At 37.1% G+C, this 144,179-nt stretch overlaps 9 protein-coding genes and 1 long non-coding RNA gene across 23 annotated transcripts in view; 6 read left to right on the forward strand and 4 right to left on the reverse strand.

Annotated features, from left to right (window-relative positions):
- Positions 1-2,574: 2,574 nt before the first annotated feature.
- RpS26 (ribosomal protein S26) lies at positions 2,575-4,697 on the reverse strand. The gene is made up of 4 exons (XM_022084033.2): positions 4,589-4,697; positions 3,811-3,988; positions 3,164-3,294; positions 2,575-2,661 (listed from the first exon to the last, which is right to left on the reverse strand). The coding sequence occupies exons 1-4, from the start codon at positions 4,589-4,591 to the stop codon at positions 2,623-2,625; spliced, it is 351 nt and encodes a 116-aa protein (XP_021939725.1). The 5' UTR covers positions 4,592-4,697; the 3' UTR covers positions 2,575-2,622.
- A 1,437-nt stretch (positions 4,698-6,134) lies between these two features.
- On the forward strand, positions 6,135-37,616 carry LOC110839654 (uncharacterized). Of its 6 annotated transcripts, XR_015537909.1 has the most exons (17): positions 6,136-6,278; positions 7,260-7,459; positions 10,843-13,455; positions 15,495-15,567; positions 16,179-16,308; positions 17,161-17,394; positions 17,649-17,903; positions 19,049-19,252; positions 20,575-20,801; positions 21,697-21,946; positions 22,885-23,061; positions 23,175-23,405; positions 23,746-23,919; positions 25,746-25,886; positions 27,816-28,352; positions 31,698-31,870; positions 33,639-37,616. XR_015537909.1 is itself a non-coding variant. In XM_087358898.1 (15 exons), the coding sequence occupies exons 3-14, from the start codon at positions 11,124-11,126 to the stop codon at positions 25,869-25,871; spliced, it is 4,413 nt and encodes a 1,470-aa protein (XP_087215024.1). In that variant the 5' UTR covers positions 6,135-6,278; positions 7,260-7,459; positions 10,843-11,123; the 3' UTR covers positions 25,872-25,886; positions 31,242-31,598. The 6 variants fall into 6 exon arrangements, 3 of the variants coding, with proteins under 3 accessions (XP_087215024.1, XP_021939731.1, XP_021939732.1); XR_002546567.2 differs by lacking the exon at positions 27,816-28,352 and having other exon boundaries at positions 6,135-6,278; XR_015537908.1 differs by lacking the exons at positions 31,698-31,870; positions 33,639-37,616 and adding an exon at positions 31,242-31,598.
- LOC110839646 (U6 snRNA (guanine-N(2))-methyltransferase THUMPD2) lies at positions 7,714-8,762 on the forward strand. Its single transcript, XM_022084030.2, has 2 exons — positions 7,714-8,322; positions 8,640-8,762. The coding sequence occupies exons 1-2, from the start codon at positions 7,714-7,716 to the stop codon at positions 8,760-8,762; spliced, it is 732 nt and encodes a 243-aa protein (XP_021939722.2).
- LOC110839655 (uncharacterized) lies at positions 30,328-40,179 on the reverse strand. Its single transcript, XM_022084043.2, has 9 exons — positions 40,017-40,179; positions 39,639-39,794; positions 39,377-39,545; positions 38,052-38,345; positions 34,804-35,071; positions 33,258-33,455; positions 32,777-32,944; positions 32,471-32,663; positions 30,328-31,541 (listed from the first exon to the last, which is right to left on the reverse strand). The coding sequence occupies exons 1-9, from the start codon at positions 40,152-40,154 to the stop codon at positions 31,023-31,025; spliced, it is 2,103 nt and encodes a 700-aa protein (XP_021939735.1). The 5' UTR covers positions 40,155-40,179; the 3' UTR covers positions 30,328-31,022.
- A 63-nt stretch (positions 40,180-40,242) lies between these two features.
- Positions 40,243-88,558, forward strand: LOC110839656 (frizzled-4). 2 transcript variants are annotated; one of them, XM_087358899.1, is made up of 5 exons: positions 40,243-40,346; positions 43,937-44,047; positions 51,119-51,738; positions 76,056-76,222; positions 86,265-88,558. In XM_087358899.1, the coding sequence occupies exons 2-5, from the start codon at positions 44,030-44,032 to the stop codon at positions 86,861-86,863; spliced, it is 1,404 nt and encodes a 467-aa protein (XP_087215025.1). In that variant the 5' UTR covers positions 40,243-40,346; positions 43,937-44,029; the 3' UTR covers positions 86,864-88,558. The 2 variants fall into 2 exon arrangements, with proteins under 2 accessions (XP_087215025.1, XP_021939736.1); XM_022084044.2 differs by lacking the exons at positions 40,243-40,346; positions 43,937-44,047 and having other exon boundaries at positions 50,667-51,738.
- Positions 88,559-99,386: 10,828 nt separating this feature from the next.
- LOC110839645 (uncharacterized) lies at positions 99,387-114,229 on the forward strand. Of its 5 annotated transcripts, XM_087358362.1 has the most exons (6): positions 99,456-99,562; positions 100,099-100,209; positions 104,846-105,040; positions 108,833-109,329; positions 110,220-110,347; positions 110,561-114,229. In XM_087358362.1, the coding sequence occupies exons 3-6, from the start codon at positions 104,933-104,935 to the stop codon at positions 110,824-110,826; spliced, it is 999 nt and encodes a 332-aa protein (XP_087214488.1). In that variant the 5' UTR covers positions 99,456-99,562; positions 100,099-100,209; positions 104,846-104,932; the 3' UTR covers positions 110,827-114,229. The 5 variants fall into 5 exon arrangements, with proteins under 5 accessions (XP_087214485.1, XP_087214487.1, XP_087214488.1 ...); XM_087358359.1 differs by lacking the exon at positions 100,099-100,209 and having other exon boundaries at positions 99,387-99,562; XM_087358361.1 differs by lacking the exon at positions 100,099-100,209 and having other exon boundaries at positions 99,420-99,856.
- On the reverse strand, positions 112,251-117,277 carry LOC147872136 (uncharacterized). Its single transcript, XR_015537755.1, has 2 exons — positions 112,607-117,277; positions 112,251-112,508 (listed from the first exon to the last, which is right to left on the reverse strand). It is a non-coding gene; the product is annotated as an uncharacterized LOC147872136 (long non-coding RNA).
- Positions 117,278-117,307: 30 nt separating this feature from the next.
- On the forward strand, positions 117,308-125,194 carry LOC110839650 (embryonic ectoderm development protein escl). Its single transcript, XM_022084037.2, has 9 exons — positions 117,308-117,656; positions 117,877-118,016; positions 118,439-118,610; positions 119,765-119,900; positions 121,865-122,028; positions 122,450-122,689; positions 122,777-122,929; positions 123,445-123,659; positions 124,837-125,194. The coding sequence occupies exons 1-8, from the start codon at positions 117,558-117,560 to the stop codon at positions 123,643-123,645; spliced, it is 1,305 nt and encodes a 434-aa protein (XP_021939729.1). The 5' UTR covers positions 117,308-117,557; the 3' UTR covers positions 123,646-123,659; positions 124,837-125,194.
- On the reverse strand, positions 123,821-127,722 carry LOC110839651 (NADH dehydrogenase [ubiquinone] 1 alpha subcomplex assembly factor 4). Of its 2 annotated transcripts, none has more exons than XM_087358370.1 (4): positions 127,633-127,722; positions 127,169-127,260; positions 124,798-125,017; positions 123,821-124,373 (listed from the first exon to the last, which is right to left on the reverse strand). In XM_087358370.1, the coding sequence occupies exons 1-4, from the start codon at positions 127,640-127,642 to the stop codon at positions 124,219-124,221; spliced, it is 477 nt and encodes a 158-aa protein (XP_087214496.1). In that variant the 5' UTR covers positions 127,643-127,722; the 3' UTR covers positions 123,821-124,218. The 2 variants fall into 2 exon arrangements, with proteins under 2 accessions (XP_087214496.1, XP_021939730.1); XM_022084038.2 differs by having other exon boundaries at positions 127,373-127,681.
- A 761-nt stretch (positions 127,723-128,483) lies between these two features.
- Positions 128,484-144,179, forward strand: part of wts (serine/threonine-protein kinase warts) — a 41,826-nt gene continuing 26,130 nt past the window's right edge. Inside the window, exons 1-3 of one of the 3 annotated variants that reach the window (XM_022084034.2) lie at positions 128,484-128,683; positions 129,223-129,294; positions 130,280-130,858. In XM_022084034.2, coding sequence (XP_021939726.1) covers positions 130,544-130,858 — 315 coding nt within the window. In that variant the 5' untranslated portion in view covers positions 128,484-128,683; positions 129,223-129,294; positions 130,280-130,543. Of the gene's footprint in view, positions 128,684-128,753; positions 128,938-129,222; positions 129,295-130,279; positions 130,859-144,179 lie in introns of those variants that run through there. The other 2 variants (XM_022084036.2, XM_022084035.2) reach the window with 2 other exon arrangements.

Consider the following 144,179-nt stretch of genomic DNA (forward strand, 5'->3'; position numbering starts at 1 on the left):
CAAACCAAAGCATGTCTTGCTGTGTCAGCATGTTCCTAGTCTTTCCCTAAACAAACCTTAATGTCATAAATACAGGGTATACATAAAAGAATGGTGCAACTGTGACTGGCGACTCATTTTTGGACATGTTGGAAAGCTGGTTGTTACCCCAACTGAATACCAATTATGACGATTACATTCTACAACTGGACGGAGCTCCCCCCCATTTTCACGAGTGCTTCTCAATCGTGTTTTTCCACAGCGCTGGATCAGATGAGTTTGATTAACCCTCCGGGACTTGCGTTGTGAGCGCAGCGCCACATTTTCAGTAAAAGTCTGATAACTCTTTCTAGTAATTGTTTTCTTTGCTGTCGCTCCATCTATGTTAAGAGGAAACCCCCTTCCATGGAAATTTCAAAGGAAAAATTTCTAGCGACGACTATAGACCCACTTTGTTCAGTTTACTTTTAGAATTCTGATAGTGCGGCGGCCCGCTCACACGCGAGTGTTTGTGTATCAAAGTGATTTCTTTTAAGTTTGGGTTAATTTCTTCTTTATTGGTCACGTTTACCAATAATGGCTTCTGATCCAAATGTTTGGTTGAAGTGGTTATTAGAACAAGAAGAACGTGAAAGAGAACAAGTGAGTGCAGAAGAAATTACAGATTGTGAATTCGATGATACTCAGGATTCTGATGAGGAACCACGAGAGGAGAATCACGGTAGTCAATCCGAAAACTCGGCTGAAAGTTTAGATGAAGATTCCAATGCAGAAGTGATCTTTATCTTGGCAAAGATAAAATGACTAAATTTCGAAACGTTCCCCTTCGAAGAAGTAAAAAGGCGCTAATGAAAAACTTTATCTCTCACCTTCCTGGGGTCAAAGGATTTGCAAAAAACTGCAAAACTGAGATCGAGTGCTGGCAGCTATTTTTCCAGATAATTTACTGGGTGATATCACAAAATTCACAAATAAAAAACTGGAAAAAATTAGAGAAAATTATTCCAGGCAAAGAGACTGCTTAGAAACTTCAATCAATGAAATCAAAGCTTCAATTGGACTTTTATACAATGTTTTAACATTTTATTAGTCTCTTAATCGTAACTCCATAAATAAATTAAAAGTCAGTAATAGTCTGATTAAGTATTTGCTCAATTGATGGGTTGTGGCGCGGCGCTCACACGCGAGTCGGAACATTCCAAGGGTGGACGCAAGCGCTGGAGGGTTAATGTGTGGATGTGTGTCGTGTAACCCAGGGTGCACACATTGAAGGATTGTAATTAACGCATGAGAAACTTTGACAGTTGCCGCCGCTGACGGTGTATGTTATGCCCGTGTAAGGTGAGAAATTTTTTATTAACTTTTGAAACCGCACCATTCTTTTGTGTATACCCTGTATAATGTGCTGCATTGCAAAGCTTGTAGATTTTGATTCTGAAACACTTGGGTTTCTTAGGGATGTACTGCTTGAAAATTACCCTCCCTTTGAATTTTAATGACTTCAAAACTAGATGTTCAGAAGCATTATACTTTTCATATGTATCATTGAGTCAAAAGTAGTCCAAATTTTCCATAGACGGTCATAGCCATCAGCTTCTTCGTCAGTGCTTGTATTATTGTCTGAAGTGCAAGAATCAGTTGCATTTTATGTTGTAAAACTTCAGTAATCAGCTTGTAATCCTTTAGTCTCTTTCTAATGTCATGTTTCATTAGAATAATTTTTCCTAGAAGCAAAAACATCTCGGAATTGATGTCGAGGACTGGAGCTGCTGTTGTGGCAATCTCTAATGATGATGATGATCATGGTTGCATGATTTCTTTGTCCTCATCTTCATAGACCTTGTCATATTAAGCACCTTCTTCCTCTCCTGTATAGCAGTTGGAATCACATAGTTGAACTTCAATTTCATCAACCTCCAGTTGATATCTTGTGGCCACACTGAGACGAAATCAAACTATACAATTCCTCTCCTTTATGAGACCAGTTCAGCTGGGCGAGGCATGAAAGACTTCCTTGTGCGAGACTTTTAATCACAGCTGTGATGAAATGACCAGACAAAAGGAAATGTCTGTCTGAGAAATATAGGTATGGGAGGGTACATGTTATCTTTATCAATAAGGTCAAATCTCTAGATAATGTAGGCAAGATGCAAGCCTAACATAACATGTTCAGATGCAATCAGAACTTTTGATGCAGCACTCCTGAGCAGTGCATTCCATGCAGGCATGATTTTATAATGCAGAACCACGCTTTGAAGAAAGATTTTTTTCCAGAACACAAAAAAATGCACATTTTTTTTGTTTGGTCATTTTCAGATCTGGCATACTGTGTGGTTCTATGCTCTTTCTTCATAAAAAAGTTTATTGCATTCATTTATCACAAAAATTGCATTAGTTTCAGATTTTTTAAAATAACATGCTTAAAATTATTAAAACATCCTGCAGCTGCTGGTATTTAAATTCTGGGCAGCTGCATAATGTAACCAGTTAAACACCTATGGTATTAAGGGTTAAACAATTACTTTCTCATTTTATTTTGTTCTGTATTACAAAAGGACTCATGAAGGAACAGGGATGTTGTAAATTAAAACACCATTTTAGAATATTATTTTATTTTGAAAGTACACATTTAGTCAGAAGCAGTCACTTTCTAACTTGCTGACCACCCTGTCGCAACATATCCTGAAACAAACACAATTTAATTAATCCTGCAACTATCCACAATCTTTTATAAAGATCAATTTTTGATGAGAGCTTAGTGACTACAGTATAGTGCTTATAGACTGAATTTAATACAGGTTTTTAGGTGTTCTTCACTTTCTCTAGTGTTGGTATCAATGACTACAGTTTGTTTCACTACACTGTAGACCTAAATAATCTTTTTCATTGTTTTCCCCAAGTTTAATTGGGATTATTCATAAAAATTATAAGGTTTGTCAAGTTGCTGTACTTTTACTACATTCCTGTATCAATTTCCTACAATTCAAGAGTGATTTTCCCTTTTAATTTTATTTGATACATGTTATGTGTCAGGTGCACATTACAGAAAGGTTTCCTATTATATTCACTGAAATGTATGTCTATTTAATTCCTCATGTATGTACATTGTGGTCGACCAAATCAATGGGAAACACCTGCTTATACAGAAATGCAGTAAAAAATTATCAGACTGAGAAAAACTTACACGTGGGAAGTTGCGGGCTGGTGGTGTTCTGATACGACGGTCAGCCTTGGATCTGTTACGCACTACCTTGGAGTGTATTGCACAAGATACACAATAATGCAGCTTTGCATACAGCTTAGGCAGTTGATAAGCTACAACATAATACATTGAAAATAAGCATAATCAACCAAAATCAATTCCAATGGAGATGGATCAGGTCACATTGGCCGAATAATACAACTTAATGGTCATAATATTAGGATACTTCACTCATAAATATGTTTATCTCAAGTTTTCTGAAAACTGAAGAAATCTGTCACAAAAATATATCATTTGTTCTCGGCAAGAATGACTTACGTCAAGAATTATTCTTACTACCTTTCATGAGAAATCCAACAGAATGTGCCTATTTACATGAATTTAAGGTGGATCACGAAGACAAGAAAATTAAAATTTATCATGTACATTCAGCTGTTTAGGAACTGTTGCGGGGAAAACATTACTTTGTCAAGAGCCCTGTTTTAGACCAAATTATATTGTTTGTATTATTCTTAGCCATCCTATGAAATGTGCTACTTCTGTTACTACACGAGAAAATGAAAGTGCCTATTATGGTTCAACAAGGCTACAACATAATCACAAAATGTCTAAATCATATGTATACATACGATTATAAACGCTGGCTTCAGTAATGTCTCTGACAGCTGCTGCTTCAACTATATTCCGAATAACAAACTTCTTGATGGCTTTGTCCTTGGGAACACATCTTGCACAGTTGGTGCAGCGCACAGGGTTCACATGGCCACGGCCATGTTTAGACCTTCCACTATTTCTGCGTTTGCAAGTCTGCAAAAAAAATCAAGAATTATGGTAAGACCTGACAGTATGAGAGGGGCATGTATGTCATAACGTTAGGTTAGGTTAATAAAATGTTTATATTTTAATCGTCTTCGCTGCGATAGGCTGAGCAACTGGTAAGCGACGATGTCATTTACATCCTAATCAACTCTTTACCAACATATAGTGCTAAAATAAATAGTATATGGTTTAATGTCGCAGTTAATTTCAACCAACTGACCATAAATCTAGGAGACGCACCTTAGTAACACGTAAATTTCTGTATAAACCACCGAAACACCATTAACATTAGAATGTCTAATAACAATTACAAGTTTTTACACTACTTCCAAATATCTTCTACTGCTCTAAATACACTGACCGAGACAGCTACTATGTTATTTGAATGCATAGCTTAAAAAACCTCAATCCCTGATCAAAAAGAAGAACCACATGGAACTACGTACCATCCCTGACTTTTTTAATTCCAATCTTTTTCCCACACAGTAGCTACGTAAACAAACATTATGAAATTGTGTAACAACATAATAACACCATTTCCAGAAAATAAGCGGATTTCAAATAAAATATATAGGATTGTTTACTTACCATTCTATCACGTTGCGTTAAAACAGGAAAGAGGAACTAATACAGATACCAACCATTGATTATAAGAAAACACAGACTACCAACTTATTACACATAAAACCGTTCAAATTTCACAGGTATTAAAATGAGTAAAATCATTCATATCATTTAAGCTTAATTACTGCTACAATAGCAAACAAGCGCCATATAATAAATACAAATTGCTAATACTCATTAAGTTAATTATATTTAGAAAGGTAGATAGATCAATAGCAGGACGTATGGGTGGACGGAAACCGGTGAACTTCATTGTACTGTACTAAAACCCTATCCCAGTTTAATCCAACGTAATGTAATCTACAACCATAGCAAGTGTTTTAAAATTTAAACTTTAACCTAACGTAAGTATTCTAATTTGCATGTCTATTCAAATTTGGAACTTTACCCCTCCCACCCCCCCCCCTGCACCCCGTATAGATTGATCAGGTTCAAGTGGTGACATAACCATAGATGATACCGACATTACTCGAATCGCCTGGACTAGGCTCAATCCCAACACAACTTTTTAGCATCTCTGCCAAAATTACAATATTCAGTTTTGATGGATGAATGGATGGTTAGTAGAAGAATTGCCAATATATTCCTGGGTGGAGCCATCATAGATGAACTACCGGCTAAAGGCGCGTTCTCACGAATCAAATTTAATTGACCGATTATAGTTGATCAACAAAAGTTGAATGAAATCTGTAGTGAGAACCTTTGTTTCAATAGAGTTGATCAACTTTTCAGTGGATCAAGAAAAGTTTGACCTAGTCAAACTTTATCGTTCAAGTGATGAGTCATCCGCCATTTGCTTTTAAGTTGAATCCTGTCTTGAAACGTGTGAACTTCAGTTGATTGTCAAGTTCGCTTTCAACTGGTCACGCCACTCGTGCATGTGTTTTGTTTTTAGTTAAAAAATGAGCCTCAAGTGGTCTGAAAGTGTGATGCTAAAATTCTTAGAATTTTATCATAAGCATGATTGTCTTTGGAACCACCGACTGGATAAATATAAAAATAAAGATGCAAGAGAAAATGCTTTGGGTTCTATTGTCAAAAAAATGGAAATTGCTGGTCTTACTATTGCTGATCTGAAGAACAAAATTAAGACGATTAGAACGATGTATAAAAAAGAACATTCATTGGTTTGTAAATAAAAAAAAAGTGGAATGGGAACAGAGGAAGTATACGTGCCGAAACTGATGCTCCCAATCAATTTCTTTTTAATATCCATTGCCTCATCCAAAAACGACGTTTCTTACGATTTTTGCTCATGTTAAATAAAATTGTTTTTAGTTCTTCTTTTAACAAAACAGTTACTATCCGTACAACTTCACGCACAACTGCTTTCGACGCCATTTTTAACTGAAACTGTTGATCAGTTTCTATTGAAATGTGTGAACAAAAACTGATTTAAGTCATATTCAACTTTTGTTGATCAACTATAATCGGTCAATTAAACTTGATTCGTGAGAACGCGCCTTAAAGGCTTCAATCGACCGTGCTCATATCCCAGAGCAGCCGCATGTAAATAGATTTATTTTCTGTGATACTGAGATTAACATCTGTGCAACTTGTAACGAACCCGAGTGTTAGGTCATTGGTTTTGACATATTAAATTTTTTGTGATGTATGATTTAAAATATGCTATTAGGCTTGAACTTTTGCCCAAGTAAGTTTCTGTTTCAGTTGTTAACATTAACGTAAGCTTTATATTTACTCGAATATATATAACAAAGAAGTTAAAATGTAAATTGGTAGCGGATTGCAGATTCCACTGCAGTCAAGACTAGTTACATTGACGTAATGTGGATTTATGATACGTTTTGGTAGGTACGGATAAAAAATGATACAGAATTCGAGGTTATTGCTGGGTTAGCTTCGATGAAACAGCATTATTAAAAGAAAACATAGACGTACTGATACGGAGCTTCACCACAGTGAAAGCTGTGCTTGCTTGTCTGAATTAACTATTTTCCTAAGTGACAGCTTGACTGACCCCACATTTTAGACAATGTCAGGCGGTGCTGAAATGATGGTGACTGCTGTATTTATTTTTCTGACATCATGACACGGATTTGAGGCTGAAGTTTTCATAGCATTTAAAATAAGAATTATTGTATACAGGAATATCACATCATGTACGTTGTAGAAATCCATCCCTGAAGATAGAGGAAAATGTTCCTCCAAAATTTTGGAAACCACCTGGGTCTTCCATTTGGTCTGTGTTTCAGGTTATCTTATGAAAACTTTGTGTGCAATTTTATTTCTCCCAAACATGCTACATGACCATGCCCATGTCATCATTCTTGATTTTATCATCTTAGTAGTAAAGAATACAAATTATGAACCTCCCCATTATGCAGTTTTATCCAGGCTTTTGTTACATGCTTCCTCTTAGGCCTAAATATTCTTCTCAGGACCCTTTACATTCCACAGATCCTTCATAAGGGATTACAATGGGACAGCCCACCAACTATTTATAGACTTCCAGAAGCCTATGATTCACTTAAAAGAGAAGCTTTTTATAACATTTTGCTTGAATTTGGTGGCCCAAGAAGCAAGTCAGACTAATTTTTGCGTAAATGTTTAGCAGTTTAAATAGATTTTATGTTGGAAATTCTTATTATATTACTTTTTTCCTTTGTTTCAGTGCCAGTAACTAGGTAAAATTTGCCTCTACCACATATTGAAGTTACAAATCAAAGCAGCTACTATTTTCAGATCCTTGGAAAGATAATGGAAAATATGACAGTGCACAAACAGTTTCCTTACTTTTGTACTGTTGGAAATGGAATGGAAAACTTTTGTGTTATGGAACTGTGTAACTTAAAAGATACTACAGTGTTTGAGGTAACTATAGGAAAAGTATTCTTTACAAGTAACTGTAAATCACAAATTTTGCTGTTCTTGAAGAGTATAGAGAGATTGTTTGTTATGGTCTTCCACTGTAAACAGTTCCTTTGTAAATCTAAAAAGAAATCATTTGTTAATCTTAGAACCATCCTAGAAAGAGATATTGAGTGGCATTTATGTTTGAAACAGTGGGTAATATTTCAACCACATGCATATATTGATAGCATCTGTTCAATTCACATAGCAATGTTATGAATTTTTCCACAAATGATTTTATTAAAGATGAAGAACAGCCAGTTCATAAGAGAGTTTGTCTGAACAGGGAGAATGAATGTCTGACATTTAGAGTATCATGTAAGAGTACAGGCATTATTGGAAGATTATTTGATCCTCAGAGATTGTCTCAATTTATTGATTATTCTCTTTCAAATGTCTTTGGTTGGAAAGTTGATCTCAGAAATCCTCAAATGGAGATTTATGTCCATGCTAATGAAGATTATTTTACAATTGGTCTTCCTATGGTATCAAGACCTTTGTCTGAGAGAAAATACTTAAAACACATTGCTCTGCGGTCGACAGTATGCTATGCCATGTTACTCTGTGCTGGTGACTTGTCCGTCGGGTCCGTACTTTTAGATCCCATGTGTGGTGCTGGAACATTAGTTACTGAAGCTGCGGTGTCTTTCCAGAACATCATAGTAATTGGTGCCGATATTGATACAGTGCAGTTACATAAAGCAAAGGAAAATAAGTGTAGTGCAATTACAGCTTCAAGTGTAATAGAACTTGTGCATGCAGATGTGACAAATCTTCCACTGAAAAATGAATCTGTTACTAGCATTGTCTGTGATTGCCATTTGGTAAAAAATTTGGTACTCTAGAAGAAGTGAAACAGCTTATACCATCAGCACTCATGGAAATGAACAGAGTTTTAACTTTAAATGGGAGGGTTGTACTTCTTATAAGGAAAAATCTAAAGGAATATTTGTTTGATTCCATATCAGAACTAAATAATATAATTTTGTTGTCAGTGGTTGGTGAAAAGAGAAGACAAAATGAAAAAACTCCTTTTTGTTCATCTGATGTTGAATGTGCCACACACCCAAAGTTATGTGAAGTTAATGTGAAAATGTCCTTTTGTAAGAAACAGGACATGTGTTCAACTCTCAATTTTCAGGCACATAAATTGACACTATTAGTGAGAGGTGGAGTACAATGGAGAAATAAGGAGAATCATACTGTTAAACTAGGAGGAATGTTTGCATCAATTTGTGTGTTTGATAAAGTGTGTTGTGACTAAAGGTCCCATTGTTGCTGTGCAAAATCATTTATATATGTAGGTGTAGCCATCCTTTGATTAAATTATGTATATGGTTTAGTGTCATTGTTTTATAGTTACACGTGGTTAGTTTGGTTGTTAATGGTTTTTGAGCACTTATTCAGGTAATGACTTGCACAGTGTTCCACATTAAAATTCATATTGTTTTTGCTGGCCTAAATTACAACATTGACACTACACTTACTTTTATAATTAAAGGGGTCAGAGTTAGATGATGACCAGAAAAATGTTTCTGAGTCTATAAATGACTCCCACTTTGACTTGCTTAAAATACTAATGGGAGCTCCACTGACAAATTTAACTCTTTTTAACAGTTTTGCTAAGAAATTTTAAAAAGTATATAATACATAGCAACATTTGCAGGTTGTGTGTATGGAAAATAAAATTTTTCTTGCTGTTTTATGCTTGTATTTATAAAGTGAATGTCATACTAATTTCTTTGTTTTGGACTTAATCCATTATCTTGTCATCATTAACAAATCACAATTTTTCAAAGGATGGATCTTACTTTGTCTGCTGATGTCTGGGGGAGATGCATGGTCTTGTATTCTGTTGAATTCAGTAGATTGAGGTGTTCTTGATCTGTAGACCAGTCTAGCACATCCAACAGAATATGTCCTTCATGACACCTGAAGGTTAAAGAAGATCATCATCATCAGCAGCAGCATCAAGGTGGACCTAAAAGGCCTGTTCTATTCACATAGAAATACTTCAGAATATTAAAATATATCTTCCTCTCATCTTCTCAGATGTCCAATGTCTCTGTAGCCGATGGGTTTATAAGACGTAACTTGTGCTGTTCTCTGCTGTTTCATTCGTGAGAGATGTTCATGCCATTCTATTTTACGTGGTTCAATTCTTTCACCAGTGTTATATATGTGTAGTTTTTTATCTATGGTGGTATTTCTTATTTTGTTTAGAAGGGTATACCTGGTGACTCATCTTAAAATTTTAATTTCTGCAGCTAAAGAAGATCATCCTTTGAAATGTTGTGGTTTGATAATAATAACCAACTGATGATGTAAAAAGTCAAAAACATATACATTTGTAATACAACACCATTGTTAAACATATTTAGAGAAGAAAGAATATATTGTCATTTTCTACTTCTTTCAGTTGTCTGTGTGTCTCATCCTTTCAGCTTTTGAACTTACTGTTAGAGTAAGTTAAACTTTTTTGTGCACAATCTTTTTATTAAAGCTCTGGTGTCACTAGCCAATTAGATCAGCACTTTGCTTGAAATTAAGTTAGTATAGTTAAATCAATAAAAGTACACAAATTGAAAAAAATGTTATATTTGTTAATGGGTATATGTTTTACATAATGTAAATATTGTTTTTGTGACAAATCAAAATTTAGAAATTTCAGACCTGGATCTGATGGTAATGAAGATCCTCTGTACCAAAATGTAAACACTTCCTCTGTTGCCAAATCAGGTCATATAGTCTTTCCTGTATTTCATTTTCAGTTTAATCTTTTTTGTACACTACAGTACTACACTATTGTGCTGTTGGCAGACTTATTAAAACAAAATATCAGGAAGCAAACACACAAAGCATGTTGCCTTCCTTTTAATGAAAATACTCATTGTACATGTGCAAAATCGACTCCAGGTTTACCTCATTGTCATACCTGTACTTGTATTCTGCCTTCTTGTCAATAGTATCTTGAGAGGCTGGAGTGTGTATTCTATTTACACTGTATTTCCAACCTCACTTTGTATGGCTGTCTGCAGGGTCCACATTATTTTACTCATACAATTAATGTGTAGATTTACAGTATTATTGCATGTTAGTAGTAAGATAATGTTACTTGAAAAGTTCACTGCTTGTACCTGAATAGTCTAAATTATTTTAGAATGTTAGCAACATTTGACTTACAGATATCCAAATGTACAAACTTGTGTTAATGACCTTTGTTGAATGTTTTGAGGAATCTTTTTATGAAGTTGTATAAAAGTACTATGGGATCTGCTTGAATTTGCAAATTTGCTGTATTTCACATTTGTTAAGGAATTTGTTTTATTGTGATTTGTTTCCAGATGGTGAAAGCTGATGGGAGTAAAGCTTGACTTACAAGTTTTGCATTAATCCTTCTACACCTTTCATTGAATTTTCATATTGTTAAGTGCCTCTAGCTGTGTGGTACGACTGCTATGGACATTTCTTTGATGCTGCTTTTACAAACTAAAAAGTATACAATTAAACTGATTAGAAGACTTCAACATTTGGATTGTGTGAAATTGTTCTTTAAATACTGTTGTTACTACCTCTGCGATAGTAAGCTTATAGCAAAGAAGAAACTTTGAGATGAGGTTAAGTTATGAGTGATTCAGATGATACAGATGTGTTACTTCTCATTCCACCAGACTTTTTCTTAGTTCATTCTGATTCAGAGGACTCTCTTGTTCCAGAAGTACAGGAGGGATACAGGAAAAGCTATGAATTTGAGAAACTGGTTGTTAATGATCTTATTTCTCAGGTAAATGAATTAGAGAATCGTATCTGTGTAATAGAAAACAAGAGTAGTGTAGACTTGACAAGAAATGTATGGGGAACAAGTTACTTGCATCAGTTTTATGATTGTGCAGCATATCCATATTCGAACACATACCAGCATTTGAGATACAAGGATCTAACATTAAAGTCTCAATCAATATTGTCAACTCAGCACAGGCTTAGTGGCAGTACTGATAATTTGAGAACACATGTGGCAGTAAACAGTGGAATCAATAGTTCACTGAAAACTCCAGTGAAACAGAAGCAGGCCTTTTCTCTTCCGTCAACACCTAATATTGACACAAGTACATTTCATTTCTCTTCCCACTCAGAACAAGTTCAGGGTAGCTCATTACCTGAGAAAAATGCCATAACAGTTAAACCTATGACTCAAAATGAAATACTAAGTATGTCTTATCCATTGGTGGGAAATATTGCTACATCGAGTGGAGACACCACCACTGGTGTAATGCAGCACTCCAATAACTCTGACAGACAGAATCAGCTGTATCAGGATTGTACTTTAATTGAAGAGATAGATCAATTTTTGGACAGTGTGAAGAAAAACTCTGAATTTCAAACTCAGACTGTAAATGACTGTAACAAAAGAGAAAACTCTTACAACTGCGGAGAGTATTCAGCTTCTGTTCCAGACCATGGTTTTGGGCTTAGAGATTTTAGTAACTTGCCTGTAAGGGAAGAAATAGTAAAGTCAAAGTATATTGCTCCATTGGAGACAGGAGAAATAACGCCTGTCAAACAGGCAGAGCTTAATGAGGTAGATCTTATACTCAGAGAAGCAGAAAATGATTTTAAGGATGGGAAACATCCCAATCTTAACCCAATACATAAGCCTTCATACCAGCAAAAGAAGATATACAGATGTGGTAATAATGTCACCTCTGTGCCAGATCTGGGCTTTGGAGTTAGATCTTTCAACAGCCTTCCTGTTCAGGAAGAGGAAGTAAAACGGAAAACTGTATTGCCTTTGGGACCTTACCAGGTGGATACAGAAATGAAAGGTTTGGAATTATCAGATCTTGAGAAACTCCTTAAACAAATTAAGGCTACCCAACATGAAGTGGAGAAGAAGCTACAGCTTAGGGAATCTTTGACTGATGAAAGTAGTACCCTTTCAGAAAAGGACAGTGTTCCAGCTCCATTGAAGACATCTCTTTCTGGAGAGAACTTTTGTTCAGTGCCTGACAGAGGGTTTGAAGCAAGAGGTATCTTGAATTCATCTAAGTATGTTCCAGCACAAAATGCAGTAACTTCAGAGAATGGTACAGAAGTTCCTGTGCATGAAGAAAGTATTATGAAGAGAAACGTTAATCTCCTTGGAGCTGAAGTACCTTCTAATAAAGCACAGTGGCCTCAAGTACATGGCAGTATTGAACAGCATACAGACAAGCAAAATTTTTACATATCTGATGTGGAAACATTTGGAGAAACAAAAGGTGCTCAACAAATAGCTTCCAATTATCCAACTGAACCAGGAGACTCGACAAAAATTGCAGTTGCAAGACGTAAATTGGTGTTAGGAGGTGATGCTTCTAGCATCCCTGATTGCGGTTTTGGTCTTAAAAGTTGGTATAACTCAGACGAAAATAAAGATGGATATTCTGAATCTGTTTTAAATTCTCATAAAATTTCAAATTATGTTCATGATGGTGTAATTCCTTTACATCCAAGTGATGGGGAATCTACTGTGTCTTCCACTGTTAAAAATAGTTATATTCAAGGAGATTATTTGCCATCAGTACCAGATTTAGGATTTGGTCTTCAAAAGCTATGGATCAATAGTGCATCATCACAGGGATTAGAAAGAAATATGACCATTCCCAAATCTTTTCATGCACCCACACAAACCCATATCGATCATATTCAAACAAATAATGATTTACATGCTGCTGAATACTCGTCATCACAAATACGACCACGTGTGACTGTTGATGGGGCTGGATGTCAGTGGGTAGGGTCTCAGAAAACCATCATCAGTACACAAGGTCAGAGTAATTCAGTGACTGGGATAGGCAGGGGATCAAGTGTAACAGACACAGTGGCAAAGAAGAAAGTGGACTTCAGTGTTGGAAGTGGCCAAGGGGATGTTACCATTATGCAGCAGGAACAAGGAGCTGAAAGTAATATTGCAGAAGGTAATTTGTATTATCTCTCTTTATTCATCATCAGGCAGTTAAAACAGTTGATATTCGGCAAAAGACAATTGTTTCCATATGTCTTAAATAATAGCTAATGTTTGTTGTACTTGTGCTTAAATAGTCATAACTGTTGTCATGGTAACACTATAAAGGGATTCTTGGCCTTACAGTTTGCATTACATGCCATAAAATTTTAATTACTAGGGCAGAGAGCTCCTTTCGGAGCTCCTCGGGGGGGGGGGGGGGGGGGGGGGTTGCGTTTTAAAATCTTGGATAAGAAACTAAACTAACCCCCCTGAATGGAGGGTTAAGTTAGTTAGTTTATTGTCTCATTCAAGTGTTTTAACCCTTGAATAAGAAACTAAACTAAACCCCCCCCCCTCCGAATGGGGGGTTAAAACACTTGAATGAAAAGTATGACTTGAATGAATATTATTATTAGTATCAGATTACCTTGTTGGTGTTGGTAACGTCTTCTTTCACTTTTCTTCATTTTTTAAATAGTTTTATGTCGCTGTTCGGAGGCGATGTGCTGCTTCTGGAGCAGTGATAATGCAACTGGCTTGGTGGTTGTTGATCTCGTTGTTGTGAAGCGTTATTTGTTTACTCGGCATTGTTGTGTTCCACAACAATGCCGAGTATAAACAAATATAAGGTGACATTGTTGATGACGTCATTTTTTACGACAAATTGGTTGACAACGGGGAATCAGAAATTTTTATTTTAACTAGAGCAGAACGCTCCTTTCGGAGCGCCTCGGGGGGGTTGGTCAATATTTTAAAACGCAGCCAACCTTGTGTAAGAAACTAAACTAACCCCCTCGAATGGAGGGTTAAAACAATTGACCACCCCCCCCCCCCTTTGGGGGGGGGTTAGTTTAGTGTCTCATTCAAGTGGTTTAACCCTTGAGTAAGAAACTAAACTAAACCCCCAAATGAGGGGTTAAAACCCTTGACCAACAACCCCCTTTTGGGGGATCAAGTGTTTAAAACGCAACCAACCCCTCTTTGGGGTTAGTTTAGTGTCTCATTCAAGTGTTTTAACCCTTGAGTAAGAAACTAAACTAACCACTCAGAATGGAGGGTTGAAACACTTGACCAACCCCGAAGGGGGGTTAGTCAAGTGTTTGAAACGCCAACAGTTTTTGTTCAGACAACGTTTTACGTCCAGCCCCACCCTTGCAAATCTTCGTCTTAAAATCGATCATAAAGTCAGTTTTCGTAATCGTAATATATCGAATGAGTATCACTGTTTGGAGTTGGTACTTCAAATACTTGATAACGTCTTCTTTCACTTTTCTTAATTTCTTAAATAGTTTTATCTCGCTGTTCAGTGGAGACGTGCTGCTTCTGGAGCAGTGATAATGCGACTGGCTTGGTAGTAAAGCGTTATTTGTTTACTCGGCATTGTTGTGTTGTACTTCCGTGTATAAACAAATATAAGGTGACATTGTTGATGACGTCATTTTTTGACGACAAATTGGTTGACGACAACGACTAATCACAAATTTTTATAGTAGATTATTATATGTGGCTAACAATTGTCATTCCCACCCCCTCCCTGATTATATGTATTTTCTGACAATAACTATTATACTATTGCCACATATAGAAGTGTATTAGGTACATTTGTGTTTAATGAGTCGTGAAAATTATTGTGAATGGCGAATAGATAAGGATTTGACTGAGTACTGTGGTTGCCTGTTTCAGCATTCTATCCTTGGATAAACTTAAGAAAGTTATGGAAACCTGAGTCAGAATAGCTTGTGGGTTCAGGTCTTCATAAAATTATTTTTGTAGACCAGAAAATATACATAATAGAGAAGCAGCACCAAGACCAAAATTGTTTGTTTTGGCTGGAAGATTACAGGAACAAAGACCACAAACCCAGAAACCCCACAAGCTGGAGAACTGCCCCTTGTCAGCTGTGTGTGCTTGGGGCTTTTAGCAGGAGGATTATCCTGTAGAATAATTAGCATCCTTTTGGTGTTATTAATGATTTGTTATTGGAATTATAACCTTTCTATCTGTAAGCAGGTTTAAGAAACAAACCAGATCATGGAAATGTCTTTCTTGAGAGTGGTGTCAGTGGTATGACAGCCTCTGTGAGGTAAGTATTGGTCTTAGCTATATTTTTTAGCCTGTTCTCAGGTCTTCAGTTTGATTAAGCTAGTAAAATAAACTTCTGTATTAACAAGAGTAATGTATAGTCCCATTTTTCTTTTTATACCTGTGAATCATATATATACATTATATGAATTTGTCACATGTTACTAGTTCAGAATTATTTTAAAATATGATGGAAAGACTCTAACTGTGACTTAAATAAAGTAAGATTTCTGATCTTAATTCTGATTGAAGACCAAAACAGACTTGTGATTTGTACACACACATTCACTTATAACTGGGATTTCTTTGAGCAGTTGGTAGTTATTAAATTTACCATGAAATGCTATTAGAATCAATGGCTAATCACATAAACTGATCACTGGGTCCTGTGTGAAGCAGTTTATATGAATATTTGCAGTTTGTTAAAGTATTTTGATAAGTAGAGTCAAATGAGGTCCATTTGAGTCATCTTGGTAATTTTTAATAAAATATAATCAAAGCTTAAAAATTAATTTTAATATACCCTCCTAACTCATCAGCAAAACAACAGAATCACACGAAACACAATCATGACATCATGTAAATCATGACATAAATATGTGGTTGTTGTAGTTCTGGAACATCTAATCTCGTCAGTTTGTCAGAACTGTGGAGTAAGGATGGTTCATCATCTGCCTCTCGGGTTAGGAATGAACACGCTAACATCTGGGTGAGATATGAAGAGGAGAAATACAGAAGACATGTATGTACAGAATTTTTGAGGTACAATCAGTGTGTTCATGTCCCCCCTACCACCAAATCATAATCGTCAACTACAAGAAGTAGACTTGCTGGTCTGTTTTGACTCAAGTAGCAGTATCCCAGTTGACAAGCCAAGCCTTCATTATAAAATATCATGTGAACAAAATTTTGTAATACAATTCTTTGTAAAGTTAGGACTTCCTGTACTGTATTGCATATCATGTGCATTTGTAGGAACTTAAATTGTTTCATTTATAATTCCTGAATTGTTGTATTTAATGATAAAACATTCTGAATAAAAGTGTTAAAAGACCTAGTGATGTTCTTTTGGGTTGCGATGCCATGTGAAATCTTAAGTATGTACAGTCATTTCAGAGAAACATAGTGTCTGGAGATAGGATAACTGTCATCTTTCCCATCTTGAGAACAACAAATGTCTTAAGTCCTAAAAGCTTATTGTTAGCTCGTGGACAAAAATAAATCGCCCTGTTCTAAGTGGTTGCTTATTATAGTGTACTGCTTTGGCATTCACTGTTTATGACAACAAAAAGCAGAGCCTTGGCTATTATTCAAGCCAGGCACCTCTCATGTATAAGTTAAACATGTTACTGCTGACCTAATCTGCAGTGCTTCAGATGTTGTGAAGTATATTTGTATAATTTGTAAGGACAAATTCCCATGTTCCTAGTATCTGTTAAATTTATGTTGTTCAAGTTTTTAAAGCTTCTGTAAGTTAGGCTGGCACCTGGACTCTCTGAATTTTGCAGTACTTGATAATATGTGATGGTCAGATAATAAAAGCATATATGCAAATTTTCCGCATGTCCAAGAAATTTTCTTAATCGTGTTACAGCACTGTGAAAGACTGATCCAGCAATTGCAAATTTCTGTTCTGGAAGAAGAACAGAAGCTTGCTGTAGCAGTACAAGTGGACAGAGGCAAGGATAAAGCAATTTTGCAGTTACAAGATGCCTGGATTCGTCTTGTTCAGCACTGGAAAGAGCTGGAAGAGCAGCGACATAGTTTAACTAGTAGACTACACAGTGAAAGAAAAGAACATCAAAGACAAGAATCTGAAATGATGCAGGTGAATCTTATTGACTGTTGGTCACTTAAGTTCTGTATTAAATATAAAAACGTCACACAAGCCATATTAAAATATTTATTGATAGTTGCAGCTGAGTACAATTTGATAGAATTTATAAACACACAATATTGCTGTAACTATAGAAGGGCCCACACAGGTCAAATTATGTTGTGACCTGTTCATGCCAGTCTGTCAGTTCTTCAACAGTCAAAGTATATTTCCATTGTACCATCTTTTATTTTTATTTTTTTCAGAAGCTGAAACAACTTGAGTCTGAACTCTCCAAAGCTTTAGACCTTGCCCAGGGCTACAAAGTGAAATTTGACAATATTGAGAAAGATAAACTAGAATTGATAGATCGTCATAGTGGTGAGATCAAAGAAGTGATGGGTAAGATAGTAGAAAAAGAACAGAAACTTGACAAGGCAAATCAGTTAAACTGCCAGTTGATACAACAGAAGGAAGATTCCCTGGAAAAGTTGAAACAAGTTGAACAAGAAGCACAAAAGGTGTGTAACTATGAACTAAATATAATACAGTACAATGTTATATTGAATGCCAGTGTTACACAGATATTTATGATTTTGTACTCTGTTTTTCCTCCATGTTCATAAATAATTTCAATATTAAAAAAATGTAGCATCAAAAGAATTTCAGTAATACAAATAGAAGCTCAGTTCTGTACATTTTCTTATCATATAATGGAACTTGCAACATTTTCCTTGAACAATCACTCAATGAGACAATCTTTAAATAAAGATGACTGGCTTATAGGATGAGTTAATAAATTATTTGAAAGTATGATAAAATTCAAATATTACATATAGTGGTAACAAATCAGAATTAAATTCATAAAGAAATTAAAGGTGGGCTAAATGCAGAGAAATCTTGCTGGTATGTAGTTCAGAATCTTTTGTCTTCCTGTCTGCTGTATAAAAAATATAGAGATTAAAATATACAAAACTGTGTTGGGAAAACTGGATAATTAGGAGCTCCATAATTTGTACTCTTTCGTCAAATATTATGGTGATTAAATCAAGGAGGGTGAGATGGATAGGGCATGTATATGAGAAATGCACACAAAATTTTGGGTTTAAAACCTGAAGGGAATAAATTACTCGAAAAACCTAGGAATGGCTAGGAAGATAATATTCGAGTGGATTATAGGAAGATAGGATTGAAGAGTGTCAATTGAATTTATCTGGCTGAGGATAGACACTGGTGACTGGCTCTTGTAAACTCAAATGAACCTAGCGGTGGTCTAGCGGTTAGAACGCTGGCCTTGTAATCCTGGGGTCTCGGGTTCGATTCCCGGCGGTGCCCGAATTTATAACTTGTGTTGGGCAAGGCCGTTGTCTAGGAAACACGGAGTTTTCCTCCGGGGGCTTCCCCGGTTTCTCCGTGGCATCCCAACAATTACTCCATTCACATACAGAAGAAGGCAATGGCAAACCACTTCTGGATCATCTGCCAAGAACATATATGAACAGGTCCCAGTCTGAGAAAAGGATGGAAGGATCCTGTTCATATGGACCAGTCGTCAGACAGAACACTAAATAAATAAGAAGGACTCTGTTTCATAGAGTTATTTAAGTTACTTCAAGTGTTATTTGTAGTACAGTATGTCCATTATTTCTTTTATTGGTTATTCTAGGAAAGAAAGCTGCTGATAGATGTTCAGAGGGAGGTGGAATGCGCTTATAAGAAGCTTAATTCGTTTGAAGCTGAAGTGTCTGCTTTAAAAGAAGAAAGAGAAACACTTAAATTGAAATTGAAAGAAGAGAAAGGAAGAATCAACATCCTTGATCAACAGAAAAAGTCAGTACAGGCAACTCTGGATGAAAATAAAAAGAAAGAGGTTTGTTCTTATCTGTGTAAGATATAATGTGATCTGTTCTGCAAAAAATAATTAAGATAATTGGGAACAGTAAGTATTTATTATGAATATGATTATGTATTTTTAGGAAATATTCTGTTATTAATCTAAAGACAGAGGTATAAACCAGCTAGTTTTTTGTAGTACAAAGTGTTTAATTGTTGTAATGTACCTATGTAGTGAAGGATGGTTAAGTCATTTATTTAGTGTTCAGTGCTATTCCTAGGACCTAGTAGCTGAACTGTTTAATGATATGCATTCAATAAAGTGAAACAAAAAGTGTTTACAGTGACTGTGTTCTTACTGACTTACTCTATGGCGCACAAGCCCAAAGCCAAGCCCTGGCCTGCTCCCGTGTGGGAGGTATCTTTGTCTTTGAATTGTGCATTTATGAATAGTGAGTGACAAGCCCACAGCCTCTGCACAATTTCTGCTCAATCCTGATTTGTCTGCTAGAGCCATCTAGCAGTGAATCAGGAGACTTGGGTGAGAAATGGCCGCCAAATTTTGCTTACGAAACATCTCATTCATGTTTGTAAGGTTCTTATCACCCTTTAAATCCATCGACCTCATTCGGGTTTGAACCCACGAACATTGGGCCCAGTGGCGAGCACGCTAACCACTAGTCCACCGAGGTGACTGTGTTCTTACCAATGTAAATAAAATCCTTGACATCACATGCAGCATCATTTCTATGCCATGTTGTCACATATACAAGCAGTGAATTTCTGTTTATTTGAATAATTATTATTATTCTGATTTTCTGATGAATTAGTCCCTACTCAGGACACACAAAGTAATCTGTAGCATCTCTGTGTCAGATTTTGCTATTAAATTCATATAACTGATACTGTCCTTATCTGTCCATGTAGGACTTTGGATATTTTGAATCTGTGTGTACACACTGAACAGGTTGACATAGTAGTAAGGAGTCTGATTTGTATTAGGAGTACCTCATTTGTATCTTTGGCATATCCCAAAAAGTTACTGGCTCAGATTTTCATTTGTTTTCTGTTCCTCTCCAGGAAAAGACCACAGCTACTTCTTCTTTCCCCATCCTTTCTTGTTTGTCATATGTGATCATCCTCTCATCTTATTCAATGTTAAATAGCATCAGCAGTTAATATAGTGTTATCAATAATTACAGTTTGTTTGAAAATAGTGTTAGAGGGAATGGACATAGCTGTGGTCCTTCTGTGTAAATTCTGTACGAAATAATCCTTGTGTAACTTTGAATGCACTTTGCGTGGCAGTTCAAGAACCTTTCTTGATTGATGTGTTGTACATACGACACAATCTTTCAGAAAACTATTCGAGAAGAGATGAAACAGTTGACTGTTCAGTCAGATAAAATGAAGACTGAATTAAGAGAATACTACCAGGAGCAATTGGAAGTGGTAGTACATGACAAGCTACGAGAATTTCAGGAACAATTGGATGCTGCAGAGACTTCATTACATAAGGAACTGGAACAACGGGAGCATGCAATCACTGAAATGGCTTCCAAACAAATAAGACAGATATCAGAAAAGTAAGTTCATTACTTACAAGGAATACCTATGAAAAATATGCATCAGAAGTTTTTTTAATATGATAAGTAGAACCAAAAAAATAAAAGGCATTAATCTGGAAAATATGTACACAAAAACATTTTAATGTTCAGTAAGTTGTGTCATACATTTTTACAGGCAGAGCAATGAACAAGGAAACATGAATGCACTCTGCTGCCAGTAGCTAAGTTTTGAAGTTTAAGTGAACTCATCCAGAACATACTTTATTTTCTATCTGAAAGTATATATACAGATGTGTGTAATAGTTATGTATGTCGTATAATTTATTTATATTATTTCTGTTTTTAGCTCCAGATTTGAAACATGTATTTGCCTTTTATGTAATGAACAGTCTTTGTACTAAGAAGGTAAACTTAAGGAAAGGCTTGGAGAAGTCCACTGACCCCTTGTTCTTGCTTGCTGTCATATATGCTTCAAGATTTAAGCTGGATCCATGTTTACATTATGCTACACTAGGCAGTTTGTATCTGATTTTAGCAAGTCTCCCTCAGTCCTCTCCACAGTTTTGTTCCGTGGAAGTCTAAAAGAGACTGAATGTATACCTGTATGGTCTATAAATATCAACATTCTGAATTTTGAGGTTGCGTGATATGTAGTGGTAAAGACTAGTTACTTTAAATGTACTATATTGCTTCTTGATTGGAACCATGATTTTGTACTGTCATTGTTACGGAAAACATTTTGCATTCTCTGCTACAAATTTATTAAACAGCATTTACATTAGTGGTGAATTTCAGGGTTGCTAAGGATTTAGAGATGTCAGTTGCAGATTCATGTGCGTGTGTTCACGTCTGTATATGTATTTTACTGTAATGCTAAACTGTAGTTGCTTTCAAATAAGCTTTTTGATTTCAGACACCGATTGGAAATGCAGCTGCTAGAAGAGAAACATGTGGAAGAGCTTCAGTTATACAAACTGCAGCTAGCTCAGGCAATGCAGCAGGTTTCTGACCTAGAAGCTAAATTACAGGGATATAATTCTAGGAAAAGCGAAATGGTTGATAAGTTACACTGTGTCATGGAAACACAGTGGCAAGAAGCATTGCGTATCATCATTGGGAATAGTCCTTTAGCTAACCATGTAGCAGACAGTCTTATAGTACAGGTAAAATGAATAATTGCATTTTGGAAGTATACTTAACTCCTATGTAAATGACTTATTATCCAGTAGACAGACTTTCTTTAAATGTGGTTGAACATCTTGCCTTTGTACTGTTTAATTTCTTACTATCAGTACCACCAGCATGGTTGGGAGCAACGCTATTGCCAGTTGATGTGGGGTCTATAAATTTTCTGTGGTAACATGTCTTCTGAAAGAAATACACAACTTGTTTTTGTAATTCCTCCACCAGCATAACCGTACACACACACACACACCCTAGTGGGTTGTAAAAAAAAAAAGATTATGATAATGCCACAAAATCTGAAATTTGCATTTATTTTTTCACTTTATCATGCTAAATTAGGAATTTTGGAAGTAGACATGTGGAATTTGTGTTAGTCTAAGTCATAAATATATCTACAAGTTACAGCTTTTGAAGTTATGTCTTGCACATTTTAACTTTGTTGGTATCTGTACTAGCAGAAATTATGAACAGAAATTGATCAATAAATCTATTCTCTGGCATCTGCAAGGTAACTGCAGAGATCTGATAAGAACCCTGAAAATTGATTTCTAACAAGACTATGGCGAGGCTGTGACAGGTTCAACAAGCTGATTGTGCATTTTGAACCTCTTTCAAGAAACATCCTAGCATCTGAGGTGGATGAAGAGGCATCATTGTTAATTGATCCACGAATAGGTTTTAAGAAGTTGAAGAGTTTTTTCTAGCCCCAAGTTATAGATTTAAAGAAGTGAAGGAAAGTTCTTTTTGTATGCTTCAGAAACAAAACACTACTGAAAAAAGTCACCATTTCATTTACATGCAGTCTAATTAAAAATTATTTTATATGTAAGGGAAGAGGGTGTATGAAGTAGATAAGAAGTGTATTTCATTCTGTAGATATTTTATATTTTGCTACTACTGGTCCTTTGTTTCACAGAGGAAGGATATGTCTAAGACTGACGCTGGCACCTGGCCCTTGGAAACTCACAATCAGCAGACTACTTTAGACAGAAATGATCCATTAACCTTGAAATCTCACTATGGTAATGAACACCATGTTGGGAAAAACAATACTGTTTCAGGAGCAAGTGGTGAAGCTTCAAAAAGCAATAAGGTATAGTGTTTTAATACTGATGTTGTTGTTAATAACACTGTAAGGATACATATTGAAATGACAGCTGTTATGTAGAGTATCATTTACAATTTTGTAATATGTGTTTTTTCTAGATGGGAACCGATACTGCACCTGTATTTAGAGATTTTGTAGGTGCATCAGAGTCTCATATAACCCCTCTTAACCTTCATCAGCAGAGTAGTGGCTCATCAACAGCTTATGAGATGCCATTCAATCAAAATGGGCTGCTTACTTACAGAAAGGCAGAACAACCTGTATCATTACATGAAACTCCTCTAGGCAAAGGACATCAGGAGGATGAACTCAGAAAATACATAATAAAAGTATGTAGAGTGATAGTTTAATAAGAGTTCAACACAGATTTTGAGTGACGTCAAGAATAAGCTGTAATCCAGCAGTTTGCAAGCAAAAATTTAGCACATGGAAGAACAAACAAATTTGCCAAAATACCAGTTTTATGTATGGTATGTATAGGTTAAGAAATCCCAAGATTGGAACAAAATTTGATTGATTAATTCTGGATTTTTTTTCTCTCTTCTTTGTATCCCCCCCCCCCCAAAAAAAAAAAAAAAAAGCAGCCATCCTTGATAATTCATCCTCTAAACACTGCAGGAACTGAAAACAATATGTTTCCATCTGTGCTGAAAAACCATTTCTTTTCAGTTACTGGACAGGTCTCCAGGTAATCCAACAGATGATGGAAAACAGGCTACTATTCATAGACCAGATGAGATACCAAGGCAAGATGGATGTAGTCAGGATGATAAAAGACATGAACTTGTAGATGTACCCACAAATGAGGTAGCTCAACACTCAACATGGGAGAAAATTTTACATGTAAGTATGAATTTACTTTATATAGTTAATTTTAACTTACTCACTCACTCTGTGATACAGGATATTCTTTGAAAAGTCAGTTGTTACTTGGATTGTCAAAGAATAGCCCACTTTCTGTATGAACCCAAAGGTTCATCACTGTGTCCACAAAAGCTCACCACCGAACTCTATCCTGAGCTAACTGCATTCAGTTTGCTTTGTCAATTCCTATCTCCCTAAGGTCTATCTTAACGTTATCCTCCCACCTACGTCTAGGTCTTACCAGTGGTCTTATCCCTTCAGACCTCCCAACCAATACCCTGTAAATACACCATGCATGCTGCTTGTCCCTCCTACCTCATTCTTCTCAATTTAATCACCCCAACTATATCAAGTGAGGGTATAGGCCATGAAGGTCATCATTATGGAAATTTCTCTGTCATCGTCCCTTTCGGGTCCAAATATCTTCAACATTCTGTTCTCAAAACCCCTCAATATTGTCTCTCTCTGACAATGAGAGACCAAGTTTTGCACCTATACAGCACAAATGTCAAAATTACACTTTTGTATATTTTAACCTGTAGTTTTTATTTATATATACATGAGATGGGAGGACAAAAGATTTTGGACTGAATGATGGCAAGCATTCCCTGAATTTAATCTACTCTTAATTTCATAATGAATGTCATTCTGACTTCTTAGTGTCATCCCCAAGTATTTGAATTTTGTAAAATTTTCAAACGATTCATTAGCTGTCCTTATTTTCTGATTCTGTTTTGAATTCTGATGCTGAGACATGGTCATATACTTTGTGTTTTCTGCATTTATTTCTAGACCAACATCTCTATCAGCCCTTCAAACTGTTTCTGTGTTTGCTTTTAGAGTATTTATATTATAGCCCAACAGATTAATATCATGAGCATTGACCAACAGCTGATGTGTCCTGTTCAATTCCAAGCCATCTTGATTTTCTTGGACTTTGCTGATGGCATATTCTAAGGCAAAATTGAAAAGCAGCAGCAATAGATCATTCCCTGTTTCAGGCCATTCTGATTAGAAAATGTAAATGCAGAGTAAAATATTAAAATTAATAGTTACAAAATTTTAAATTTTTCTTTAAAAATGTTTTATTTTGTGCATCTTCAACTTATATTGAAAGATATTCTACTTGAAGATGAATATAATATTTAATCACATCATCATGGTGTGTACTGACAGATGTATTATGAATGGACATTCTTTTCCACATATTTATGTTTAATTATATTATTTTACATAATATGAAATGTGCCTGATTTGTCATCTGGCACTTGTATGTACTTCATTAAGTTTTATTAACGAGAAATTTTGTGTGGAAACAAGTTCTTGGTTAGAGTAAATTTAACTTTTTAATTTGATAGCTCAGTCAGTATAGTGACTAGCTACGGGCTGGACGACCAGGGTTCGATCCCCGACAGGGGCAGAGGATTTTTCCTCTAGCCTCTGCGTCCAGACCGGCTCTGGGGCCCACCCAGCCTCCTCTACAATGGGTACCGGGGTCCTTTCCCGGGGGTAAAGCCGACCGGGGCGTGATGCTGACCACTCACCCCCATCTAGTGCTGAGGTCAAGAGTGAGTAGGAGCTATACCTCCACTTACCCCCAAGCGCCTACGTGGCACATAGTGGGACAGCTTTACTTTACTTTATTTGATTGAAACAAAATCAATTACATTGTATCCCTTCCATGTCTTCAAAGACTTCATGAACACAGTGAGTACAGCCTGGTCACATCGTTTAGAAAGGTCTTATTGATTTTAGAGATGTCAAATCATTTGTAATAAATGTGTTGTGTATATGCTGTTTTTCAGGATACCAGGCTCAGTCTTGCAGGGGGCCAATATCAGAGCACTCCATCCATTCCAGCACATGATCTGTCTAAGGCAAGGCATGGCTCAGCCAGAGATCGTCGGTGTATGAAACCTGCATGGAAATAGCAGCAGTGTGTGAAGGTATTAAATACAAAGCGTGATTCATATTAGTGTAACCTTTGTTATATAGGAATAGGGGATTTAAACCCATGTATTACAGGGCTGCTGGCTGGACTTTAAATCTAGGTTAATGGTTTGGCATTATGCTAGTGTGATGTATCCCCAGCTGGACTGAGCATATGCCACAATGTATGGCTGATAAAGTTTAAAGTTTGTTAGATCTGCATTTTACTTAAGTTATGAAAATTGTTGTTCAAATGTGTATGTAAACATACCTGACCACCACCCCAAAAATATAAATACAAGGACATAAATAATATTATAGTGACTATTAAATTGTGGCATATGCTAGTGTCGTCATATAATAATCATCAAAGCTGCTATGATTCCAAATTATGTTCTTGTTTAGAATAAAAAAATTTACCTCTGCCCACCATTGAGTAGATTCAAAATAAATTTTAGATACCATGAGGTCTGTATTTCAAATTTCCTTGTTGTTTTAACATTTAAGCCTACTTCAGGAAAAGCATCACTGTACTTGTTTAGTCATTTCCCATTTTTATTTGTATATGTAAACTCTCTCCTCTTCTTTTTTCCTTCTTTATTTTATGTACACTCTACCTTTGACCACACTAGTGTACTTCTTGTAGATGTAATTTGTCAAAATAGTATTTGTACCATGGCCTCATTTATTATTTTTATGAATTTATTTAATACATATATCCATTGTGTCTTGTTACAACAGCCTGTTATTATCTTTGTGAGGGAGCCACATCTTTATGTTTATGATGTTAAAGTTGCTTGCAGTTAGGGTATGTCCATTGCATGTGCAGTCCTGCACACATTATATTGAGTTTCCAGTGTGTGTATGAATATGTGTGTAAATACTGTACTTATTGAATCTAAGATGAGATTTTCTTCCTGAAAAACCTGAACTAACTAACTAGATGGCTTACCGAACCCGAAGGTTCATCACCAAATTAACCAAAGCCCTCCGCCGAACCCTGTCCTGGGCCAACAAAATCCAGTTTCCTTCAACTCCTATCTCCCATAGATCCCGCCTGAGATTATCCTCCCACCTACGTCTAGGTCTCCCCAGTGGTCTCTTCCCTTCAGGTTTCCCAACCAGTACCCGGTGCACACCTCCTGTCCCATCCATGCGCGCTACATGCCCAGCCCATCTCATTCTTCTCGACTTAATCACCTTGACAATACTGGGGGAAAAACCTGAAGTAATTTTAAATATAGATGGTAAAAAAGGTCACTATAATATTTTTCATTCTCACTTGCATTGTGCAGTCATGGTTTTAAGTAAGATCGAGCAGGATGGGCAAATATGACTATTTCCTTTCTCACGGTGATGCATCAAATTCACTCAGTACCAGTATTATGAAATCTTGACCAAACTGATTGCATATAGCATGCAGCATTGTAATATGCAGATAGACATCTGCATATTACAGCGCTGAAATTACTAAGAGATTTCATTTAATTTTTTTGTTGTAGGATCTGCACTAAAGGTCATCAGCATTAATTTAATTTTAGTTTATATTGGTTGAATATGGTCCCTGCTTTACATGAGCTTAAATTAAACTTCAGCATTCTCAAAACAGCTTATCACACAGAAAATTTTTACATAAAACACAGACCTTATTAATATCTACAACTTTAATTCCAAACATTTTTCAGTACAGTATTTATGAGGAAAAATAATTGGCTGTACAGTATTATGTATTGTAGCGCTGCATTAATGTTTGTCGCTATTAAATCCTGAATTAAGTTCCATTACTAATTTCATTCATGATCGAGTTCAACACTGCCATCTAGGTAGGGAAATTTGGTGTCTTGGAAAGTCATGGTGAGGTTTTGAAGTGTTGCCATTTCATTACTGCAAATACAACAAACATGAATGAAACAGAACTCAAAGAAGTAACTCTCATATTGTTTCAGGTTACATGAATGTTATTGCAAACACTGAAGAAAGATGGCCATTGGAATAGATATAATTTTTCTGAATATCTCATCAGTGATTTCCTGAAGTTAATGTGTGAATTTACCCATGAGATGGGTCCTTCTTTTTCTTTATGGAACCAATTGTGACACCACACAATTACTTAAGTATGTTAGAAAATGTTGCAATACCCCAAATTGAAAGCGGTGCAATATTTCAACAGGAGGGCATCACACTCCAGTAAGTCAGCTCCTTGAAGCACATTTTCCAGGAACATGAGTACAAAGACGAGGTTGGAAACATTGGTTGTCTCACTTCCTAAACCTTGCTCCACTTGGCTTTTACCTTTGGAGCTACATGAAACAAGTGATGTACAGTATCACAGTCAGTGATCTGAAGCACTAGAAGCAACAAATCATAGATGCTGTTTAGTCACTCACTCCAGATGTTTTATTCATATGTGGCAAGAATTGGAGCATTAATTTCATGTGTGCAGAGCAACAGATGATGCTTACATCGAACTTCAGAGTACAGAGGTAAAACTATGAGAGTTCCTCCTTCATTTGTGGTTTCATGTTTCTAGCACGAGTGGTTAGGAAGTAGCATTGCTTCAAAACCCCAACATAATTTTTGTAACACTACATTTGAGTATATAATAGATTTGTATCAGAAATAAATCAGTATCAAGATTCTCATTTATGTAAAACTGCAAGAAGAAATCATTTCTGGCTAGATTCAGTTAGAATAAATAGCTTTATAACAGATTATGGTTGTTGGTCATTGCCAAATCCTAAAGCAACTTTCATTATTAATTGTAATCAAAGTCTATCAGGGTTTTAAATACAATATTCACAAGCTAACATCCTGGAGTTGCTGTCTGAATGGGGAAAATAGATATGTATTGGCAGTTATGAAAAATCAAAACAATATAGCATTTGGACAATTAATGTACTCAAAATTGTAATACAACTTTCCTTGTTTGTTAGCAAAATTGAGGCAAATTATCGAAGGATGAAAACAAAAATGATGACACAAACCTAGAATATGTACCAATATCATACAATAGTTCTGAATAATATAAATTTTAAAGTGGTGGCAGTAATTAATGCAGAACAAACCTAGAATTGTGCACATGCTTTTAAATACAGTATAGCCAAGGCAAATGTTCAGAAGTGTTATTAAAGGTAAAGTTGTCCCTGAGTCCAAGTATCACACCATGAAGATATATGGGAAGTGGAGGTAAAGCTCCACACATTCTTAACCTTGGCAGTAAATGGAAGTGAGTGCATCAGGTCCACAGGCCAGCTGCTTTACACCCAGGAGTGACCACCTTAAGTAAAAGTAATTTTTTCCATTAATTGGAGTTTGAAGCCCTGTTACTTTATATACTAGGTGAACACAAAAGAATTTTACACTTTAAAAATTATACAAAAAATTGACAGTGGAACCATGGTTCCGGAGAATTTGACGTAAATACGTCTGTACAGAAAGGAAGTTTATATATTGGCTTTATTCTAAATATTTCCTTTATACATGCTTACAATTGAGTAAAGTTTGATTAAGACTTTGCTTATTTAACTTGAATTAGTTATGCTTAAGATGGGTCTGTGGTAGCTGAATGTAATGTAAAGTAATGTAATGAAATGTAAGGTAATGAAATGTTTTATAGGTAACAACAATGCCGAGTAAACAGATGACGTTTTCTAGGTAACAATAATGACGAGTAAACAGATGACATTTCCTAGGTAACAACAATGCTGAGTAATGTAATGTAACGTTTCCTAGGAAACAACAATGCTGAGTAAACAGATGACGTTTCCTAGGTAACAATAATGCCGAGTAAACAATTGACATTTCCTAGGTAACCAGGTTACACTTTTTCGTTCCCCTTTTTTGCCGAATGACCCTTCCTTATAGATGTATTTATGTCAAAATAAATGCATCATATGTAGAACTTCACACCTACTCTGGGTGATAGAAAAAAACTGAAAATTTTGTACACACCTCACAGAGACTTGGTATGTCCTCTGCAAGTCACACAGCAGATGTTGAGATGATAAATCCAACTTGTCCCAAATTTTGTGCAAATTGTCCCTAATGATGGAAGATACGCCAGTTTTGATTTGCTTCCTCAACTCTGGCAGATTGGAGTGAATGCATACTCAGCTGGGTGGTTCCATGTAAAATTGTATGTGAAATGCATGATCCACAGCACTCTTAGCTAAATGCAGAACACACCAACTCCTCTGGTGCGGGGTAGCCATTTTCATAACTAGTAGCATCTAGCAGAGGCACACAACAATCACTCAGGTCATTTGAAAAAAACTTCATGAGTTTTTTCTATCGACTGGTGTGGGTATTAAGTTCAAAGTATGCTACATTTGTTTTCTGTCATTTTGCAAGTGTAAAGTTCTTTTGTGCTCACCCTGAATATAGTTGGACTGTTCAGGAGAAACCAATGGGCTGAGACAAAATTATTAGGGCAAGCTGCCTCGTCACTGAAACAAAATGTGAACCAGAGTATGTAGACATTTGTAATCTTACTATGTTGTATTTCATTTCTTGCATTCTGTTCCCATATTTCCTCAGATTTAAATAATGATACAGAATACTAAACTGAACTGAAGTTAATGTCTTAATACAGCAATAATACATAAAATAAACAAACAGAACTACCAAAATCTAGTACAATTTATCATACTGTATCACACAAATATTTACAGTCTTGTTTTAAGAAGAGATCCAATAGCTTCAGTCTGTGATTCATTTTGGCAGTCTTCATTTTTTCATGCAGCCATCAGAATTTAAGAATATACACATCACACATTCATACTATATGTATCCAAAATTGTATAAAAACAGTGTGTAAAATTAACCAAATTATTTGTCACTGTCAGTTAATAAACACAATATACTGATATACTGCAGGTCATGTAGTGATTAAAAATGTCTCAATCAGTTACCAAACATGCACACCTTTATGCATAAATGTGACTATCTTGTAGACTTAATAAAACTAGTCTATGTTCTTGAAAAACAAGTCCACTCTTGTACATATTTTTTATTTACAATGAACACTAATTCCCTGCATAAATGGTATACACCACAGTTCAATTCTTTATGCTGCATGTAACTTTAAGCCTTAAGTTCATAAAATGTTTCATGTATGGTGGTTCATATCATGGAGATCCAGATATATTGTACCATCACAGGGGAAGCATGTGGTGGTGGTGAGGCATAGAAATGGCCATCATGTGTTCAGGATATACCTGGACTTGGGTAAGAGGTAGTGCAGTCTGCATTCTTGATTCAGAGGTCATGGACTGATGATGGGTTTGGTGAGCTGGATGTGGCTGTTGAGACTGATGAGGATATGGTGCCATTAAGCTCATACAATTTACATTTGGATTTGCATTGTTTGCCAGACATGCCACAGGAATGACTTGAGAAGGTGCAGATTGCTGTGATTGTGGTGTGTCACAACTAACACTTCCTCTTCCATCTTCTTGTGGAACATCATCTTGCTGTTGTGATGGAATTAACCCTTGATGTTGTCCTTCCTGGTTTTGTAAAACTACCCGAGATGCTCCAATTCCACTGCTACCACGAGGATCAGTTTTGTGTCTTCGTCGTGTGTGTTTCAGCCAGTTTGGATAGTTGGTAAAAGTGCGTTCACAAAACTTACAAGCATATGGGCGTTCCCCTGTGTGGATGTTGTAATGTTGCTGCAAAAATGGAATTGAAATTTTAAGTTGAATAATACAAATACCTGCATCTCATTACATCTGTTTTGTAATTTTTTTGGAAAATTACATTATAATCTGATATCACAGTGAAACATCTTACACTCTGCTTATTGGGATGTTTCTACATTTATATAGCTGGCCCAAGTTCTGTTTACCAGTGGGAGAAAGTGGAAGATTGGAGGTTATTTACCTACCCAGTACAGCTGTGGTAATAAGAAATTTATGCTACTGCAGATGAAGAGGCATAACATATGTCAGCATTTCCATTAATCAGCTTCTTCAATATAACTTTTACCACCAGTGTTAATGTGAGTACATGATGCTTGATTATAAATAATACTGTACATATAATCATATAAATATTATTCTATCATCTTACCTCTTAATACAACAGGCAGACACAAACCAACAGCAATGGTCTCAGGCTCAAATGACAAATCATTCATTGGTTTATCAATAAATACAATTTATGTGGCTCTGAAGAAAAAAATTCCTCAATGATATTTCTTAAATTAGACAATGACTGCTTTCTTACACATCCTTTCCTATTCAAAAACATCCTCTTATTTGACACTATATAGTCTCGAGCTGCTGAAAAAGATGATTGAAGACTATCATGAAACTGCTGAAGTAGGAATTTCTTATGGCTCATGTTAGTCAATTTCAAGAGAATGTGTGGGAATGAGGCATGTCTAAGCCAAATATGTACCGCAACTTTTGATAGCAGCAGAATGAAAAAGTACATTTTTGTGTCTTCTGGCTTGCTTAAATGAGTAGAAACCAAGGAAAGCTTCTTTAAAAATAATAACCAAATTGATACTGTTTTTTTCAATTATGACATAATTAAGACTATCAATGGGTAAATATGATTATTCAACAATTAGTTTATCCATCATGTCACAAAATACCTTGAGTTTTGTGGTACTGAGGAAGCCCTTATTACAATATGTGCAGACATATGGTCGTGCCTCAGCATGAACCATGGCATGTACTTTTAAGCAACGCTCTGTTTTGTACATCTTTAAGCATACTGTGCACTGGAATGGGCGTTTCTCGCTGTGAAAACTGTAGTGACGGTTTAAATGCGACTTTTCTGCAAAACTGTAACCATATAAAAACAAGAATATTTAGCAGTATGAATTCATATAAAATGCTAACTTTGCCACATTTTTATTACACTATATCAAAACTTAAGTTTGCCTGAATTTATTTACCATTTGCCACACTTCTCACAGGCAAATGGTCGTTCACCTGTATGATGCTTCACATGCTGTTGCATATTCACTTTCTGTGTAAATGTCTTGCCACATACATCACACATGAATCGCCGACCCAATTTGTGTACATTCTGATGTGCTGTAAGACCTCCTCGTGTATGAAGACTGGAAAAATAATAACATGTTGTTTGTTTTTTTGGGTTTACAGAATTTTCAAACTAGTAAGCTGTCATTATTCTACAGTAATGATAAATTTAACAATATTTTAATCATACCACAGCATAGGAAAACACAAAGTCAGATACTGATTACCACAGTGAAGAGATTAAAAACAAAAATGGTTTTTTGAGTGATAAAATGTATAACCCATTATTAGCTTTTTTATTTTCTCTCAAATTTATGTACATCATATTAAAGAAAATTTGTAATTTTTCTTCAAATTCACATTGAGAAGCATCTTTTGTATAACAGTACTTACACTTTGCCACACTCTCCACATGGATACTCTAGCTTCTCATCAGTCTTATGCTTCTTAAGGTGAATATTGAGTCCAGGCCGGGTCACAAAACCTTTACCACACTCCTCACAAATGAAGGGTTTCACTGCTGTATGTTTTGCTAGGATATGTACATGAAGCATGCTTCGCAGACTGAAGCCCTTCTGACAGTACTCACATCTGTAACAGATTCAACATTTCTTATCATTTATATTTCTTCTATATGGTTGCTTTTAAAAAAGTGTTGCATCAGACTTCACAGTAAGAAAGCTCAGAAGTACACTACTTAATACTGTTGCAACCAATTCCTTTCTTAAAATGAAGAACAGCAACTTAGCACCTGAAATTCTTGTCTCATTTCAGGCAATTTCAATCCCAGACAAGACTGCCTTTCCATGATTTTCTTCAGTTTTTCCTGGTTTATAGTAAGTTTCTTCACTTCTCAATTAAATTCATTCTCATTTTTTACAATGTTAAAAGTAACCCAGTAGCTTTCATATATATTTATTTCAATGCAGTAGTTAGAAATGCTTCATGTTTCTTTTGTGCAAGAAGAAAGATTTTTTGTAGGATTTGAGGTTTTCATTGTGATGAGTCTGAAGATTGGCTGTCTTCTGTGTTGTTGTGCTGTGCAGTCTGGTAGAAGTGCCTCCATCATCAGGCAGCAATGACCTCTGAAACGTCAGTAAACTTCTACCAGACTACACGGCACAACAACCCAGAAGACTGCAATCTTCAGAAAGATTTCTTGTTATTACTATTAAACAACAGATTGTTTTTTCTGCTCCTAAAATTAATAACAGCCTGAACAACTACCTAAGAATAATTTGCTGTATGTGTGCATGCATGCACATAAGTACAAATAACATAAATGAAGTCTGAACTTGAAGTTAAGTACATTTAATTTATCATAGAAATACATAAAATTCCAAATTTGTTTTGTTCTGAAATGGGATTTTGATTCTTTTCATTTATACTAATGTGTAACATCAAAATAAGCTAATAATTTTATGACTGATGTTAATGGTGAAAGGTAAATCTCTGATTAATAGAGCAACTATGCTCTAAAATGTAGTAAACTACATTAGTTTAGCCTAAAGAATAACTGACAAGACTGATGGTGTGATATGAAATCCCAAACTTAAAAATGCTAATTTAATTAATGCATATTTAAAGGAAATTTATAGATAACAGTGTTGTCTAGACAAACACTGAGTTGTAATCTATTAAATTCTACATCTGGGTGAAGTGAAAATGAAGGAAAGAATCCATCCTTCTGTCTAAGATAACTGCTTTTATTTTTATATAATAAGAATAATCTCACTATACAGCCCATAAATCTTGTTTCTTTTGGTGTTATAAAAACAAAGTCCACAAGATAAAAATACACTAACTTTCTGAAACCTCTTTTTAAAACACTCCTACACAAAGACTTTAATGTTGAATCTTGCTGTATGGAGGTTTCTTTATGTTCGGGCTTCATAAGTTCAAATATTTCAAATATGCACTTTTAATATAAGGTAATCACCTATATCTGCCTTCAGTGACATGCCGATAACAGTGTGATCTGAAAGTGGAATACTTCTCCATAGTCTTGTTGCAATAAGAACATGTGTATATAGGTTTCTTGTCATATGAGCTACGATAATGCCTGTCAAACTGCGATTTGAATGGAAAAATTTGTTCACACTGGTTACACTTAATACCCCAATGTGTCTTCCATTCTTCTTTTGCATTTTTATCTGCCTCATCATCAAATTCTTCATCCTCTTCTTCTTCCTCTTCATCCCTGAGACCTACAAAAGTAAAACAGTTCTTTGTTGGTGTTACTTCATATTCATGCACTCAGTTACAAGGAATTGGACATGGCAGCCATATATGCCACATTTTATATAAATACAAATCAATAAAAACATGAAATTATACATTATTTATATAGCATAGCCATAATCTAAGTGTCTGAAGTGATTAAGATAACAATGTCTCATGCCGAGACATAGCGTTTGATCACAAATACATCAACATAATATTAAAGAAATGAGCAAAGGGTGATCTAGAAGTCACACAACCCACATAAATTGACATGTATCTTTGCGCTCACTGCAGCATTTCAGCTCTGAATGAACCGTTATAAAACATGCTGACAGTGTGCTTCTCATGCATGGCAGCATGCATCTTTTCATTTTGTTTCTGAGCCAGAAATATTGTTTTGTTTCATCCCAGTACATACAGTGTGTACATTTAGTTCTAAAAACTTGTAAAAAAATACATACAAAGAGATATTTGATGATCATGGTGGACACAGATCTCTCAAAATAATAATTCATTTACAGAACGATTCCTGTATCATACTTACGAGTAGCATGACAGCAATGAGTTATCACACCATTATATTCAAAATGCAACAGGGCCGTGAAATTACTCAATCTTTATATATTTACGCTATTTTCATTTCCATGATATTACACACCACACCCAGCTTTTACAGAATACAGAGGTGCACTGTGGATGATTTATGACATTGAGTAACTCATGTTCTACTGTTTTGATGAAAGGGAATGTATTGATATAAGCAGAAGCATACCTTAACAAAAATTGTTCTACTGCAGACAAAATTACAAATGACTCATGACAGAACTTATACCAGGTACTGTAAGTTCATGTATAGTTAGGGCATTATAAGCATGAGCATTTTCACATTTCAATCAAAAGTAATAGTGAAGGTTTCTCATGGTCATTTTTATAAAATATTTTAAATGCTGACAACAGCCATACATATTTCTGGTTAACACATAAGAAACAGGCCATGGCTTCCATCATTAATACTGATATCAACAGAAACATCTGCCTAACACCTGATACTCCATACAATTCAGATATAAACCAGTTCTCAACAATAAAAATGTGGTCACTGTAAAAAAGGCATTCTTCCTCTTTGACATTTAACTCACCACTAAATAAGAACATCAGCTTCTGAAGGTGATGTGCATTATCTCATGCATGAGGAGGAAGATTCCATCCATAGATGTCAAGTCTGTAATTACAGAGATGAGGAGAACTGTAGTTAAAAATTAACATATTTCATGTGGGTTGTATTACTTTTGGATCATCCTGTAGAAAATGGACTTTTCTTCCTTATCTGCCAATGGATTATGTGGTGGCATGCTATAAGACCTGGATGTACACACACACACAAGCAGCTTGTTTTTCACAACAAATTGTGTACTAAGATTTCTGAGAATCATGAATATAATCTCATCAGTATTTGTCATCCACTTTTCTCTCTCTCCCCCTTTGACAGAAATGTACTAGTAGTTGACTGTATTGAAATGTCTGCTGCTGAAGGTATCTGTCTCCATTAATTCTACAGTTTCCCTTGCATATATATATTCAGTATTACCATTCCAGTCTGTGGTCAAGTAAAGACTGAAATATTATCTTAAAACAGTGATTCCCAAAAGGTTTGTGATAATGGCTGATGCATTATACCAGTATTATGTTAGACATTATCCAGTGTCAGATATATTTGATATACATGGTATTTTGTAAATTGGTTCTGCTTCCATCCTCAAGTGATTGATTGTAATTATACTTTATTTGTTATAACTTTTCATTATGTACATGAAATAAAGGCATATAGGGCTGACCATGTCTATCTGTATGATTCAACTCAACAACTAGACAGATTTTGACAAAATTTTGTACAGATATGCCAACGTAGGCTACCATAAAATCACATTTTTAAACTTCCTACAATTTATAATACCAACATTGTAGACACAAACTTGTGAGGTGATATTGACAATAATACCAATTATTATAGGCTCATACAAAGGTGCACGGTAATAATCTTCAAAAAATACATATAGTAAAATTCTGACTTCATTGTATGGCCACTGACATACAAGCCCAATATGCTACCACAGAGCTAACATGCACTGTGTCATGTTCTTATTGATTTACCTGAAATGGACATTAAGAACATATGATTTTTACACTTATAAATTAAAGTTGTCTAAGTAATATAACTGACACTAGCTTTTATTAATAGTTGTTCTTTAAAATGACAGGTTAAGAGACATTTCAACATATATTGTAGGCTATACATTACATTTATTGATCAGCAGTTGGTAGTACAAAGCCAAGGCCCTCTGAATCTATGCTCTTCTCTTAAAAATCAGTTTCCAATAAACAAATCAGTGGAGAAGACAGAAAACATTTAATTTGCATTTTAATGATAATAGTAGAATGTATGTACATTAGATTTCAATCTGTTCATTTCTTTTGTAAATAAGAAGATAGGTAGGTAACAGTTAATGAATAAATTTTATGTTTATGAGACACGCTTGTTTTTACACTGCCTGTGACCTGTTGCTATGCTTGTAAACAATACTAAAGTCAAGTATGGTATAGTATTTTTTTTTTTCCCATCAGCAAGAAGCACTCAGAATTCAAAATTTGCAAAGAATGTGTCTGGAATTGCTGTGTATTCTGGTATTTTATACCTTTCCAGTCTTGTTTCCTTTAATATTTGTCTTGATACCTGGGATATTTTCAATACTAGGCTATTACACTAACCAGTTTACATTCTCTTTTCATAATCATTAATATAATTAATTAATATATGTAACACAACTGTGCAGATTTGAGAGTGGGGAGAACTGTTTTAAAAAGTACACTTTTCCCACAAGAATTTCCACACTTTATAAATTTCAGGAGAAAATTAATTTTTCAAATGCCCTCACGCATTATATTTTCTAATCTTCCTACTGTTACCTTTAAAAACATTCAGTTCATCAATCTCATCAGGGTCAATTTTTTCTAATTCCTCAGGATCCACTTCAACATCTTCCAGCCTTTCTTCTTTCACTTCATCTTCACTTTCCTCTTCAGAACTGGGAGGAGGGCGTGGTATATTTCGGCGGGAACGTCTTCTTCGTCTTACTACTACTGACTGCTGATGTGAAGTTTTCTTGGGCTCCAGCATTTTTCTTCTTCTTATATGTCGCATGGGTCGTTCATTGACGTTACCACGCTTTGACTCTCTTAAAGGTGGTAATGGAAGTAGCTCTGAAACATAAAATATCTATGTATCCTGCACAATTCCTCTTTCTCTCACATAATCAGTTTGTCTAGTTTGAAGGATTTTTAATCCAACGATATATAGTACCTGGGATGAGGATTTCATTTTGTAATCTCTGCTTATGAATGTGGTGGATATGTTTTCAATAAATAGTCACAGACTGTCAACAAGCAGTCACCTACAGCCTGCAAGGTTGTGCAGGGAGCAAACCATACACAAGATTGGAAAGGTGTCTCTTTGGCATACACTGAAATTCCAAAGGTGTTCTGCACACCATAATACAGGTGGTGATGTTACAAGGTTGGTATGTTACCCCTCTGAGGAACTGAGCACTTAGATTAATAACAAATGCAATCAAGGGAGCTGTGGACTCTTACTTGAACAAATATAATACATGTAGCAGAGGTATATAGGGTCAGTGTTGTGATGTTATCAGTCACTTGTCAGCCAACAATGTCCTCATACCATTGTAACATGAATCAGTAATGACAGCTTAAATTGCTGCAGCAATGTATTCCAACAACTGCCTTGTTCCCTACTGTTGTCACAATGTGTTCCAACAGACATCAGTTCCCATTGTTGCAACAGTATGTTCCTACAATGACCCAGATCACGAAGGTTGCGTAGTTCCAAGGAAAACCGTGACACAGGCATAAGGTGTTTTTCACTCACACTAAGTTAGTTAATCCACAGAGAAAAGTAATAATGGCAAACATGTTATGTAGGTTTAAGTAATACATAATTTGAAAGAAATTTATGATTAAAATTATATATAACTTAAGAAAAACAGTTTAACCCTTTGAAGCATTAAGATAGCCCAAATATTTTAAAATTCAGTTCTTAACTCAAAACACATCTCCAACACAAAAAACAATAGGTTAACACTGTTTATAGAAACAATCACTGTTTATTCTGAGAATCACATGAAACCCATAAATATACTCAAAAATAACATCTTTAATACAGACATACTGCACTTCATAACTGTGTACATAATGAACTCATTTCTTGCACTCACCAGGTATACTCTGATGATCATCATCAGTACTATTTACTTTAGTATCAACATGATTATCACCATCCAATTCTAGAGTGACATCTAGAGGAAGATCCATTAGTTCATCTTTAATCTCAACATCATCGGGGTCATTTTTTACATGAACTCCATCTTCATTCTTTAGTGGAACCTTTCATAATGAAACAAAATGCTCATTATTATGTTACCTATTCACTGTGATTCTAAGTAACAACAATGTTAATAGTGTTAACCACACACACACCGATGGTCCTGAAGACACACTGGAGCTCTTCATTTGAATAAGGAGCTCCAAGGTATGTTGTACTCGATTGGCTCTCTCCGCAAATCTATGATAGTCCTCTAATCGTGAACGACAAGACCTGCAGACCTTTTTCGGCAACATATCATCTTTAGAGACCTGAAATACACAAATAAAAATAGTTCTATCTTACACAGTTTTCAATATGAAGCATGTCACTTGTTTCTGACAAAATTCATGTAAGGTCAGTTTTGTAAATTTGATGCAATATCTAATTACAAATTTACGTTAAACTCTGGGATGGAAACTTTATTCAGTATCTACAAGGAATTGTAAATCGCACAAGTCTACAAGCACAGAGCATAGGTAAAACTTTCTCACTTCTATTCTTAAACACTGTATAATTTTCTCTTCAAGACACAAATTAACGCCTTCGGAACTATATATAATAACACCATTTTTCGCTTCTACAGCACAAAGCCGACAATAATCCGCAAAAGACCTTTCACACGGAGCCATTTTCTCTTACAGCTTGACCTCAGCGACACCTGTAATCAAGTCAGAGAACTACTACAAACATTACAGAATCATGTAGATGTATGTGGCTGTAGTATGGTTTTCTATGTTGTTTGTAGGGTATAGTGGTGCTTGTAGTTGGTTATGAATGTAGTCGGCACACGATAACAAACACTTCTCATTTTATAAATAAAGGTTTGTGTAATATACTTCAATCATTAAATTTTAGTTCCTTAGCCAAAAATTGGGAGTGATGGTATAAAATAGCTTACCAGTACTTCATATATATTAAATTTCAACTGATCTAGCTTTATGTGTTAACGCTACATAGTCTGAGCTACTGAAAAAGCGTCGTTAAATAAACTGTAAATAAAACAAACTTTGTATGAATGACATTGCCAGACTCGAAGTTAGGGTAATAACAGAGCAGAAGTAGACAGTTTTGACATCAGAGGCACAGGGCAACATAATCGAAATAGTGAATGTTAACTGTTAATTTTATCAAGACATACAACCAAGACCGCCGCCAGGGTTTCAACCTTGCGCAGGCCCCTCCCACAGTTGATTATTTAATAGATAAAAACAGTATGCTAGTTATGTAATTTAGTTAATTAAGAAAATTAATGTTGTGCAAGAGTATGAATGCACTTTCTGCATTTGTAATCTTGTTTTCATTTTCAGCCTTCCATTTACGATATTATACCTCACTTTTTTCTGCCGTGATTGCACGTCAACTCAAATATTTTTTTATTCTCCGAAGCAAACTGCGAAATATTTCTGTGTTCAGTCTGTTGGGAAAAGTTTTCCTCCCTTTCGCAAGTACCACGCTGGGAAGGCGTATGGGAAAAGCTTGGCAATAGTAGTAGACGAGTGATTCGTTACACGCTCAGGCCGCATTACCAGGAAGACCCACGTAACCATTTAACGAGAGTTACGGATTGCCAACATAGTCTGTGCACTGAAGCTAGAGGACAAAATTAGATGCCGTTGTGGTATGCCATCTAGTAGCAACTTCTGAAACCAATGCTTCATTAGTATAAAGTTTGTCCATCAGGCTGCACCACGTAACTATATCGGTAGACCGCGGTGAGATTTCATGTTCTCACGGCGACGAATATGAAGATGTTGCACCGCCTACTTTGGCAGGAATTTGTCGATGTTTTGGAGGTGCTTACTGCCTCCATTATCACCCTGATGCTGGAGGCCGTAAGTACTTCTGAAACGTCGATCAGTATTTACCACACTTCACGTCACAGCATCCCAGAAGACAGCCATCTTGAATCTAAACATCTGTCGGTTGTGGCCTTCTAGGTTTTGACGCCTTTCGGTCTTGTAGTGGCTACCAGCATTTCAGAGGAACGTGTCGCTTCCATCTTCAGGGGTTATCCTAGGTTGTAACGCCGTATGACCTTGTAGGTGGTCGCCAGCGTTATAGAGGAATGTACTGCTTGTTAGGTCATTTGCTTTTTGAAGTATAGCACCGAGCAGTTTAGCTCGATTGATAACGATTGTTACATATTCGGGAAATACCACGTAAGTATTTATTAATGACAACTTCTATTCTATCTGGAATTTTCGTATTACTTTCATTCTCTCTAGGCAAATGGTGGGACCACGAATTGCCTACAGTTACTTCTTTTTACTCAGTTCTCTGCATTTTTCATAGCCATCCAGTCATCTCATTGGAATCTATGTAACATGTGTAATTGATACAGTGTCGTTAACAAACCAACTAAACGCGCAGCATGCCATAGAATGCCTCATCATAAAACGCTAGGGAATATCGTAAATCTGCATGTCTGTTAGTAGGATACGAATAGAGGTTTGACGCTTTTTTTTTCTTTCTTTCTTTTTTTTGACTGTACTTGAAACGATTAAGGTCAATTTATCATTGTTCTTTCTTCAAATGCTCTACATGTTTAAGGATTTAAACCGAAGTGTAATATTTGAAGCGAACATCATTTCATATCAGCAAACTGGGAAAAAGAAAATGTATTTTTGAAAATATATCCTGTAATGTGTTATAGTAGTTATTTATAATACCTGCTGCCGACTCCATGTAGGTGAAATCATCAAAATCACAAATTTTTCCTATAAATTGTTTTATATGGAAACGTTTTTTGTATCGTCGTATATAACCGTGTGTGTGGTGTGCGTTCCCCATATTAGCTTCTGAATCAATTAATGGATTTTCACGAAACTTGGTATGAGCATTGTGCTATTGTAGGCTACTCCACTTCGTACTTGTTACCCCTAAACCTTGGTAATGCCGATATGGCGGCGGTGCGAAATTCTGTAGATTCCTGACATTTATGGTGGTGATCGACCTCGTTCATGTCTGAGGCTAACTCCACAAGGGGGCCCAGCAACTTGGTTTGTCTCTTCACTGGCCCCTTTGCACCTGAAGACGAAAGCAGAATCCAGCTTTCGAAGCGTTGTAATTTTATCGTTTTATAATTAAGACGGCGGACAAAATGCAAAGAACAATTTTGCACAGTTTGTTACTGGTCTTCGAAGCATGATCTAAGTTAACGAATCCTTTATAGATGACATTCTTGCGGTGAGATCTCTGACTAGAATCTGTCTTCGCCTCAGGAATCATGACGTAGTTCCTTCTCCATGTGCATAAGGACAATTTTGCATTTTATTGTATTCATGTGGAGTTTCGACCGAGGATATCTGAGGACAGGTGCTGATGAAAATATCTGGATCCAAAAGAGAGAAAACAACGAAAGTTTTAGAGTTTTGCATAACGACGACTTTTTGATGATAACGTTGGCTTGCGGTCTTGAACGTGGGTATTGTTCCCTTGAATTTAAGGATCGTGGGTTCGAATACTACTCAAGGCACGGATGTTTATCTTCGACTTTCTGTGTTGTGTTGTAATGTGTATGCAGAGGCCTCGAAATGGACTAACCTCCGTCCAAAGAGGCCTGTCAGATGTCGAAAAAGTACGGTTTAAAAACCTCGCCTGCATGATGCGGCCTGTATATGCCAAATATGTAGGGCCACTTGGAAATAAAAGAAAGGACTTAATAATTTGTATGCTCTACTGGTTCACTGGTCGCAGGCTTGAACAAGTGCTGTGGTTCACGACTTTGTTCAGCATCATTCATCATTCGGCTTATCATACTGTAAAATTCATCAACAAGTATGGTACTCGAACATCCAGTGTTCGGTTGCGACTTTACGCGCTGCTATTTTCACCTTCTTGAGTCGCTGAAGGAAGCGTTATGAGGTCGGGAGTTAAAGAAGGTTAAAAATAAAAACATTCTGATCTGATACCATCAGGAAATTTGCAGAAGCTGTAATAATTAGATCCCACTTACTGGTACCTGCACCTTGTCGTGGTGGTGGGGCTTGAGTACCTCAGTGACCCCGAGAGCTACTGGTGGGCCTCCCTAGCCAGATTGGTCGAGGGGGAGAGGTCAGACTAAGACAGGCACCCTGGTCCTCCAGGTTGGGGGTTGGTCGCAAGGCTAACAACCTTGCACCGTAAAAAGGAAGATGTTTCGAAACCTCAATCAAAGCCTCGGACAGACGGACCTAACAGAGGACCGAATAGAAGAGGTGAATTGAGGAGGCCATGGACCGAATACGGACCGGAGAGCCATAGAAGAAGAAGTAATATTTAGGTGAAGAGAGACTGGATGAGCTATTTTAAGATGTCCATGTAAACTCATTCATTTTGGTGGACCCTTTAAAGAATACATGACTAGCTTCTAATCCTTATGGTACACTATTGTTTGTGCAGAATGCAACATTTCTTTTTTTCTCGCCCGCAGAATCATGTCTCCTTCAAGAACTTTTTTCTGTGAGTTGGACCAGTCCGTCCCTGCTTTGATACCAAGAAGCATGATTGGAATCATCTACCGTTGATGTTGCAATTTGTCCAGGTACGATTAGTTGCGCATGGCATTAGCTTGACTTTGTATTATAATTTATTCGACGTGGGTGGGAATTGAGAAAATGCTCGTGGTTGTAGTAATAAACCAAACTATAGACAGACCGCTGTATGGCAACTTTGTTGGAGCTGCACGGACGAGAGCTATGCCCTCAGGCGGAGGCAACTCGGTTCTGCCATAACATATAATTTGTGTGTCAACAGAGTATAATAAGCTAGTTTTGTTTGTCCTGCAATGAACAGCGGGGTATTAAAAGCACTGTTAATTCCAGCTTACGAAGGGAGGGTTGACTGTATGTTAGTTGATACTCAGCATGTCACAATAAGAAAACAAATACTGCTGTTTGCCCACTAGCAACACTGAACAAATATCAAACTTGAGAAGAATACTAGTTAATAACAACTAGCTTCTGGACTCTCATAATATTTATAAAAAATTGATTATAGCTTTTACGGTATCACAGACTTCTGTTCCGTGATGAATAAAATTAAACTTGACGAAAGAACGAGAATTTGAAATATAGGCTACGTAGTCCCAAATCTCCCTAAATATCTGTTGGTTCATACCCCCACATGCGTTATTACATTATTATTATAGATCAATTTACTCAGTCATGTGCAATGGCAATGTTACCTGGCTTCAGTATAAAACATATTTTGCGTTCTTGGAGGGTCTGTTACGCTTCGCATTCACAACCTAAAAGAGAAGTGCTGCAATTAATGTAAGGAAGACGATGGGGAATGCAGACAGAAAATTGTGTATCGACATAATTTTTGTTTTACTATAATTATTTTGTCTGTATTAAATAATGTTACATCAAAATCTCCCATTTCTTTCGGAGGTATAGCCGAATTTTGAAATGGATAAACAAATTCGGGGAAAAAGCCGGATTTAAATTTAGAAACTACGTACTTTGTTGAATTTCGTACAGGAATAATTTTGTACCATTCGTTTATAACGTTTACGAGGATGTAAAGTATATTAACGTCGAAGGAAAGCCGAAAACATGATTTTCTTTTTCTGTTTTATTTATTCGCAGTCTTTTCATGTTTCATCCATATTTTGAATTTCCTTTTACTATAGACCTGGTATTCGTTCCAGAATTCGAAACTATTCAAAAAAAAACTTCCTCTTTTTAAAACTGGTGGAAACTGCTGTTTATTTATTGTCGCAACATGTGTGTCGTGTTCTATTTATCTCTTGACTATTTTGTTGTATTATTATTTTTGTTATTTTCTTATGCTGTGTATATAATTGTTCATCTGGCTGTTGACGTAACACACTCAAAATAAAGAATGGACTCTAGCGGAGTGATACGGAAATTAAGAAAAGTCCAAGCCGATAATTGTAATGCCTGGACTGAGACACGAAAGCGCAACGCTGATTGGCCTTTGTCTTCAAATCAATATACACAAGGGCACAACAATTCAGGTTTGTTCAAATGGAGATGTAGGTCTGTTTTAAATGTTATAATACCCAGACAGAAGCACGTACTTTTTTTTCCATGTATTCTAATGCTTACGTATTCAGCTTTAAATGATATTTATAAAAATATAGCATCAGCTTCAGTCGTGAGCATATTAGAAAGTTTCTGGTATTGTACCAGAATATTCTCAATCTCTTAAAGCCTTGCATACCGTGCAGCGTATTTATAAAAAAATCATGCATACAAAGAAAACTATTTAGACTTTGAAAAGACACTTAGTGCCAAACGAGTTTCGACCTCAAGAGGTCATCATCAGTGATAATAAAATTAATTCATATTAAATCATATAATTTGCCAGTGATGATGACCTCTTGGGGTAGAAACGCGTTTGGCACTAAGTATCTTTTCAAAGTGTAAATAGTTTTCTTTGTATGCATGATTTTATATATTCTCAGTGTGCGCATGAAAATAAATCCATTTGTTTCTGAGTATTGTATTATCTTATAATCGATGCAGCTATGATCTCCAAATAAATCTTACGTTTCTTAGAATTGAAGTCTTTTTGCTGCACATTGTAACCGGTGTAGAAATACACAAACAACGTAGATATGATAATGCGCTTATTTTACGTGTTCAACTCACGAATATATATAGTGTTTAGCAATCAGACTGTTATATGTCTTCCAAAAACGCCATCCATGATCACTTCTGGCAGGCCGTGTAATGGGTTTTGGTACTTCATAACCACAAAACATGGTTATGGAGGGAGTCTAGTTGGGTGATGACTTACAAGGTACGCAAGTGTGATCAATAAAGATAAAGGTAAACATACTACGCTGCCTGGCTGCTTGAGAAACAATGAAATGTTGTCGAGTTGAAAGGTTGGTCCCGCCCACCCTCTGGCCGGCGTGGCGTCATCTCGTTTAAAATGCAAAGACCCAGAGACGACTGCCAAGGAATGCTGTTCAATAAGGCGTACCAACTGTTGCATGCATGAACACCAGAGTGCTTACTGCACCTGCGGCAGGGAGGGGGGGGTACTCCCCTCCTCCAATGTTTGTATTTTCATCCTGTGCTCATAAGCATAATTCATTCGCCCAATGTGTATTGTAGTGGATCATGCAATTGGCTTCAGGTAATTTGTTCCCCCGAAACGTTTCTTATTTTAATGTACAAAACGTATTGACGAAGACAGCAGGGTCTGGTTCCGTTAGTTTGGAGCAAAACGTTCATCGATTTTAATTTTAAACGCTTCGAAGATCACAACCGTTCTGCATCTTGTTACTTAAATGTCGGATTGTGCCTTTAGACCTGTTATTATTACTGCCATGCGTCGTGTTATTAATATTTATTATTTTTTGCTTTTTGTGATTTCTGAGGCAAGTGACTCCGACCAACTGCCGGAGTATGTAAAGGAAAATGTCGTCTGTGAAATACAAAATTGTGAGAAAATGCATTTTGCGTAATGATTACATAAGTAGAACATTCCGGTATGACTTATCTTGTAAGTTATGTGGCAAACTTATCATGCTGTAAGGTCCTGCGTGCTACTAAAGTTTTGAAATATAATATGATTTGCTTAAAAATCTGAATATATGTAGGGATTATTGAACAGGGGACCGAAGTTATTCAAATCGTAAGATTTCTAATAATATCTGCCGTTTCGTCATGGAATTGATACACAATGTTAACTGTAGATGTATGACCGTTTATATTGTAAAACGCATATCGAAAATTAATAATTAAAAACAATTTATACCGTTCAAGCTGATTGGAGAGTTGATACTGGGTGGATTATAAATGTTGGATCTGGAAGACAAAGGAAAATGGAGCCATCGTTATTATAGAATTCAGTGAAGTTTACGTTCAAGAGAGGAAAACTAAAACTCGGAAATTCTGACGGAGAGTCATCCTGAAACAAATTGCAACATTATGAAGTTGTTAATTTTCAAATTTCTGTGTACCGAGGCCATTTTTGCACATAGCTTTTAAGCCAGTACTAATACATATTCGAGATAAAAAAATTTGTCTGGGAGGGGAGTAAAATCTTAATTAACAAATTCTAAATTGTATAGGCTAGATTAAAAAAACTGGTTCACGGGTGTTGGATCGTGACCCCCACCTCGTTTAAATACTCTTCCATCTGATATTCGCAAAAAAAATGGATGTTGGATTGTGAATAAACTGTAATTTGTATCCTGCTAATTTGATAGGAATTCTGACTAACGTGAAAATAAGTTTTATTTCAACGTTCATGAAATGTGGGAAGTAGATCCATTAATTTCAACTTGAAACTTTTATGTATTTCTGTAGAGAAGTTGATTGTTTATTTGCGCCCAATTTCAAAGTATCTAAACATGGCTTTCGTGAGGAGTTGGGCCTATAGCTTTTCTCATGCAAGTATTTTCTTTCTTCATTCTTAGAGACATTAATAACAAGTAGTGCAAATATGTTTCGGAATTCGTACACAAATATTTATACCAATTATTTGGTTCTAAACATAATTCGTTTAGATAAATAATGCGAGAAATTATGCTTGTTTTAAGTAACTAGTTTTTACACCATCCTTTTCGAACCCAGAGATTTATTCTTTATGAACACATAACCTATAGCACAAAGAGCAAGAAATATATTAATTAAATATAAATCGCGGTCCGCCATGACCTAGAAGTCACTCTAATGTGACTCCGTCTTTGAATGAAAGACATGGATACTGATGTAAGTCAGTCTTTGAAAGGTTTTTGTTAGAACGTTATTCACCTCCATAGCGGTTTCTTACTATCGAAACCGCGGACCATTACAGAGTAGCACAAAAACAAAAGTCTGCCGCCGTGATAACCTGAAATCTCACATTTAATACCCGCCCTTTTCCATATGCCTTGATGTTTTTCGTGAGGCTATGAAGAGCTGATCACAATGGTCGCGCGGCTCAACTACTTTAACAATCAGCAACACTGTATTTTTATTGATGAATTTTTTATGTGATTCTCAATGTCATTATCATCATTATCAAACCGTCAAGAAGTTAGGTCATGTTGACCCGTTCCAGCCTCGTAGTCTAAATGTCTCTTCTGCGGTCTTCCAGGGTTTCTTCGTGCACATGGTGTGTAGTTCTTTTTAATGATTTGGGAAGTCTGTCTCTCTGTGTTCTGTTAACATATGAAGCCAGTTGTTTTTATATTTCAAAATATTTTCTAAAACGGGTTCTGTTTTTAACTATTTAATAATGTCTTCGTTCCTTTTATAGTCCATCCAAGAGTACTTTGCAGTGCGTCTCATAAATTTCATCTCAGCAGCTGTAATTCTGTTTCTGTCCTTCTTTTTTCAATGTCCAGTTATCACTGCCATATAAAATTGTGGGTAGTGCCAAAGTATTATATATTTTAATTCTGGTTTGTTTTTGGACTTTTGGTGATTTAAAAATCATGTTGATAAGGCCCATAACTTTCACAAATTCTGAAGTTTTAACATCTATGTCATTTTCTGCTTCATATGATAGGGAACAACCGATGTAATTAAAAGTATTTATTTGTTCTATTTGTTCAATAATTTTGTTGTCTATTACTATTTTACTTCTTGTTAGTTCTCGGCCAAAGAATGGCATTGTCTTTGTCTTTCCGTATTTATTTATTTATTTATTAAGTTATTCAACTTATATACTGATATTTGTTAAACTTTTTCTGAAGTTGAAATTAGTACTTGGTCGTCAACAAAAAGGATTGTTTTTTAAGCTTGCATTTTTTGAGATTGGAGTTCCTTTTATTTATTCTGTTTCCCGAATATGTTGTATTTCATTATAGCATTTGTTGAACAAAGTTGGGGATAGTTGACATCCTTGCCGGACTCCTTGGTTGATCGGTGAAGGTACGGATAATTTTGAATTAAATTTAATCTTTATTTTATTGTCTTTATAAATATCTAGTATTTGTTTCTTTTTCTCTCAATATATCAAATAACATGGGTCTCAGTACACTAGAGAAAGCTTTTTCATAATCTAAAAATAATAGATGTGTTTATTCTCAATATAGCAGGGTTTATTTCCTTAAACAACATTCACCATTTGTTCTTTGTAATGGCGAATGGTTTTATTTTATTTGCGTTTAATACTAAGATTACGCGACAGCATTTTACCATACTTAAGAAGTTTGCTACTAGCCAGTGGATTACGAGACTGATGAAGATTGAATTAATTGCGTATGATGTGAGACAAACGAATTCTCGTGAGATTAATTATTTAGCATTTATTAATTATCGAAACTAAATTAGAGATAGTTTTACTTACTCTGTATGTAATATCCACCAGTAATGTTAAGAAATTATTGAACTGATTTAAACCAAATTTTGACATTAATTGTAGTGTGGAATTAGAGAAAGTTTTAAAAAAATTTAATCTTAAGAGTACGTTACTATTAGGCGAAACGTATTAATAACCAACAAATGTATGAACTTCGGAGTACGAGATTAAGTTTTGCAGTTGAGTGAAATGCTGCGGTGTGGAAAGGAAACGACATCCACGCCTGCTGCATTCCACTGACGCCCATGGTACAAGGACTTTTTCATTGCAAGTCGTAACTTTTTGACATTAAATAAAGGAATTGGTTAACTGTGCTGGTTACATGGATTACCGGTAATGCGCAACATTTCTCAGAGACGTAGGATTCTTTTCGATCGATGAATTAATACAGTTGATGGTTTTTGGTAGGATGATAACCGTCAGTTGGGGAGGGCGTGGAAGTAAATAGTTTGTGGCCGATTTTAATTTTATAGTCCAGCATATGCAATTCATATTCGGAGAATGCTAGCTTTTCGCTTCACTTTTCACCAGACATGATCCTCCGAAATAATTCAAGTCTAAAAATCCTCTGCATTTGATGTAGCGTCATTAAATAGATATTCTATGGACCAACAATCGTCCATGAGTACAAGTTATTTACCACAGACTTCAAGTGATACAGTGATATTTTTGTGGTGGTGTCATAGGTCACTGACTTCTTATCGCAGCGACACGGGTTCAGTGCCGGGTAACTTAAAATGGGAATCGTGGTGGACGAAATGGCAGTGGAACGACCTTATCACCGAGCCTTGTTTTTAGAGACTTAAACTCTGACCCTGCACTCGGCTGGACTCCGAGTGTAAGCGATCCTCACATTTGGGTGTGCATGTGTTGGCAGCACTGCTCCCACCAGGCGGCAGACGGCCCACACTGTGGTTCAGATCGTCAGTTCGCGCAGTGCTGGCTGAGAGAGTGTGGAGATTAGTGTCGCGGTAGCCGGGCCGGCATGGCTCCGCGCTGCGTCATGTGTTACGTGCTCTTGTTGCCACTGATCGTGGTGTTGACAGTAAATGGTGAGGCTACGACGCTGCGGACGTGTGAACCGATACGCGTGGAACTTTGCTGGGGCCTCGGTTACAACGTAACTGGAATGCCTAATCTTGTGGGTCACGAAATACAAGGCGATGCAGATTTTACCCTCCAGACTTTCTCTCCTCTGATACAGTATGGCTGTTCTGCGCAGCTCCATTTTTTTCTGTGTTCTGTCTATGTACCCATGTGTACCGAGAAGGTTGCTTCGCCCATTGGGCCATGTCGTGGGTTGTGCGAATCTGTGAGAGCCCGCTGCTATCCCGTTTTACAGGGATTTGGATTTCCTTGGCCAGCTGCCTTGAACTGCTCCAAGTTTCCGTTGGAGAACAACCATGAACACATGTGCATGGAAGGGCCTGGCGAAGTGGGAGTTGGGCCGCGTACTGGGTTGGTATCGTCCGACGCTGCGACGCCAGCCATCTCGAGAATCCCATCTGTATCACGGCCTTCCAGTGTTGCACCCTGTTCTCGTTACGTACGCCACAATCGTTACGTATATGTAAATCGAACTAGACGCTGTAACCCACTTTGCGATGCCGATGTTTTGTTCGAGAATTCGGACAAGTACCTGGCTGAAGTGTGGTTGTCCGTGTGGGCCGGACTCTGTTTCATCTCCTCACTCGTCGCTGTGCTCACGTTTCTGGTGGACTCGGGAGGAGGACAAGCCAGGTTCCGATATCCGGAGCGTCCACTGGCCTTCCTGGCGCTCTGCTACAACTTGGCTAGCGTCGGATGGGGGGTTCGTGCAGCAGCAGGACGTACCGCCGTGGCGTGTAGCCCCGACACCCAAAATCCTTCCAGGCTCTTATTATCGCAGGACGGACACATCAACGCGAACTGCGCTGTCGTATTCCTCCTGCTGTACTACTTCGGAACCGCTGCTGCTGTTTGGTAAGTTTATGTTTGTTTTACGACGCTGTACAAATTACTGAGGTCTTGTAACATCCAATAAGATGTGGAATAATTAATATGGATGTGGAAATAAGCGGCCATGGTCTGTTTTAATGCACTATAATGGGATTTGCGTGGAAGATTTGAGACAAAGGACGACTTCAGGAAACGGGTCCTGGCCGGGATTCGAAACGTTGACTTTCCAGATGTTACTAATATTAGTTATCACTGCCGTGCATGTCGGTAAGTTATGGTGCACGAATCTCAAACTCCTTTCCAAGTTTTATTTTGTTGTCTGTTTTCTATAATGGCCGTCCTCGTTAATTACCAGTAGGCCCAGACAAACTGTTAACAGAACTGAAATTATTTGTAGTTATTATTCACTGCTAAAGTGTTAGGCAAATAAACCACACCGCTGACTAAACACACCTCGAAAAGTGACAATATTGTTTATGAATGATATCCTAAGGTGATGTAGAGGATAATTGGGGGGGGGGGGCGAGAGAGGGGGGGGGAATTCCTTTCACGTGTTTTACATCGCAGTTATAAAGTTCATAATATGGCGTTTAACAAAAGCAATTGGAAAGGCTGTGATGTGATGGTGGTGTGAAAAGTTTGTGCTGTTCTTTATTGTTGTTTGTAGCCGGCTGTGATAATTCTACTATTCAATAGCAGTGTGCATGAAGCAATGAATTCAAAAAGTCTCGACTATAATTGGCGGTTGTCAATAATAACACATTTTTGTGTGCTTTAAAGTTTGTTGTAATTTATGTGCAGTGTTGGTGTTATGGAGCCGAGCACGTTTGAAATCTTGTGGCCAGTACAATAATGAAGACGATTTGCGATATTTCCTTTTTACCGATTTATGCGTGTTGTGCAACAATCAAGCCCCTTCGTCTATACCTTCCTGAAGAAATTCTCACGTTCTTTCCTTCTGTATAACGTATTTCCTAACCTGTTGTTTCCATCTTGGTCTAGGTCTTCTTGGGTGTCATCCATTTAGTTTCATGTTCCATGCCTTCTTATGGATTCAGACTTCGTTCGTAAAACGTGTCCATTCCACCGTGTTGTTATTTATTAATTTATCTTCCAAATTATCCATTGTTCCATATTTCGTTCTCTTTTGGCGCTTCTTTGTACACATATTAAAAATTTAATTTATTCTCCCTTAGTTTGCTTTTATATCATAGTTTGTGCCTGGGTTTCTATTTTTTTCATTATTGTGGGCCTATAACAGTTAAATGAAATAAATATTATACCCCTCATGATTTTTTTCCCATTTCTAGATAATATCCGTAATTGATTGATTAAATGTTGCTGAAGTTTTTATTCTGTATGTAATTTCTTCCTTCACGCTTCCGTTTGTCAATTTTATTTCCTAAGAAGGCCTACATGGCCTGCGTGAGGCTTACCAGGAGGTTGTTAATTGGTATACGTTACTGTATATTATGATATAGGCATGCTATAAGCCAATATTGTTTCAAAGTTACAAGAGAAGTTTTCATCCACCTGTCAAGAAGTGCTGTGCTATATTTGCTGTCAACTGTATATCTCTTCGTAAGAAGTAGAGCAAACTAATGAATTTTGTGGGTGTAATTTTTAACCTACTTTACATTTCTTAAGGAAAAAAGAGAGCAGGATTATGAGGCAACCAGGCTCATTGTTTTGCAGACTAGCCTTTCAATTTTTAAGCCCATGAGTAGCTTTTCAGGAAATTTGGTGTGAACATTATACACCGTTGGAGGTCATTCCAGACTTTATTTGTAATTACCTGTAATCAGTTATAACAACTTGGAGTTTATACAGAGTTTTGTTAAATATCTTAATAACATTACGTCTCCCTATCGCATTTCTTCTGAATCAGCCTTGACCGTCCATTTTCAACGTAATAACTATTTTTCAGCTTATATTCTGTGGTCTCTGTAAAATTTTTTCATAATGTCTCAGTATTTCAAAAAGGGCACACTTTTGCTGTTTGCATAGACGTATTTCGAAATATTTCAATACTTTACTTTTCAAATGTGTTATCGCTTAATTCCGTGGGATGAAAACTCGATGAAATCAAAAGAGTTGCGCGTCCATTCTGAATGTTTCTACGGGTTTCTACGTGGTTAATAAATAGACTTCTGTTTATAATTTACATTATTTAAAGGTCAGCCCTTAAATAAATGTGCTGAAGAAGAATTTCCTTCTTTAACAAGGATTTTATTTCGTTTCTTCATGTTTATGGTCGTACTTCATTCTGAAGATCCTGGATCCAGCAACCGACGTTGATTGTTACGTTAATTCCGCCTTGTGTTTTTGTGGGCTGTACCTTGATCGATACTGAATTAGACACGGGACTAAATTTATTTCCAGATTAGAAAGGCCATAGAATGTTTAGGAATTAATCAAGAGTGTGACAGCGTGTTGTCCTTCAGAAAATCGCAGATGGAAGTGTAAGTTCAGTGTTCCAGCCTCATGAACAGTAATTTGTTTCATGGCACGTGCATAAGACCCCTCCCAGGAGTTAATCGCAGTGAAATTCAATTTTCACACCATTATTAGCGATCTGAAAACAAGGTATTGAAGGAGAAAAAAGCCTATGCATGCCTTTCACTCATGCTGTTTAAAAGTTACTGTACATAATCATGACCCACCGAATTATTGATGACAAAATGTGTTGGACATAATCATGTAGTGCAACCATCCTGCATAAACAAAAAAGAGAATTGTGTTCGTTTGATTTTCATAGTCATGTCACATATGTTTAAAGTATTGATTTCAAATTAATGATATTAATTCAGAAGAATGAGATGAGCGGGACATGTAGCGCGCATGGATGGGACAAGAGGTGTGCACCGGGTATTGGTTGGGAAACCTGAGGGAAAGAGACCGCTGGGGAGACCTAGACGTAGATGGGAGGATAATGTCATGCGGGATCTATTGGAGATAGGAGTTGAAGGAGACTGGATTTCGTTGGCCCAGGACAGGGTCCGGTGGAGGGCTTTGGTTAATTCGGTTATGAACCTTCGGTTTCAGTAATTCCATCTAGTTAGTTAGTTAGCTAGTTGATGCGTGGATGGCTGAGGATCATTTGATGGTTGGTATTCTTCAGAGGTGACATCGAATTTGCGAAGAAATCGTTCATCATATTTAGGCCTTGTAGATCCAATGACATTTCTTGTCTTGTTCCTTCTGGTTTTAATCAGTTGCTTCATGATGTCTGCTCGCAGAAGTTATATTAATTGAAGACTTAAAACATCCTCTGCAAGTATCTTACATTAAATCTCTTACCTGAAAAGTGAACCGTTTCGACTTTCATTTCGTTACGTTTAACAGCCATAAAAGTAGGTAACTCCACCAAAACTATCAGACGTCCTGTCCCGCTAACTAGGACCATGAGGAAAACGTTTAAGACTCCGAAATACGTCCGAACCATATGTATTGGCAGCAGAACACGGAGGTTCATTCCGCTAATACCACACATCCTGAGCCCGTTCCATACAGCTCTATTCCTGATAACCCATTTTTTATCCATTAAAATTTTCGTAATGGAATCCCCAAGCTAGAGGACCACTATTCGGAGACTATTCTTATATTTGCAGCTACTGTCTGTATCTTTAGGCAGAAGCTACCGAAACTTGTATGCATTTACGGAAAGAAGTTGTTTTATTACTGCAGTAGAAGACTGTTTTACTATTTTTTGTAGGCTATTTATTCTTCACCGTCTTGTCATGCGTTCCTGTAGATTCCCAGTCATTTACTTTACACAGCGTGTTTGAGAATGGTAGGAATGGATTCTCTTTTCGTATCTGAGACTCAAACTGTAGAAAAATAAGAAATTATGTGAAGGATGTAGAGTAATTACATTATTTGTTGGGTGAATGAAATTGTATGAGTAAATACTATGCATATTCTAATTTTAGAAGAGACATATACATACTTTTTTAAAAGATTAAACATTTGTAGTTACATATTCTGGTTTCTGCCTTTGTTATAAATCAGTTCTGTCGCCGTCTCAGCGCATTTATAGCGTCGTTTGGATTAACAATACTTTTATTAATTTTATTATCGTCATACTTGACTTAAGTACAAATTGGGCGTGGACTATCATTTATAGGAAATCGAAAGTGTATTTTAGACATATTTCAACTAGTACAGAATAAAGTGAAAGATGTTTCAGAAAGGATATCTTCCAGAGACGACCGTTTAGCTATGAGATAGAGAAGCGAATCGGTAAATATTTGAAACATTAAATAAAATCGCAGTGTGTGTTAATTTAGAAAATTGGTGTCGAAAGTAGACCTACAAAAACGAAAAGCCATGTTTTCACTCATTTGAAAAACGTGTATGAAAATCACCTAATTTTGATAATACAGTAACGTAATAGCCAATTTTTTTAATGCATCGCGTATTTTAAATCCACGCCTATAGTTCTAAGATTATCACCACAACACAATAAGCGACATAAGTTTAAGAAAAGAAAACGTTTCTTTTTAAATTTGAACTTCTTTCAACTTGAAACCAATAATTTAAACTCAACTATGCGAATGTTGAAGTCATGTGATAAGTACGTAACCTACAGTTACCACTGTACTTTGAAGGGTTAATGTGTCATATTTTGTGAGGCAACATCCCAATTTATAATATCTTGGGATGTAGCTGCTAATGGAAAGATGCTAGATGTGACATCACGACTGTTTATACATGGAAGTCGCTAGAAGTATTTCTGTTGGATAAAGAGCTAAACTTGAGTATTCTATTTTTCTTCAGTTTTCCGAAATGCCAACAACATTCTTGTTCTTCTTCTGCTGTTTATGAAGCATAATAGATTGGGGGCTTTCTGGAAGGTTTCGTTTATTCATGAGGGCCGTTTTGTTAACCTGCAGCTTAGCGTTCGTCAGAGACCCGTCTTTGGCCAACGCCATGTTGTCCATTGGTCTTTGTGCTGTCTTTGTCATCGGTGAAAGTACGCAGGAATAAGCCGACTTCCATAACTTAATAATACATACACACATATCGACTGAATGCAGTACCGACGTACGCAGAACAGCCTCCGGCAGCCATGTTACATTGCAATGTAATTGGACTGCCAGTCAAGTTGGCATTTAACTTAATTTGTTCCAGTCGTATGCCTGCCAAGCTGTGCGCAACTGTCCGATGTTTGATGGTGCTGTACAGAATGTAGCGAGAGGGAGCCTGTGAATGAAAATGTTATGTGGCTTGCCGCACTTTAATAAGCATACTGTAGAGCAGATGTTGGATGTTGGTCTACCTGCGAGAAGAAGCTGTGTTCTTACGACGTTCGTCTATTTGCTTTGCCCTCCCTCTTGTCTGTAGACATGAAAGTTGTTTCGTGATTTCCATAAAATACCATATATGCAATTTTCGACGTAACTGGTCCAAGCTCCCGCATATATTTGTCCTGAAGGATTGGAAATAAATTAATTTATATTAAGTTCTTTATAAATGGTAACAACATTTTGCTGTATTTCGCAATGGCTTTTTTACAATATAAAATAATATCATTTTATACAGCCCAATTAATGGCGTCACCCACTCCTGTTATAAATCTCGGAGCTGTCACTTGGACGTTAGTTGAAAATTGAGGAAATTAATGTCGGAAATAATCTAAATTTGAGGGGTTGAATTCTGAACCGCAGTGTTTTATGGAGAAAGCTGCATAATGATGAGCTTAAAAATTTGTACTTCTCCCCCAATATTGTCAGGGTGATTAATTCGAGAAGAATGAGATGGGCGGGGCATGTAGCGCGCATGGATGGGACAAGAGGTGTGCACCGGGTATTGGTTGGGAAGCCTGAGGGAAAGAGACCGCTGGGGAGACCTAGACGTAGATGGGAGGATAATGTCAGGCGGGATCTGTGGGAGATAGGAGTTGAAGGAGACTGGATTTTGTTGGCCCAGGGCTTTGTTTAATACTGTGATGAACCCTCGGGTTTCGTAAGCCATCTAGTTAGTTAGTTATTGATGCCTTCATTTTTGTAAGCAGCAGTTTAATGCCAGTCCACATCTTTGCTATTGAATTGTATTGATAATAAGTTAACTTAATTCGGTGTATTACGCTTAATGCGTATCAGTTACGCATATTGTAATTCATCTTTCAAAGTCTGAACAGCTAAGAATGGAGGTGAGCCCGTCGCGTCGCCTTCGTGGAGATATGATCCCTTACCTCATGAAGGTGAAGACATAAATAAATAATTCAGGAGATGAACATGTTAACTCTTTTCATTTATCTTGAAGTGTCAATCGTATTAGGCAGCTGTTGCTTCGGTACCATGCAAATGGCAGGGTGTGTACAGATTTCTAGTCACAAATATCTCATTATATTATTAGGTCCATTCGTCTAGTTGTCAATTACCGTTTCTTTCACGTTTCTGTGTGTGGGAAGACGTCATAACATTGTGGATGCTGTTTATTATTTGACTGTTGTATCGGGGCGGGGAGGGGTATTGATGTGCCAAGAAGTCTGCTGTGTTTGATGCCATTCGGTTGTATCTTAAGACTTAAAATTTGAAATATACAATGTTATTAGACGATAATATGACCGATAATTCATGTCGTGACATTTGACGACAATTAGTGAAATTTATTCATCAAGTACGTGCCAGAGAACTTGCCTTTTTGAAAAAATGCAATAAAGACGCAATACTTGCACGACGTTTTGAGTACAGTTTAGAGCAGTGGTATTCAACTTTTTTTTTGTTCGCGTACCCCCAGATATAATTTCTCTTCAACTTTGTACCCCCAAAGTTGTTGATGTATAATTCAAGTTATACATAGTATATAATCTACATCTAAAATAAATTAAATAAATTACATTACTGATTATTCAGTGTTTATCATAAAATAATATATTTTTTAAATTTCACGTAACCCCTAAGATGTCTTCGCATACCCCCGGGGGTACTATTTTATCAGGAAGCCAAAGTTCACAGTGGACTGTAGAGCTTGAGAAGAATAAGAATACTATTTTATAGTACAGGGATTACTATTGGAGGGAAAGTCGGCCGGAGCGTGAACTTTACCACTTATCTGATTTTCAGGTTCATTAGATTGGTGTAGCTTTGCGTCCACGACATTTGTACGCTGGTATGATCTTCAGGATAACCAACTCTGTGATTTAGTACATTAGGGGAAAACTCTAATAAACTAGAAAATAAACTATAGAAAACTCCCAGATATCACAAAAAATAAAACGTTAATGTAATCATTCCTTTGAACGATTTATTTACAGTTGTTTCGAAAATGAAAGAAAATAGATGAACTTTTGCACGAATATGAGTTAATTTGATGCTTAATTGCGTGGTTAATGAAACAGAATGCTGTAATCATCATCTTGGCGTAGAGTTGTTAAATTCTATAAACGATACAAATTCATTCCTAGGCATCGTGGCAATAAAGCGAGGACAGCTGGGTGGAATGTTACTCTCCAAGACTGTTTATGTTCTTACCCAACTTTCCACAAGACCGCGTTTGCCATATTGCTTGTTTTCAAATCGGATTGAAAACAAAAATGTAATAAAAACTATATGTTTGGTCGCGTTTATTTTTGCAGCCTGTATTTAAACAGATTTCACGAGCGCTCCGGCAATCTAGAAGAGATGGTAGCGGCAACACCGCGTGTCGCTCTAGGCCATTTTGGTGGGTAGAGTATGGACGGGTCTGGTTATTCTAACGAGCTGTGTAGCCGGAGTCAACAGTCCGCTCCACGCTTACCTCCTGTTTGGAACTTGGCTCCGCCTGTTTGTTTGACTTTGTTCTTCTGAGTGCATCAGCCAGTGATTATCATCACATAATTGTCTGACCTTCTACGAAGAGGAATGGAACCCCAAGCTAACCTGTTGTTGACTGGCCTCGACGTAGTATACTATTATCCCTCGGCCAATTAGACAGTTTAGGAAATATTATAATAAAAAATAAAACATAAGAAAATTGAAAATAAGATAGAACATCTTTCGTAATAATTTTATATGGAAATGATTCAAGACATGTAATAGGAGCTGCATCGTGGGTTTAAAATGTTGCTTGCAGATGTTGGTATATCCTGTGTTTCTAGGAAAGCAATAATTGTGACATGTCAACGCTGAAAAAAGAAACTGTACAACATTATGATGTAAAGTTGAAATATATTGCTTGATAGCTGAACCGCAGTGACCCTGATATAGCATATTGAAACAGGCAAGGGTTCTAAGAAACATTAACTTTACTTTTTTCTGCAGATTATTCGAGGTTCAGATACTTGACCTTGTTGATCCTTGCAGTAAAACTTTGCCCCTTGGAATGTTTCTAGATCGTGAAGAAGTGATTGCGCCTCAAAATAATTATTAAAGTTGGCTGTTGTATGGGTTTGTTGCCGACGTTTCAGAAGTGCTTGCTGTTTCCATCATCAGAACGATCTGTTGATGGAGACAGACAAGCACCTCTGAAACGTCAGTAAAGTACTAGACTACACGCCGCAACAGCCCAGAAAACAGCCATCTTCATATTCGTCGCTGTAAGAACCAGAAATCTTACAGGATAATAGTTGCATTCTGGTGAGCACCGACATGCCCAGTTTACGAAGGTGTATGAGTAAGAATAAAATATTCTGCGATTTCTAAGACTGGGTCGTACACACGAGGGTGAGAGAAAATAGTTGATATGTCCAAACGACTGCGCCCCATAAATTTGATTCTTTATCGGGTTTTAATCTTACATCCTTTCGTGAGATTTTGTTTTGCGAGCGATAGAAGAGTTGCAGTAATTAGTTTTCTTCCAGTTTTTTTTTTTTTATTATTTGAAGTTGTTTCAGTTGTAATTTCGATTATTAATTTTAAATGTTTTGGGTGGTGGGGGATGGTCATTGTAGTTAGGCAAATGCACCTACCCAATGATCATCAGAGCCGATGGAGAATTCGGTTTATTTTGCCCACTGGTAAGTGAAACTGTAACGAGGGTAACCAGCCAGCCTCTGCCTCCGTGAAGCCTTGACTAACGCGCTCGGCTGCTTGAAACTGATGACAGCTGTGTACTAATAGAAGTCTATTTCTGTACAGTTTACGCGGCGTCACATTTACTCGGTGTTTATTAGTCCTGCTCCTATAAGACAGCTTTGTAATCCACACATTAACTTGTGCTCAGATGCCGTGAATTTATACGTAATGTTGTGCGGGATGTGATAAATGAGTATCTTTGCCTATTTCCTATTTAACTTTGTTTATTAGGTAAATGTTTCGTGGCATTAATAATTGTATATGTGTATATTGGAATCGATACACTGTTAATTTATCTTAACACAGAGGCAGCATTTTTCTTATGAATCTAAGTATTACCAATAATATAAAAATATACAGAGGCTTTGTACTCATTTCGTAGTAAAAAAAAAGTAATGGCCCTTATAATCACTGGCAAGTTCGCTTACTTCGCTGCGAATAAGAGGAATTTAGCCATCAGAGATAGTTTTGAATTGGTGCTGTTAGGAACTGCACGACAGTTGCTGTCAGTTCAGTTCTGATTATTTTTACTGTTACAACAAACACAAGAGAGCGGTTATTATCAACATTCGTCATATTAAAACATATTTCAGTAATGCTACATCAACAGATTAAATATACACACAGGACTACACTACTAATGATGAAACACTAGCGGATGATTTGTCAGACCTTTTGAAGCCGAACCTCATGTAAATTATATTTAAGAATTCAGTCCGTACCGCAAAAAAAGAGAAAAAATACAACTCTTCTTTATTAAATTGATCAGTTCGTTGATGTTTTTTTAAAATAAGTAATTGGTTTAAAGCGGGAATCACGCGAAACCCATGAAAACAAATGAAGATTGATTATTGCAGAAGGTGGGACATGTAGGTACCATTGGGCTTAATACATTTTAAACAAAGTATATATAATCTATTAACACAACAGCCAACTTATTTATATTGGTCTAAACTTTTGGAAAACCGTACCCATACGCAGTTCTGAAATAGTTAGGCCTGAATTTAGAGCCATTTGACAAAAATTATAAACTTAAATTAGAAGATATAATGGAACAGAAACTTTATTTTTTATGAAGTGCTTTTATCAGAAATTTAAATGAAGCTGGTAAAGTAATCTTACAGATAAGATCGCTCAGGAGTTGTTTCAAATGTTCGTTCAGTGGTCAATCTGTTTTTCAGATGTCATTCTTCATTTCATGGTGACAACGACATAACAGGAAACGTTGATGTATTATTGTCATACCGAAACTTGACAATTGTCTCTCGGCGGATGTACATCTTAAATTATCTACATATTCGGGAAGCAGCGGTTAATATTCATGGGTTTTATCTATTAGATATGACGGAATGAATAATGAATCACTTGTTCTACTGACGCTTATGAGCGAAAATAAATTAGTCGTGTATCGGTAACACAAGTTTTTTTTTTCCATGAGAAAAAATAAATAAAAATAAAAATCTGCCCTATTAGACAGATGTTACATTACACGGCTGTTTTATCTTGTAAATAAAAGATAGTTGTAATGTATTTGTAACAGAATTGCCCTATACGTAAAAAGTCAGCGTAAATCCTAGAAAATAAATATGCCAATACATGGCGAGTTTCATACATGAAGTAGAAAGAAAAGGAGACTGAACAATGTTTGTTCGAACTTTTGCGTGTGGAGAGAGTGTTTCGACTTTGGTGACATGTTTCACACGAAAACAGTGATCCGCTGAATGTGCTGAACATTCGACGTAAATGTTTATTAGAATCAGAAGATTCACATTTTATTTCGTAAAATTTCGGAATTATTAGTAATTACCAGTTTGTTTCCGTTAAATTATTTACCAGAATTGCCATTCTTAGCAGATTTCACTTACATGTCAAGCTTTCCGTTTAGAAGGTCATCTGTAGCTAGTGATGGCGTGTTCTCACGTTGTGCTGTAATTTCTTTTTAAATGAAAGGAACTTGTGCCTCTCACGTTCTTGTTAATCTTAAAACACCATCTCGATAGTGTTAAATTAAACTGATTTGAAGAATGTATGTTGCTGTTGTTAATACTTATCAGCTTCTCATGGAAGTTTGATATTAAAATTAACGAAAAGAAGCAGGCAAGTTAATAAGTTCTGACTAGCGTCTTATCTTCCTTCTGTTAAGCTCAAAATCGTATTAGTCCCATAAATGTATCGAGGTTTTAATGCTGCGTTATTCATCTGCTGTTTAGATGTTTAGCAAAACGTGAAAGATTCAGTGAACATCTCGTGCCCCTCTAGGTAATTCACTTCTGCAGTTTTTTTTCTTCTTCAATTGAAAGATTCAAACCTAAAATGTTTGTGTGTCTTCATTTAGTAGAACAGTTTAGTTCTGAAATTCCTCTGTACTTGGACAGATAAATTATTTTATATTGTTACACATTTATGCTATTTCGCGTTGATATATACCGTGATAACCAGTAACGTAGAATTAAATTTCTGGGTTGTTTTGAAAGTCGTTTAAGAACAGTTATTATTTCAACACAGAGGTTCACAGGTCAGCTACACTGTTAATAAATACATATCATTTTGCTTTTATTATTACCACGTGAATGCCGGGTTAGTAGCTTTAAGTAGGCCACGACCCTTTCCCGTATCATCAGAATTGACCGTAAAAAAATAATGTAGTCACATCAGACTATAAATCCTACATTTGTTCCTGAATGAAAGAAATTCAGATAATTTTGACCCGCGTATGGACGAACAATATACTACAGTCACAACACACGCGAGACTGGGAGATTGAAAAAATATGTTAACTTCGTTATTTTGAGGATTTGCTTAATGTATATTTTTAAGAGTCAACCGGTGTATGTATGGGCGGAGCAGGCTGTTCCATAGCACATGAAGAAGAGGGAGATAGAGAGAGAATCGCTATTATAATTTCATCCTCGGCTCGTCTGGAACACTTAACATGGTCTCCAGGCGATTCCGTGTAATCGAGCAGTTGATTTACTGAATGGTTGATTGTGGGTTACTTTCTACATTAATTGGAACTGTAAATTGTTGTTTGAATTACGACAGAATTAAGCCAACTGGACTGTGATAAATGTATTACGGCATCCTTGATGTAAAATGAACTCTCGACTAACTTTAGTTCTAAAATGAGATAACCGGATATGTGTAAGAAATTTCACTCTTCTGTCTGTGTGTTGTATATCAGGCAGACAATTATAAGTAAAGCTTATAGCAACGGAGGTGTCAAGTTTTGTTGTAATATATGGAGAACGTTGGCCATGTTTTCTAACACGTTGATCCTGAATCTTGAAATTGTCTTCCTTAATAAGCGTTTAATTTTTTGCCCTTACGTTTTATAATTGGCAACGGTGCAGTGTTTCTACGGGGGAGATTTTGAGATGCCATTTCACCAACGCTGTGGGAACGCTACCAACCCTACAGAGTGTATTTCTCTAAAAGCCGTGGCATTATTGTTTTGTGACGTTCGTTATTGGAAGACCGTTACTATTAACATTTTACAAAGGCATGCAGTTATCCTGAAATTGTATTTTTTCGATTAGGTTAATATAAAATTGACTTATATTTTGGCTTGTAGATACGAAGTTCGTCAGTTCCTTTCTTAAAGAAAACACATCATCTTCACGTCTTCATTGTATAGACGAATTGGTTAATACTGTTTATGGAAATAATCCCTGTTTATTTTTAGGATCACGAAACTCATAAATAGTCTACACTGTATGGGAAAATTATAAAATTATTGTATGTTAAAGTAGGTGGTACATATAAGCTACCACTGTCCTGTAAGACCGTAAAGTGGTGATTATAATTCACCGTTATGAATGTACTTTATATATTTTTTTCTTTCTGTTGTAGTAACTTAAGTAGGTTCTGTATAAGATTTCAGAAAAAATGTTGAGTTGAACGTTAGACACAGATCGATTTGAAGAATTAGATACACAGATCGATATTCTAATAGCCTATTAGGCCTCCTTGTTTGTAAAATTGTTGTAGTTTAATTTTAAATTTAAATTTACAGGAGTTTAAGAAACCAGTACATACCAAAATTAAATTGCCCTGACAACTTAAACTATAAATTCCCAGTACATTTATCTTGATCAAATTTGTATTTTTGTAGATAGTGGCTTCTGCATAAGGCATTCGTTTCATATTCTGTGTGTAAACAGTACATGACGAACATTGAAATAAGCGAGTACACTCATTTGTCCTTCCAGTAAATAAACTTGTGGTGTAGGTCCCACATCCATCTGCATGAAACTACAAAAAATACCGAATACTTGATTGAAATTGTGCTAATTACGTGTTGGAAAGTTTAGGGTTGAAGCGGTTTTGTCTTGTTTTAAGGTACTTTATCAGAATTTAAGTGTAGAGATCTCGGACAGCCAGCCCGGGGTCCAGAGACTTATTTAGAGTTTGTGTGTTTCAGGTACTTCCAACGATTAAAATATGAGTGGTTCTTTCTGATAAAAATTGGACATGAAAACTTCAATAACGAAGCGACCAACATTTGTGAGAAACGCTTTACGTAATCTGGAATATATATTCTTAAACATAGTTCTCTTCAATGTAGTTAATTTTTATATACCATTTCTGGTGTTCTTTCGGTAGCGATTTATACTGGGAATACTGAGAACGACCCGTTCTTCAAGTGCCTGAACACTGTGGGTCCCAAGTTTTCGTTGGCTTGATCTATGGACATTCGGTAGGACTCCTTGGACGAGGGATCGGCCCGTCGCAAGGCCTCTACCTGTACACAGGACAGCACAACACAGAAAAACGCGGACAAACATCCATGGCTTCAGTAGGATTCGAACTCACGGTCCCAGCGACCAAGCGGCACAAGGTTCACGCCTCAGACCGCGCCGCCACTGCGGACCCCAGCGACTTATATACCTACATTATTCTTCGTCACCCTTTCATTTCGTGTTCTGTATGAAGAGGCAGAAAACAGCTTTTTCATCCCATCAACAATTACGTAAGCAACTGTAGGTAGATTTTCAATCATGTTAGCCCAACTAACACTTGAAAAATTAAAAATATTAAGTTTTAATTAATTAATTAAATTAATATTAAGTTTACAGTGGGAAATAGCAGAACCCATCAGATAAAAACGCGTTGTAAGCCAGCTAGAGCCATTCAGGTGTTGTTAGCCAGATAGTTTAAATTCCGCGGCGAGCTATCAACATTATCTCATCAGTGGTTCTGTTTCGGTTTAAGGAGTACCACTGAGGCACGGAAGTAGGACAGAACTTTGTATTTTTATTTTTTAAAATTTCTAGCCGGGCTAACACACAACAAATACTCTCCGCCCCTGATTTTGACTTCTAGGGAATATTGTTAAACCCTGTGTAGGTTGGTAACATTTATCTGGTTGCAGAGGGTTGCCAGCGGGTGGTTACAGCTTTAGATTTATGGCGCAGTGTAACTTGCATGATTTACTGCTCACATCCAAGTTGGGCTGTGAGGGTCATCAGGTCTGCTGCAATGCATTGTGTGCCAGCCAACTCCACAGATGCCACAGATTTATAACACTCCATGACACTGGAAAAAGAATGTAGGCACTGTTGGTAGATTTCTTGAAAACGAGAAACTAATAAAAATTTCTTTACGTTCCTATGGGCTAATTGAAACGGACTCCAGGTACATCCTTTGTTATTCTCGAAGGTTTGTGGACACCTACTGGCTTAAGTCCCAGCTGTTTTGATACAGTAGATTATGTTTATCTGAAATGTACAGTTTCCTGCGTCTAGCTCAAGAGTATGAATTGCAAAACTTTTGGAAGAGGTTCAGTTTCTTCCATAAACTTGTTTTCTTTGTAACCACCTCCTCCTCTCCGACACCCTTAAAAATTTTCGCTTAATAAAACTACAATTTCTCCTTCATGCCCACCAACCCCGCAATATCAAGTTTTATCAGTAGTTTGAATTTTGTCGATTGTGGTCTTATGAGTTGCAACTCCTTTTGATCTTACCAGTGCTTCGGTTGGGTGACGGTAGAGACGACGCGTTCCTCCAAAACACTGGTAACTGTCTAACAACACCACACGGCGTCGCAACCCAGAACATTACAGTCGATATCTTAATCGTCGTGAGAACCTCACATCTCACAAGTAATTGTCGTGAAATCTCCGAGGTGATTGCGAAGGACCGTCGCTTATCGTGTGTAAAATAAATTAAATTGCTTGTATTCTACTAGACCTACATAGCTGCAAATTTTAAAACGGCACATCACGGAAAACAGTAGGCCTACGTGACGATGCCTCGGATGTCCAGAAGGATATTTATACGTATTGATGTGCTCTTTAAATCAATGTTTTATCGCGAAGGTTAAATAAATAATTGAAGATATCCGTCTTCTGGGTTATTGCGCTGTGTAGTCTGGTCGATGTTAACCAACGTTTCAGAGGTCATACTGCCTCCGTCATCAGCGCCCTGATGACGGAGGCAGTATGACCTCTGAAACGTTGGTTAACATCAACCAGACTACACAGCGCAATAACCCAGAAGACGGATATCTTCATACTCACCGCTGTGAGAACCTCAAGTCTTACAAATAAATAATTGTCTTCAAACGAGAAGTCCATTAAATTTCTGTAATAAGTTACTGAGTCCAGGTTACCTTGTAACGTTCAGTCCAATAGGTATTAAAAACTTAACAGAATACGAAGTATGATTTTTCCATGCTTGTTCTTAACAATTAAGGATACGTTTTGTTACTGCGAACAACCCTTTGTGTTCCAAAGGACTAACTTATGCAGAAGCCTACTTAAAATTAGAAATATGTTCACCCCTTCAGAAGTTTGTTCAGACTGCAAACTTTGGATACGTGATGAATAGAGAAAGAAGGTATTTACGACCTGAGGTCTTCGTATTCGTTCTGTTGTAATCGTTACAACACAAGGGACTGTTCTCGAACGAAACAAACAGTGCACGACAGGTTCTTCGCCTTTTAACGACTTCGTGGCAGTGAAAATAGCAGAACGAACAACAATGATCAGTCACGAAGGACATTTGAAAATACATCCTGGGGGGCTTCATAAATACCGTGAAAGTTTGGGTACTCTAACCTCAACCGAGTATCTCACTAATACTGTAAACCCCTTCAAGTTGGACACCCCTCTATTTTGGACACTTTTAATTTGACATGCCCACAATACCCTATATCGTGGACACCCCTTTATCCTGGAACTTGGACACCGCATTTGTTGTTAGTTGGACAGGTTCATGCACTTACTAAAAAATGCTTCAATGCTTTTCAGGGAAACGTTTACAGTTACATATTTTGTTGTTTTGAATTTCTGATTGATGAATGCCTTCTGTCTGGAGGATTGGCTTATGGTTGAAGGTGGGAAACATTGAATCCATTATTGGAATGCAGTCAAAATGTTTAGTTATTCTTTTGTTGAACCCTTTACTGGACTGAAGATACAGTTTTAACTCCATCAGTACTGTTTTTGCAGTTGAGAGTTCAAAGTGTGTTAACAGAAATGGGATTTTTCTCTTTTGCGATGGGGAAACGAAAATTGGTGGAGTTAACCGTAGAAATGCATGGGAGTGGTTTTCGAAAGATTATTATTATTATTATTATTATTATTATTATTGTCTTTAATTCTTAATTAAAGTAAGCCTACAATAGTTGGTGTATGTAAGGAAACAGATTACATTGTCATTACACCACAATCTGAAGGGATGATTTTTCTCTTTCCCTCTATCTTGGACACCTGTAAGTTGGGCACTTTTTCGTGGAACCGAAAGTGTCCAACTTGGGTTTTGCTGTACATGTGAGTATTACCACCGAGTTCAAAAGAAGTATTTAATGAAAATGATGACATTTCTAATATTTGTGCGGCATAACCTGAAGGCCCGTTGATCCGTACAAGAGATTGGCTTTCATGTTCTAATCTTCCTAGATTCTCTCTCTATTATCTCCACGCAAATTCCGGTTTAGTATTTAATTAATGCGTTCAATAGAAATTATCAAGCCATTACCGTAGTATCCATAAACTTAGTAATGTTTATACTCACAGAAATAATTTTATTTACGTTGGTCAGGGTCAGATAATGTGTTTCGCCTACGTCAGTAGTTTCCGTCTAGAAAGATAAACGAATTTTCATGTAAGCCGAAAACTTAACCTGAGGCAACGAGCTACAAAGCACTACCGCTGGGAACTAATGTTTATATTTTGTACAGTATATGATATCTGCTACCAAAGAAAACAGTTAAAACTGCTGGTTAAATCTGCAAGGAGTCGCAATTTACGAATTCCGTTTTCAATTTCTTCGTGGGTTGTATTTATTATATATCTGACAGACGCAGAATTATACAATAAGAGAGTCTGACATTGTTAGAAAATATTGGAACGGTTTAGTGGCAGTCATGTTCCTAGCTTCCTGTCTGACACAAGCGTAATAATAACGGAAGCTCTGCTGGGGAAATTTTAACTACAGCTGTGGTAGGCCACGCTAAAACACCAAAATTACTCCGGGTGATTCCCTTCCTTCGCCGTTGCCACAATCGCTCTCTCTCCTTCCTACATAACCCAACAAAAAAATAAATCTTTATAACCCTTGCTTTACAAGACCAGTATTTGACGACCGAAGCGCCACCCATATCTTGTTTGCTGTGAAGAAAGCTTTCTCTCTTTGTTGAGTGACATGGTAATTTATTTGGTTAGAGGCGGTTGTCAGGATGGATGTTCCTCCAGTTTAGAGTGACAGAGTATTTTTCGAGACAGACATCTCTTTTTTTTTACCTATATGTGTATGTGTGTATAGATGTGAGAGGCGTTGATGTGTGTTCTTCCCTTACGTGGGCCTGTGTAAACAAGGCTTCCTGTCCCTGCCACCACAAGTTGAATGCTGGATAGATTTTGACGGTGGGGAAAGAAGCGCAAACAGAGCACGGGTTTCAGCCCCAGGCTGTTTGTTGATGCTTTGGGTTGGGTGTTACCATCACGCAATATGGCTCCTGTTCTTATAGGATAGTCATTTTTTTTATATTCCCCCTAAAACTCCAGACACAAAGGAATTAATTATTTCATAGAAAAAATATCTACCATACCAAATACAAGTGTTCGTTCTTGTTCATCGTAAGGTAAACAAAACCTTAAGAGCAGTAGCGAAGCGTAGGAACATCCAAGTGCTTAAGCTTAGCTGAGAGCCGAGAGTGACTTGGTTCTTGAGAAACAGTGTAGAGTTGCACAAAGGAGTGGACAGTCATGACCAGTGCAGAAATTCAGTTTTGCCTCAAGTTGTTCTTTCGTAAGGCATTGATGGTTCTTCGCCCCACATCTACAGTGCATACACATACACGTATATCCACAATGATGCCCACAGTTGTGTTATCGATAATTCACTTAGCAATTAGTGGGTCCTCCAGAACAGTAGATCGGTATTTGCGGATAGTGATTCTGTAATTTTGCATTCACAAGACCGTGTCTGAAATTAGGGTCTTACCGAAGTCTCCCCCAGACGAAATCTTAAACACCTCATCTCTGCATACTGTCTTATTGCATTTGAGTGACAGTGATCGCTTTAAATAAAAATGCGCTCTTCGTAACTAACGTTTCCCCATACAGTCGAAAAGCCAAGGATAGAAATTAAGAACTAACATTAATAAATCAAGTATACGTTGTGTATTCCAGGCTGAGATCTGCGGTACACCTTACGTAGGCGCAGATGGAGTCCCTTCGTAAAATAGACGGTACACCTCATTCAGTTGAACTGTGTCGGTGAATGACGTTGCGTATAAGGGATGCTGAAAAAAAGGGATTTTGTGATTTACGTACTGTATCAGAAAATGTTAGTTTGTGTTTAATAGGTTCGTTTATGGATTGATTGCTTTCAGTATTGTAGGGAAACTCAACTTATTCATACTGTACCCGTCTGTACGAGCATTATCGGCCACAGGCAGTTTTGTTGATATTGCACTGCTGCGAAAGGCATAGCTAGATTGGACGCGGTATACGAGGTCGTAATTACACAACTTTTTCTGAGATCAAGTTAGTCTACATGAGCCAACTTTGCATCCAAAAATTATGGTCTCGGAAAAATAGAGAGCGCTTGAAATTCTAGGTCCGAATTTCTTCACGGGCGGGTAGTGGTTATCACTCCCAATTCGCATTCGGAATTTACGGCTTCAAAACTCTGTCGGGAGACCGATTTACCTCAGACCTTTCATGCAAATGCCACAATATGGCAGTACCTTACAAAAAGGCCACAAGTGCTTTCTTTAATATATTTTTCAATTCTTTGTTTATTAAGACTAATCATTCTATTTTTCGATACTGTGTAGTCTAAGTACTGACAGCGTCATTGAATAAATATTTTGGGATCCTAAGGAAGCTGCTACCTGGCTGTAGGCTGAGGAAACTCCTGCGATAACGAGGGCTTTATACTGAAGCTTTCAGATGCGTATTTTATGTGAATAGCCTTTATAAGATTGTAAGTTATGAAATCAGCATTTCAGACTGTGCGATAAAAATGATTGGCACTTTTTATCTCCTGATATATCGTGTTCGAGGGCTAATAAAAAGTCTGAGAGTTCAGAGTAAATAGTGTCACCCCATGCTCTGAAGAGTTCGAAGCGTTGTCAGTCCATTTTTAATAAGCATTACGTTCTCATTTGCCTGTCATCCTTGTACGTTGTGTGGTTTTATACGGCCTCTTTGTGATATATAATTGTAGGAACGATTAATGTACTTCACTGTTGTTTTCCAAATATGCTCAGTTAAAATTAATTAGTATTTCCATCTCCTTAAATGGATGATTAATGCTGGTTGGCAGCCACCAAGATTTTAATTCAAACTTGAAGCTGACAAACTAGAGAGACCCGAAGCTGTGTTAGGTAAAGAAGGTTTCAGCTTGTTAGACAAAACCTGACTCTCCCCAACACACCCGTGATTTGTTATCCCTTCCAGGTGTCCGCTAGGAATTTCTTCTTTGCCTTGTTAATCTTCTACCTGCTGCTGTGATTGTGATGGAGGACCAACTCCTAACAACACGACACTTTCGGCCACAAGGACAAAAAAGAATATTAGAAAATACAAACCATGTTTATCTTGATTGATGGTGGGATGTGCCTTCTTGACTGGCACACATGAAACGAGTCATTTCGTTTCATTTCATAGGTACAATAAGACACTTTTACTTGCATGAAATATGGCTCTAGCTACGTGATGGAAACCTGTAGGCGAGAATCAATTAGATTTATACATCCGGTAAAAATAAAGTAAAGTGTCAGCAACAGCAGCCGAGCTTATAGAACTTTGGCAGCGTCTGTGAACAAAGTGCTTCAGCGTCACGGAGGTACGAATTGTGTATCTATATAAAACATGACACGAAAACTTGTCTACGGCCCAAAACGTATATGAACTTTTCCTAAAAAAAATGTGACGTGTCCCCACAGGCTCAAGTTTCTTTATTCTTCATTCCCCAGGTAGATTATTTTGTTTCTGTTGTTGACTTTCAAAAGAGGTTTATGAGAAGAGAAGGGAGTGAAGAAAGTAGTACTTTCCTCTTCCAAAAGCTTTGTTCCTTGACAGTAGGCTTTTAGGTTTTGGGATCGACTTTCAAGTCCACCTTATGAGAAGAGTACACGGACACGATCCATGTCCGAAGCGGTATTCGAACTTGGGATTTCATTGATCGAGTGGGTGCAGGGGGCATCGAAACGTCCAGAACGAATTAAATATTTGGAAGATTCTATATCTACTGATTTGTTCTTGAATGTCTAGCAAATGTCATACTTTGAATTTCGAAAATAGTTGCTTGAGAATGCTTGTGTTTTTGTTACTTAAAAGTTTATCTTACGTTGAGGCGAAGGGCACTGTTTGACTGTGCTTTGCGTCTGTAAAGGCCGTCCCTCCCAAAGTGCAGCAAGGTAATGTTCGTTTCAGTAAGAGAGTTCCAAATTTTGTTTCGTGTTATTTAAAAAATAGTACCACGTTTTGCCTCTGCCTACAAAGAGGCACCTTATTCCCGAGAAGTTACCCCGACTGCCATTGGACACGAGACTAAGCGGGCCCCAGAGCCGGTCAGGATACAGAGGCTAGGAAAAAACCTCTGCCCCGAACGGCCCGGCTCCTATACGGGGTCAAAACCCAGAAAAATATTTACCCACTCTAGGCCTCACTGACTTTCTGTATATCGTAGCAGGAAGTTGCCATGTTCAGAAAGAGGTTTCCACATCAATAATGTATTTGTCTTTCAGAAATTCGTTGGAATAGATTTGATAAAAGGGACCAGTGTTTTTAATTACATTGCTGTACTTATTAAAGTATAGTTTGTAGTAATTGGTTTTCAAAGAACCTCAGTCCTACCCAGAATTAAATCCCAGATAAGTTGATGGTGGTGGGGTTTCACTATTAACCGAAAAATAAAATGCTCCTTCTCAGTTGTAATGAATACGACATTTGTAACTGTAGTCGCTGAACTAAAAATGCATTATACTGTAGCCTGTTTCTAATGTTAGACAAATGTTACGTTGTTAATACTGTTTATACGAACACCTATACATTTTGAAAGTAAACAACAACATTGACAAGATATCTTGTATGCCCAGATTCGGGGAGACAGCATGTAAACCAACAAAAATAAGCAGTTGGTTTTTATGTGATTGTGTATTTACAGACTGCGCGTTCCACATGCCTTAGTGGTCTGCTTATTTTCTTCCCGAGATAAATTAGAAACTTTGTTTTTACATTACATGGTTTAATGTTTCATAACAATAATTCAGTCTTGGGTTAGGACGTAAAACGAAACAATTCTTTTGCTCGCATTGCTGTCAGGTTTCGTAAACATTACTTCAAATTTTAATAACATAAAAGTTACAGGTGCAAATTGTATGCTAAGGCAACGGTGGTTTAAGATTGGCATACATCTATGCTGCTTTATTTGTTTAAACGACGTTCTCAGTAGCTCAGTCTGTATAACTCTGAATGAACATACTTTTCAGATATCGGTACATAATACATAATAATATTGTTAATAATTTATTTGGACAGGTTATGTAAAACCTGGTAGTATACTGAATGATATTTTATTTTAATATACGCATTCAACCGAATATATAAAACAGAATTATATTTCATTGCTCATATGTAGGCCTTACTATTGTAACATTGAACGTATTATCCAAGAATATTTTAGCACAGAAATGTGCGCATTGCGTAACTATTCTGGCGCGTTTGCCAGAATTTGACCCTGGTTCGGAAAGAAAAGTTACGATAGAAATATCGTACGCCATATTTAGTAGTTTGTTTAGAGACGCTTTACCAATTATTGAGATTTTGTGTTACAGTGATGTAGTAATGGTTGAGGGGCGGAGATAATGAAGCAAGTAAATGGAAAGGCAAACGGGAGAACCTCGATAAAAACCTGTTGCAATGCACAGTTGTCGACCACAAATACTGTACAGGCAAGATTGTTCTTGAACTGGGACCCCCGTGGTCACGTTGTGCATTAACCAAAAAACAAACGTTATTATCAGGAAATAAGTACGACATGATCTCTTTCTTAAGTAGTCTGCATACCATTACAGAACAAAACTTGAACCATTACCAGCGTATCACATTTTTCTTATTATTGACTTAGCTAAGTGGAAGATCAATATTCTACTACATACCACAGCTACAGCATTCCTTTCTCTCGTGTTATGGCGAATCTCGTCTAGGTAGCTTTTTATACTTTTCATGCGACATTGCTGATTACACTTCTCGTATTTATTTTAGCTTTGACAGGTGTAATTACCTTGCTTGCGCCTTGAGCGTCTGGAATGTTGCATAATAAAAAGGAAACACTGCTGTGTTTTTTGCTTAGGTATGTTAAAGTGTAATTTAAATTGTATTTAATGCTTGTGTAGCTGAAATAAATGTCGTTTTAATAATTTTTCTATTACAAACACGTTGCTCCTTGGTCGTATTTAGAATGTATTTGTTATTAAGAGAACACGTTTTTTATGTAGTAAAACTCGTCGGTTGTCTTCCTGCTAATTGTTTATATTACGAAGACATGACTGATATAATAGTGTAGACTTGGCGGAACAGAAAACATTGCATTAGAATTGAAGTCGATGTACGGTATTTATAGATCATCAGCCTTAAAATGAACACTTTTAAGTATAACATATTTTAGGGTTTTAAAAATACTACAATAAATCGTTATAACCGTAAAAATAACACGGATGATTACCGTACATATATTGCAAACAACGTTGGTCTGGAAGAAGTAACAACGTCAACGGATTATTAGTCTCGTTTGATTTATCAGCGTCAGCAGGGATTACGTCTTGGCCTCCTGGTTAGTTACGATGAGCCGATATTGAAGGCTGTCCCAAAAAAGATACATACACAATGCTGATGTATGTAATGCTTGTGTGTGTACATCTTTTTGGAACATAATGTATTTCCAGCGATATTCGTCTCCTGCCAGTTTGTCGGCTGGTGATCAGAGCGGTCGCGCGACAACTCTTTCCTTCCCTTAAAGAATGAGAGAGATTTGTGTCGTGCATGAATGTTGAGTTAATAAGACATAAAAAAGAGACCAATTTAATTTTCGGTGCATTGTGCCCAAATGCTAATATCCGACTACAATTTGGAGTATAAAGAAGCTTTTAAAATACCTGAAAATGATAGCTCATATGATCTGTTAGCTATAGGCCGATTTTCAGAGGCGCGGGAGTGACAAAACGGTTTTTAGGGTTTTGAAGGAATTGCATTTCTTGTTCTATCACGTAGCTGCGAGTGAGTGAGTGAGTGAGTATGTCCGTCTGTCTCGCCGTATCTCTGCCTCTGTTTATAGGCCTGTACACTGTAAGTTTAGTTTTATGGTAGACGTACTGCCACGAACTTGCGTACTAACAAAAGACGGCAGCAAGAAAAATAGTTTTCATAGATATATACAAGTACCTCTATTAATGATTCACATATAGCTTATTTACTATTGACGAAAATGTAGACCATGTGTATAATAATTAAATGACAATTTAATTATTGAAATGCTTTCAGCTTCTATCTCCCATTGATCCCGCCTGAGATTATCCTCCCATCTACGTCTATGTCTCCCCAGCGGTCTCTTCCCTTCAGGTTCCCGACCAATACCCGGTGCACACCTCTCGCCCCATCCATGCGCGCCACATGACCCGCCAATCCCATTCTTCTTGACGTAATCACCCTGACAATCAAATTAACAGTGTTTTAAAACTCCTTGCATTTCCATGAACGTAATAAGCCAGGGACTTTTGTTTCCACGCTCGTGGTTTTCATCCGTCACTTCCGATTGAAGTTCTCATCGTATTAACCGAGAAGTTATTCAGTGGCTTTAGGGTTGTAATTAATTTGGGTTGTTCCAGGTGGGTGGTGTTAACGATGTCCTGGTTCCTGGCCGCCGCTCTTCGTTGGACTCACGAACGAATCCAACAACATTCGTCGTTATTCCATCTCGCGGGCTGGGGACTTCCAGCTGCACAGACGATCGCAGTGCTGGTTCTGCAAGACGTCGACGCCGATGAACTGACAGGTAACGATCCCATCAAAGTGATCGAGCAAAGGACAGTCTGTGTTGTATATCTCGAATGACGCTTTACCAATAATTAATGTGACTAAAATATTAAATGCGTCCTGTGTTTTGAATTGTAGCGTCTAACGGCCTCAATCTAACAACGTCTATCTAAAACTTTACAATGTACGACTTCAGATAAAGATACCTATAAGTAAGCCTAGATTGTACAGCTACGAATGTAGCAACTTGCCTTTTACCTCGATTTGAAAACATTCTACTGCACAACGCCACCGAGTATAAATATATAATTGGGCCCGTGTGTTGTTACCGATTCACAAAATACCTCCGATCATATCTGTAAATGACCTGTATAGTCGGCGCAGTAGTTTTTGGCCGGTGGAATTTTCAAGGGGAAGGCTAGGAGCGAGTCACTTGTGCGATGGTATAATGCTGACTGCACCGAGAAGCTTATCGGACTGAACGCCCAAACAAAAGAAATACACTGACCGTGCCACCTCAGGTACACAGACTAGGCCCGTCCGCCAGCTCCTCCACCGGCCAAAAACTACTACGCCGACTATATCTCTCGCTACCTCTGGAGCTCATCAGTGGCTTTCAACCCTAGATTTCTATTACACTCAGCTGTTAGTCACTATCAATACGTCACGTCATCCACAGCATTTCGTTGATACTTGAAATATGTACACATAATACGATTCGAAGACAGACATCTTCAGACTCACCGTAGTGAAAACCTCTAATCGTACAACAGCAATAATAAAAGATGGTAAACTTGTTACTTATGCTTATTTTTATACAATCAGCGGCTTTCTTCCGTCTGTATGTATTCCGACAGGAGCCAGGCATGTACATAAGGGCATAGTCAGGATCTAGCTAATAAATAGAGCCGTGGGGTCGCTAATTCAGTTTCTCGTCACATAACCATTTGCCTTGGTTTGGATATAACAACGAGTATTATTTCCGTCTTTTGAGATGGTTATGTATGTTTTGCTTCCAGAACCATGTCTCCTTTTAGATTTCACAGATTTATGAGGTGATGTTCGGTAATTTCAACAGTGAATCAATATGTGGCACGGGCGTGTAAATGTTATTGAATGAACAGAAGAAATATTTACAGTGCCTCCTGTTTGCGTGCTGAGCAGGATGTTTTTGGTTCTGCAATCTTTTGTTTACAGAAGATAAACATAGCCTTGTCTCCATTGACAGGCAATATGGTGTAGAGGCTGGGTATTCTGTCTTTAGAAACATGAAAGTTAAATATTTGTGCGTTCCGTTGACGATGTTCTACAATTAGCCAGTCTGTGATTGTTATGAACTGGCGGTCCGCGGGCACCAGACGGATTCCAGTTTCCATTCTTCGTCCAAGATGCAAAGGACGCGGTGACTCAGAAAAACAAACCGAATGCTCCTGAAAATCATTCGTGTTGCCTTGTGAAGAAAATTTTCTGGCTTTCACATTTACGGTCATTTCACCATGGTGTTCCGAATGCATTTTCAGCTGTTTAACATCATCTTGTTCATTTTATAAAGATACAAATACAGGACCTAGTGTGATGAGAGCTAATCAGTGATAAAGATGTCCAACTGTATGAAGCTGGTTTCTTCTTGAGTTAATAGTCACTCAGCTGGTAAAGGAATTCTTCGCCGGCAATGGAACACTACATTTTATTACCATGCTCACAAACGACTTGTCTCTTGTTCCTGTTTTAAATCAGGTGAAAACATTCCACATTCTAATATCCTATTTCTATAAGATACATTTTAACATTATTCTCAAACCTATCCCAACATCTACCAAGTGGTATCTTTCCTCCAGGTTTTCTGGATAAAAGTCGTTGCCCTCAGTCAGTAGTCGTAAATTATGTTGATGTAAAAAAATCAACAGCAGACATATCACTGGGTATAAATTATTTTCTTTGGAGTTGCTGATGACGTCTGTAGGTTTACCGTTCATGTCCTACCATCTTAATATGAACTGCTGCTGGGGAACATTTCATAAGTCTTTATAACTTCGTGTAAAGGAATTGTCTATTATGAATAAAAAAATTAATGTAGACTCCAGTTTATAAGAATGTAAAATGGGCTAAAAGTTCGCAGGAACGCAACCCCCTGGTGTAATGAGAGTCGCCTTATGCTATTCCTTGTGAAATTTTCTATTTGAACTTTTTGTTTTATGGCTGTTCTGTGTTTACTTAGCAACCAGAAGAATAGTGTTGGAGATGCTGACATAAAAATACGGTGGTGAATACACTATACACGGGGAAAATAAACAGCGCTTTTGTCTTGATAGGATCCTATCTAAGTTCGTTGTGACGCCTTTATCTGTCTTGCACAAAGATACCGACTTCATTAAAATATTATAGAGGCCCAAACAATGAAACGAACTAGACCGTGTAGACTTTGCAGTACGCTCAAGATGTTTTACGGTGTGTAAGTCTTAAATATATAAGTGTTTCCATCAAATACGGAGGTAACACCAGTTTAGTCGGAACCTTTACGGTGGGGCTTATTCATGATCTTGTTGGCTTACAGGAATGTGTCGTGTCTAAAAGCGCTGATGCAGTACGGTTTCTTCAAAGAGAAACTAGTACAATGGTGGACTAGTTTGAATATCGAAATTTGAGTACGAAAATTTGTGCTTATATCTTAAGAGAAAATTCGTGTCTCAGTTTGAGAATTATTTAAAAAATGAAGATAAAAAACATTGGTCTCTACGGGACTTGAACAATGGCTGAGCGACAGCATGTATCTCTGAAACGTCGGTAACATTCTACCTGATTACACAGCTTAACAACCCAGAAGATTGTCATGTTTATGCTTTTGAATACTGGAATTTACAAACTATTTAATTCCATTTTTATTTTAAGGAAAGACAAAAAAGTCAAAACCAGGAAAAGCAGTTATCATATTTTTCTTATAGGCTAATATTTTTCATCACGCAAAGTTTACTGGGATTAGGAAATTACGTCAAATGGAATAACGCGATTCCCGTATGCAAGCCGTCTGTTGGTGCGAGAAATGCAGGAAGGGTTTTGTGTCTGCCTTGGAGATAACACAGTCAGCTCCCTCGCGCGCTGCTGTTGACTGATGATAACAAACGGAACCACTGAATTACACATCCGCTGTACCTGATTTCGACTGACTTCCTGCTGCTCCAGCGGGTGGTATAGGCATGCTTTCTCAGGGTGTACTTCTTGATGCTACATTGTTCGTACATATTTGATCTAACCAGGAATGAGTGTCTTTTCATTTCACATTACACAGCTTTGCCGTTGGACTGTACTGATATGGCGTTCTTTTTTTAAAATTAAGATTAAAATTACCATTCGTACTATGTGCTGAAATTGTCTTTGTACCTGGCTACTTGAAACATCCTCTTCTGCTCGATTTCTTATCAACTTTCTTCAGATGTTTTCACCCTGTTTGTTTTGTGTAGAACGTTTTTAACGAGCCATAACTTCCAGTCACAGGATCGTCTGACGAAGAAGTATTGAAGTATTTTGATGAACACCCATTAGCAGCCAACGTCGTAAGGAATCTGACAGCTGTCGGAAAAAAAAATAAGCAGTTCCTTGACAGTTCCAAATACGTAATTAGTGACGTAATCCGGTAATAAGGAACATATTTCATCAGGTCCTGTCATAGCTTGCCTTTCATAATATACATAAAAGTGTGACACTATTTTTAGGTTTGGCCTGTTTAATCCAAACACGTCTGCCTACCCATAGCTGGCGAAAATAAAATACATTTTTGCTGAGGTTCGTGTGGGAACGGTCGATTTGCAGCTTCCAATTTGCAATAGTAGTTAAAGGCTCTACAACCGTGGTTATGAAACGGCACAAGATAGAGACATGCTATCTCATAACATTTGTAAAAAATGACGTAAAGTCATGCATGGGTCTGCACTTAAAGAATGGTATACTATAAAAAGGCCGTTTTGAAAAGATACTGACATATATCCTTTTCATTCACACACATTCATTTATGCCAGACACAATATGTTGATGGCAGGTCTAGTTAGCATCAGACCTTCGGACCCGCCTTATGCAATTATAACTTTTTGACGAAGCTGATGATCAGTTCAGATACGCCAATTGTTTATTCTTGTATTTCGTTCACCATATTATATTTGTTTTAAATAAAAGTTACGAACTTTAATCAGGTATATGTTGTATGTCGTGCACTCATTCAGAGATGTTTTTTTAAGAAAATTATAGATCTTTATTTTAACTCTAGGTAAAGTAGCGATTAAGTTAAGAATCGGCAACTGACAGCAAACACGCAGACGCATGTCGTACTATGAACTTATTTTGGCTCCACAGTCCTTGAAGGACCTTGGCCTTCTCACGTATGGGAGGTTTCTTAATGTATTTAGACATTTGGTAGGATGATTGATCGATCAGCCTTTAGCAAGCAAGGCCTTCTTCCTACGCGGACAAAGCATCCATAACGTGAATCAGACTCGAACCTACGATCCTTGTGTCCAACATCATGGTCCACGCCCTAATCGCGCTGCCACTGTGAGCAATGCATTCAATTAGCTCTTCATAATTCATTAGAATTATTGTTGTGTTCCAGCATTTGTATTGCAGAATTACTTTTTAATTATTTCGTGGTTATGGAAAATGTAATTAATTAGCCTGTTAGCGTATTTTTGAAGTTGTTATTGAAAAGTCATACTTCAGTTGTTTTTTTCTCAGAATATTACAAAAGATGGCTCTTCTCTCATAAAAGGTTGATGACTTGTACTGAACCAGTATTGACAAAAGTTAAATTCACTCTTGTGGACCCGCTATTCGAAATATATTCGAAATTACTTAAGTGCATCCGCAAATGAAACGTTCAAAGAACGAACCAGATTAATTTATACAGCACAGAATTACTTAGCAGTGTGAGTAAAAGCAAATTGCTTTGGGCCGTTCTGATTTTATTCAAGGCCACTGAAATGCTGAAAATGTCTTTAAGTCTGTGTTCTGTAGAAGAAACTACGTACTCTAATACATTGAGCATCGCATTCTTGTTTCTTTTTACTACGAGTTCCTCGTACGCATGAATCGTTTCTGTAAGAATTTGAGTAATTTTATATGAACTCACACTTAATTCTTTATGAAAATATAAAGATCGTGTGGAAAAAATAATTAGGCTGTTTATAACATAACGTTTTTGTGGAATACTGTGCTTGAGACATGAGAGCAGATCCTTGACACTGTTTACCGTGAATATTGTCCTTTGGTAAGTATGTTAACGAACATGTCACTCGATATTTTAAGTATACAGGTGCAAAAAAACAGCCGTTAAAAGAAATTGTTTTGCATTCTACTATATAAAATATGTAAACGTGTACATAGTTCATAAAATTAACGCATGATAGACAAGATATCCCTTCATCGCCCTGATGACGGAGGCAGTATGACCTCTGAAACGTCGGTTAACATCGACCAGACTACACAGCGCAACAATCCAGAAGACAGAAATCTTCATACTCATCGCCCTGATGATGGAGGCAGTATGACCTCTGAAACGTTTGTAAACATCGACCAGACTACACAGCGCAACAACCCAGAAGACAGAAATCTTCAAGATATGCTTGTTTGCCCGTATGTAATAGGCAATACAGTCGATTCTTGGCGATTGATATGAAACAGAGAGCGAATTTGAACTACAGAAGCCGACAAATAGCAGAAATGTTCAAGAAATATATCGAAAAATGCCTTTGCCTTACAATATCAGACCAGAGCATTTGTATGTGAATTTGCATGATTATTAAGTCTTCGTTTGTCGACATGCTGAAATCGATCTCAGTATGATAGATCGAGTATACAGACCCCCTCAGAAAGAAGGGGAACATAATAGTAATTCTGTCGGCCCTTTGCGCTAGAGCTGAGCATAATGTCCGCCTCCAGCACGAAATCTCGGTGCAAAGGCATGCCGAGGTTTCTCTCTCTCTCACACACAGTTGATAGGTTAAGTCCGTAACATGCTCACAACAATCGTTTGATTTCAGAAATGGAAATAAACTTGCCTTACCCCCACTCATCGTGCAAACCCAAAAAAAGCGCTTCGCTGTCGTGAACTAGGCTCACGAGAATTTACTCTGCTCATTATATCAGATTCAGAGTTAAATAACAAAAGTACCGAAGCTTCGAAAATACAAGCGTATGGGAACATATTCAGATATTTAACTTCGGTTGAATTTGTTTCCAAGTCGTTTACAGTTCTAAACGTCTGTGTGTGTTTGTGAATCCATGCTTATGCACTATATAATGAAAAAGATGTATACACACATTCATTGAATGAAATAAAGACATTCTAATAAACTGAACAATTACATACGTCATTGTTGGTACTTGGTGAATTAGCGAATCTAGTGTAGTTGACAGCGGTGAGCAAGTGACATATTTTGGGACACCTTGTATATATAAATGCATACCTCTCTGGGTCCAAGATAGATAAACATCCTAATGCTACTACTCCTACCACCTCCTAACTCCATGGACCAGAGTCCTTGAGAAGCTAATAAGTCGCGTGACTAGTCAGAAATATCCACGTCTTTTATGGAACCCTTGTATTCATTGCCGTATTCACAAAGGTCATCAATCAATTTCACTTCCTCCAACCCTCTTTCAATAAGAATAGTTTTAACATCCATCTACGTCTGGGTCTCCCAAGAGGTCTCTTTTCTTCGTGTTTAATACTTACTACGGGTAGCACTACTTACTGCGACTTCCTTCGTCAACCTAGTGTCAGGGTGTAGGCCTAGTAGTTAGGTTCCAGGTTCGTATTCTAGAGTACCTGGGTATGAATCTCAGCCCAAAGATCGGTCATGCCTGCAGTTTTTTGTGGTTTTGCAGAGTCTCGCCAAGCAAATGTTGTCATGATGCGTATTATCTTCGTACAGGTTACTACCCGCTCCTTCCACATTCGTGTCAGTTCACCGTTCTTAACCCTTTGACGCCGAATTTCGTCTAGAGAATGTTAAGAATTTAATCAGTACCGCAAAGAAAACAACATTTAACCATTACAGAAATCAGTTGGTTAATGCTGTTCAAGGAAATAATCACTGTTTACAGTTAGAATCATACGGCATCCATAAATACAAAACGCAGAATTAATGGTTGTCAAAACTTCTGGTACTACTCCTACTAGGCTTTAAAGGGTTAAACATTCCCATTAGTTTCTTATTTGACTGTTTTTCATTCTTTCACGTCAAAAGTCGTGTCATTGAACACTGCTACTCCGAAATTTGTGTAGGCTGTAAGTACTCTCGATATTTTCAAGATTGTTCAAACTTTGTGGCACATCTAAAAGTCACATAGGAGGGAAATATATTGTTCAGCAAAAGGCCATGGACATTGTCGATTCCACTTGGTTTTGGTTGATTAATAGCCGTTTTAAAACGCTCTATGTGGATAGAACTTTGTATAATTTGTGAGGAAGATGTTACTTTCTTAGCTGCGTTAAGAAGCAGAGGAAACCCACGAAAACTCTTGAGCTAGATAATGTCTCGTTCGAGGTGTAAACCGGGTTGCCGTCGTCAGTTCTTTTGACTGCAGACGGTGTGATAGTGAGACCGTCTTGGAAATATGGTTGTTTGTTTAAACCTGAAGCTGCTGGTGGCTTTTAATGACATGGAAACCATTATCTGTCCAGCCGAATGTTTTCTGTTAAGGCAAGTTCTTTCAACCGCGCCCAAATCGGACTGAAGGCAAGAATCAACTCATTTCTCCTTCAATTTGAAATCCTGGTCACATCCCGAAGAATGCGTGCGCGGAAACACCACAGGCCATGACGTCACTTGGAGAAACGAAGTTGTAGAAAACAAGTTTTTATTGCTGTAACGAAGTGTGCCAGCTGCGTACACCATCTAGCATGAAATCGGGATACAAATAAATGTGCACAAAAACTACGCCCGTTTGTTTTTCGTGTGCACCGCACGAAAGGACAAAATTATTGTAATTTAAGGAACAAATTGCAATTGAACCTTCCGGCTTGTTTGTATATGAATGTAATGACAGGTTGATGAAGGTACTTCTTGTTCAGATTAATGACCATAGTTTAATTAAGACCTGACAATGTTTTTCTGCTAAGCTATTTGTATCGATACTGGGTAAGATTAAAGGCGGATGAAATGTCCCTGGGAGAAAATGGATTTGAAAGCCGACAGTCCTTAATCATATTTCGTTGCGATAATTATCGTCTTAATTTAATTGCATGCAGAAGGAAGAAAAGTAACAGTTGTTTCCGTAGAAATTGGAATCTTCCAGAAACGAGAGTAGTGTTCTGTGAATTAGTTTAGCAAATATCTGTTTGTGGATTTGTGTTCTTTAATAGCTACTTTTATTAGCACTTGTTTGCCAAAAGTATATGGTGTTCTTTGTCCTTGCATTGCTACTGTTCGTACGTATTTTCAAGTTACATGTCTGATGCTTTTCGTCATTTCATTGTGATTTTTACACTTTTTCTAGATGTTATTTGAATCACCTCATTGACATTGATATTCATTTATTATTGTTCGTGCATTTTGGACATCTAAAATATATATATCTTCATATCATTAAGCGTGATTGCAAAATGTCATTGATGTGTCTCAGTGAAATAAAAATCTTGAACTTGTTTACTTCATTGGTTTCCCTGGTCCTTTGGCTTCTGTGTCCTGTCGCCATTGACATTCACGTTCGTTATTTTTATAACGTGTACTTAAATTTTTAAAATTAAACATTATTTAAGAAAGGATTCTAGTACGTTTTCATGTTTCGTTAAGTTGCAAGTGCGAAGATATTCACACTACCATCGAAGAATCAGAAATTATTTTTCCTTGTATTCGTTATTCATTTTTCGTATCTAAAACTGTTTCAAATTCATGATCTGTATTTTAAACGTATAAAGATGTATTGTAGTATGAACCGTTTCTGAAGGAGAGGTAACATGTTATTTCAACTTTATTTGAAGTGAGGGGTGATATTTTATCAGTACGTGCGAAAATTACATTTATTAAACAACTTTCAGCATTTGAAGGAGTCTGTTTACTTTCATACTTTCCCTTCACTCAGAACTGAATTCATTTTAAATCGGAACTTCGTGTCGAAATCGAAGCGTTGTTTTGTGCAAACTGGCAGTCTAAATTATCGACAGTCGATGCAGTATGCCTACATTCTGTTAATTGCTTCTAACGCCATATTGTTATCAAAATGTACTGTCAGAACATCTCTTTTGCAGTGCATGTTTGCGAATCATATTTAAATTCACTCGCACTTCAAGACCTCGGATTTAGCGGTGGGTACTTAAAATGCTGAATAGAAGAAGCTGAGAGACTAATTCGTAACACATTTCTAAATATGAAGAGGGAATAAGCTTTTTCAAATACTTCACGACCTCCCGAGATATAATAACATGCTGATAATGAATGCTGGTATTTATTTCCTCCGAGAAGTTGGCAAATGTTTGCATAGGCTCCCAGGGTCGTCTGACTATTGTTTGAGTCAGTAGAGTCAATATCAAACATCTTACATGTGCATGGGTGACAGAAGTTCAACAATTCATTCAATATTTAAGTTGTATTTACCGACAAGTACAGTTCTGACTTCATAATTTCCATGTGTGAACAGGAGCAAGTAAATGGTGAATGTGTGAGCGAATGAGTGGATAAAACGTGGCTTGAGATAATCGGAGTAATAATTTTATGCACTTGATGTGGCTTTTTCTTGTATTTCATTTGTCATGACAGCGGCCACTGAGGTTTGACCTTTGGTGTTGGACATGGAGATACATTGTAAACATAACAAATTCTGTACGAAATACTGTTTATAAGTCAACAATTAAAACGTTTGAAATTAATTCCGACAAATTTCGTAGGCAAGATCTGTAGGTCTACTTACGTGACAGTAAAAATTCTTCCTAAGAAGCTATACAAACTGATCTGCTTTTTTTTTAAAAAAAAATTGCTTTAATATAATGTCAGTCTCAAGATTATGACCTGTAATGCATCAGTAGTCATCTCTGGTGTTACGGAACTGGGTCTACAGAGGCGTCTCTGTTTCAGGTGCGTGCTACGTGGGGAACCAGGACTCGAAGTCCCTGCTCGTATTCGTTCTGGCACCTCAATTTTTGTACCTGGTGCTGGGTGCCTCACTACTTCTGGTCGGTTTCCTGGCCCTCTTCCGCCGTCGTCCTCGACCTGCAAAAGTCTCCACATCTGCTGCACGACGCGACGCCAAAGCTGGTAAACTTGAGATGGTTACCGTTCGCCTGGGTGTGTTCGGGGTACTATACACAGTACCAACAACTTGTGTGGTGGCAAGCCTGTTTTACGAGTATTGGTCGCGTGATGAATGGCTTATGGTTTCCTCAGTGCCTCGTTACCAACCCCGGCCAAGTTTGTGGATCTTCTTGTTGAGACTTTTCATGTCCCTCGTCGTTGGGGTGACGGCAGGAGTGTGGGTTTGGTCGCCCAAAACATTGCGAGCTTGGAGACGTCTGTTCAACCGCTTGGGTCCTTACAAGCAGCCTCCAGTGAAGTGCCACCCCATACAATATTACGCACCTCCACCTCAACCTCTTTCGACATCCCAGCAGAGGTCTCAACATGCACACAAATCACGCAGAAAACATCGCAAACATGGCAGTGAAACGACTGTCTAATGCGATAAACAACCGGTTTCAAAGTGCCAAGTGTTTATCTTTCATTCTATTCACTATTCATTTACATGTTCATTTAACAGTTCCATCTTAATGCCACTAGGCTGATGGACAGATGAGCAGCAGCAGCAGCATAATGACGGTGGTTGCAGCCATAATTTGTGACGACACAGTAACCGGTGAAATTATTGCACTTTTAGGTCTAAGTCATCCTGATTTTAAGGATGTGGAAATGCTGGAAGTGTTCATAGGTCGAAGTATCGAAATCTATCCCGCAGACAGAAGGGGTACATTCTTGTCTCTTACCTCGTTTTCAGGTTTTTATCGTTGCTAGCCCCTTGTCATGTGAAAACGTGTATTTATTCAGGCGCACTAGTGTTTCATGTACTGTCGCCGGCAATGTAAGAGAATAAAACTGACCTCTTTTTTTCCCCCAAATATTACCATCATACATGTTGATCAGAATTTGTGATGTGTCAAAATTAAATTTTAGATTCAAGAAATCAGTTCCGATAAGTATGCAATTAAAACTCTGGAAATAATTATCGAGGAAAACAGATGTTATTAGTGTATAACTCACAACAACGGTCAGATTCACTTACATGATATGGACAGTAGGCTTACGTATTTGCTGCAGCTATGCTTAAAGTTTATCTTGTGTAATGATCCTGTTTTGATATCGATATGAAAAACGTGTATGTCGAATAATATCTCAAAGATATGCTTTAGAGACGCAGATTATCATTCTAACATTGTTGTGTAATGTTTTAAATGTATGAATTTAAACACATTGAATTTCACTTTACACCCTTTCATCTTCCGCTTCGTTTATCGGCCCTCCTCGGTGCAGTCAGCATTATACTACCGCAAAAGAGACTCGCTCCTAGCCTTTCCCTTGAAAATTCCACCGGCCAAAAACTACTGCGCCGACTATACCACAATGCATTGCAGTCGTTATTTTCAATATAAGTTCTTTTTTCTGTAGTTCCTGCGACGAGGCTTTCTTTGCAGAGAGAGTGGATCTCTTCTGATTTCTACAGCATTCTTCATTCGTGTACAAGATCCTGATATATTGCTGACATGATGGAAACCATTTGCTCCCTCCAAGGTCTCTGTTTCGTTAATTTGTTTAGACTGCAATAAACTGGATGACATTCTGCAGCTACCGTACACTGCCTTTCGATATAGTTTGTTTCCATAGTGTCACTAATAATTTGGATGACATATTAGTTTTAATCCCTAGGGCGTAACAATCACAAATAGTTTTATTGACTTGTGGCCTTCTCGCTTAATCACAATGGGTTCTGACAATCGCTTGCCCATCTCATACACAGAAGAGGAGTGGTCATTTATTTACTTACACTGCCATCCTGACTTTTAATCGATTGTCACAGGATGTGCATGACCAGACATACGGATATGTTAATCACAGAACGTACTCAGATATAAGTTGTGTCACAGTCGATCTAATGCCGGCGTTCGACTTCGACTGGCATAAGTTTTATTAGAGTCATATGTAACTGTAACGAGAGTTACTGTATATTGTTTGTTACTCTTTTTTGTATTAAAGATCATCTGCAGATGTCTTTGTGGTGATATTTTTTACTTTAATGTGTTTTATATATTCCTGTATGTATATTTTTATTAGAAATGTTAGCTTAAATATATGAAATAAAAATGGCAATCATATGTTTGTAATGGTGGCTGTTATAAATTATGATGAGGAAGTCCTGAGGTTTTCCAAGAATTGTTAACGCCCCTGTATTTTTTTTTTACTTTGTTTTAACTTCTATTTCCATACTTCCTTCACTATTCTAAACCAGACCTCCAGTTCCTGTTGATTATGCTTTCCACATACAGACCATGTTTTCCCCTCCGCTCCTTTGTAACCCATGAACGAAACCTGTGGCGTTGTTGATGTATGTTTACGTCTTTTATTTTTTTCACAGGGTGATGACTAGCTGATTACGAGTGTGCTAGCGTGTATGTTTTTCATCAAGAAGTCTGGAATAAAGAATTGTAAGAACTGAAACAAAAACGTACGTTTCAAACCATTAACAAAAATCATTTTAGAGGTTAGAAAGATATTTGTTTGCTGTGTTATATTCTTTGCAATAGAAAACATAATACTTAAGCAGTATACTGATTTAAACTGATGAATTATCAGGAAGGAATGTAGAATTAATAAATTACTCGACGTAATGCAATTGCGAGAGTTATTTTTTATTCTCGTAATTAGTGCTGTTCGGCTAAATAAATTAATTTTGTTCAAAGATTAAAATGAAATATTAAGCTTCTGTAAAGAATAGTCAGTGTGTATAAATCTGTGATATGCCTCGTTTGCTTCTAGTGTGTGTATAATGCATCTTCTGAAGAGTACTCGGATCGAGGCTTGGCGGAGACGTCGTCTGTAACTGTAACATGTTCCGTGAAAAATAACGTATAAATACACTAGGGAATTCAAAATTAATTGTTTCACGCAAATGTCTGTATCTGCCGTAATTCTAAATGTGTTGCAAACTCCTTCCTTAGTCTTGCCTTTCATCTTGAAAGCGAACAAATATTTGGCAATGGAAATTATTTTGTCTACATACATAATGGAAGCTTTCAGTGCTTGATATATTTAGAAAGTGATGATGTCTCTAATGGTTTTGTTTGTGTTACATTAAATTCTGCCTGTGGCGGCACAGCTTTGCCTATTTGAAACACCGTATTCTTCGTCTGCCATCTGAGTTGGCCCAGTTCTGCAAATAGCCTCACACCATAGTTTCTAGAATAATCCCTACCCCTCGGGGAACATTCCGTGCAGTTCCGCATCAATCTGAAACGCACTTTATTTCAGCATTTTGAATGAATTGTGTTTGTGCGCGTTTTTTAAAAATTTAAATCTGCATTCTCCTGAAATCCGAGTGTTTGAAAATGTATCAGTAAAATATGACTGACTACAACAAATAACCCGGAAACGACAACTTATTGAAACCTTCTTCATCCTTCTGTTGTGTGAGTGCACATTCACCCTTCTCATAAACTCACGATGTTTGGTGAAGTTGTAATTAACTATCGCAAACAGGTTCACGTGTTTCTTAATATTTTCTTTAAAAATGGTTGATTTGTTTTATTACCTATTTATTTAAAACTGATTTTTTAATTTAAGCGTTAAGTCTTCATTGGACAGAGTGATACAATATTTTAAATTTGTACTCTTTGGAGTGCATTGAAATTCCAAAAATGTTCTTCACGACATATCATCATCAGTGACGTGGTCACGTTATTTCTTTCATAACCACGACCCAAAGGAACTGTAGACTTATTTAACTCTTACTCTAACAGAATAAGAAATTCAGTGTTATTAAAGGTCACTGTTGGAATAATTTGATACGACGCCACGGCGATCCAACACAGAACTCAGTTGTTTTAACAATGTCTTCCAACGATGTTCTTGGTTACTTTTGTTGCAATGGCGTGTTCTAAAGACCGCATTGTAGCAACAATGTGTCCCAAAACAAGATGCCACTTCAGAGCGTTCAACAGTTTATCCGAATGGAGGGATAGTGAAGTGAACATACAAGTTCAAATATTATTAGATCTGACATTTTCATGGCGGCGAAGAAGACAATATTGGTCTTCTGGGCTTTATGGCCATGTGGACTTGTCGGTAGATATCGTGCCAACATTTCGAACGAACAACAAAGAAGACCGTGAGAAATGGTTTCGAACACGGCGCAAGGGAACACAAGATGCTGATTTGATCTAAATTCCGGGTATTGCATTCCAACATCCAGGGGAGTCCAAGAACGTTCTCTTATTTAGCCGCACGGGCAAATAAACACAAAAAAGTCTTCCCAGTTGTATCACAAGCTGGAATAACGTAGGCAGCAGACAGAAATCCTCAGCTCTGTCCATAGCTGCTTGGAAGTAAGATTTTTTTAAACAGAATTTAATACCTAGATACGTAGTCATATAATTCAATTGTCAAGCAGAAGTAACCCCCTCCATGCTATTGGCTTTTCGAACAGCACAATCCTCCAGGGTATTTGGTTGCCTGTATAAACTTCACGCACGCAGCACGACCAACATAACAAAAGAGCGAAGGCGTTGGTTCTCGCGTCCCTCATGACTACTGCTGTCTTTTCTATTTATTGTCACTCTTTGCTCCCCCACCCCCCAACAGGCTTCTTGCTCAGTCCGAATGGCTGGAACCTGAAACCAGCAGGTAAGCCTATGGTTAGCGGCAGCAGGAAGTCACGTGAAGCACACGTAAAATAAATCTTCTCAGCCTCCCGTACCACCACCTCTTTTTGGATTTCCCTCTCTCTCCCCGCCACAAACACTACGACCAACTTCTGGCATGACATTTCTCTCGGCGTTGCCACATTAGGTTGTGTCAACTGATTGGAACAGACAAGGAAATTATGTTGGAATAATGCATGACACAGCAAGAGAGGAATGATCCAGCGGATTGCGGAATAGATTGAAACGTGAAGCTTCTGCGTTTGAGAAGCCCAACAAAGAATAGGAATGCTGAAAAACGACCTGTTTTTTAGCCTTTCTGTCGTTACTCCTTTAAGTGCTTCTTCGCTTTTGTTTGGAAGCAACTCAGGCGTGACTGGCTCTGTTAACACCGAGCGACATTCCCAGCCAGCATTTCTCCTCATTACCACCACGAAGCTGTAATATCAGTTTGTCATTCCACTTTACTGTTCGTATTGAGTTCTCAGAATACGAACACAAGAGCATTCCATTTATTTTTCACACTTGTTGGGTTTTTTGTATTTGCTTATGCTAAAAATATTGACGATTCGGGTAGCTACGTCAGCGTAGTGACTTACTACGGGCTTGGTGATCGGGGTTCTTCACTGTATGGTGTAAGCTATTTTATTGTCGTTATATACACCATATAAATTAATTGGTTAAATAAAAGATAACTCTTATCCTATTGAATATTACTTACTCTCTAGGATACTTCCCAGAACATTAACATTAACCCTGTTGTATGCATCATTATAGCAGATTTATTTGTTGGGCGTATGTTTAAATTTAAAGTTATCACACGGACTACTTAAGTGTAACAGTGTGTCCCTTGTACAGTTCGAAACAGGCCAAGTACACTACTCTAACATATCGATTCTCTGCCACAAAATCCTCATTGTTCTTCAAGTTGTCTCTTCCCTTCAGGGTTTTCGACCGAAATTTTGTAGGCATGTTTCACCTTCGCCATGCTACATGGTCGGCCTGTCTCATCCTTCTTGATTTTATAGTCTTAATAATGGAAATTATGAAACGTTTCGTCATTCAGTTTTTTCGGGCCTCTTGTCAAATCTTTTCTCTTATTTCAAAATACTTTTATCAGCACCCAGAAGGACGATTTAACAGCTGTAGCGTCTCATAATAAAGACTGGAACGTCCGAGACCTATTTTGCTTTCAGCCCAGTTTCGATCCGTTGCTGGACTAGGGAAGATTATGTTATATTAGATATTTATTAATAAGTTCAATTATTAATGTAAGATCCTAGTGTGCATCGTTGCACTGCGCAGAGATATATTTTTTTTTTTGTCAGAGTTACCATTTCCTTTCACAGACAAATTATTTTCGTTAAATTATTAAACATTTATCATTCTGAAAAAAATTAAAAAACAACAATTTTGTGTTCATCTGCATCGTACATGATGTGTTCTTCACTGCAATCAGATTTGCGTGTGCAATGACAAGTATTTCTTGGTTACTTTATCTAATCCCGCCTTTTCATTTGCAATCGTTGTTTAATCGATCGATAAGTGACGTAATTTAGATGATGCTCAGAAAAAGAGTTCTGAACCAGTGGTACATGTCGTTTGATTAGGCTTACGTGAAGCCTCTTCAACAAATGCTGAGATGTATTGCATGCATTGTTAAACAAGAATCAAATAAATATTTATCTTGTTGTTTTATAATAATTTAGTACACGTAATCAATTATAAAGAGTACTAACGATGGTGTATGAGCCGGGATAGCTCAGTCAGTATAGTGACTAGCTACGGGCTGGACAACCGGGGTTCAATCCCCGACGGGGGCAGAGGATTTTTCCTCTAGCCTCTGCGTCCAGACCGGCTCTGGGGCCCACCCAGCCTCCTCTACAATGGGTACCGGGGTCCTTTCCCGGGGGTAAAGCCGGCCGGGGCGTGATGCTGACCACTCACCCCCATCTAGTGCCGAGGTCAAGGAAGAGAGGAGCTATACCTCCACTCACCACAAACGCCTACATGGTGTATAGTGGGACAAACTTTACTTTACTAACGATGGTGTGTTACAATCGGGATCACTAAGTTCTTGAACTATGTCCATCGTCTCTGGTTTTTTTAAAAAAAAGAACACTACGTTTATGAAGATGGATCTACTTACGTCCTTAGGTTTAAAAGGAGGAGAGGGGCATTTTCTTCGTAGAGTCTTATAGAAAGAGCTAACCTCAATCACTGGTTTAGTGACAGGTTAGCTCTTTCTATCAGAACGATGTGTTCGGTTCGATTTCTGCAATTTATGGCAGGCTATTTATTGTTTCAAAACAAAACAGTGAACAGTTGGATGGAAGGCAGTACCGTCAACATTTCACTAAAGAAGACTTGCAACACCCTCTGTACGACATGAATACGTTTGTGGGCATGGACGAAAACATTCACGCTTTCTTTAATTCTACATGAGACGGAGGTGCGTCGTTAGAATCATTTTAATAACCTAATATTAGTCTACAAAAATATAATACGCATAGGACGGCGTATCAGACACGTTGAGCTTTTGAAACAGATCAGACACCCAACACACACGTTGTTTATGTGACGCTGGGAGATGACATGCCTTAATAGATAAATAATATGGAATATTTTATTAGTGATTCTATATCAGTATTCAGGATGTGGCTTAGAATTGGATTTCATCCAAATGTCGATTGGAAAATTTGTTCCACCATCCACATCGTTGGAGATAAGCCAGACTTTTGCAGCCAACCAAAGTGGTATGTTCAGTTTACAGCTGCCGGTGTAACTTTAACGAGGCGTGAATGTGGTAGACTCAGAGCAGAACGCGCCATGATTGATGGGGATTGAAGTGACAATCAGTTTAACCACAAATTACGTGACTTGGGTTGTCCACAGTATTGGATATGTTCAAGAACTTGGTTTCTAACGTGTGAAAGGCACCCCATCAGAGACCTAAATTAAGATGGCTATCTTCTGGTTTGTAGAGCCATGTGGTCTAGAAGTTTACCAACGTTTCAGTGGTCATTGCTGTCTCCATCATCAGGGTAATGAGTGACTTATCGCCCACTGACACGTTGGTAAACTTCTACCGAACTTAGAACTATAACCTAGGAGGCAGCCATCTTCGGACTCACTTTACTAAATTAAGTTATGCCTCAGAAATTACAGAAATTGCATGGATATTTTAAATCATAATCATTTATTGCCGCCTGCCCACAACTTGAACTTTTTTACTTTACATTATATCATGGTGGGCGTATATGAACACGGTAATGAAACATCGTATTCCATAGAAGGTAAGGAATTTGTTGACTTTCAGTACAACCATTAGTTTCTTAGGAATGGCTGTATTCTGTGGGCTTATTATTATTATTATTAATGTTAATTTTTTTCACACGTTCTCCTTGGTACTTTACCTCTTGAACGAATGGTGTACCCTACCACTTAGGCTTCAATTTTCTGAATGTTTCACTTTTCTCGTGACGTGTGATGTTTCTAGTACAGCTGATGTTTGTACAGAAACTACTCAATACTTTCCTGGTATTGTTTCTAGACATTTCCATAGTCTTTTAATTCGAAATCCTGTGGCTCCCATGATTACCGGTGTGATAAAACATTGAATATTTCACATTCGCTGAATTTTTATACTTAAATGTTTGTATTTTAATTTATTCTCGGACTCCTTCTGTATTACATTCCTATCTGGTGATATTGCTACATCTATCAGTAAGCAACGTTTAGCTTTCTTGTTTTTACTTATTGTATTTGGCCTCAGTTTTTACCATTTGATTCCACAGTACTGTTATATCTTGACATATACGTTGGAATACCAACTTAGGTATGTCGGACTACCAGTTGTCTGTTGTTTCAATGCCTAATGTTTTGCATACTGAGAAATGTAGATATGTACGTACTTTATCATGTCCTGTTATGATTTCATTCTTTGCCAGAATGGGCGATCGTTATGTTAGGTGGGTTCTAGTTTCTTCGTGTTTGTTGCATATTCGGCATCTACTTTCAATTTTGTAATTAAAAATGTTTCGCTTAAAGTAGTTTGTACTAATTACCTCATCCTGAGCTGCTAATATTGTGCTTTATGTTTATCCACCAAATTTCCTTTTGAGATAATTGAAAATTGTCTATGCATCCTTTTTTCTTTCCATTTTTCTTCTATATTTTGTGCTATTATGCTTTTATTTGATTTATTTGATTTAGAAAAAAATTAATTATATTTGTTAGCTGTTTGTAGTAATGCTGAATTTGTGTTATGTCCGTGCGTGCTTAGAATTTGTTTCAGTGCATCTTCTTTCTTTTCTACATCATCATCATCATCATCAAGTAACCGTCAAAGATTCTGGGCCGTGTGGCCCGTTCCGGCCTCATTCGTCCTGGAATCGTTTTAAAGGGCGTCATTTGTTTCTCCTTCCTATTGGTTTGTCTTTCAAAATTAGATGTGGCAATCTGTCCTTGTCCATTCTTCGTATAAATTCATTCTGTATCTGTGAATTTTTTTTAATATTGGTTCTGTTAGCAGTTCTTTCTTTTCTACATATTTCACCAAATTAAGAGTTTCTGCTATGGAGGATCCTTCTACCTGCATTAATACTCCTCCTCCCTCTTTCCTCGGTACATACAAGCGATCAATGTGTGTTCATGTGTGATGCTGCTGTCCGTGGATTGTTGGTATTTTCGGTGTTCCTGCCGGGTGTTGAACCCATCTTCAGCCTGCTCACACAGAATGACTGAGTTATCCTGACTAATTATGATGTTGCTGCGCCAAATTATACACACTTTATCAAATTCCATTATAATAAAATCTGAGTGTTCAAACAAGAAATCCGAGTTACTGTAACGCAGGGCACTTAGTTAATTACCAGTTGTATATCCAGTTTATACAGATCCATGTAAAGTACACCCCTTGTCCCCATGGCATGGTGCATACTGGGGTTGTAGATGGAGGAGAAGACCTCCAAATTTCGAATAAGCAGTTGAGGTCAGCCGCAAGGGTGGGAAATTTCTCGACTAGCTGAACGAATGTTAGCTTATCAAGAAGCACTTTGCTCCATGGATTTAGTTACTTTGACGCAGTGAGATTTCAGGTTCTGACGAAGGCGAGTGTGAAGATGATTGTCTTTTGGAATGTTGTACAGAGTAGTCTCGTAAAAATGAATACGACATTTTAGAAGTGCTTATTGCCTCCATCGTCAGTGCGATCCCAGAAGACAGTTATTTTGAAACTTGTCTCCATGAGAACCTAAAATCTCATCTGAATTTAAATGGTACAGAGTAGGAATAATCGCCGACTTTCTCTTTGTCATTAATATTTTCATGTTAAGTGGTTCCTTATTCCCTCTAGAGATGGTGTTTAATTTGGTTTGGGTAACTACGTACGGGGCATTTAATCCTAGGACAATGCTGAGACAAACACTGCAATACTCGGTCTGAGATAGATCGACAGGCATGAATAGACCATATTGTGTTCTTCGTTTATATTTTAGCGTGAAGAACACCGAAAAATAAGTAAATTATTTTGAGATCTAGAATTCATATGTAACATCTTAATTTGTAATGCTGATACATTTGTGGAACAAAACCACTCACATCCACGAACATGCAATAATTAATTATTAGGTTTATAATTCGCTCACAACAGCTTACGTGCATGATATTGGTTATCGGCCACTGGCACGTTGATAATTTACATAACCACTGATAGATGCCACAACGATCGGCTGTTGACCGCCACAGACAACTAAAATGCAGTGTGTAGTTCATACCTCCACTGATAGATAGCCACAACAGTAGTTTGAAATGTCACCGATAAATGGCAGCACCAATAGTTGTCACAGAAAACAAAAGGGCTGGACATATTTGTGTCTTTGAAGTTCGTGGAAGTAAGGAATAGAACGACTAGAGAATCGGAAGGGAAGCAGGTTAGAAAGCATCTATCCAGGTGGCAATACTTTGCAGCTCGCTGTCTCATTTCCTTTGTCATCAATGTATGTTGTTGTCCTAGGAGGTGCGTTGGTTTTTATTCTTCATGTAAGCAACTGACGCAAATAAAATACAATTTGATTCTTGGATGCAGAACATGGCACCACGATGTGCCACTACCTCACCGTAGATGATCGTCTCTCATCTGAGGACTTCCAGCATCCGTCGCTTTGGTATTGCGGATTGTGAATACAAAGCAAAGCTGTCCCACTATACGCCATGTAGGCGCTTGGGGGGATTGCGGATTGTAAGAAATTAAAAAGTACGAGAATACATTTACTTCCGATGGCATTACTTGTAGATGAAATTTAATGAAAACCTGCTGTGCCATTCTCGAATAACAAATAAAATGTACGCACACAACAACCTGGGAGATGATCTCACCAAGGCAGACCATTTTTCCAAGGCCAATGGTGTTATCATGTATACACTGAGAATAATGCGTAACTGAGTCGTCACCTTCCCATCTCACGATTTTCACATTCCATTACGTAAGATTATTGACTAAGCACCAACAACATAGTGTCCATACCAAATTTAATGAGTCTGTCGAGTATAGGTAGACATCGATGATGGCAATATCTCGGAAAATGACGTAATCAGGGCAACCAATGCAAAATAAGAATTGGTATTCACTGTGATGACATAGTGGCATAACCTCCAAACCATCTAGCTATTCTGGAGTTGTTACATGGCAGAACATGTAATTTGTAGGACTGCCGATAGATGTCAGCACGCAAAAAACATGCTGATATGTAAATAACACCTATAAGGAAGAAAATATTCTTAAAATTATTTTTAAACCAACAATATTTAGCCTTCTAATTGTGATATGTACTAGTCCTCGTAAGAATGATACCAATGCAATTTCCAATCGTACATCAATTTTAAATCTGTACATCGGAGCCAATTTGGGATTATAAATGTGGCTCACTTGACAGTAAAGTGCTAATTAGTAGAATTGTAATATTGTTATGTGGATGTTGCAATCATAGGCTTATTCTCAGTACCTATTCAGCGATTGATTACTGTTTTCTTTAAAATTTTCCTAGAGACCATTATAATGGACAAATATTAAAATAATTATCCTGTCAATAGAACAAACGTATGCGTTGGATAGACGGTTAGACAGTCGTCCCAAAAAATGAGATCATCGCATATGGAGTTAGGTCTGCAAGATTTTCTTTCTAACTAAACATGCAGGAAGGTTATATAATCACAATTGATATACGAGGGCAATTCAAAAATTAACCTCCGATCGAGTAGGAAAGAAAAACAAAATACAGTGAAAAAAAAATATTATATACAAAAGTTACAAACATACATACATTACTTCTCAACATAGTCGCCACCCACATTCAGATACTTGTCGTATCGTGACACCAGCTTATCTATTCCCTCTTCGAAGAACGGTACCGCCAAGGTGGCCAGCCAGTTGTTGACTCCATCCATGAGTTCCTCATTACTTTCAAAGTGCTGAGTAGCCAGCCAGACCTTCATTTTTAGGAAAAGATGGTAATCACTCGGCGCCAAGTCAGGGCTGTAAGGGGGATGGTCGAAAATCTCCCACTTGAACTGGTCGAGTAGAGTCTTTGTGCGAACGGCGGTGTGGGGCCGCGCATTGTCGTGCAGAAGAACAGTCCCCTTCGTGAGCATCCCACGTCGTTTATTCTGGATTGATCCCCTAAGCTTTATCAACGTTTCACAATAAACCTGTGATGTTATTGTCGTCCCTGGTTCCATGAATTCTATAAGCAAAATTCCTTTGCGGTCCCAAAACACTGTAGCCATCATTTTTTTGTTCGAAAATGTTTGTTTGAATTTTTTGGGCTTGTTCGGTGATTGAGTGTGCATCCATTGTTTCGACTGCTCGCCGTAAACTCGACACAGCCGACTATGGATCTCAGCGGCAGAATTTCCTTCTGCTTGCAGAAAACGAATGACACTACATACCTCACAACTGGCGGGAGCAGCAACTATAGCCTCCATCTTACACCACGCACTACTCAGGCAGTATTGAACAAATTGGCGGCCAATTTGATGTGCAACGAGGTGAAGGTTTGCTGATGTCGACTGCGCATGCGCTATGTTGCTATGGCAACTAGTTTGTTTTTCGCGCCCGACCGGAGGTTAATTTTTGAATTGCCCTCGTAGCACTAAAATAGTGTGCGCGTGTAAACGACCTTATGCGTTGCTTATTATATATATATATATATATATATATATATATATATATATATATATATATATATATATATATATATATATATATATATATATATTTGTAGGTTGGTGTCCCTGATATCACAAGGACGCCATTCTAGACAACGGTTTTTACAGAGAATGGAGGCTTTTGATATAAAATTAATTTGTAGGTTATGTGCGAGAGAAGATGAGTCTTGCATCCAAGTGTTTGGGGAGAACGGCATAAAACACAATATATCGAAAAAAATCAGATTGTGTTTACCAATTATTACAGTAAGTTATGTAGTTCTTTGTTATACTTGTCGAATGTTAAGTACAGACATTTAGCGGGAAACGGTAGCATGTAATGATTTCAGTAGGGGGTGACGTGAGTGGCCATTATAAACAAGAATACTGAACTGTGTTAATAGAACAAACACTGGAACGCCTTTATAGGATGGTCACATGTAACTGTGTGTGAATCTGAGTTTCACTTTTACATGACATAAAAGTGTAATCCATATAAGCAGTTTTGATTTTAGGTTATGCTTTCAGCTATTATACCTTACACAGACCATTCTAAACTATGTAAGTGATCTTTATATTGAAAGGAATATCCAAAAATTATTTGTGTTTGTTGAGAAAGCAAGACTGATGAGTGCAGGTAAAATTAAACTTCTGTATAAGCTCAATTGCAATGCATGGTGAAATATGAACTATGATTAACACATAACTTCTGCCCTTACAGTCTGTTCAGATTAACTGGTTTTCAACCAGTTTGTCATTGTACTGAAGTAGGGAGGTGTGCCTTACATTTTTTTACATTTCAGGATTTAATATAGCCCTGGATTGTGGTTTATGAGAGGTTCGATGTAACTACTGGGGGTAGACTGCAAACAGGCTACAGGTTTTACCCATCATATTCGTTTTATTTTATTTATGTAATTATCATATATTTTTCAGTCTCACAAGTAAACAGCCAGACAGTTTTAATGCAAGAAAATGTCTATTTTATTGTTGTTATGAAATTAATTATTTCTGGGAAGCTTGAATATCTTGTAGGATTTGAGATTTTCACTGCAGTCCTGATGGCAAAATCAGAGACCTCTGAATCATCACTAAACTTCTACCAGATTGCATGGCACAACAACCCAGAAGAAAGCTATCTTGAGTGTCTTGTTCATATTACCTGTTGTGAAAGCCTATGTTAGACTAACTAACTAACTGCTTGGCTTACCGAACCCGAAGGTTCATCACCAAATTAAATTAACCAAAGCCCTCCACCAGATGCTGTCCTGGGCCAACAAAATCAAGTCTCCTTCAACTGCTATCTCTCATAGATCCCCCCTGACGTTATCCTCCCATCTACGTCTAGGTCTCCCCAGCAGTCTCTTCCCCTCAGGCTTCCCAACCAATACCCGGTGCACACTCCTTGTCCCATCCATGCGCGCTACATGTCCTTCCCATCTCATTCTTCTTGACTTAATCACCCTGACAATATTGGGGGAGGAGTACAGATTTTTAAGCTCATCATTATGCAGTTTTCTCCATGCCCCATCATCTTCTCTTCTAGCCCCAAATATGCTCCTCAACACCCTATTCTCAAACACCTGCAATCTGTGTTCCTCCCTCTGAGTGAGAGACCATGTTTCGCACCCATACAAAACAGCAGGCAAAATTATTGTTTAGTATACTTTAATTTTCAGGTTCTTAGAAATCAGACGGGAAGATAAAATATTTTGAACTGAGAAGTAGCAAGCATTTCCAGAATTTAGTCTCCTCCTAACTTCCTCATGAGTATCATTTTGATTTGTTATTGTTGTTCCCAAATATTTGAACTTTGTAACACTTTCAGATTTATTAGCCACCCTAAGATAATTCTGCCCGCCTGTCTGCTGATGAGATACTAACATGTACTTAGTTTTTTTTCTGAATTTACTTCTAGCACCACCTGTCTACTAGCCTCTAGTAAAACTTCTGTGTTTCTCTTTATTGTATTCATATTGTCCCCCAATAAATTAACATCATCAGCATATGCCAATAGCTGATGTGTCCCATTGAATTGCAAACCCTCCTGCCTATCTTGGACTTTCTTGATGTCATATTCTAGCGGAAAGTTAAAGAGCAAGGGATACAAACCATCTCCTTGTTTTAGACCGTTCTTGATGAAGAATGATTCAGATACATATTTACCTACTTGAATTTTGCTACAGGTTTCATTTGAGCACATTTTTATTAGACTCACTAGCTTCTTTGGTATACCAAATTCATTAAGAATATTGTATAGTACTTCTCTCTTCACAGAGTCATAGGCTTTTTTGAAATCTATAAATAATTGATGTACGGTCCCACTGAACTCCCATTTTTTCTCTAGTATCTGACAAATGCAAAAGATCTGATCAATCGTTGATCTGTTTCATCTGAACCCACACTGATGATCCCCAATAATTTCATTTGCATATGGGGTTAATCTTGCCAAAAGAATGTTTGATAGAATTTTGTATGAGGTTGATAGCAGAGAAATTCCTTGTTAATTACCACGCTCAGTCTTGTCCCCCTTCTTATGAATAGGAATAATTATGGATTCCTTCCATTCTTGTGGCATCTCTTCCTTATCCCAAATTAACTGAATATGCTTATGGATCCTCATATGCAACCCTTTGCCACCTGCTTTAATTAATTCAGCTGGAATTTGATCAATACCTGGAGTATTTATAACTTTTCAACTTTCCAATGGCTAGTTCAACCTCATCTAAACTAGGTTCTGGTACTAACAGTTCAGCTGTATGTATTTAATCTGTCTGATATCATCAGTCTCATGAACATTTAAGAGCTGGCTAAAGAAATTTTCCCACCTATTCACAATTTTTATTGGATCTGCAAGCAAATTGCCACTATCATCTTTTACCAAATTGGTCTAGGGTTGATATCCTTTCTTAAAGTTATTAATGACTCTGTACAGGTCTCTGATATTTTTTTCCCTATTATTTGTCTCAAGTTCAGCAATTTTGCCCATCGGGTATTCTCTTTTCTTATTCCTAAAGGTTCTACTAGCTTCACGTCTGACGTTACTTAGATTATCCGCATTTGTTTTGTTTGGGTCCTGCAACCATTGAAATTTTGTTTGCTTCCTTCGATCTATTAATTTGGAACATTCTTCATCAAACCATGGTTTATTTTACTTTCTCCTATAGTATCCTAGTTCTTCTTTGGCTGAAATTTTGATGCAGTTGCTGAGATTTTCCCACTCCCTGTCTATATCCACACTTTCATTATCTTCATCTGTCTCTAAAATTTGAAATCTGTTCGAAATTTCAACTTGATATTGTTCTTTCGCCTCTCCTGTGACAGCCCACTCTGAGTTCGATTCTCGAGCAGGCGGACCTAAGATAGACTTAGACTGGACTTTTGGCGATTACTCCAGTTTATATGCAAGGAAAGGGGCCTAAGTTAGTTTTGTTTCGGTAGCGTCTTCCTTAATCGGAATTTATAATCAAATTGTATTGAATTTTCCCGAGTTGATGGTTAGTATCGCTAGTTCAGGCCACATCTTGGGAGACTTGTTTGTTCCACTGGGTGACTGCCTGGCGCTGGCTACGTAACTAGATGAATGGGTGATTTTATGATCGGTGGCTCGACTTGGTGGGATGAGTAAGCTCTTCCAGATGTGTTTTAGCCGTTAGAAGACTTAGGATAAATCACGTCACTAACCACCAATGGGTTTAAAATAAGCTATCGGCCGCAAATTTGTAAGGTTAGGGTGATGAACCACTCAGCCAATGAGAACACTCTTCAGATTCAAAAGTCTTGGGGGAGTCTTGCTGAACGCGGTGTGTGTCCAGCATGGGGCTTCCAAAATCACTTACGCAGCAGTCTCGACCGCGGGTAGTCCTGCACTCGGACAGGAGAGGAAGGAAAGAATAAAAGTGAACTAATACAGAATTATTGGACTACATCCCCTCGTATCCCACCGCCTCGCACCTTGCTCCTGGAACCCTTCATAGCCACCACGTATATTCCCTGAAGGCGAGAGTCCATGCCCCTGAGCTACCGAAACGAAACCCAACAGAAAACCCCTTGTAACCAGCCGGGCGTCCTGAGGGAGAGTTTGGAGTGAAAGGATGGTTACACTCCCTCACTTAATTTTTTCAAATCAAATCTTTCTGTGTCAAAATTTTGCTTAGTTCCTCTACTCACTTATGCTACCACCAGATAATGGTCATTGTCACAATCTGCTCCTCTGAATGACCTCACATCAATTACATTTGTCTGACTTCTATTATCTACTAAAACATGATCTATTTGATTGTGTGCTCCCATCTGGAGAAGTCAAAGTGTATTTATGAATATCACTGTGTGGAAATTTTGTACTTTTTACAATTAAATCTTTTCATGTAGCGAAGTTTACTGCTCTAATACCATTATCATTACTAAGCGTATGGAGACTCTCGCTGCCTATTGTGGGTTTGAAGATATCCTCCCTCCCAATTTTTGCATTGAAATCTCCTAGCAGAATTTTCATGTGATACTTGCCAAATGTATCAAATGCTGATTCCAATTCTTCATATAAGCTATCCTTGATATTATCGCTTTTGTCCCCAGTTGGGGCATGAACATTAAGGACAATGATGTCGCACCAACATCCTTCCAAAATTACGTAAGCCAACCTGTCACTAACAAATTCTACTCTCTTAACTGCTGCCCTAATTCTGTTATGAACAAAAAAACCTGTCCCTAACTGATGATTTTCATTCCCCTTTCCATAGAAAAATGTGAAATTGTCCACTGGGATCTTGCCCTCCCCCTCCCATCGCACCTCTTGCACTGCCACCAAATCTAACTTATGATTCTCTAATTCCCTACTCACTGATTTCAGTGCCCCAGCCTTATAGAGACTCCTAATGTTCCACGTTCCAAATCTCGTATCCTTTTTCAATTGCCATGGTCATGCCAGAGAGTCCATCCTGGTCTGAGGCTTGGTTAATGTGTTTGTAACAATGCTTTTTTTAAGGTGAAAGTTTTTAGCCTTACGCCCAACCCCCAGTCTATAGGACCAGGGTATCACTCTTAGTCTAGCACATCGCTTTAGACCTGTCTGGCTTGGGTGACCCTACCATGAACCAAAGATCTGGCCGGCATAGCCCTAAGGGTTATTTGAGCACGTAAGCCTCCTCACCCAGCAAATTGCCTTCAACAAGGTCTGTGTAAGACTATGAAAACCAAATAACAAAATTAATAACATTATATTTATGTGTATTTGAAAATTGTAGAGGTGGTGGTCCATAGGTTATTGCTAATATATTCACATGAATATGTAATTGAATAATGAATATGTAAGACAAAAATAAATTATTATAGTCGGTTTTTTTGTTTATTTGATTAAATATTCTGGAATCAAAAGAGTTTCATTGACATTTTATAGACCTTAATGAAACAGTTATTTATATTTTGAAATGTGGTGAGCCATTTTTGAGAAGCTTGGAAAGTATTGTTTGAAAATGTGTCTGTCTGTAGCCTGACAGCAGAAGTCGAGTGGGAACATGAATTGATAGTGGTTTGGTAATTATTTTTTATCAGGTTGCTGAAGATGATAAATACCCTAAACAGATATGTTTGAGTTGCCTGAAGAAGTTAGACACTAGCTTTGAATTGTATTCAGGATGTATGAACGCACAGAATACCATCAAGAGGCTGCTGAAGAAGTTCACCCAAATTGAATCAGCAAAAGATAATTTACCTGTTCAAACTCCACTTGATCGGGTCCAAAATGATGTAAGTTTTATCTGTTAAATATGAACTTTTCTCAAATTTTTGTTCTGTATGTTATTTTATCTATTTATTCATTCATTCATTCATTCAGCATGCCCCATTACAAGACTGCAATATTACATGCATTAATGTATAACATGTTAACAGATTACACAATTGTAATATCGTGATTCATTGCCACCGTTTGTACCTATGTTCCTCTGCTAAACTGTATTATAATCTATGGATTTAATGAATGTATTAAAATGACCTAAATATTTTTGAACAAGTGCTTCATGTAACACTGGCCATGTGCCACCATTCTTGGCTATTGCATCTATTAATTTACGCCTTGGTTGTTGTAGTTTTTCGCAGTCATAGATGAGGTGATCCACTGTTTGTGCTGCTTTCAGACATGAGCATGTTGGTTCATCAATGATCCCAAACCTGTGTAGATATGATTTGTTTTTGCCATGTCTAGTCAATATTGCAGTTAGTTCGGGACGTATTACAATGTTTAGCTGCGTTCGTTGCTGCACTGATGGGAAGAATTTCTTGCATACTGCTCCTTTATTGGTGGTGTTCCATTCATTTTGCCATTTTATAATCCCTTCTTCCTTTGTTTCTTTAATAATTGTACTTTTATGCTTCTTTGCATATACTACATTTCCACCATTTTCTGCTGCTATTTCATTACCGAAAATTCCGATGTGTGCTTTGATCCACCCAAAATGAATAGTCCAATTTTGATCATCGAGTTTCCTTAATTTATTTCTTATCTTAGATATTATGAAGCCGTGTTTGAAGTTGTTTTTTAGTAGATCGAGAGAAACTTGACTATCTGTGTACACCGCTACTATTCTTTCCTCAATGCTGATGTCCCTTAAAGTTGTTACTGCATCCAAGGCCTCTAGAATTCCGATCTGCTCAGCCTGATTGTTTGATCAATGATCAGGTAACTTGGTTTTTAAACTATGAATTAGTTCTCCATTTTTGAAGATAACAGCAGCAGCACCCACCCTTCCCTGGTGTTTACTTCCATCTGTATAGATTTCCACATTGTATTTATTGAAGTCTTTCACTTCATCAAGAGTTATTCTCTCCGCAGGATGAGGCCATTCCTTCTTGTTTAATGGTGCTTCGTACTCGGTAGAGTCATCTTTCAGTCCGTGTGTAGTTTTATATATCTGCACTGCTTCGATAATAATGCAGATAGGCTTAACCCCGGCAACGACACATGAGGCTTCATATGATAGTGTTCTGTAGGCTTTCGCTATTTTAATATTAATCAGCCTTTGTGCTCTCTGTAGTTTATATATGTACTTCTTTTTCTGTAGGCCTTCTTCCCAAACAGGAGCTCCGTATGTCAGCAAAGGTATAATAGCTCCTTTATATATTGTTCTCAAAGCTTTATGGCCTAAACCTCACTGCAGCTTTGCTGCTCTCGTCAGCATATGTATAAGTTGAATAGTCTTTTCTGTTATACTCTCTATATGTTTGTCGAAATTTAATTTGCTATTCAAATGTATTCCCGGGCATTTTATTTCTTTGACTTGTTTAATTCGTTTATAGTTTACGTAAATATTAATTTGTTTATTTGCATATTTCCTTTTCTTTGTAATCAGCATGGTCATAGACTTGCTATCATTAAATTGTACTTTGTTATTTTTTGCCCATATTTCTATTCTTCTAACATCTGCATTGGCATAATTTTCTGCTTCCGTATCGCTCGCGCCGTTTGATATAATTATTAAATCATCAGCAAATGCAATGACCAGAGAGTGGTCTGAAAAGTTCAGGTTGAGGAGTGAGTTATACATTATGTTCCAGAAGCCAGGTCCGCTACAGGAGCCTTGCGGGCAGCCTTTGTCAACCTGTTTCGTAACTTTGTATGTATTGACTGAGAATGTTGCAGATCTGTGGCTAAAATAATGTTGTGATAACTCATACAAATTCTTTGGGCATCTAAGCTCTTTCAAATTAAGGAGGATACTTGGCCACCAGGCCGCGTCACACGCTCCTCTTACGTCAAGACTCACTAGGACAACACTGTTCTTTTTGTGTAGATTTTTCTCAATGAAGTTTTTAACTGCCGAAACTGTGTCTATTCCCACTTGAGGGGTAAATCCATATTGATTACTATTCAACAAAATATTTGCGTACATATGGTGAAAGATTCTGTCTATAAGTAATTTCTCCAAAACACTGCCAGCAACATTTAGCAGACTAATCGGTCTGTATTTTGACATTTCCTTACTATTTTCTTTGCCTGGTTTAATGATGGGAATTATTATTGATTTTTTCCACATTTTTGGAAAATATCCATTAGTCAAGCATGAATTATATAGTTTTATTACAAATAATGGGAGTTGTCCGAATACTCGCAGAAGTATGTCACTTGTTATCCCATCCTCTCCAGGTGACTTTTTAGGATTAAATTTTTTTGAGCACGGCTAGTATTTCTTCTTGGGTGAATCCTTTATCATTTGCTTCTTCCGGCGGTTCCATCACTTGTTTTCTAATCTCTGAGTGGTATTCACTATCAGTTTCTTCACTGTCCTCAGGTACGAAATAATCCATGATATGTTTTATTGTACTTTCCATATCCTTTGTGTTAGATCCATATAATGTAAAATGCTGCAGTTGGACCAGGTTATGTACTCTTGAGTGTTGACATCTGAATTAACACTAGGAATTAGATAGGTGGCCATCGTGTTCCATTGTCCATGTAAATTAGCGGTTAACCACTTGCTCTAAGATTTTACACAAACAGCTGGCTAATTATGTAGGTTTGGAACTTGTGACTAGGGGAGGGTCCTTCCCAGTTTCAAAATGCAGATTATTGTGCCTTTTTTCCACATAAGAGGAAAGGCATTCTCCATCTAAATGCAGTTGTAGATTGGCAGTCCATTGAAAAGAGCACGTTGTAATGTTCTTCCCTTGCAGATTTAAAATTAATCTTTTTTTCTCCACATTGTTCTTAATTTGTAAAAATGTTGGGTCATAGTTCATAGAACTGCTGGTGGAAGCAAATGAAGATTCAAGCATTTCATCAACTTCACAAGGGGATGTTATCACATTACCCCAAACTGAAAGGCCAGGTATAGAGGAACTTCTGCTCTTTCCATATATTCTGCAGTTTTCTCCAGGCATCACGTGAAGGTGTTGAACTTGATGGAGAGGAAACATATGCTTCCCATGATATTCATTTCACATCATGAGCAATAGAGCAAGCTGTTACTCATAGCCATTTAAAATTGACCAAATGTTAACTATTTCATTTTTTATTTGCTCAGGAGCTATAGTATATTACCTAAATATAGGTTTTCATAAGAAAGCTTGATGTTACTGCATTTGCAAGGTGTTATCACGTGAAACAGCTGAAAACCTCTTCTAGTCACATTTCACTATCGTAGAGTCTAGAATGCGTACATAGCTTTTCATCATTGTTATCTGACAACTCTGACTAGTGAAAGCTTTGTTCTGAACACATTATTACAGTACACGTGTACAGATTGGATGCAACAAAGACCATAAAATTAAGCACACATGGGCTTTCATTAGTTAAAGGAACTGTATTGATAATATTCTGTGAAATACTGAAGTCTGACTTGGGTGACAGCCCACCTTCTAAGGCCAATCCTGACTAAATATGTGCTGAAGTTTTGAAACTTTTTTACCCCGCTGTTTATGGTGTGTGTCTGTGCATGTGCATAAATGGTATATCTGGCATGTGCTTGCAATGGATGCTACATGAGTATTTCAGCTATATACATACAATTCGTAATTTGACAAAGTTTTTAATAATTTTTTCAGACAAATGTTACTGCACCTTTCAGGAGATTTGGCACAACTGTAATAACACTGCAACGTGCATCCAGTAAAAAGAGAAGAAATGAGCATGTATCTGCACCAAGACGAAAAGTGAGACAATTTAAAACTAAAAGACATGATAAGCTAAATTTGGAATGTGGTGGTGATGATTCTGATGGTATTGGTTCCACATCGCCATCTGTGTCGTTATATGATGATGAAAGTACAAAGACCACTCGACAGGTTTTCCAGTTTGGTCCACCAACTGAAGATTTGTCACAATATAATGTGGCACTATCCAGTCAGATGTATGTAGCTGGGAATGTATGTACAACGGCTACAGAACAGCAGCAGTTTAGGGCATCATCAATTGGCCACATGTCTCCAACATTCTCAGCAAAAAGTTGCCAGATTAACGTTTCTAATGCCATTCAAAACAGTTCATCTGTTGGTGTTAATCAGCAGGAAGTGGATATGGAAAGTGAGCATCTGTCCTCAAGGTATGACAACAAAACAGTTAACTAGTAATTTTTTGATGATGTAGTGTGCGAGGAACCCTGTATTTACAATTCAATGTGGAAGATGAAAAATAGTGTAAATTGCAGGAAATGCGTAACTCATAAACTTTATACTGAGTCGACCAGATCTGAGGTAACCACATTTTAACGGGACACACACATCTTTTGCCCGCCAGAGCGCATTGTATTCATGGGGAATGTCCTACAGACTTCCACTTGCAAGCTAAATTAACATATCTTGTGGCTGTTCTATTTTAATGCATCTTGGTACAAGTTCCTCATCCTATGTGTTTTGACAATGAGTCATTCTGTGATAACAAAGACTTACTGTGTGTCCATGCTGTTTGCTGACTCAGGTCACTACTTTTTAATTGATGCTGGTGTGCAATATTTTGTCGGCAAAACACAGGCTTGTTAAGTATTTTCATTTATTGTAGTGTTCATGTTCTTTTGCTGTGTTTTAGCAGTGTATTTTGTGAATTGCAGAATGTTAGGCATAGAGGAGAGTTCTTATGGAGATTTTAAGAGTAAGTGCCTTCTTAAAGCTGAGATGGAAATTACGGGGTCCTTTTTAAAACAGACGACTTGTGTTTTCAGGAACTGAAGTAAATCGCATATTTGTAAGGATTATTTGTGGCTACATTTAGCTTAATGTTATCCATTGGTATATGCATCACATTGTTATGTTTTCTCCAATTTGAGGTTGATGAGACATTTACACTTTATCTCACTGTTAATAGTTTTTTACCCTGTTAATGTTGTTGGTTTCTTCCATCTTTAATTATGCCTTTCTTGGAGTTCTTTAAAACATTACTTTTAATAAGATTGAAATATTTTATTCATTAAGATGATTTGTACTTTATTATTTGCAGTTTTTATCCTGTTCAAGCCCAGGGTGTTTCTTCAGAAGATGATGGAGCAGCTGTTACCAGTGCAGTTAATGGCACCATGACAGGAGCCACAGTTGCAAGAATTCCCACTACAACAACTTCATTAATGGGTCTGTCTCCTACTGTTACGACTTTCTGTACTGATACAGGAGTGCATGCTGAATCCGAAATAGAAATAATCAGCCCGGTTTCCTCTTACGTTATCAGTTTGCTAACACCCACTGTTTCAGCTTCACCCACAAGTGTACAGACTTCCAGTATAACTTCAACTTTGAATACGGTAACTTCCATCGCATCTTATGCTAACTGTATGCCAATTTCAGATTTGACTTCTGCGTTATGCGCAGTTAATGACCCTGATGGACCCTTGACTACTGAGGAAACTTCCAGCAACATGACTGATGATATCACTGACGAAAATGTGCGACATCTTTGTCGGTACTGCAACAACACTTTTCCAGAAAGCATAATTGTTCATCACAGAAAACTTCACTTCGGGCAGAGTTTCTTCAGTTGCATAACATGTGGTAAAAACTTCACCACAGAAACTGGTTTAGATAAGCATAGGTGTGGAGGCTCAGCATATTAAGCAAGATGATTTTCTTGCTGAAAAGTGTGTGGCGCGTACATACCTTTCCTTTGTTCTTCTCTTGTATGAAAAATATGTGGACACTCTTATTTCAGTATTGGCAATTTTTTTTATACGAGTTCCTAGCTGTGAACAGATGGTATGATGATGTAGCATTTATAATTAAACGCATTTACTTCATTAGTCATTCTGAGACTCTTATACTGTGCAACACTTTCTTAAAGTAAAATAAAAGTTAAAACTGTCAAATAAAGCTCTTAATTTGAGACTGTATTAAGTAAATTTGAATGGAGAGTAATATCTAAGTTATTGAGTGTAGTTTGAAGTTACAGACTAGCACTTTGTAAAGTTTATGTTATCCATTTGCACTTATCGCAGTATTTTCTTGCTTACCCATACATTCCTGGATCTCTCATCAGCACAGCAGTTTATGTCCACTCTTGCATATTACTTTAAAAAAACTCGTTCAGTCGTTATTCGTAGCTTTAAACATTTTTAGACACACTTTCACAACCCTGCTTAGTGCCTATTAAAATTTTTGTATCCATTTCTCCATATGCATGAAACTTGGAGTGGCTGAATAGTTTTTCATTAATTTGTTATTGGTGAAGTTCACTGAAATTTGTCGGTGCATTCCATTTTTGGTTGAAATTGGATAATAGGCATTTAATATGAATACCAGCACGTGTTATTTGTGGAAATGACAGTGGAGAATCTGCAGGTTACCTGGTAATCTCCAGCCAGCTGCACAGAAACCTGACGGAATCCTTCACGAAGATGTCCACCTATCGAGAAACCCTTCCTGCACAAAGGTCACTGACCGTCCACTGTTGTTATGTTTGTAGCATCTTTTATGTTTTCAGTCCATTTAAAATCAATTTAATGCTAAAGAGATGGAAGCTTGGAGCTTTATATCCACTACCCCTATGCACTTTTATAAGACGCTGCTTCAGTACCCCGTGTTCTGCTTGTTTCATCTTTGTTTTGAAGTTAAAATTCACACAGTTACGAAAAAATTTTAAAATGTATTCCAAAATTACAATTCTTTGCATTTGTTATTGATTTAAAAAATGTGGTAGAATTAATATATTTTTTCAGTAACAGTAATAAATCAAAATTGCACTCACAAAGACACTGAGAGCAGATTACATTTGGAGAAAGTTTGTTACCACTTAATCTGCAGTCTTCTCATCTTTCTTGTCTCTAACCTAAAAATGTAAAGAATGCAATATACAAAAATGTATTTGTTAATGTTGCTTTGTGTGAGTGTGAAAATTGGTTTCTCCTATAAAGTGAATGCCATAGATTGGGTGTTGATGAAAATGACTGGGCTGGGTGGTGCAAAAAGCATGGAAAGGACACGAGAAATGCAAAGAGAATTTTATTTGGGAAACCTGAAGGAAGAATTAAAATATATAATATAATTCAGGTCTATACACAAACTTTATTTACAGATGTTAAAATTTAAAATGTGCGCTATTCATCGTTACTACGATGTTACAATATTGCGCCTTCATTTACTACATGTTTCGATGCGTAGCATCATCTTCAGGTTTTTCCTTTAAAACTACTTTATATTACAATGCAAGTTTTTCAATTTGTTCATCTGTTTTGTAAATTATTATAGTATGTGTTCTGTTGATCTTCTTATTTTATGTATCTTATGTTTGTTTTCCATTATTCTGTGAATAAATTAATTAACATATGAGTTATTTATTTATATGTAAATAAGTTTGGAATATTGTTGTATATTTGTAAAAGTAAGAACACAATAACATACCATGAATCGTGATGTACGGTGTATCTTCGTCTGATCAGGTTGACTGTCTGTTCGTGGACTGGTTTTGTGTATAGATGCGGGTCGTATATATAGGTAGAGGGTGTCAGGTGCTTGAGTCAATAACTTGTATTGTGTTAAATATCGGGTTATTTAAATATAGGTTATTATCGTTTAGAGCAATATTTTGTTTATGTGTACGTTGTATATGGTATTTTTCTATGGTTTCTCTATGTCGTCTATTTTGTACAATTTTTATAATATCCAATGTTTGTTCGATTCCCCCATATGTGTGCCCCGTGTTTAATATATGTTTTGCGTAAGCTGAGTGATCCTTATTATGTTTTATAGCTGTTATATGTTCTTTGTGTCTTTGTTTAAAGGTACGTCCTGTTTGGCCTATGTAGGTTAAAGGACAGTCTATGCATTTTAATCTATATATGCCAGGTTGTTCGTATTGGTTTTTTGTGTCTAATTGTTGTTTTTGTTTTAAGATATTTTTTATTGTATTTTTTGTTCTGTATGCAACTTTTATATTATTATTTTTGAATATTTTAGATATGTATTTAGTTTCTTTACCTACATATGTGAAGGTGGCCCATTTATTTTGAATATTTTCGTTTTCATTATTATTTTCATTTTCATTTTTTACCTTGTTTTTTGGTTTTTGTTCATAATTATTATAACCATTTTCTTTTAGAATTTGTTTTATTGTATTGCATTCAATTTGTTTGTTTTTAATGGTTATAGGATATGTATTTTTTCTGTTTATTAGGTAGTTTATGGCTGTTTTTTTATGTTCGTTAGGGTGGCATGAGGATGCATGTATTATTGTACTTGTACTAGTAGGTTTTCTGTATATTTCGAATTCAAAATCGTTACTATTTCGTGTTATGGTTAAATCTAAGTAATTTAGTTTATTTTCTTGTTCTGTTTCCATAGTGAATTGTATATTTTGATTTATATTATTAAATTCGTTTAGAACGTATTTTATATTGGTCTTTTTTGTGTCATAAATTATAAATATATCGTCTACATATCTGCCATAATATTTAATTTGATTTTTGTTTAATATGTTTACGATGTGATTATGTTCAACATATTGTAAAAATATTTCAGATAGTATACTGGATGTTGGTGCACCCATTGGTAATCCGGTGTCTTGTTTCCAATAATTGTTATTAAATTTAAAATAGTTTTGATTGATAATGGTATTGATTATAATTATGATTTCGTTTATTAAGTTTTTATTTATATTATGTCTATCTAAAATATTATTTACAATATCTTGTAGCATATTTGTTGGAATGTTAGTGTACATATTGTTTATATCAAATGAGCAAATTTTTATATTTTTATTATTAAATTTTAATTTTTGAATTTCGTGTATAAATTCGGTTGAATTTTTTATGTTAAATGTGTTTGGTAAATTACAATGTTCTTTTAAAATATTAGCTATTTTTATTGCTATTTTATATGCAGGGGCAGATGTCCAATTTATTAGTGGTCTAATGGAGTATGGATTCTTGTGTAATTTTATTTGTCCTGTAATAATAGGTGAAGATGCGCTATGATTGTAGTATTGTGTTTTAGGAGGATTGAAAATATTATTACATTTTTGGGTTATTTTTTGTATTTCTTTTTGATATTTTAGAGTTGGGTTTTGTGTTAATTGTGTGAATGAATTTTTATTTATAAATTGGGTAATGTCTTGTTGGTATTGTTCAATGGATAGTATTATGACGTAACGTTAAATCCACCAGCTGACCGAGAGCAGTGCCCCTATTGGCAGATTCTTCATTAAGCTTCACGTGACGCAAGAAAATATTAATACAATGTTGCCGCTGCTGTGTAAACTAAAATTGTCACATCACACCATTGTTGCACAAGAAAATATTAATGCATTGTTGCAGCTGCTGTGTAATTACATCACAAACAAACTGTCATTCGGTGAAAGAAGCTGCTAGTGGATGTGCATATTTCTGTGCTCAGTAAATCGACATTAAACATTTATTAGGGACGAATTGAAGCTCACTTGGGACAGGAACTTATCACTGAAGAACGAGAGAGAGACTGGAGTGAGGACCATAAAAAACGCGCAGAGGAACACGACAGTCAGAATAAGCGGAGGTACGTACACTGATTAAACGTTTCTTGTTGATGAAGACAAAAACGGTGGGTATCAGAGGGTTAAGATATGCGATCAACGCATTGTCAAGTTATTCTCGTGATTGAAACCTCCATTTTTAAGGTATATTTTGACGTAAATACGTCTATACGGAAAGGTCATTCGGCAAAAACAGCGTTAGTTACGAAGATATGTAGGGTCCATACCAACAATATGTAAATATGGACCGACTCGGCATTGTTGCGTTTCATTACTGCCGTCAACAATCCGCTTTCGTTATTGCGGAAAGAGCTGAGCTGTGAGTCGGTTGTAGAAGAAGTGCGTCGTAGAGTAGATAATTTTTTGTGCTGGTAAAAACGTTTTAGAATATCACAAGTACTTATCTTATATAAGAATTATTAAGAAATCTGTGATACTGCCATCCATTTTAGTTTTGATTAAATTGGTCATTGCGGGTGGACATCGTGGTCTCTTTCAATTGAACAAAGTTTGAGGTAAGGGATTCTTATTTATTATTATTATTTTCATCACATTTAATGTTTTAATCTGCATTTGTGAACTCGTGTAAGAGATCAAAATCTTGTAAAGATATGGTGATTGCACGAAATGTTGATACTCTAAAGTGCACAAATTTTATAACATATTTCAGCTACCACAGACCCATCTTAAGAGTAACTAATTTAAGTTAAATAAGCAATGTCTTAATCAAACTATTTACTCGATTGTAAAGCATGTATAAAGGGAATATTTAGAATAAGGCTAATATAATAAACTTCCTTTCATTGTATTTATTGCCCAAATATAATTTAAATACAAAGACGTATTTACGTCAGATTCTCCGGAACCATGGTTCCACAGTCAGTTTCTTTTAGAAAAGTATGAGTTCTAGTCTCATGTGAAGAAGAAGGTGTATTCATTCAGACTATCCCCGATATTACTGTTATTACGCATCTACAATGTCTTTCTTTCTTTCTTCAAGGTCTGAACATTGGGATCTAGTAATGGCTTCCGACTTAAAGGAACTGCTGGAGGAGGTGAAGTGTCTAGGATGTATGGAGTACATGCTACCACCAATCGCCATGTGCGAGAACGGGCACAGTACTTGTTCCACCTGCGGAGAGAAACTTCTGACCTGTCCAGTCTGCAGGTGCAAATTTTCAAAAACCAGAAGCCTACTCGCAGAAAATTTGGTTGCAAAAATTATGTGTCCCTGCAGATTTTCAAAGAGAGGATGCAGAAAGACGTTTGCTCCGCAGGATATAAGAACACACGAAGAAGAGTGCGATCACCATCCGTTTAAATGCCAAATCTCTTCTATCGCGACTATAAAATGCCCCTGGGAGGACAATGTGAGCAAGGCCAGGAAACACATTTGGAAAATGCATTACATATGTAGTGACAAAACACAACAAAACGCGACGCTGATTGAAGTTATTAATTGTTATGATCCAAATAATTCCGATTGGCGCAAAGCCATATTAATTTTAGGCGAGATATTCTTTATAAACACCAGAATATATCAAAATAATGTTTACGTTTGTCTTCGCCACAGGGGCCTACAGAACATACCCAGTTACAAATATGAAGTGACAATTATAAAACGGAATGGCCCAGGTAGTTTTTCCGAATGTAAAACAACAAACTCTTTTCAGGGCGATGTGCAAAAAATATTTGAAGTAAAGGACTGTGCTGTTTTCACACAGGAACAGTGGGAAAAATGCACTGATGAAGAAAATTTGTTTTATAAGGTATTAATATCCAATAATTGAGAACAATAAATTTCCAACGAACGGCCTGATGACACCACCACAAATATTATCAGATATCTGTGTAGCATTTATTAAAATCAAGTATATTTTTCCCTATTAATTTGTAAAAATGTAGGCAATAATGTATATTTAAAATGTGTTATTGTATATTAATAAAATTTCAATCGCTGCTGTTAAATTTATCTGTTCTTATTCTCCCTGCGCATTTATTCTTAAGCACCTCAAACACTCGAATGCCAAGTAGAATTTCTCATATTTTGTATCGAGGGCATCATGCGAAAATGGTTAACAACACATTTGCCTTATCTGCTATACAGTGTAAAACTGTGGGATGTACGCCATGCCAGAAAGGAGTAATATTGATGCTGCTCTACATAGAGATACAGTCAGTTACATTTGGAAGTATGAACACTAATAATGCACATTTATCAAACAAAATAAGCGTAAGAATTTAGTAAGTAAGTTTTAAAATATTTTTTACACGCCATGTTAGCATGATGCCTTCTGTATGAAATATTTTTAACCCTAACAGATTTTCTATAAACAGGAGTGAAATTATATTAACATTTAACTCACATTAAGTTTGAAACACAGGACTATGTACTTTACTTTCATTTGATGGTTCCAGTTGAATTCATGAATAGTAATAATGTACAGAGCTAACAGTACTTGAAGGTTTATAATAGTTTCGTTTGAATAAGCGAGAATGAAGGAGAGCGAAATGTTGGTATAATCTGTAGTTAACACCATGTTTGCTAACCAATAGCACAAATTTAGGATATCTGTGCTAGCGATCCATGATCTATTATCCGTGTCCATGTCAAAGACGAGTAAAAAGTTGTGGAGTGTGCTGAAGTTGGTGTTTCTTTGGTTCGACCTGATTTGATGTTACGGATTTTGTCGTGTTTGTAAAACAGTTCTAGAATGAACAGAAATGAGGAGAGAAGGTTGAAAGTATAAGGCATTGGCGTATGAAACATTATTTAGAAGGAGTAGTGGAGAGGTTACGGATATGGCGTGTGTTTGCTGGCAGCGTTTGGATTTGTGATTGGTGGCAATGTCACCAGGTTCTTCTTGGATGAAAACGAAAGGAATGAAAAGCTCTCATATTAATTCGGAGCCATCGACAAATACGGAAGATTCAGGAGACGATGCAGTAAGAATGAATTTCGTCCCAAAGTCCCTAGGCTACCGTGTTGTAACTTACTTAGAACTTACTTATGTGACATATTATTGCAAGAAACACTTTAGAGGTTAGGTATAAGAACTGGCTGATGATTAAGGCCTAATTTATTATGGTAGCCCAAAAAAGTGGTTACCGAAATTAAAATGTAATTCTCATATAAGTGAAACTGAAAAATGTATGGTTCTTTCAGGATGAAACTTCAAGTGTAGGGAGCACGTCTACAACTGACAATACATCACGAAGTGAAACTCCTACCAGTAAAGCAAGGAAAGGACGAAGAGGGCGAAAGAAAGTTATCAAGAACAACATGAAGCTTCAGTACAAGTTTTCGTATGTATAATTTTGATAGTTAATGAAATGTGGCCTGTGAGCCAAGGGGGAGTCGTGGTACTTTTTAAATTGTCAAAGTTTAATATTTGTCACATCTGAGGGAAGGTGAATCTTGCTGATTGCAGCTACTAGTCATAAAAGTAAATTTAAAGCCTAAAGGATTAATTCCTCAGACTTCTAAAATTTACCATGCTAACCCCAAATGTTTATAAACCTATTGGATTTGAGGTTTTCACGGCTGTGAGCACAGAGATGTTTGTCTTCTGGGTTGTAGCACTGTGTAATCTGGTAGGCCCATTGCCTTGTTGATGAAGGCAGGAAGGACCTCTGAAATGTTGGTAGTCTTGTGCCAGATTGCACAGTGCTACAAACCAGAAGGCAGCCATCTTTGTTTATAATCCTTTTTTTTCAAACCTTCTCAGGACTAGTGTGAAGGAAGACCATGGTCAACCGCTGTTTGGTGCACAATTTAATCATCATCTGAAAGAAGGACAGCCCCTAATATTTGCAGCTGTTGGAAGCAATCGTGTTTCTGTATATGAATGCCCTGAAGGCAGTGGGATTAAATTACTGCAGTGTTATGCTGATCCTGATGTATCCTTTTAATATCAGAAGCAGAAGTCTTAAAAATCACATTGTTTGGAAGTATGGATTGTCCTTGACACCAGGTATAGAGAAAGACACCTACTCTATTGGATCTGGTAGGCCAAGCTATTCCTGATTGCTTTGTCTACTGTAGGTATTGTCCTCCTTGCCTGATGACAAAGGAAGATTCAGCCTTTAAAATGCTGTTATTTTTTTCTAGACTTTTTAAGCTTTCAACAGACTGCCTAAAATCAGAAACAAAGAAGTTAGTAATACTTCTTGAGGTTTACTGAAAATAAATGCACAGATGCTTCGCCACTGGTCATTCTTATACCTTATGCAATTGGACAACACTGAATAAAATATACTGTCAACCTGTAGCATGAATTCATCATCTGTGGATTTATTGATTTCATGTACATGCATTAAATGAAGTACCTGTGGAATAAAAAGCGAATGAAAGTATTACTGTAACACTGGCAAAGACAGATATCTTCCACATATGCTACTGTAAGTATAACAATCCTCTGTTTATAAGAGACTTCAGACTTTTGACTTTGTGTAGTTTACTACATAATCTGAGGCTGTTAGCTGTGTTGTTATATAAAATTCAAATGTTCTAATAACTGCTATAATCAGGGATCAACACATCATTTATAATCATGTGGATATACCGGGTCTCCAATTTATGCGGCAGCGGTCGTGACTTGCATTGCGTAGTCAGCCGACGCACTGTTGATGTCAGCTGGAGTCATGCCCGTTCTTCTGGTGGGTGACCGGCGAATCAGTTTCACTGCCGCTAGTAACAGCGAACTACAAATATTTCTCGTCACTGATACATGTTATTACATTAATTGTTTTTACCTTAAACCACAAAATATGTTCAAAGTGACTTCCTTGTGCTTGCAGGCAACTTCACATCTCGTTAACATGTTTCGAAATACTCGACGAAGCTCTTCTTGGGAAATTGTCAAATATTTTCTTTGCACACAAAATTTTGTTTTTGGAGGTTTCATTTATTTCCTTCACCCCTTCTGTCTTTCATACTTTAATATTGCTTAGCCTCCATAGAGAAGTTAGTGTCTGACTTTAATATTAAGAACTTTTTAAAATGTGTTGTATTGAAGAAACCTTTGTACTTACTTTTCTTAACTTGCTACCAGCTTGATGAAAACTACTACACTTGTGCATGGTCATTTGATGAGGATTCAGGAAAGCCGTTATTGGCTGTAGCAGGTTCAAGAGGCATTATACGTATCTTCAGTCCAGCAACAATGTCTTGTGTGCGACATTACATTGGTGAGAATTTAAACAAATTGAACAAGTTTACGATCCTTGCTCCCTTATCCAGACACCACAGTGAAATTATGCTCAACTTTTATTTACAGTGCAATTTTATTCATATACTCATATTATTGTTAGTTTTAAGTCGTATGTACAGAGTGATCCAAAACTCATGCAATAGTTTTACCATTATTTATCAAAACATTTACAAAATATGTTGAAAATGGTCTCTTCTTCCTCCATCTTTGCAGCTCTTTGGATGTGATTTAGTCGATGAAGGTTCCCTGTTACAATAAAACACTACATTACATTATCGGTTTATTCAAAACTGGACAATTTGTAAACACTCCTTTACGCATTCTAAGAATGTGTATAACATAAGGTTTAAAGTTATGTTTGGCAGTGAACATACATTATTCACACAAATAACTTTTCATGTAGTGTTCACACACATCTGACAGTTTGTAGATGGCTGAAAGTTATGTTATTAACACTGTATTAGCAGCAGATACTTCATTATTATTATTGGGGGCACATTCACAATAAGGGAAATGATCTAGATAGGTTGTCTTGATAGATGATCTAGCTTGGTTATCTGATTATTTGTATTTCTGTAACGTTTTACATTTATATCAGTGTTCCCTAGGTGGATTATTGGTTTTTATTTATATATCTTCATTTATTTTTCTTTGTGTATATTGTTTCTATTTTGGGTTTGCCTGTACTTGGCAGTTATATTTAATACTGTACATGTATAAGTTTTCCCTATTCTCAACTTCTCGTTTTACAGAACACTAAATAATAATAATGTATAAGTTTAGTTAATCTGTTTGTGTACTATTTTTCATTATTATTGTATGTATTATCAGTGTTTGCCTGTTATTGGCTTCTTGCTGTTGGCAAACACGTAAATAAATTAATTGAATTGAATTACACATTGGAACGTACCAGTGTTGCAGCATGCATTGCCTTTTTATACAGATGTTCCAGACATAATTTTTGTTCAAATTTTTGATGAACCTGTAATACTTGGTATCTTCAGTAGTCATGTTAAGATATAAACCTTTTATGCTTTCATTCACAAACCAAGGTTAACATTGCTCAACTCTATATGCAGTAAATAATAATCAGGGATTCTGAACAAGATTAATGCAGTCCATGCCCTCTGAACCTATTTCTTTAAGACCCGTTTTAATATTGTACTCTCACTTATGCCTGGGTCTTCCATGTGGTCTCTTTCTTTCAGGCTTTAAAACCAAAATTTTGTTTAAATTTCCCATCTCCTCCATATGCACTACATGCCCCACCCATATTCTTCTTAATTTGATCGCCCTAATAAAACATTTGATTAAGAGTACAAATTTTGGTACTCTTCATTGTGTACTTCTCTCAGTTCATCTCTCTTAGATCCAAATATTCTCCTAAGCTCCCTGTTCTCATACACCCTGAATGTTTATTCTTCGTAGTTTCATGCCCATACAAAACAGGTAACATGATTTGCATATTGTAGTCTTCAGTTGCTGAAGATAGCAGACAAGAAGAGAAAGGATTCTGAACTGCACTGTAGTAAGCATTCTTTGAATTTGATGTGTTATTTCCTCGTGAATGAATTGTTGATTTGTTACTGTTGGTCTCAAACATTTGAAGTTTGCCACGTTTCCAAAGGATTTATTACCTGACATAATATAACAGTTTTGTCATGTTGTTTGGTGATTAGACATGAATATGTACTTAATTTTCTCTGCATTTACTTATAGAGCACGTTTTGTAGTAGCATTTGATCATATGAATTCTCTTATGTAAGTTTCTTGATTTATTTGTGTTTGAATAGAGCTTCTGTGTTTTTCTTTATGATACTTATATTTTCACCTAGTAAATTAACATCTTCACCTTAGTCCATTCATTTACATTCCCTTTGTTTTCCTGGACCTTCCTGATGGTGGATTCTATTAAACATTATGTCACCTTATGCTAAACAGGTCATGGTCATGCTATAAATGAGCTTAAATTCCATCCGCGTGATCCAAACTTATTGTTATCTGTATCAAAAGATCATGCTTTGAGGCTGTGGAACATCAAGACAGATGTTTGCATTGCAATATTCGGTGGTGTTGAGGGACATCGAGATGAAGTCCTTAGCGCTGTAAGTAATGAAACTTTTGCCAAGTAAAGTGTCATCTTTAGTATTATTACACCAACCATAGTAACTGTTTTATAACTCACTAGGAGATCACAATAAAGAACTTTTATATGATACTCTTTATCCTGGTGGTATTTTTGGAATTTGGAGAGCCTTATATTTTACCACGTACTGTATTATTTACTTTTTTTTTCTTTTGTATACAGAGAGTTATGGTGTTATCCAGTGTTGTCATGCATTGATTAATTCTAGAGAGGTCTCAAAATAGAAATATATTTTGTATGTTATGTGGTCAGTTCTATGGGAAATTGTCTTTAAATAAAAGTGAAATTTGAAATGGAGTACACTGTATTTTCATGTTTACCTTTTACTGTAATTTAAATTTCAAGTGATTGTACATGCATTTAGTATCATTTGTTAATAGGATTTTGACCTGTGTGGTGATCGTATTATGTCATGTGGAATGGATCATTCTTTGAAACTGTGGCGATTGGACAAAGAAACAATGAGAGAAGCTATCCATGGATCTTATCAGTTCAATGCAGCTCGAAGTCTGAGGCCTTTCGACTCTCTGAAGGAACACTTTCCAGATTTCTCTACAAGAGATATTCACCGTAACTATGTTGATTGTGTCAGATGGCTCGGTGATTTTGTCTTGTCAAAGGTATATTTATTAAAATGTATGTAGTTTGTTAAAATTAAAAATCCATGCATAGTTACAAAAATGAGAATGTACATTTTTATGTTACAGTCTTGTGAAAACTGCATTGTGTGTTGGAAACCAGGACGTCTAGAAGACAGAGAACTTCGATCAAATGAAACAAGTGTTACAATTATTCACCGTTTTGAATATAAGGAATGTGAAATTTGGTTTGTCAGATTTGCAATGGATTTTTGGCAGAAGGTACACTAAATAGAATATTGTACTTGAGAAAATGTGCATTATTTTTAATGTAATGCATTGGCATTTGTACAAAATATTTGAATGGTTTAACAGGGAAGGTTAAAGCACTGGATGCTCATGTATAAGGTTTTAAGTTTGAGATGGCCATATGCAGCATTGATATTTCAGCATGGCTTAACGTATTTTACACCTTTGACAGAGTCAAATCAATGAAATTTTGATTCTCTTTACATGGAGTAGAATAAGCTCCCTACGTGGGTTTACAAGGTGAGATTTGTGTATCACACAATAAGAAGTATGAAGATGACTGTCTTCTGGGATGTTATCTGGCAGATATTGACTAGACTGTGCTGTGCTAGTTCCAGATGACAAGTCATCTTCTGTCCGATTTTCTTCAGTTTTGTACTTATACAAAAATACTTGCTGTAATAATTATTTTAAACTCGTGTTACTTTAAAACCAAATTAATCTCTACAAATATAATGTTTTTAATGCACACTTGGTTTTTATTACAGATTTTAGCACTTGGTAATCAAGTTGGACGTACATTTGTGTGGGATTTGGATGTGACTGATCCAACTCAGTCTCGATGTACAACTTTGACACATCCCCGATGTGTGGCAGCAGTTCGACAGACTAGTCTCAGTCGTGATGGTTCAATATTGCTATGTGTATGTGATGATGGAACTATTTGGCGATGGGACAAGGTCATATGATATTACTGGAATAAGTAAGTTTTATATGTACAAAATTCTGACAAGATTAAATTAAATGATGTTCATGATGGGATGTAAAACTAGCTGAAGTTAGCAAGAGTTCACAGTAACAACACTTCATAGTATATTTTTAATAGGAATCTGTGCAGATTTTTAAAAAACAGAAAGAAAACCATAGTTTGCTTTTAAATGTAATGTGAATATATAATTACATTACTTTGTGTAACTTTATCACAGTCCAAATACATTCATCATGTACATATATGTCAACAAACTGATTATTCTAATTATTTATGAAAACATACATTTTCGTACAAAGTTTCTCCATATCTCTTTATATTGCAAGTCCTTTTCCTACATATATATTTCTGTATTATGAACTGTATGATAAATAATAATGAGCTACTGAACAGTGGAAATGTGTCTCACATTCCAAATTAACTTCCATGTAGCACAAAAGAACATTAGCTCATCAAGCTGTAGAATAATTTAAACATTATAAACTAATGTTACATTGAAAGCAATCTACATAAATTGCACACTGTCTATTAATTCTATATTCCATTACTATTTTCACTTTTGTTCATGATGCATTTTCTCTTCATCTGATTGTAACATTTGTGGGTTCTTTGTTTCTTCTGTCATAGTATTTAACTTCACAGGAATCTTCTTACCCATGCCTTCAGGAATATGTACTTGAAACATTCGGTAATAGAACAGAATTGTTTCTGTATCAAAAGACAAATTTAAATTTGAGTGTAAGTATACATGAAACAACAACAATTATTCATTTCTGTCTGCCCCCACTTAATAATGTTTTAATCACACAAGTAATTTTGTTTCAGATTTCTCGTGTTGGCAGTATCAGTGTGATTGCCACATGAAACTGTTGTGAAAGTATACCTAGTGACAGTTAATATAAAATTTTGAATTTTTGTACAAAAGATCTTACCAAATAATGTTTATTTAAAGATTTATGTCATTTTTGCCACAAGTATAAAGTGATATAAATACTACAGGAATGCATGCTGATACATTGTTTAAACTTTTTAATCTTCCATGCAACTGTAACCTTTGTCCTACACTATCAGTGGCATTCACGATTTAGATTATAAATGCATTGATATTATATGTATGATATAGACATTATACCTAGTTTATCTTGATTAATGTTGTATTCTTTTGCTATAGCTGTTGCTGTCCAAGTGTTTGGATCTGCATGGTGATCAGCAATGAACTTCATTGCTTGCTTCAGAGTAAATCGGCCCTGAGGAATCATCATTGGCTCTGTATATCCAAATTCAGTCTCTTCCAATGGTCTGCGATCTTGTGGAAGGGAATGAGAACTGTTGGTTGTTTGCTGTTCAGCAACCTAGTTAGAAATATAGGAAACTACATATTTGTGCTATTATGTCACCATTAATTACTACTGTTTGATAGCAACAAATTGACATGTTTCATTCACATTATTGTTTAGTGCTAATCATGCAAGTAAACAAGAAAAAAGACTCCTTGCCTCAAATTAACAAATAAATGCTATATCAACTTCCATAGTTTTCTTCAGGTCAACATTGCACATTCAGTGGATATGTCTCTCCAAGGAACAGATTGTCACCCAACCTTGGAATTAAGTGAACTACATAGTAGATTGTTATGCTGTTGTGCAAATTACTTTCTGAATGTTTATTCCCACAGTAGTTTATTCCTGTAGATCATTTGATGAAGTTCTTATGCCAAGAAATGTATCTTTTGAAATCTAACCTTTGCCTGGAGGGCAGGTTTTCTTCAACTGTGTATAGTAAAGGTGAAGCTATCCCACTATACGCCATGTAGGTGTTTGGGGGATGTCAGCATCATGCCCTGACCAGGCTTTACCCCTGGGAAAGGACCCTGGTACCCATTGGATAGGAGGCTGGGTAGGCCGCAGAACCAGTCTGGATGCAGAGGCTTGAGGAAAAATCCTCTGCTGGCTCATTTCTTAAACTGTGGTAATTTTATTTGTTAATTTGTTATGAGAAAAGGTCTGTGCTGGAGAGTCTTTTGTATGGGGGTTTGATTCTTGGTTTATTTAATTATGCTTTTCCAACTTTGTGGTTATATAGTGTTGAATGATTAGGTGACTGTGAATGATGAATTGGAAAGGATGTAGAAGTAACTGTAGCCTACATTAAGGTACCATCTCAACATTTGCTTGGAAAGACAGAAAAAAATTATCAGAATCTTTTTTTAAAATAGCATTTTAAGTGTTGAGTATAAAATTAAATATGAATGACTGGAATTCTACTGTAAAAATGGGGGAGGGCAAGTATCTAAATTTCTGAAATTAGCACACTGCTTTATAGTTCATATAGATTCTTTCAGAAATGTGTGTTAAAGAGCTGTACCTATTTTGTTTAGTTTTATTGCATAATCATACCTTTATAAAGAATTCTGTCAGTATTATCTACTGACAGAAATTGTGAGTGAACAGAAGCATCAGTGGAGATGTACAACTGCAGGTTTGAAAGCTAATGTTGCACTGATGTTGAGAAAAAGATTTATGATCATACTTACAAAAGCTACAAAATTTGTTTTTGAACATTAACATGGCAACAAACTTTCGAGTATTGTGGGGGTGTGTGGGAACAACCATAACCTGATCTCACGGGATACTAATGTTGTAAATGTTTACCTACATTTTAGAGGAATATTTTGCTTCCATATTCAAACTTGAAGGAAGGTAGATGCAATTCTTCCTCTAAAATACTGCTAACCCACTACGTGATGTCACATCTCAGATCACAATCCACAGCTTCCCTGTTATGAGAATTTAGAATTTCATACTTTTTTAACAATACTGAAATATTGTTTCTTATCTGAGAGTGTTGACACTAAGACAGTATGGAAGGTGGAAGAGACAAAATGTCACAACTGTTGTGTGATAAAGGATGGATATGAACCTGAGCTCACTTTTCTATAAGTCTGGCATTAACAAAAAATTAGCTGCTTTTGAGGGACTGGAAAGTCAACCTTTTAGAATTCAATCATTCCTATCATCCATCCAAACCAATTGACTATGCTGAGAAGTAAAAGCAAGATGAAAACTAAGTTTCTGTGGTAAAAATGTTGATTGCAGTCTTCTGGGATGAGATGCCATGTAATCTTGCAGGTATTTACAAATACAAACATTTTGGAGTATCACTGTTATCTTCAAATTATGGTAACCAGCTACAAGGCATCATTACTGAACAAAACTAGCTTTACTGATCAACATGTCTGGGAAACAATAGGTTCCCTAATGTAGGATCCATTAGCCACCTGTATCTTAAAATGTGTATGTATTTATGTTCATAAATAACCAAGGACATGCATCCTATCACATAACTCCAAGCCTTCTTGTTTCAGCTGTTGCATCCCCATTTCTGATATGAAACGTTTTACCCCAAAATTCAGTCCTCTTTCATCACTCTGTCATACCATTAATGTCAGTTGAAACAGAATACCGGCTGGAATCGTTCTAGGATAAGATATTGTAAATACTTACAATAGGATCATATGAGTGCACGTACACCTGTTTTAGTCGGCCATCCAGTTTAGAGTCCTTTTTGTATTGTTCTTCCAAAATATGTGGATAATCTACGACAAATAATAAAAGCTAGGTTATGATTTACTGCGCTTATATAAGTTAGAACCTGAAAGGTTATTTGTCATACCCAAATTAAGAAAGCACTATTCATAATAAAACCACCTGATTTTATAGTTTCTAGTTCCTTTATTGTCGATGGATATCTTGGTGCTGGTGTTGGTTTATCCTTTGATATAATTCTGTGTGCTCTGTTTTCTGCATTAAACCGATAAACTTTCCGTTGAATAACGGATAATACCTTCCCCATGTTTTGTTAATTTTGTGAGAACAAAATATGTATTATTTCCATCTGATTCGAACGTCCTATCGCTACATATAAGCATAACCTAAAGGGCTGCAAAGTGTGTCACAAAACAACGTACACAAATTCATACCCACTCGTACATTCTTTTCAAAGATACTCGAAACTCTCTGCTGACAAGAGTGGTTTCTTTCTGTTCGCCTTGTCCTACGTTCTTTGATTCATACGGAAATAATCTTTGTAAAACTTGGATTAGGGCTCAAAGGTAATATGTAAATTAAAAACTAACTTTCCGAATTACATGAAACGGAAAAGAAACGAAATGTGATATAACTTCCTTTCCACTTATACATTTAAGCTTCTTCTTTCTTTTGTATGCGTAAGCGGAATTACAGGGATGAAAAGTACTTGACACAAACAATTTTAAATTCTAATTAGCTTCGCTCGTGATAGGTATTTCATATTAAGACGGTGATTGCCTTTAGTTCATTAACCATAAATACATTAGTGGTGATCCTATTTATTTACGTGCATAATATTATACATTTAAAATAATGTATTATTATTTTCCATTCCTGTTATCATTTTAACATAATGCAAAATATATATGAGATTACATTTATTGTACCTTTATTTTCACACCTTCGTCTTAGTAGGTCGTAACGTTTATAGACGAGGAATGACTGTCAAATGCAAATTATATTACTAAATTATTCGCTTGATAATTTATTAGTACTAAATGTTTTGTGCAGTGGTTCTATATAGTTTGGATATTATATAGAAAAATAGAATGTGTTGTCAACTTTTTCATCGTCGTGTTTTCATATAATCTGAGAGTCAAGGTTTGGTTGAGACTTCTTCAGTGACCACTCCCAGAGTATTTTAAGGAACAAATTAAAACCCTTTAGTATAGCCATGTAAACAATTAAGATTCATTCTTGTCAACGCTTAGTATATAACTAGGATAAAAAATGTAACGAAACAAAATTTTAAAAATTACGTGTCATCTGGTTCAGATTCTCCTAATTGACGCATTCCATTCTCGACATATCAGTTTTCGCGGAGGGCCGAAGCGTTCGGAAGTGGACGTCTAATTTAGGCCCATAGTAATAAGTGTGTAATATTAAATGATACTCATCAAAAAGAACATTTTGGCAAAATGGAACATGAAGGTATATTCCTTTGAAATTGCATGTAAGAATACACAGCAATTTGACTTCAAAGTCTCGGCTTGATATTTCGGAATGTGGCACTTCAAGATGGCGACCATTGGCTTGCAAAGTTATGATTACATCTTTCGTTCTTTTGTTATGGTATTTTTTGTGTTAGAGTGATCGTATATAACATTTTACGATGGTTTTTGTTGGCAGTATGTATATTTTATGCTCAAATGACACATTATGTGTGATAGCAGTTTGTGACATAAGTAATATCCCTTTTACTAATTATGTAGACGTACTGTGCAGAATGTCTGTTTCAGTTAGCCCACTTCAGTTTGTATCGTGTAATTTTGAATCGTAATGCGATTAACATGTTTAAATTGTGTGACAGTAGTGCATCTAGTACCGTAATAAGCGCATTTATAGCCACTTGTTTTGTTTTTAAACGTGTATTTAACCTCCATTTAAATTGGCCTGAGACACATTCCTGCTGCTTAGTATAACCTAGGTTTTAGACCAATTTCTTACAATCATATATTTATATTTTGCAGGGTTCTGCCAGAAGTAATCCGTCCAAACTGAGTGCCTAGCAAAATATATGCTTGCAGTTACAATGAGGATTTGTGAGTTACAGTTACGCATATTTTGCATGCAAGAATATAATTATGCAAAGGGCATTAACATTTTACTCTGTGTCGTATATATGATATCTGTGAGCCTAATCCACGTTATTTGATCTTTGTTTTTACAGAGTTAAGTAGTATTTTAGAGTCAAGTTTAGTTGGTGGTGATTATAAATGGTTGAAATTTTCCTTTTTTACATGAGATCAGATTGTTAATTTTAAATTAAAATCAAATTGTTTCCAAGGTTATGACAAAGATGCAGTTCACATTAACAAGTATACATGTGCTTGGACTAATTCTTAAGCTAATTAAATACAATATGACTGATTAGTAATAAATTGAAATAAAACTATTATGAGATATAGGTTACCACTTTGTACCTATTCTCTACATTGTCTATGATTCTGCATCCTGTAAAGAAGTGTTTGAAGGTATGTGAATTTGATTAAAAATGCAATTTAGTCTTGATGTGTTACATGTCAGCATATCTTGCTCTGAATTTGGGTTTTTATTAAGCTTAATACCATTCTTAGTTTTACATGTATTACCCTCTCATCCAGCATGTTACTGATTTTGTGTTTGTTGATATTACTAGCTTCAATACCAGTCTTTCTCATATATTACATATGTAATATCATTGTATCATATTTAATATTTATGTTTTTGACAGGAAAACAGATTTGCTTGTCAAATCTAAGAGGAGGTAGGTTCAAACACACATGAATGCAGTTCTCGATTAAGCTGAGCCATAAGGTCTCTTATCTATATATGACAGTTAAATTTAACAAATGAAAACAGTAAATATTGTAAAATGTTAACCATTTTATCTTGAATGTTTCTTTGGTACAATTGGTTGCTGAAGTTACATGTGGTAAATGTAATCTAATAGTACTGTAACAGAACTGAAGCTAAAGTTGATGAGAATAACAGCATGTCTTCAAAATATAGTTTTTTCAGTTCATGTATTTATACTGTTTCTTTCAGATGTAGCTGACAAAATGACAAGTGCTGTGAAAATGCTGCCTTTAAGCCACATTTCGTCTCCTCAGATGTGATAGAAGAAGTTATTTTTGATTTTACTGGTGAAACGTGGTCAGTACGACGTGTATCAGTGGTGTAATGTGAGTGATTTTATGGTAGTGAAGTTGGTGAGTGCTTAATCCGTGTGATACAGAGTGCAGTTGTGGATGCAGGAGGTGCAACAGTGGCCCGCGGGCACGTGACTGTTGCCCGCCCGCTGGGCCTAGTATGGGCCAGCAGTTCATCGTCACTATGAACCCTGCCACGTCAGGCAAGTCCTCAACCCGTTCCTCGGGCTACCATCAGAAGGCTTTAGCAGAAATTCGGAACTCACTGTTGCCATTTGCAAATATTGGTAATCTTGGAGAGAACTTGGGTTCAAGTGCTGCAAGTACTATCTCAACTCTTTCAACCACTAGTGGAGTAAGTTCTGCATCTGGTCACAGTGGAATAAGTGCAGCTTCTGGTGGCAACGGAATTGAAAAGGACTTAACCCTTCTGCGTCAGACACTTGTCCAGCTTATGAACATGGGGTACACGGAGGTGAGTCAACTATTAAACTACTCTTTAACATATTGTATGTTTGCTAACAGTTTATTTATTGGAGGTAATCCTGGCAGTCATGTTTAAAATGTTATTTGCATTGTCATTGAAAAAAAAATAGTTCAAGTGTATAACCCTACTATATAATTTATGTACATCATCCCACATTTTGAATTTATCAGTAAAAAGGTAAAGTTGTGCTTGTGCTTAATTAAGGAACACACAATGAAGATGTGCAGGATACTGGAAATATATCTTCAGTGTTGTATTAATTTAAGGCTTCCTTACTGAACCAAAGATGATCTCTGTGCATTGTTAACTTGACATCAGATGTAGCTGAGTGGTGCTTCATACTCTGGCTGTTGTACTCATGTAGAAAGAGACCCAACCTAAGAACCTAACATCATTTCTGTCATGTACTACACTTGAATACAAATTAAAATACACATAGTCTAAGAAATGTGACAGCATATAGACACTTAGGGGGAGAGGAGGTATAGCTCCTACTCATTCTTGACCTTGGCACTAGATGGAGGTGAGTGGTCAGCGACATGCCCGAGCCACATTTACCCCTGAGCAAGGACCCCAGTACCCATTGGATAGGAGGCTGGATGGACCCCAGTACTGGTCTGGATGCAGAGGCTAGAGCAAAAATCCTCTGTCCCCAGTTGGGGATCGAACCTCGGTTGTCCAGTCTGTAGCCGGTCCCTATACTGACTGAGCTCTGCTGGCTCATATAGTATGGAATATTGACCTTATTATTTATCTCCATGTGTTGTGTTTATGAGGGGAACATAGTGTAATCCACACTTAACAAACAGAGGTTCTGTTGAAAAAGGCCCCCCCCCCCCCCCATGATTGCCACATTGACTTTTCTTGTGGGGTTACTTGTTGGACATGGTGTACAGCATAAAGGCAGCAACACTTCAAGAGCTCCAGCAAGAAATTGGTCCTGCACAGCCATCCCAGCAGCAGCTTTGGTAACCACTTGTCAGTCAGTTGCTCACCACTGTCAAGAGCTAACCTTAGGACTCAGTTCAGCGACTGAGGTTTGCTCTTTCTAACAGACCCAACTGAGTAGGTGACTCTTCCCTTCTTACTTGAGGATCAAAACATATCTAGTTTCTGGAATGTTGTGTTCTTTTTGAATACCAGATGATGGACAAAGTCCAAGAATTTAGCAATCTATCGGATTAGTTTTAATCTCTTGAACCATTATCCATTCCTCATGCTATGATTGCATTCTTCATATACAGAATCTTTGTTTGAAACCTGTTTCTTCTCACAGAGAGCACTTCAAACTTTATACTATACTTGCAAAGTAAGTAAATTTATTTTACCAGCATTCACTGCTCTGCATACCTTAAATAGATCTTTCAAACACTTCCTCATCAAGCCATTAAATTTATTTTCCTCTCTTAATTGTCACCACCAGAGGATATGGAATAGGGTGATATACACACATTAGTCACTAGAGAAGGAATACCTATCACATAAAGATGCATGATCTTTGAAAATTTTGTGGTAAATTTCAACAAATATTGTTTTTACAGTTTTATAAAATGACAACTTATTTCTTATATACAGGGTGAGTCAGAAGTATGTCTACAAACTTCATATGCGTGTTCCAGGATCAAAATAAGAAAAAAAAATGTTTCTATGAACAAGGGGTCGCAAATGTTTCATTTTCGAAATAATAGTCAAAAAAAGCCATTATTTCGAAAATGAAACATTTGCGACCCCATGGTCATAGGAACATTTTTTCTTATTTTTGAACCTGGAACACGCACATGAAGTTTGTAGACATACTTCTGACTCACCCTGTATAAGTAATTATTCTTGGACTACCAACCGTGTAAAGTGGTGTAATGAAGAAAACATTCTTTCTTCGTTAAGCAACGTTACATGGCTAGTAGCCCGAGAATAATTCATTATACATAGTCACTGTGATAGCTTCAAATCATAGTTTCTTATATGTCTTTGTTTACATGATGATTTGTATTTACACCATTCACTAGTAGATGTCATTAGCTGTAATAAGGAAGTTAAAATAGCAGAATTGTTAAATTATGACCCTTCATAAGACCTGCCCATTTTGACATTTTTACAACATCCATAGAAATGAGCAAGATTCAATAAGTCATCAGTAATGTACTATTGACAGGGATAAAACACAGCTTCTATTAAGCTATTCCAAACTAACCTAATTTAATCTTGATAAAATTTGTTAAAGAAAATTAAATCTGTTTTTGTTGAGTAAGGAAATTATTAGAGGATAACAAAGTATCATCTGTCATTGAATCTAAGTAATGTAATAATTATTGTACAGAAGAAATTCTTCATATTTCATAAGTTAAGCATCATCAACATCAATCTAAAACACAAGGCTTATATTAATAAGGGTTAATAAAGGACTGTGTAAGGAATCTTTTGTTGCACATTCTGATCTTTGGAATTACCTCATACTTAACTGTGGATTCATTTATGAAGTTACGAATACCATTTAAAAGCTTTTATACATGGATACATAAATTGTGAACAAGGTGTAATGATAATACTACATTCTGAGCATGTTCGCATTATAAAGAAAGTTGTTTCAAACATGAAAACACAGAAAATGGGAATTAAACAACCATTAAAAACTGTTGGTCTTGGGTAAACCTTTAGTGATTCCATCCAAGGGTTAAATTTTGCACGCCTGCAGATATTTGTTTAGATTACAAGCGTTACCAAAACATATTCAGAAAATAGCCGCATTTGTAGGCGTTGAAACTGGTTTTGAAACAAGACAAATGTATTCCGTTAATAGTATTCTGGAGTTCAGAGAAGTGTGGATGAATGATTGGTTATTTAACGACTTTACCAACTGAAGGCGAAACTTCGTACGGAATGGGATTCGCAGATTATTGTTATGGTAGGAACAGCTTGTAGAAGCGGGAAAGCCACAGGGTAGTTGGTGATCCCGTTTGACATTCGACCCCGTTATCACGAATACTAGTCGGTAATGTTACCATTGAACTGTACCTCCTCGAAATGAACGTTTAAAATACATATGACGCCACGTGTACACGTGTAGGCAGTATGTTGTAAACACAGTTCGTCGTCTTCCCGCAGGCCCCTCTATTCCTTCGACAGACACCCGAAATTGGCTTGTGAGCAGGGCACATATACAAGAGCGAAGGGTCAAGCCATTGCCCGTACGTACGTAAGCAATGATACACGACACTAGAACAAACACAGAGCGTGAACCTTGTAGGTTTGCAGTGGTAGTTGGATGCCTAGATGAGGGTGAACAAAACTGAAGCCGTTTACACAAAGGAAATGGGGTTTCTATCTTCGTAGTGTCTGATGATTGTGCAACGGCTGGCAGTACTGGTGGGTGTAGCTTCAGGGTAGAAGAGTCTGCTTCGGAGTGGTTGTCGCCGAAGACGTGATTCGTGGTAATGTGGTCACAATGTAACCACCGAATCCAGTAGGTGTTGCGGTGATACAGATGAGTTGCTGCGAAGATTCAGGGCCCAGACTTGCCAGACCACATAACTGACGGTGCATTGTTGGTCCTGTTGAGAAAAGCCGGCGGGACGGGGGCAATCGACTAGAGTAGTATGTGGATGTGTCGTAACTGATAAAGTAATTATACACTGAAGATTTCTGTCTTCTGGGTTATTGCGCTGTGTAGTCTGGTCGATGTTAACCAACGTTTCAGAGGTCATACTGCCTCCGTCATCAGGGCGATGAATTATACGCTATCTTATGAAAGGACTGACAATTTTATATTTAATTCTGCATGGCCTTATCCATTGTCTAATGCTAAAATTTACAATTTTTCTGAAGTTGGTTGTACGTATTTTAATTTTCGTAGCGGTTGCACGCTCGGCTGTAGCATCGGAAGATGTCCAGCTCCTTTTTCTTTGTGGCATCATTTGCTTTGTTACGTGGATCGTTTTAACAAATAATGGTGTACTTTCCTGAGTCGAAGTTGCGTGAAGTTAACCGAGAACTGGTACATTCTACGGATGCTTAATAGTTGATAATGTCTATTATTTATTTATTTTTCAACGCTGTAAGTAGCTCAGACTGTCCTTTAGCGTCGAAGGATTTGATGAAAAATGAATAGTGGTTGGGAAGGGGAAGGAAACATTCATGGCCTAATGTTAGTTACTTTTCAGCCATTTGCCTGCAAGGACTTAGGAAAATCACGAAAACGTCAGTCGAATTAGGTGGTCCTCGGTCCGATTGTTGAACATTCCAAAATGAACCAGGAGTATTAACCACGATGTTCAGTTCGATGCGCTCTCTCTCTCTCGACAACACAATTGTTTTTGCGTATGTAGTTATGTAAGAATTGCACAAATGAATGTGTAACTTTTTAATAATCATCTTAAAATTTTAAATAGATTCATTGTGGTGGTTGTTAGTGACTGTTACAGACTGAATTGGCCTAGTTGCATGAAACTTTGCCATCTCAGAGTCATGCCCCCTCCCCCCAAGAAGATGAAAATGTGACATTAATGTTGCGAAGTTCCAAAAAGCGTTCTCTGAACAGAATAACATTTGTGTGATATAAATAATGTGACACAAGATATTGGCATTTCCTCTGTATGACTACATAACACATTTCCATATCAAATTAATGCTGTTCAGGCATTTTAGAGACATATATATCAAAGGAATTTGAAATATTAGACCAAGAAACCACCTCAGAAAATCACTGCACATTCATTGTTTTCATGTGGTAATTAATTTGTGCCATGATGTAAACTAATTCTTACTTTTACGTGTTCTACAACCTTGGCTTAGGCCTATGAAGTATCTATGGAATGTAAATGAATCCTGTGCTGTTCTGTCCTGTCTGGAACCACTATTTTTGCGAGGAAGTAAGATTTATGTGTAAATAGATTTGCTTCTAAATTTGAGTTAAAGTTTCAAAGAATTTAATATTCAACGTATCTGTTTTCCAGAATTTGAGATACTGATTTTTTTTCGTGTTACGTGCTGTTTACAAAATGTAGCACTTTGACAATTCGAAGAAATTTGTCTTTCGTTTGAAACACTGTTAAAGTTTTAATACAGAATCTTTGGATGTGTTTAGTTTAAAACTGCAATTTTCTGTTTCATAGTACGTGATGTCCTGCAGTCTTCTTCTCGTATTTGATCAGTAATGTAAACATTTGTAACATTTAAATGGTTGGGAGTCCGGAACTGGTCTCTTTACATACTCGGAAATACACTTATGCGATATTAAGGATTAAGGGTGTTTAATATGCGAAGGCCGAGTGTTTTTCGGGGGTTGTTTAATTTTAGTTTGTAGTTCAGACTTTTGAGCAGAAATGATGTTTACAGCCAATGATATTCCAGTAATTTCACTAAACAAAGGCTCTGTTCTCAGAAATAAATGTGGACCTATATGCTTATGCGATGTGCGCTTGTTTCTAATGATACGTGGATCATCTCGGTAGTGAAGGCATGCAGAAGTTAATGGTTTTGGTATCTTCGCGAGAGATGTGTTGCAACGGCGTACGCTGGGCAGAAGCAGCGTAACACGGGAGCTGACTGGAATCCCCCTACATTAGTATTACTGCCCAGTGGAATAATAATTGTATTCGCCAGGCGAACCCGTGACTTGTTTGACCAGTGTTGCCACAAAACTAGTAATGATAATTGGACCGTAAATTGGGTGGTGGTAATAGTGTAGGAGTGTCCGGAACACCCCAGACATAGAGGCTATTCTCTTAGATGTTAAGGTAAATTTGGCCCTGTGCTGAAGCATCACGCTATGAAACCCCACGCTTTACTAACATCGCTTACTGGTCAGCTTCACGCTTTGGCCGCTGTAAACCTGATCGTGGACCTCAGTCATTCTTTCTTATCGACTTGAGGGCCCGGGGTTACAAAGGACAATTTCTTGTAACTTGCTGTAATTTTATAAAGATCGCTATTAACGCACATATTTCTCAGTAACTATCTGCAACAAGTTTGTTGATTCGTTGTTTAAGTTACTCAGATGACAGTGTTTTAAATATATTTCTATTATACTACGTGATAGGGGATAAAATAATATTCCCAGGTTGCACAAAACACATTGGCGGGCTGCGGGTCTAGAAGCCCTGGTGTACAGGAAGGGAACAGTTTTGATTGTTTTTTGTGTTTTTTTTACGATGTGTGCGTTCTATTCTGCAGGCGTGACATAGACCCACTAAGATGAATAGGAAGTATGAAGTCATTTTAAGGAATTGCCTGCTCCGCTGGACATCTTTAATTTAATATGCACGTTTCGGGAACTGAAGATGGCTCTCTTTACCGGTTTTTCAGATGTGTTCGCAGCTTCTGAAACGTCTGGTAACTTATACCAGATTACACGGTACTACAACCCAGAAGACAGCCATCTTCATATTCGCCGCCGTGAGAACCTCGATCTCACACTTCAGGAGTTTGTATTGCTTCTTCGGACTATTTGGTTGTCACTATTGACAGTTCTGATTATTTTTTTTCAATATAACTGGAAGTCGTCGAAATAGATTCTGGAACCACAGAATAGTGTAGTTAGTGGTTGTCAGAACCAAGTGAAGGCGGGTAGAGCCATCTTCTGGAATGTTGTGTATACAAATAATGCCCTTCCAAGGTCACTTTTTTTCTCTCAGAACGAATGACCTATTCGTTACCGTCTTGCGTTTTGTGCACGCCATTTGTTTCATTGCGTAATTACTCTTGTATTGTACAATTCGTGATGTATTCGTGGCAAGTTCACGGGAAGATAGGGAACGAAACAATTTGAAGCAAGGAAGCCTCTTGGAGTACCTGAGTGTGGATGGGAGGATGGCATTAAAATTAATCTTAAAGGCAACCGTTTCAGGCTTTGGAACACTCGTCATTTGCGTTCAGGAAGATCAGTGCTCTTTGCATGTGTGGAGAGACCCTGGACGTCACCGTATTCCCATAATAAAACATGTAAAATGTGTTCATGCCAATAACAGATTGATAGTAAAGGTGCAAACGGTTGAATGCGAAGCGAGTAATACAAGAATCATGTGCATCTCTGGGCGTTGTAGTGAATTTCAGGAACCAAGTATCGTCTGTTCGTCGAGCTCTCGACTCTGGTTTTTGACGTCTTATGACTGATGAGAGTGAAGTTTAGGGGATAGATGCATCGTAGTTATCCGATCTTATTTACGCGTTCTATACATTTCCGTTCTGGCAGAGGATTTTTTTATTTCATGTATGCCACTACGTTAACTCCATGGTGTAAAGCCTTGAAAAGTTGATAGTACTGAAGCCTGCCGTTGGAATTCTGAATTAAGTATAGATATTATTTCTCTGAGATCAGTTTTAATATTTTCATCCCATCTACGCCTAGATCTCCCTAGTATTCCGTGCCCTTGAATTTTAGGGGTCATTACGTTGTGGGGTGCATTTCACATCTCCATGGATGCTAGATGTTTATTTAGTCTCATCTTCATATATTTTAATCGCCGTGCTTTTTGATAGGCGCGTGGGCCAAATATTTCGAAAATTCCGTTTTTAGCAGTGATTTCCCGAATCATTTTGCGATTTGATCGTGAATATCATTTCGATGTGTCATTGATGTTACCCAGTACTTGGACATTGGCATATTTTCAAAGCTGTTTTTGTGTGTTACGGTTGTGCCCTGCATTCGGGTGATGAGACATCAGCGTTGAGTTAGTTTTCTCTTAAACCAACTTACGAAGCAGAACACGAGGTGCAGTATGGCTCAAACGTCCACTTGTCGCCTGATAGAGAATCTTGAAGTGGTTCATTCGTGAGTTCTTAGGTGCTGCCTTTTTTGTGATGTGTTCTTTCGGGGGTTTTTAAATTCCAGATTTAGCTTGTGTCGTGTTTGTCTTGAATTGTGAAGGCACTTGTTTCGAAACCCGGATTGACTTAATCCTACACTATTTACCTTTTTTTTTAGCCTTGGACGAATGTCATATTGTATCTTAGGCCTGGCCACAAATCCGCTCATCATTCTACTAAACCTCTGCTTTATCGCTAATGCATGTACCTCAACGCTCTTTATACTTTCTTTGTGTCGGAATTGCAAGGATTAGGTTTGTTGAAGAACTATCATCCCTTTAAAACTGAAATAGACTCAGTCATCTGTCATATAATCATGTTTACTACTTGTGGAATTCTAAGGCCTTCACCATAATGGCGTTTGTGTTATGAAGTCTGTGCTGATGACTTTCTTGAGTCATGACTGTGTCCGACGACCGCGGCCGACCCTGTGCAGGTAAAACTTTAGTTATTGGACTCATTTGACCCTGACTTGGTGGCACGCGCCTCATAACCTCTTACTGGAACCCGTGCAAGAGCCCATCAGCAGACAGCCCTTGCAACGTTGTGTTCCCCCGACTCTTTGTTCGTCTTAACCTTGACTTGAGCAACAGCTGTTCTCTCCCCCCTCCTCCTCTATGGACACACGGCAACATTGCTTCTGCCTGGGGTCACGTCTTTTACTTAGGCTGAGTTCCAATGTCTACGCTTCTTGGGTACGAATGCTTGCACTTTTTCGTGTTCGTCGTTAAATGTCGAAGAAAGTTCTACCAGCTGTTTAGAACGGTGTACTTAGTGGGTTACAACTGTTTTCATATGAAGGTTTACTGTCCCAGTAGGATCAGGACTGGCATGCAGATTCGAACATTGAGCATATGCTGAATTAATACCACTTATTTTGGGAGCAGACTGTTTGCCTTGCGACTAGAACGCCGAAATCAGAACTGTCAGACCTTTGTTTTTGTTCAAAGCTACTATATTGTCGGTGTTAGCCTTCTGAGATATAACTTATGGGTTTTACTGCCTCCATCTTCAGAGTTGCTGTACACGGATCATATAGTATGTAAAGCTGTTCGTTTGGACTTTGCAAATCATCTAAATTCAACTTTTCGGAAGCTGGATTCTGCTTCCATCTTCAGGTAAAAACTAGGGTGGGAGGAGAACGGAAGCATGGTTGAGAACTAACCTCAGACCTTGACCAGATAGGCTTTATAATTTACCACAGAAACCTTCAGACTTCGACTATGGAAAGGAATGTTTCCCGAAATGGTTATCTGCATGCAAGTCCGCACGGAGTTGTAACCCGTAAGTCCAACATGGGTGGACGTGTTCACCGCCATCAGAACTCCAGATGCCATTCATAGCGCTGATATTGTGCACAAGGCCACACTCGTATGGCTTTCTGTCAGGGTTGAAGCATTTTCCTTGACTCGTCCTTTTCGGTCACCATCATAAATGTTAAATAGTAGTTAGTAAAACATCGTTAAACAGTCATGGCGTGAACGCTGTTATTTGTCTGTTGCTAAATGTCTACTTTCTTTCTATGTGGTGAGTGTAAGTGGTGTTTTATTACAGGACACTTTTGCATTAATGAGCTGGTGATGTTTCAAGGCGCGTTTTTGTCTTGGTTGACCGAAGAAAATCATAAGGCGAACCAGAATTTTTGAGTACACACATTAAAAAAATTCTTTGTGAATCTGCAGCCTTTGTTGATCTTGTTATTTATTGCAGATAAATTTAATCGTTCGTTGTGTAAACTAATAAATAGTGGAAGTACTGTGTTACATAACCCTAAATTCCGTTTTCTTTTTTGTTATGTTGGCCGTATTTTATATCACGTAACTAAAATCTGTTGCTGACAAAGCGAATCGTGCGCTATTATCAATTAAAATGAAACTGCCCCACAGAAATTTCCCTTCATAGATGTGAAAGTTATTTAATTAAGGTACACCACCACGAAACTTTTTATAATACATGAATATGGCTGTCTTCTGGGTTTGTTGTACCGTATATAATCTGGTAGAAGGTTACCGAAGTTTCAGAAGTACTTGTCTGTATCATCAGGGCGATTGCTTTGGACATGATGACCTAAAAGTGTTAATATATTGTTAAACTAAACTACCTTTATTCCGAGACCAGCGAAGTTCTGGGTTAGGTATGAAGTCCCTAACTTAGGACCTAGGGTATAATGATGTGTTGTTTGGTCATGTCTGTCGCGCACTCGTAGGGCGGTGATGGATGGACCAGGGAGACCGAAAAACTCTGAGAAATTGCATCAGTGCCACTCTGTCGACCGGGATTGAACCCGGTGTCTGTGTCTGAAGTATGCGACGGCCCGGATATTTGCTACCATTAACGGCATTTAACACGCTTGTCCCAATGAGCAAACTGAATTACTTTTACTATCGTCTTAAACGTAGAATAAATGTATCTACATTACAGGCCATTATGAGAAAAAGGGAACGTATTTTTTTCATGTGGTGGTTGATATTGTAAGTAAAAGCCCATGATGACAGCATTGTATTTTATTCTTGAAGCTAGATGCCTCATAGATTGAAGAGTGTTCACTTATGAGAGACAGGAAGCGAGAAGGCGAATCTGGGAAATTAAACTTATTTCTGTGTGCTTTTTTTTAAACTTTCTCGCTCATCCGTCTTTTTAGGAGAAGCTTTTCTCCCCCCCCCCCCCAAAAAAAAAAATGGAACGACACGTAGACGTGTGTTTTTACCCGGAAGATGGCGGTAATGAGTGCCTCTGTCTGACACGTTGGGAACCACCAACATGGCTCCACGGCGTCTAAACCAAGATGAACACACACAAATTTAGAAGAAATTTCAGTTAAATTAAGCAGTTTTGAGGTATTTTCGCCGAGGTTTTAACGTTATGGACGCTCATTTTTAAAGTGATTTAGATTATGTCAGTCGTAGCAATGTAAACGATTTAATCACCGCGTTTGTGTGAAAGTAACTTTACCGTCTGATTTAATTGGGATTGTTTGTCGATCAAAATTGTCTCGATGGTGTCGACATCAATTTCTGCTTAGTTTTTCACTCGGTTGTGGGATCGGAGTTGTGCATGATTGATTCGTCGAATGATCTTTGTGTGTTGTTGTATATGTCCTTTAAGCCGGTTTAGTGCTTGTAATTTGTGCCTATTACAGTCTTCTCGTTGAGGGAAAAAAAAGGTTTATAGTTGATGAGTCAGTTTCTCAGAAAGGAACTGCATGACTAGAAGACCCTGGGTGCCATAACAAAGTGAAGGAACGGATTCATGCCTGTCGAAGTCCTTAATCTCTCATGCCACACTAAACTTGTTTCATTGGCTGAGCTAAACGAAGTAGGTCAACAGCTACATTTATTTCCCTGTTTTTTGTGGTTTGCGAGGAAAGGCGTTTGTGCTCTACGACACAGATACATGGAAATGACAGGAGTTTCTGCAGTACGGCGTGGTTTTATTATCTACAGTTAGAGTTCCTGCACTGCAAACATTCTTAAATTAGTATCGGCCATCCGTAGGGCAGTGGACGCGACTTGCCTATATCGACTTGAATCACAGAGATGCCCATTGGAAGTTCAGTAGGTTCTGCTTTGAGAGGGTGTAGTGGTATCTAAAGTCTGAGTTAAGACATTGGTATCGTAATTGTGTGCTAGGTTTGGATCGTTCATTTGTATTGTTCGTGTATTTATTCATATCGTATCCTCTGTATCCTGTGTTCATGATAATAATAATCCGTGGCGTAAGAGCCCTCTGAGAGCCAAAGCCGACTAGCCTAAGCAGAGGTGAACGATCATCCAACCAGATATAGGGTGACGTGTGGTCAGCACGACGAACCCCCAGCCATTGATAGCTTTCCTGACCGGATTACGCTACTCATTGTAGCTCCCCAATTTCCTCACGATGCTGGGTTGGCACCGGTCCCATGCACTGGTCGAAAGTTCATGAGAAAATTTCTTTTCCCCCCGAGACTCGAACCAGCGCGCATTCCGTATCACCGGTCCGAAGCATGATGCCTCAGTCCGCGCGGCTACGGCACGGGACCGTGTGTTCATGATAGCAACATTAATAATGTAGCAGAGCCCCTCTTGAAAAGCTGATTGTCATTCGCCCAGTCAAATTCGCCATACTTTTTGGAACCCGAAAGTTTACTGCCATGTCCACAAGAGCCTGCCGCCGGCCCCAATCCAAAGCCGGATGAATCCAATACACACTTTCCAGTCCTATTTGCCTAAGATCCATTTAATATTATATTCGCATTTATGCCTAGTTTATGTGAGTGATCTCTTCCGTTCAAGGTTTCTAACCAAGATTTTAAACGAATTTCTCATCTCCCCACGTGCTCTGTATGCTCCGCTCATCTCATCTTTTTGATTTGATCTTCCTAAGCTTATTTGGTGAAAAATACAATCTTTGAAGCTGCTCATTATACAGCCCCCCCCCCATTCCTCTTAGGTCCAGTAAAAGTCATTAGCACTCTGTTTTATGACAGTGAGGAGATTATGTGGCAAAGTAAATGCCAATGTTTCCTTCCTAAATGAGGTATTATACACAGTTGGATAGAACTATAGCTTAATGACTTCTTCTCGGGATACCATCCGTGTCATGTGGTTGAAAGGTGGAAATACCTACGTTTCGAGGACGAAGGTGGTTCTCGAAACATTGGTGTTTGCTTCATTAAGCCATCTTACACGGCTGGTAGCCCGAGAGGAATTAACTATACTTCGTCGCCGTGAAAGCTTCAGATTAATCACAACTATAGGTATTGGCATTCTTCGTTTATGTTTAGAACTTTTTAATCTTGTTTATATGTTTATGTTTACTTGGGTTCCAAACGACGGGTATATATAATGATTTTACTCGAATTTCTGGCCTATAACTACTTTCCCAGTTTGTATAGTCGGCGCAGTAGTTTTTGGCCGGTGGAGAAGCTGGCGGACGGGCCTAGTCCGTGTACCTGAGGTGGCACGGTCAGTGAATTTATTTTGTTTGGGCGTTCAGTCCGATAAGCTCCTCGGTGCAGTCAGCATTATACTACCGCAAAAGAGACTCGCTCCTAGCCTTCCCCTTGAAGATTCCACAGGCCAAAAACTACTGCACTGACTATACTTCATGCGACTTGTTAAATAGGGAATATTTCCAAATTCCGTGACCCGCTACAAATGTCAGCAGCTTCATGCCGAAAATTATTACACGCAGTTAAAGGCATCTGATTGATAGCAGCGACTGTCAGATGTTGAAGTGCAAAAGTGTTTCAATGCCATTTTCGAAGTGACGGTGATGCCCTGGTCCCGTGCCTGTCGTACAAACGTGTAGTGAAACCTTACGAAATTCCAAGGGACCTGAATGTATTTTCCGTTTGAGACAGATTTAATTGTATTATCCCTGGAACGTTTCTCACAAAGTGTCATTTTTAATCGATTTATTATAATTATTGACTACGTGTCGAAGGAGATAATAAATAACCTTTCCAGCAATGCTGCACCACACAGACTATCGGCCGAGGTCGTAGGTAATTTTGTGACATACCGCGAGT

Source organism: Zootermopsis nevadensis, unplaced genomic scaffold (genome assembly GCF_977971745.1).
Source record: "Zootermopsis nevadensis isolate Lab colony 2312 unplaced genomic scaffold, Znev_1.0 Znev_ptg000030l, whole genome shotgun sequence".
NCBI lineage: Eukaryota > Metazoa > Arthropoda > Insecta > Blattodea > Termopsidae > Zootermopsis > Zootermopsis nevadensis.

Coding starts and splice junctions, on each gene's coding strand:
- RpS26 (XM_022084033.2), bottom strand. Junction 3,295..3,810: donor TGAAGCCAGCGTTTATAATC/GTATGTATACAT, acceptor ATTATGTTGTAG/CTTATCAACTGCCTAAGCTG. Junction 2,662..3,163: donor CAGCCCGCAACTTCCCACGT/GTAAGTTTTTCT, acceptor TGTTTGTTTCAG/GATATGTTGCGACAGGGTGG.
- LOC110839646 (XM_022084030.2), top strand. CDS start 7,714: ATGAATTTTTCCACAAATGATTTTATTAAAGATGAAGAACAGCCAGTT. Junction 8,323..8,639: donor TTGTCTGTGATTGCCATTTG/GTAAAAAATTTG, acceptor CTCAATTTTCAG/GCACATAAATTGACACTATT.
- LOC110839654 (XM_087358898.1), top strand. CDS start 11,124: ATGAGTGATTCAGATGATACAGATGTGTTACTTCTCATTCCACCAGAC. Junction 17,395..17,648: donor AAGAATCTGAAATGATGCAG/GTGAATCTTATT, acceptor TATTTTTTTCAG/AAGCTGAAACAACTTGAGTC. Junction 23,062..23,174: donor AAGCTTCAAAAAGCAATAAG/GTATAGTGTTTT, acceptor TGTTTTTTCTAG/ATGGGAACCGATACTGCACC.
- LOC110839655 (XM_022084043.2), bottom strand. CDS start 40,154: ATGGCTCCGTGTGAAAGGTCTTTTGCGGATTATTGTCGGCTTTGTGCT. Junction 39,795..40,016: donor TACAGTGTTTAAGAATAGAA/GTGAGAAAGTTT, acceptor TGTGTATTTCAG/GTCTCTAAAGATGATATGTT. Junction 31,542..32,470: donor TCAGTACCACAAAACTCAAG/GTATTTTGTGAC, acceptor CCATTTTTGCAG/CAACATTACAACATCCACAC.
- LOC110839656 (XM_022084044.2), top strand. CDS start 50,762: ATGGCTCCGCGCTGCGTCATGTGTTACGTGCTCTTGTTGCCACTGATC. Junction 51,739..76,055: donor GGAACCGCTGCTGCTGTTTG/GTAAGTTTATGT, acceptor GGGTTGTTCCAG/GTGGGTGGTGTTAACGATGT. Junction 76,223..86,264: donor CGACGCCGATGAACTGACAG/GTAACGATCCCA, acceptor TCTCTGTTTCAG/GTGCGTGCTACGTGGGGAAC.
- LOC110839645 (XM_087358359.1), top strand. CDS start 99,428: ATGGAGGCTTTTGATATAAAATTAATTTGTAGGTTATGTGCGAGAGAA. Junction 99,563..104,845: donor TGTGTTTACCAATTATTACA/GTAAGTTATGTA, acceptor ATTTTTTATCAG/GTTGCTGAAGATGATAAATA. Junction 105,041..108,832: donor TTGATCGGGTCCAAAATGAT/GTAAGTTTTATC, acceptor TAATTTTTTCAG/ACAAATGTTACTGCACCTTT.
- LOC110839650 (XM_022084037.2), top strand. CDS start 117,558: ATGTCACCAGGTTCTTCTTGGATGAAAACGAAAGGAATGAAAAGCTCT. Junction 117,657..117,876: donor AAGATTCAGGAGACGATGCA/GTAAGAATGAAT, acceptor TGGTTCTTTCAG/GATGAAACTTCAAGTGTAGG. Junction 122,029..122,449: donor GAGATGAAGTCCTTAGCGCT/GTAAGTAATGAA, acceptor ATTTGTTAATAG/GATTTTGACCTGTGTGGTGA.
- LOC110839651 (XM_022084038.2), bottom strand. CDS start 127,517: ATGGGGAAGGTATTATCCGTTATTCAACGGAAAGTTTATCGGTTTAAT. Junction 125,018..127,168: donor TGCACTCATATGATCCTATT/GTAAGTATTTAC, acceptor ATTTCTAACTAG/GTTGCTGAACAGCAAACAAC. Junction 124,374..124,797: donor CATTAATCAAGATAAACTAG/GTATAATGTCTA, acceptor CTTTTGATACAG/AAACAATTCTGTTCTATTAC.